General features: G+C 48.6%; 2 protein-coding genes across 2 annotated transcripts; both read right to left on the minus strand.

Moving 5' to 3' along the window:
- Window positions 1–20,596: 20,596 nt before the first annotated feature.
- On the minus strand, window positions 20,597–34,158 carry LOC144950415 (cysteine-rich venom protein TEL1-like). The gene is made up of 7 exons (XM_078880527.1): window positions 34,085–34,158; window positions 30,695–30,875; window positions 25,826–25,916; window positions 24,862–25,010; window positions 23,249–23,343; window positions 21,636–21,724; window positions 20,597–21,197 (listed from the first exon to the last, which is right to left on the minus strand). Exons 1-7 carry the CDS (start codon window positions 34,096–34,098, stop codon window positions 21,058–21,060), a joined length of 759 nt encoding a protein of 252 aa, XP_078736653.1. The 5' UTR covers window positions 34,099–34,158; the 3' UTR covers window positions 20,597–21,057.
- Window positions 34,159–56,412: 22,254 nt separating this feature from the next.
- Window positions 56,413–82,241, minus strand: LOC144950341 (cysteine-rich venom protein-like). The gene is made up of 7 exons (XM_078880459.1): window positions 82,169–82,241; window positions 73,533–73,746; window positions 68,671–68,761; window positions 65,825–65,973; window positions 65,037–65,134; window positions 64,638–64,726; window positions 56,413–56,692 (listed from the first exon to the last, which is right to left on the minus strand). The coding sequence occupies exons 1-7, from the start codon at window positions 82,177–82,179 to the stop codon at window positions 56,553–56,555; spliced, it is 792 nt and encodes a 263-aa protein (XP_078736585.1). The 5' UTR covers window positions 82,180–82,241; the 3' UTR covers window positions 56,413–56,552.
- Window positions 82,242–144,179: the final 61,938 nt, after the last annotated feature.

The following is a 144,179-nucleotide window of genomic DNA, read 5'->3' on the forward strand; positions in this document are numbered from 1 at the left end:
TGTTTCTACATGAAGAGGCAAAAATCGCAGGACCTGGAGAAAAATCTACGCGACCACGGAGAGAGAGAGACACGCAAACTCGAAATATACAGCAGCAGGCGTCAGCGTCGGGATCGGGATCGAACCCACGACCTCCTGCATACCAGGCGAGGGATTTAACATCTCACCACGACTACCTCTGTTGTGGAGGAAGCCGCCATGGTTGTGTAATGCGAGCAAGGATTGAGGGGGGCGGAGTCTGGGTCACGTGAGGAGAGGAAGGAGTTAGGGTCACGTGGGGGAGAGGATTTAGGGAGAGAACCGGAAGGGGATCGGGGACTTAAGACGGAGTGAAACGGGAGGAGGCCACTCTGGGCAGTACTGGGAGGGTGGCGCGATCGCCACGTGTTGGGAGACCTCGGCACCGTCGGCCATCGGTGTCCGGGCGCAGGGGGCTAGCGGGCTGTGGAAGGCTGGCTGCAGAGCGGGGCAGCAGTGAGGCTGCAGAGCGGGGCAGCAGTGAGGCTGCAGAGCGGAGCAGCAGTGTGGCTGCAGAGTGGAGCAGCAGTGAGGCTGCAGAGCGGAGCAGCAGTGAGGCTGCAGAGCGGAGCAGCAGTGAGGCTGCAGAGCGGAGCAGCAGTGTGGCTGCAGAGCGGAGCAGCAGTGTGGCTGCAGAGCGGAGCAGCAGTGAGGCTGCAGAGTGGAGCAGCAGTGTGGCTGCAGAGTGGAGCAGCAGTGAGGCTGCAGAGTGGAGCAGCAGTGTGGCTGCAGAGCGGAGCAGCAGTGAGGCTGCAGAGCGGGGCAGCAGTGTGGCTGCAGAGCGGAGCAGCAGTGAGGCTGCAGAGTGGAGCAGCAGTGAGGCTGCAGAGCGGGGCAGCAGTGAGGCTGCAGAGCGGGGCAACAGTGTGGCTGCAGAGTGGAGCAGTAGTGAGGCTGCAGAGTGGAGCAGCAGTGTGGCTGCAGAGCGGAGCAGCAGTGTGGCTGCAGAGCGGGGCAGCAGTGAGGCTGCAGAGCGGAGCAGCAGTGAGGCTGCAGAGCGGAGCAGCAGTGAGGCTGCAGAGCGGAGCAGTAGTGAGGCTGCAGAGTGGAGCAGCAGTGTGGCTGCAGAGCGGAGCAGCAGTGTGGCTGCAGAGCGGAGCAGCAGTGAGGCTGCAGAGCGGAGCAGCAGTGTGGCTGCAGAGCGGAGCAGCAGTGTGGCTGCAGAGCGGAGCAGCAGTGTGGCTGCAGAGCAGGGCAGCAGTGTGGCTGCAGAGCGGAGCAGCAGTGTGGCTGCAGAGCGGAGCAGCAGTGTGGCTGCAGAGCAGGGCAGCAGTGTGGCTGCAGAGCGGAGCAGCAGTGTGGCTGCAGAGCGGGGCAGCAGTGTGGCTGCAGAGCGGAGCAGCAGTGTGGCTGCAGAGCGGGGCAGCAGTGTGGCTGCAGAGCGGAGCAGCAGTGTGGCTGCAGAGCGGGGCAGCAGTGTGGCTGTAGAGCGGAGCAGTAGTGTGGCTGCAGAGCGGAGCAGCAGTGTGGCTGCAGAGCGGGGCAGCAGTGTGGCTGCAGAGCGGGGCAGCAGTGTGGCTGTAGAGCGGAGCAGCAGTGTGGCTGCAGAGCGGGGCAGAAGGGTGGCTGCAGGGCGGAGCAGCAGTGTGGCTGCAGAGCGGAGCAGCAGTGTGGCTGCAGAGCGGAGCAGCATTGTGGCTGCAGAGCGGAGCAGCAGGGTGGCTGCAGGCCGGAGCAGCAGTGTGGCTGCGGAGAGCTCGACGGAGGAGACGCGGGCCTGAGCGAGGACGCCGTGGGAGCGAGATTTACACGAACCCAAATAAAGGACAACGGAGGTCGACACTGTGGAAGAGTCCTTTATTACAGTTGTAATGGTTGCCACACTGGACAACTACCCAGAGGTTGCCGTTTCGATTCCATTTCCTGACACGGCACTGAAAGCAACCGTGGAAGTTTCTTAAATCGACCCCCCCCCCCCGCCGCGCTCTGTGCACTCGGCAGTGTAAGCGGTTACACGCCACAGGCCGCGTGTGGTTGGGTAAAGTTGAGGTTGCCCCCCCCCCTTCCAGCTTGAAAGAGTACGGGGCCAAGATATTCTCGAGGGAGAATCTCCGAGCAATTGCATGGTCGTGCCTATTGCAATCTCTTTTTGTTTTACGGAGTCGGACGATGTGAGGTGGGGGGGGGACTGGGCATGGCGCGGACCTCATTTTGTTCCGGATGGGTCTCACTCAATAAAAAAACCGAATCGTTAATGATGGAAGGGCGACGGGGCCTCGCCTTTTTACCGCTCACCTCTGAAGGAGTGGCGATGCGAACGAAACAAAACATCCCGCGGCATTTGAAGTGACGTGCGGAAATTTATGTGGTCTGGCTTCGGCTGAGAGCTCTTGTATTACACACAATTGATGTGTTGCTCAAATCTATTTGTGTCCAGTCTGAATCATTGTCTCCGCTGAGATGGGGTTCTCATCATTTACAAATTTTAATGAGTTGCCCCTGAGGCAAATGCAATTTGTGGTCCCCCATAATATGAAGGTTATGTGCCTCTGTTTAACACGTAGGCTTATGTGTTAAATACTTGGCAACGTAAGACTATTGCTGTCATTGCAAATTCATGAATTCCCAAGGCTGAGCAATACCAAATTAAACCAAGGGCCTCAAAACCACCTAGACTTTACGGGTTACCAAATATTTGCAAAATTGGTGTCCCATTAAGACCCATAGAAAGTACAATAAGCTCTGCCACATGTAAATTAGCACAATATCTAATTAAACACATACAGCCCTACATTGGTAGGACATCTTAATTCATAATAAACTGAACATCTTATGAAGGTGATTCGAGATATTAAACTTAACCCTCATGCTATTCTGGTAAGCTTTGATGTAATTTCTCTATTCACGAGGGTTCCGGTTAACGAGTAAATCAAATTACTCGATACCCTGGTAAATAAGGCAAGTTTACCAAAAGATGTTCTAAAATGTGCTGAGCATTGTCTAAATGACACTTATTTCGTATGGAGAGGTGATTTCTTTAAACAAAAGGAAGGAGCAGCAATGGGCTCTCCTTTGTCTCCTGTCATTGGGAATTTGTACATGGAAAACTTTCAAGCAAGAGCACTTGCTACAAGTACACTAAAACCATCTTTTTAGTTTAGATATGTGGAAGATACTTTATACTAAAGATGAACTGCCAAAGTTATCAACAGAAGGTCTGCATCGGATTAATTTCTCGTGTGGTAAATACTACGTTGGACAGACGTGACGTAACATTAGCGTAAGACTAAAAGAGCAATACATATTAAATACAAACATAACTATCGGCAGTTGCCGAACATGCTTGCCAACAAGGACATACAATTAATTTTGACAACGTTCAAGTGTTGTGTAAAACTAATTATTACTGGCCGCGACTGATTCAGAAATCTATTGAAATTGAGAGAAAAAAATTATTTTAGGCACGTTCACAGCTACAGGCTTAGTGCGGCCTGGAGTCTTATTTTAAGTAATTCACCTTACAACGATATTCCTTGTCAAGGCAACGCGTGCAAACCAACTGTGATTAGAAATATATTGTTATATAATTACAATAGCCCTCCCCCTCTGCTCTCCGCACCTGATTGGCTCAGTGGAGACGTCACCATGCAGGTGGATTGCTTCACTATGCTGGCAAATTGCCCGATGACGCTGGAAGCAATTACCAGCGAGAAGTCACGGTACTGGAATTGTAAATGTTGCGGGTTTACTCTCCAACACACCGGTGGGCTGAAGTAGTAAACTATTTGGCGCTTTTTGTTTAAGTGACAAACATTGCTGGCTGTGTCGGGTGGTGGAGGGTTACGACACATCTATACCTACGCGATCTAACCCAAAAACATGTATTACGTCCCTCTCCGTGTACGGGGCTTCCAGAGGCATGCGGCACCAGCAAACGCTGATGGCCGTACTGTACTGATGATGAGTCCTAATGAGAGTGAAACCAGACTGCTGCCCGCTATTGGCTTGGATGGCAACGCTTTCTCGACTCTCCAAGCCCGCCGGTGGTTCTAAACGAGAACACTGCCACGCGTTTAGTTCCATTGAGCTGGCGATCTGGACAAGGCTGAGAGCTTTTGAAAATGCAATGCTGCACATCTGCGCACGCGTGTGTGTGTCGTTAAATCAATGTATCACATGTTCATAAAATAAATAGTCAATATATCCCCCCCCCAATGCATTTCAATGCGCACGTCATGATACGAGAGAACACATTCAGAATTATTGCAGAGCCGTGCCTACGTAGCCCTCCCCCCGTGTCTTAGTGACGGAAGGAAAATATGTTTTAACGGGACATCTTGACGTCCCATCAAAGCACAACAAAAATGATGGGTTCAGTTATGTAAAATAAAATTGCAAAGTCAAGCAATAACTGATATCGCGATAACTGTCATATCTAACCCTAACCCTTGCGAAGTTGATGGCACGGCAAAACCCCGAATCAACACTGGTGTGGCAAGACACCAAACCCGCCTTTTTGCCTCAGAGGTGCAAAGTACCAAACAACAAAAATGTCAAGCGGCCAGCAACGACCAGCACTAACATTTGCGCAGACCCCCCCCCCCCCTCACGCACATGTAGTGACATTGAATGAGTCACTGTAGCGCATGGCGCTGGGAGATTGGTAGACAATGGAATTAGGGTTAGCAGCCTGTTCTACCAGTGGGACCCATGGGCCAAGCCCGGAGCCAGCGTGGCCAGGCTCCGCCCTCGGCCACGCTGGGGAGGATAAAAGGCGAGCTCCGACTCACAGTTGGGGCTGCTGTCATTGGGAATGGAAGTCGTGCTGCTGTCGTCGTGGTCGTCGCCTCTTCAAGCTGTGGGTCTGGAAGCATGTTGGCTGTCCCGACCTGGTATGGAGTTATCCCCTATGGCTCTAAGAGCTGGAATTAACAAGAGGGATAACTTTATATTTAAAGCTTTCGTGACTGCAGGGATTCCTATTCTTGTTTTTTTCGGTAAAGTCACGTAGAAGGGAAATAATACAAGAATAAAAATAAAACATAATAAAATGAAATTCTCACGACGTTTCGGCCACAACGCAAGCAGCCGTCCTCAGGTGATGAAATAGAGCTGTCAGAAAGACAGCGTCTTAATGAACACTGCTAAGCTTGGCAGCGTATTTGAAGCTGGGTGGGAGGAGGAGAGAGCCTTAACAAAGGAGTTTACATATCAACAGGGGAATGTGGAATATTGATGACAAATGCAGATATGGGGTTAGTCACTCCTTGCGGAATGTGTATGCGGTGGGGGGTCTCAAAGTCCTATTATGCTCATGTTCAAGTTCATGTATTAGGTATAGCCCTGTGAGCCATTCCGCTCTTGAATCGGGTGCAACCGCAACAAACAAAAAACATGAACAAGAAAACATCTTATAGTGAATATGTGACTAAGTGCAAACAAAAAATCCAAGAAAAGACAGCAAAATATTGCAGAAAAAGCACCATACACTAACGCTGTGTGCAAAAATCCCAGTGGGATGCAAGTCAAACAACAACAACAACAACCACAAGACAACTTGGATTAAGGCCATCAGTCTTACTCCGTACTACAACAAACAAACATGGATAAACTAATAAACTTTTCGAAATCACCAAAATAAAGCCATGAAAGCAATAAAACAGCATTTTCACAATAAATGACATGAACAACATGTACTACCAAAACCCTGCAGCCATAGCTGGCTGCATGAGTCACTCCACAACCGCAGGAGCATCAGTCGCAGTATTATAATTTTTCAATGCACCTTTAAGATCAGCACACTAAATCAAAACACAGGTCATACTTTGCAGCAATAATCCGGAGAGAAACATTTTATTTTAGGCCACTGCATAGCACTGGCAGCTAGGGGTGTACAACTCCTCGAGCAGTTTTGAGTGAAGATCTCATAGGTAGTGACTCGAGTTGCAATTTATTGGCAACAGCATTCCAGATCCTGGGGGCATCGATATCAAAGGCCCTTCCTCCAGTATATGTACGGCAATAGGGAATATGAAGCTGGTAAATGAGTCTAGACCTTAGGTCAAATTTGTTCTATGAAACAGGGAGGAGATCCAGCAGGTAATCTGTGGATTTTTTTGTAAATACATCATGAATAAATAAGATCTGGTGCACAAGCCGTCGAACATTCAGAGATGTTAAGTTTGACCCAATGTAGAGATCACAGTGGTAAGTCCTATATGGAAAGTTCAATACAAATCTTAAAGCCGAGTGATACATTGAGTCAAGCTTCTTCAGTACAGTACTTGGGGCTGATTTATACGCGATGTCACAGTAATCAAGTAGATGCAGTATGCGAGTGTATTATGTGGGATTAGCAGTAATAAAGGGAGGGAAATTTGTGTAAAGAATTGCAGCGGCCAAACCACCGCGTATCAAGCTAGTACATTATGTGGAAAACAAAAAAGGAGTTTCTAAAGAACTACAAATACCTTACTGCCATACAATACACCGATGTGAAAAAACTAAATATAAACTACATCAATATAATCAATGTACTCAATATACTCTCCAATCAGCTGAGCTACTAACAATAAGTCCCTATACATTACAATTCTATGTCGAAAAAAGTGGCGGTTTTTTTTTCCTCCTGAACGTGAGCACCACGGAAAGCGGCGAGCGTTGTTCAGACGGACAAGTCCATCTATGCTCGGAACGGAGGAGGGTGGAGATGGAGAGAAACAACCACGGTGCGCTACTCTGCCCTGTGTGCGTTATAACTATGCTAGAAACTAGACTACTATACATTACAATATTATACCTTCCAATCTAAACTACACTATATAATATCGTATACACAGCCCAATATAAGCTCTAACATTATGCATTATATTCATATTCCTCCAATTAAACTTTTTTCTACATCACACGACTATACACTATACTATACACTGCCATAGACAAACCCCACCATTGAATTATACAATGCGTTACTATATACTTTACTATATACTATACACCTTAGACTATACATTGTAATATTACACAGTATTATTCTACAAACCCTACTGTATAGCACACTGCTGTATATTCACTATACAATTACGATACTATATATTACCTTATACATTCTATTAAACATTACACTATTATACTATTTATTATTATACAATCTACTATACACCATACCCTTGAACGGCGCGTGAAAGGTACTAAGAGGAAGCAAAGAAATATGTCAGTGGGAGAGTGATAGCAGGAATCTTGCAGCGGAGCAAAGACTCCGATCTGTGAAGAGAATACAAAAGCTATATAGTCAATGCCAGCGAATGGAATGCGGTCTGAAAGTCACGGTAAACGTGAACATAATCAATCAAGACCCGAAATGGTTTATCACGTCCTTCCAATGATTGCTGAGCCAGAATCCATCTTCTCGGTTGAAATTGTTTCTGTGTTTGTATATGTGGATGGCCTCATGAACGAATCTCTCATGGTAGCCGGATGGCTTGCAGAGAACCTCCGTCTTGGAGAAGTCAATGTTATGTGAGCCCACTGAATTATAACAATGGTCTGCCACGGCTGAGGTGTTGGTCTTACCGTGTTTCAAGTCTGCTTTGTGTTCACGGATGCGGTCCGAGACATATCGTTTGGTTTCCCCAATGTAACTGCTACCACAGAGGCAACTTAGTTTGTAGACGCCAGGATACTGTATGTCTGGAATCACATCTTTACAGACGGGACCAGATCATGGATTTATGTACTGTGTTGAATCGGACCTGGATCTTGTGTTTATTCAGGATATTGGAGATCTTTTTCGTGACCCCCGCAATGTAGGGTAAGGTGATGGTTTTAAATGGTTCCTCAAGACGATCCTTCTTCACGGTTGGAGTGATGGCTTTGCGGATTGTGTAGTCGGAGTAACCACTAGCCTTGAGAGCTTGGTGTACGTGCTTGAGTTCACTGGCAATGTGTTCCTGGTCGGAGATGCATTGGGCTCTATGGTGTAGAGTCTTGATGAGGGAATTCTTCAGGGATGGATGGTGGTGGGAATCCGGTTTTAGGTAAGCATCCGTATGGGTAGCTTTCCTGTAGACAGAGTGGCTCATTGAACCATCAGGTCTCATTTTTATTAGGACATCCAAAAATGGTAGCTTGCTATCTTTTTCGACTTCCATGGTGAATCTGATGGCTGGGTGTATGGATTGATGTTGTCGAGGAATTAGTCTAGAGCAGGCCAGCCATGTGGTCAGATGACAAAAGTGTCATCCATGTACCTCTTCCATAAGGTCGGGCGTAGAGTGGCAGTCTGGATGGCGTCGGTCTCAAATTTCTCCATGAAAACGTTGGCTACAACCGGAGATAAGGGGGAGCCCATTGGGGTGCCCTTAGTTTGTTTGTAGAAAGTTCCATTCCAGGTGAAGTATGTATTGGTTAAGCAGTGTCTCACCAGGGGGGGATAGCGCCCGCAGCTTGTTCGCTGGTTGCCGTTCCTCACTCTTGTCTTGGTTCTCAGCTGGTGCTGGTCGGTGTGTGTGTGGGTCGAACCCACGGCGCTCTCGCCGCTCTCGCCGGTGCTCTCCTCTTCCTAATGAGTGGCTGGTCAGGCTCTTTCCCCTGCTGGATGAGCTGAGTCGGCATAATGCTTGTCGCTTGTCCGCTGGCAGCTGACACCCTTTCTCGGTGGTGCTCAGTGGCGCTGCTGCGTGCTCTCTCCTGCTCCGTGCTCTCTGGCGGTGCACGATTGCGCGTGCAGCTGGTTCTTTGCGATGCTGGCTTGGACGATGCTTGGCGCTTTCCGCCCTTTCTCGAGGTTGATTGCTTGTCGTTGCTCTCCTTGATCGTGCAGCTGCTGGGTGGGAGCTGGCACTCGGTGTAGAATGACTTTGAGCGATACTACTTCTGTCAGCGCTGAACTCGTACTTGGTGACCCGTCGCTACTCAGCAAGCCTCGCCATCGTTGGTTGATTGCAGAGCCCATCCCGGAGCTTGCCGCTTGCAGAACTCTTCTGTGTTGTTTAGTTTTCTGTAGCTGGTGGTGGTCTTCTGTCGCTGGTCGTAGTAGCGATGTATGGGTCGTGTCTCTGTTTTTACGTGAAATTCTCTCCCCTCGGGCTCGCCTTCTTACAAAGGACCGGAATCCCTTTGATTTCGCTTTCAGCCTGCTGTTGTCCGGCCTGTGTGTGTGTTTTCATTTTATGGAAGTACTATAAGTTTCATCAAGGCTTGGTTCCTGTCGCCTTCCTAAAGCCATCCCGTCATCAATGGAAACAGATGCTTCAAATTGCCCCAGGTGCGTCCTTCCAGTACTCCAACCCTCTGCATGCGTATGCAAATTTCCTATCACGTGCTGCTGAGAGACAAAGGCGGTTGGGAGGCTCTCTCTCTCTATGAGATGCATTTTATCTTGGTTATGTGTGATTGACCTATTTCGCCTTTTATTCTTCTGGATGACCCTCGGTCCAATACTTCATAATTATTAGTTGGTTCATGTTTATCCAAGATTTGTGATTTATCATTGTCATTACCACGTATTTCCTAGGGTTTTATTAACCTTCGTCCCCCGTCTGTAGTCAGGGATTTGTGTTGGTTATTCTCGAGTTATTATTATTATTTTTGATATCCCGAGGTTTGATGTAACTACGTTTTGGCTTAAACATCCCTGACTGCTAGAATTCATTCTTTTGTGTTTTGTTAAGATCGCGTAGATATAAGAATAATAAAAAGGTGAATAACATTAGTATGAAAATAGTAAATGAGAAATAATATTCCACTAGTGTAGATTGTAGCCTGGTTTTTAATCGGAGTGAGTGTGTGGGTCTATGATGTTCACTTATTCTTGTTGTTAGAAGAAACAAAAAAATGTTGTCTGTTTCGTCATCCCTCGTCCGGGGAGATTTGTGTCCCCCGCTGTTTTGGGTACGTGTGTGTGTGTTCTACTTTATTGGGGTGATAAGTTGTTTCCTCAAGGCCTGGCTCCTTCCTTCACGGTCGGGTGTTACATTTTGTCTCTCTCAATGAGGGCCGCAGTCTCTTTGGGGTTTTATTGCTACCACATGCTTCTGGAAGACAAAGGCGGCTGGGAGGCTTTTTCTATGGAATACATTTTATCTTTGTCCTGAGTGTGAAAGGCATCTGCTCGTGGGGGGGGGGGAGGGTGTGCCTCATTCTTTCATGTCCCATGATCGCCCTGATCAATAACAAAAATAGTGGCAGAATTATTCTTAATATACATTTTTGGAAAAAGGCCTATATATATACAACAACAAATTGGAATCTTTGCTCTGCTGCAAGTTTCCTGGTACCACTCTCCCACTGACATATTTCTTTGCTTCCTCTTAGTACCTTTCACGCGACGGTCAAGGGTATGGTGTATAGTAGAATGTATAATAATAAATAGTATAATAGTGTAATGTTTAATAGAATGTATAAGGTAATATATAATATCGTAAATGTATAGTGAATATACAGCAGTGTGGTATATAGTAGGGTTTGTAGAATAATACATAGTGTCATATTACAATGTATAGTCTAAGGTATAGGGTAGTGTATAGTAACGCATTGTATAATTCAATGGTGCGGTTTGTCTATGGCAGTGTATAGTACGGTGTATAGTCGTGTGATGTAGAAAAAAGTTTAGTTGGAGGCATATAAATATAATGCATAATGTTAGAGCTGTGTATACGATATTATACAGTGTAGTTTAGATTGGAAGGTATAATATTGTAATGTATAGTAGTCTAGTTTATAGCATAGTTGTAACGCAACACAGGACAGAGTAGTGCATCGTGGTTGTTTTTCTCTATCTCCCTCCTCCTCCGTTCCGAGTGTAATGCGAGCGTATGTGGGGTTTCGCCGCCCCAGCCCCTAAGCCAATCAGGCGCCACGAAGCATCGGGGGCAGGGTCTAAGGGCGGAGCCGAGGGGCGTTAAGGGAGGGGTATTATCTGGAAGGTTCTTAAGGGGTGTGGCGAGGGGCGGAGTCTGGGTGACGTGGAAAGGGGATATAAGGGGGAGCTGGAAGGCGCTCGGGGTCGGTTGGTGAGAGCTGGAAGTTGGACCACGTCGGGAGTCTCCGCGAGCCATCGGCCCCGTGGCGACGTGGAGACGGCTCCCAGCACGCCGTCTGCCAGCGGTGCGCGGAAGCGAGGGGAAGCGCGAGAGCGGCGCATGAGCGGGACGTCAGCTCTGCGATGTGCCACGGAGTGATGGAGAGAGCGGAACGCGAGCTGTCCATAATGAAGAAATAAAGAGACGGAGACAAAGTCCCTTTCGTTGACCCGTTTTATTACACGAGCATAAATGGACTCGTTCGTCTGAACAACGCTCGCCGCTTTCCGTGTTGCTAACGTTAAGGAGGAAAAAAGAAACCGCCACTTTTTTCGACGTAGAATTGCAATGTATAGGGACTTATTGTTAGTAACTCAGCTGATTGATGTAGTTTATATTTTAGTTTTTTTTATCGGTTTACCATATGGTATTCATTACATATATAGTGTAGTGTATACCCAGTTACTTAATGTTGATAGCTCAGCTTATTGGAGAGTATATTGAGTACATTGATTATATTGATTTCGATCTTAATTTTAGAACTTTCGTGACTGCAGGAATTATTATTTGTTTCTTTCGGTTAAGTCACGTCTAAAGATAAAATAATAAATTAAATTAAATAATAGAATACGACGTTTCGATTGCAACACAAGCAATCATCATCAGGTATAATGAAATAGCGACATAAAATCTAACCAGAAAACTATAGACAGACATATTAGCAGACAGATATCACCAAGATACATAGCGAGAGCAACACAGGTAACAGAGAGGGGTGATCGTCTCTGTGTGGTGGCCTTAAATAGACAGAGGGGGGGCGGAGGCAGAGAGAGGGAGGAGGGTTAGAGAAAAAATTAGCATATCAATGAGTGGTCAACAGACGTGGTGCTGCGAATGCGATGGCACGGCAAGCAAGCCTGAAAATCAGGAGAAGGACACACTAAAATTAAATAACCTAGTAAAATATCGAAATGTAATGTATTACATTTCGATATTTTACTAGGTTATTTAATTTTAGTGTGTCCTTCTCCTATATTGATTCGTTTTTTCACATCGGTGTATTGTATGGTAGTAGGGTATTTGTAGTTCTTTAGAAACTTTTTTTTTGTTTTCCACAATGCACTAGCTTTATACGCAGTGGTTTGGCTGCTGCAGTTCTTTAATATTACATTTCCCTCCCTTTATTACTGTTAATCCTACATAATACACTAGCATAATATGACTTTGAGACCCCCCCACCGCCTACACATTCTGCAAGGAGTGACTAACCCCATATCTGTATTTGTCATCAATATGCTAAATTCCTCTGTTGATATGTAAACTCCTTTGTCAAGGCGCTCTCCTCCTCCCACCCAGCTTCAAATACGCTGCCAAGCTGAGCAGTGTTCATTAAGACGCTGTCTCTCCGACATCTCTGTTTCTTCACCTGAGGACGGATGTTTGCGTTGTGGCCGAAACGTCGTGAGAATGTAATTGTATTATTTTCCTTCTACGTGACTTTACCGAAAGGACCAAGAATAAGAGGGATAACGCTTCCTACTATTTTTTCTGAATTAGTACACTACACACATAAAACAGACTTGCACCCCGAGATTTAATTTCATAGTCGACAGCCCTTGACGTCCGTGGCTGTCTGCCAAACCGACACCCAAGGGACAATTTTTTTTTACCAAACTTTACTTTGGAAGCCAAATGGTGCTCGTGAGCTTGGGAATCTATATTTTTTTCTTGTGTAGTTTCGAGTTTCACCGCCTCGTCAATCAACGGATGGGGACATTTTACAGTTGAGTGACAAAACCCCCAGTGAAACAAAAACCGCTGAGGATGAACATGTTCTCTAAAAGCTTCATCGCAACCCTTCCAGGCATGATAATAATAATAAAGTGGTTTCCACCACCGAATTCCCACGCTTATATTAATAATTTTTATTTACATGGTACTGCAGTTGGTCAGTGACGGGAGGCTCAGGATGAACTATCTAGCTGGCGTGAACTGTAGTTGGACTTGACTTAAAGCTTTTGTGACTGCAGGAATTCATATTCTTTGGGTCTTTCGGTAAAGTCACGTAGCTAGGTTTAAATAAAATAACAAAAAACTAAGCGACAAATCGTGGACCGTGTTCGTGAGCATGAGGTGAAGGTACTTTGCAAGCCCAATGGCTATCACCAAAGATTCGTTCATTAAGCCATCCATATATAGACACAATTTCAACCGAGAGGATGGGTACAAACTCGGTAATCATTGGAAGGACGTCATCAACCAGTTTAAGTTATAACTAGCTGTGATGTTTCCATCTTGTCACCTTCTGATGTTAGTTTTATTTTACTATAATACCACAAGTTCATCTTCTTGGTTCTTTCGGTGAAGTCACGTAGAATGGAAATAATAAAATAATAAAAATAAAACATAATCAAATAATTTTCACGACCTTCTTGGTTTTTTCGGTAAAGTCACGTAGAAGGAAATCAATAAAATAATAAAAATGAAACATAATAAAATAATTCTCACGACGTTTCGGCCACAAAGCAAGCAGCCGTCCTCAGGTGCCTCTGTGGTAGCAGTTACATTGGAGAAACCAAACGACATGTCTCGGACCACATCCGTGAACATAAAGCAGACTTGAAACACGGTAAGACAAACACCTCAACCGTGGCAGATCACTGTTACAATTCAGTGGGCTCACATGATATTGACTTCTCCAAGACAGAGGTTCTCTGCAAGCCATCTCGCTACAATGAGAGATTCGTTCATGAGGCGATCCACATATACAAACAAAGAGACAATTTCAACCGAGAAGATGGATTCTGGCTTAGCAATCATTGGAAGGACGTAATAAACCATTTGGGATCTTAACTGAATGTGTTCACGTTTACGGTGACTTTCAGACTGCGTTCCACTCACTGGCATTGTATTCTCCGCAGGAAATGGATTCTTTGCTCCGCTGCAAGTTTCCTTTTCACTACTCTCCCATTGACATATTTCGTTGCTTCCTCTTAGTATCTTTCACACGACGGTCAATGGTACAGTGTATAATAACAAATAGTATAACATTTATATGCTTAATAGAATGTACAAAGTAATATATAGTATCGTAATTGTATAGTGAATATACAGCACTATGTATTATTCTATCCACCCTAATGTATATCACACTGCTGTATATCTATATATATAAAATCGCAAATCTGTCTGTCTGTCTGTTTGTGTGTCTGTGTGTCGCCGGACCATACGCAGTTTCATTGGACGGCGGTTGCCCCTGGCAACGGGTAGCGATGCATTCGCTGCTGGGTGGACGCCATTTTTAATTCCCGTAAAAAATATGCTCACACATTTGTCGTATAAACTCGATATACCCAGCGTTGCCCGGGGGGAAAATACATTTAAAATCTTATGAAAACTTTCAAACATTACATACCAATGAAAAAACAACTGTGTAATTACTTTTAAACCCGACGCGCCAAAAATCGATTCTCTGAATCGCGCAAAGGAATCGAAGGTTGTAGATTCCTTTACATTCGGACGATTCCTGTTTAATATAAGTTGCTTATAGAGTTCATATAAACTGCTACGAATGGGAAATATCCGGCGTTGACTGGGGCAAAAATAGAATGGTGAGGGCGGTTGTGAGTGGCCATTGTGAGTGGTGATTAGTGAGTGGTGAGGGGAGGTTGAGTGGTGACGGTGAGTGGTGAGGGTGAGTGGTGAGGGTGAGTGTTGAGGGTGAGTGGTGAGTGGTGATTGGTGAGGGTGTGATTGGTGAGGATGAGTGGTGAGGGAGAGTGGTGAGGGAGAGTGGTGAGGGTGAATGGTGAGGGTGAGTGGTGAGTGGTGAGGGTGAGTGTTGAGGGTGAGTGGTGAGTGGTGATTGGTGAGGGTGTGATTGGTGAGGATGAGTGGTGAGGGAGAGTGGTGAGGGTGAATGGTGAGGGTGAGTGGTGAGTGGTGAGGGTGAGTGTTGAGGGTGAGTGGTGAGCGCGTGTATGTGTACCTATGGATGGGGGGTGCGTGTGTGGGGAAAGCGGTAGTGTAGTGGTTAGTGCGCTGCGCTATGAACTCGGCGACCCGAGTTCGATTCCCACTTACTACCACCACCTGTGACGATCATTTGAACCGGACCTGGGCCTCCCCTAGGTCGCCTCAGCCTCAAACGAGTAACCGTGGTGTGAACATCGCCACTGGGGAGACAAAGACGGCCGGGCGTCGAGAATCCAAGTCCCGGGCGAAGCCGGGTAGTAAAGCTAGTTCACTATACAATTACGATACTATATATTACTTTGTACATTGTATTAATAAGATGAATCCCTGCAGTCACGAAAGCTTTACATCGAAATTTATACCACAAGTTGTTAATTTTTCCACGGCTCATACGTCTACCCTATTAACATAACCATTGCCGCTGGTTTACCAGGACGCTTGGGCTATGTCCATTTTAAACCTTTAAAAACAGCCTGCCTTGAGTAGCTTCCCCCCTCTTATTTTTCCTTCCACTTGATGACGGTCGCTTGTGTTGCGATCGAAACGTCATAGTTTTTTGTTTATTTCATTAGTTTTGAACCTATCTACGTGACTTTACCAAAAGACCCAAAGAATATGTAGTTGGACTGAAGAGAGAGTGGATTAAATTCAATCAACTGGGTTGACTATTACGATCGATGGTGAAGAAGATTGCTGAGCACAGGCCCATATACTGATCGGCCTCTAACAAACATCACTCATGAAGGACCTGTAATAGGTATAATATTTAACACAGTAAAGCTACTTACTGTAAGAACTTTGGGTGAAACAGACAATTATTATGATGGAAGAAACGAATTCCAAAGTGGAGCAGTGCAAGGAAGAAGTAGATACGCGAGGTGACCTGCAGTGTGGTGAGTGAGTGGTTGGGTGAATGTGGGAGTGAGATTAAATTATTGGCTCATTGAGTGTGTGGGTGATACAGACTGCCTACAACTGACACAAACTAAAACAAAATTGCCTCAAACTTATGAAACCTAAAATTGACACAAACTGCCTCAAACCGACCCAAATCGATGCAAACTGCCTACAGCTAAGACAAACTGAAACAAGACTTAATCAGACCCGAGGTGCCTCAAACTGACACAAACTGCCTCAAACTCACCACACACAGACTCAAGGTGCCTCAAACTGGTACATGTTGACACAAACTGCCTTACAAATTGTCACAAACTGCCTTAAACTGGCACACATGATTCAACGTGCCTCAAACTGACATATACTGACACAAACTGCCTTACAAATTGTCACAAACTACCTCAAACTGACACAGACTCAAGGTGCCTCAAACTGACACAAACTGTCTCACAAACTTCCTCAAACTCACACACCCAGACTCAATGTGCCTCAAACTGACACAAATTGTCTCACAAACTGCTTCAAATGACACACGCAGACTCAAGGTGCCTCAAACTGACATAAACTGACTCACATTGTCACAAACTGCCTGAAACTGACACATATAGACTCAAGGTGCCTCAAACTGCCTCAAACTGACACACAGACTCACGGTGTCTCAAACTGATGCAAACTGCCTCAAGCTGACACCAGAGGATGGGGTCCACTGGCAAGCTCCCCATGCTGTGACGAGATGCGAGAGGTTTCCTGGTCGCCTCCCGCCAAAATGGCTGCCACGTACACAACACAGACCTCGCGAGGGCCCTCAGCTCCACTGTCTCTATCACTTGCCCTCTGTCTCTGTGCACCTCGCCGGATATTTCCCTGGACGGCAGAATGTGAGTGCGCGTGGGGTGTCCTATTGGTGATTGAAACTCCTCGGGCTTCAAGACGGTCGCTTGTTGTTGCGATTGAAACGGTGTGATCTATTATTTTTTCTACCTACGTGACTTTACCGAAAGAACCAAAGAGTATGGATTCCTGAAGTCACGAAAGCCTCAAATCAAGATTGGGCTGTAGACAGTTGAGGTGCTTAATTCCATAGCTGGCCTATGTGTTTACTCAAGTAAATCTATAACCGATTATCAGTTAAACGAAGAGGTCCTACCGATGTAAGGCTGTATTTGTTTTGTTACATATTGTGCTAATTTGTATTTGGCAGAGCCTATTGTACTAACTATGGGTCTTAATGGGATATCAGGAATGTAATTATTTTTTGGTAGCCCATAAAGTCTTGGTGGTTTTGATGCCCTTGGTTTGATCAGGTATTTATCTTCCTTGGGAATTGATGACTTGATTTCCATTGTTTTACGTTCCAAGGTGCTGGTTGGGTCTCGTTTAATACCTTCATCGAGTAAATATTTTATTTTATTATCGTAGTCCTCACGGGGCATCACAACAGTTGATCAGCCCTTATCAGCAGCAAGAATTTGGATATCTTTATTTGCTCTCAATTCTCTTAAGGCCTTCTCCACAAATCTGGCTGTCACCTGATGAAGCTAGTTGTAATTACTGGCGAAACGTCGTACTCAGATTGTAAATGTTGTGGCTCTCCAAGACACCGGTGTGCTGTACTAGTGACGAATTGGCATGTTCTGTTTAGGTGACGACCCTTACTAGTTGGCTGTGTCGGGTGGTAGCGGGTTTTAATGACACATTTATATATTTACGCGATCTAACCCTAAAATCCTCTTATGGATGATATTGGTCACGAAAGCCTACGTGTTAACTGATATGTTAACTACCTCGCCTGGTATACAGGAGGTCTTGGGTTCTCTCCAGACCTTGACGCCTGCTGTATATTTGTAGTTTGCGTGTCTCTCTCCCCGTGGTCGCGTGGATTTTTCTTACGGTCTTCCGATTTTTCTCTCCACATTTAGAATCAACTTCACGCGTTTAGAGTATTTGGCTGCTATAAATGTACACATGATGTATGTTGAACATTTTTCGCACTGTAACTAGCCAAGTATGATAATAGGAGGTGCAGCGATAAGCAGTGGTAAGCCACTTCGTGGAGCTGTCATTCGTGATAGCCAGGTCGCTTCTGAAAAAGAGCTACATAGCTCAGTGGGGCATTGCCTGGTCAAATTAAAAATAAGTTTTTAGTTTTTTGTTATCGACAACAGAAGGGTGCGATTACAATTTATAGTTTGAGTCGACGTAATGTCTTGTATGTGTGAACTTCTTTCGCACCGGAGGTAGTCGGTCGTTGCTAATCGGAGGTGCGCGAGTAAAGTCGTCCCAGCTTTATATTTGTAACGCACCCGCGCCATTCGTTGTGTGCCACCCACACAAAAAAAGGAACACAGGCCTGCAGCAAATCGCACAGCACAGAGGCGAGATACACACAGTGGAGTACAACGTGACTTTTTAATGTCCATACAGAGACGCAGTGCGCCTTGTCCCACCAGCTACCCACACACACGTACGTTACCTACATCTGCGTTTCCGAGACCACAAAATCAATCGCCCTTAATGAATAGTAATTTTCCACGTCATATTTCATACTACTTGAGCATTTTTAACACGATCTCTTTCATCAAATCACACAAACACACTTGCTTAAATATGTGTGGGTGTGCGTGTGTTAGATTTTCTCCAATGTGAACTGTTTTTTTGTGAGGTCAGAGGTTGGCGACCCAGAGTGCCATCCGCATACCTGTCAACCCATACGGTTTACCCCGTATTCTTGTACATGGAAATTTAGTTTTTAGGTCTATACGGCGTACAGCTGTTTCAATAGGGCAACAAAAACTTTGTCTATTTGTTTGTGTTTCTCCCTTGTGATGGAACTTTTTAGGATGAACGTTGAGATGTATAAGAGCACGGGATGACCAATAAGGTCTGATTTGGCCTGTAATAAGGTAGGGCACTGACAAGGGGTTGACAGGTATACTGTACACTACACTACTGTACACTGACAAGGGGTTGACAGGTATACTGTACACTACACTACTATACACTGACAAGGGGTTGACAGGTATACTGTACACTACACTACTATACACTGACAAGGGGTTGACAGGTATGCATCCGTGTTGGGCCTCCGTTGTCACTTCCGTACCCCTCCGCACAATTCCGCGTCGGGGGGGGGGGGGGACGCCGCCTTGTAATTTCACGAAGCTGCTCCCACTTTCCTCCCGCTGCAGGCAATTTCCACCGTAAGGACCAGAAGTTTTATTTATTTCTCACTGATTTGCTTGTTCATCCGGGAAGGCCTACATTTAGTCTCAATGACCGTTGGGCGGGCGGGGGAGTTCTTGAAAAGTCGCATTTGTGTAGGGGGAGAGGGGGGGCGGCGATGTTGCTGCTGCTGTGTGATCCCAGCTGAGTAACTTGCAGGTAACATTTTTTCAGCATTTGGGATGTTTGGCCAATATCATTTGCTTTTAGCTATGGAGGCGGAGGGCTTGGGAATAGGAGAGCCCGAGGAAATCACTGCAGAAGAGGGGGGAGAGGTGAGAGAGAGAGGATAACACACACTACACACGGGGAGTGTGTGAACACAGGGGGAAGTTGCCTGGTGGGGGGGGGGGGGAGATGGGCGGGGGGGAGACACGGGGGGGGGGGGGAGATGGGGGGGGATCGAACTCGGGCCCTTTCTCGCTTTTGAGTTTGCGGGCGTTACAATTGCATCCACCCCTGCCACCCAAAAGAGTTGTGGGAGGCTGCGCTGCCCTGAGTCGCAGAGGTGGTCCGAAGTGGATCCCAACCAAAACCATGGGAGCTGGCTGAGTGCCTCGGATGTGAAGGACCACTGAGGTCCTGGGATTGAATCCCCGGTCTCAGCCGCCTGCAATTAAACCAGGTTGTCCAGCGGAGCGAGTGAGCTGATGGTCTCAGTCTGGTGACCAATAGCACAACAACAAACCCCATAATTGTATATGGGTCCTCGCTCGATGTTTGATAAGTTCCAGTTCTAAAGTTCAACACGTAGCCTTTCGCGACCAATATTATTCATAATAGTGGGGTTTTATTGGGTTAGATCGCGTAAACATAAACGTATTGTTAAATCCGCCACCACGGCACAGCCAATAAGTAAGGGTGGTTCAATCTTAATTTTAGAACTTTCGTGACTGCAGGAATTATTATTTGGTTCTTTCGGTTAAGTCACGTCTAAAGATAAAATTATTTAATTTATTATTTTATCTTTAGACGTGACTTAACCGAAAGAACCAAATAATAATAAGTAAGGGGGTTATCACGGAAACAGAACGTGGCCAATAGTTACTAGTTAAGCATACCGGTGTATTGGAGAGGAAACCCACTACAACAATGACATATTCTTGGGTCTTTCGGTAAAGTCACGTAAATAGGGTCAAGAAAATAACAAAAAATAAACTACGACGTTTCGGTCGCAACACAAGCGGTCGTCTTCAGGAAAGTGTAGTGTATAGTAATGTAGTGTATAGTGTAGTATCCAAATTCAGCACACCGGTGTGTTGGAGAGTAAACCCACTACAACAATTCCAATCATAGTATAGTGTATAGTAATGTAGTATATAGTGTAGTGAATAGTGTAGTATACTAGTTCAGCACACCGGTGTGTTGGAGAGTAAACCCACAATAACATTTACAATTCGAGTACTGTGATGTTTCCCCGGTAAATTACAACCAGCCTCAGTCGGCGACAGCCAGGATTGTGGAGAAATTCTCCCCCTGTTTCGGTCTAAAAATGTTTAATTTGACCATGTGACAAACTTTATTCTCATGTGGCAGAGCGGGTGGGAAAGTGCTCTCCTCCACTGTGTGTATAGCGCAGAGGTCACTTGAAGAAGTAGCTCTATGACATCCGCTTCTGTAGGCCACTGTCTTTAGACAAGTGTCCCTTGACTACTTTTGTGGGCCGTTATTTTTAGACAATGAGAAGGGATCTCAGAGGAAGCTCTGCCATATCTGCTTCTGCGGGCCATCCTCTCACACGGAGGGGGGGGGGTGGCACTGCCCTGTGACGTTTACGAATTATTCTTCGACTCATGAATACGTGACACCGATCGCAAAACTGGGATAAAAATGTGGAATTGTGCTCAATTGCACAAATTCAGCCGTGGGTTCATCCCCCAGCAGTCTCTGAAATTTAATGTGCAACGTACATAGAGTATATATATAGAGTCCTAAATATCCGATGTGAACTATTACATTGCGCACGCCATTTTTCATTGGCGATTCAGTGGATCCTGTTGGTACATTGGCAGGTCGCGGGGCAGTGCGTCATCGTATACTGGCCAAAGAAGGTCGTCCCACAGCCCAGTATCATCTTCATCAGCCAGCAGTTGATGTAATTGTCCAAGTACGGACACGGGTTCGCTGGAAATGGGGGGGGGAATGAGAGAAGATAATTTTCGTTGACGCACCACGTGCAGGAAGAACACGGTGATATACAGAATCACCGCACGGCTACCACGCCAGGTCGTGCTAAGCAAGGCCATCAATTGAAAGGCATTACCACACAACAGCAGCAGCAGCATATAACTCCACGGTGAGTCTGCGATCGGCAGGTCGCGTCTGGCCGGGGGTCAAGTGTGGGTACTCCCACAGCTTCCAAGAACGTGTTGTTTGCCATGCGTGAAAGAAAAGGCCAAGTATACCGTCCGGAGGGGGGGGGGGGCTCTTCGCTTGAGCTATCTCTAGCAGGCGGGGCGACACATTCGCCCGCAGTGGTGAGCGTGTAGTTGCAGGGCTGCGCCTGTACCTCTCGCTCTACCGTGTTTGCGTGTTTGCCGGTGACGTGGGGAAGGCACTCACTGCACAGTTTGTCGTCGCAGTCGTTGGGGCAGTCCTGGCAGGACGGGCCCTCGTCGTACGGCTTTGTGAGCCGGTTGTTCCAGTTGCCACTGTGTGGCACAAAGATAAAAAAAAAAGACAAAGGTCCCCCGTGTAGCCTTAACGGACTGTGGGGGCAAGTGCTGTTAGCAAGTAGCGCCTATGAAGGCCGGCACGGCACACGAGAGGATGGGTGGCCAGCACCAAGCCCGACCGCCTTTGTCTCCCCAATGGCCATGTTTACACACCGCACCCAGGTAGTTATTTGAGGCCGAGTCGACCTAGGGTAGGCCCAGGACCGGTTCAGATAATCGTCACTGGTTTTGGCCGTGAGCGGGAATCGAACTCGTGTCGCCGGGCTCGTAGCGGAGCACGCTAACCGCTACACTACCGCTCCCCGCTGTGTGGCACACACACACACGCCTTACTCTGTTATTATTATTTGTATTGTAGCAGCAGCAGCAGCAGCAATAATACTGAGTTGTGTTTAGTAGACGCTGCCCTGATTTACGCTGGAGGGTAATCGGCATCCCGGAAAAACGACCCGCGTGGCTTGTCATGTCGACGCGTTTGTAAGGGTGCGCCCCCAGTGGCAGCTGTCCCCGTGCGACGCGAGGTGAGTCGGCCACCTTGCCTCTTGCAGTGGTAATTCGTGTCGCGAGAAATGGGGGGGGGTGATGGCTGCTGTGTGATTCCCAATTGAGTAATTTTCAGACCACGACGCCGGCACGCAGTGGCCCTATTTGTATCGAATTACGTCGGAGGGATCTACGGAATGGTTTACGTGGAGCAGACGTTGCTGTACGTAGCCTTTATGAGGGTGAACACACCTGCAGTAATAGCCGAAATCTTGACACCTGCTGCTGTATATTTGGTGTTTGTGAGTCTCTCTCTCTCCCCGTGGTCGCGTGGATTTTTTTCTCCGGGTCGTCCGGTTTTTCTCTCCACATTGAGAAATATGCATTGGGATTATTTAGATTATTTTGGAGCTATAAATGTCCAAATAATGGGCCACTTTGTTCAGCTATAATTTTTGGTTTCCAGGTCACTTCTGAAAAATAAGTTAATACCTTGGTGGGATGGAGAAGGTTTAGTGTTGTATTCGTTTGTGTTTGGGTGGTTTGTTTACCTTTGTTGTACTTTGCACTACGATCGTGTTTTGTACTGTTTGTTGTTATAACGTTCTGGACATCTATGAAAAAGAGCTTCATTGCTCATCGGATTCCTCCTGCAGTGTAAAGACAGATTCTGATTCTGAAACTACTGAACGTCGCATACTGGCGACGAACGCGCGATCACTGTCGCTGCACCGAGCTTTCGAAGGCTCGTCAAGAGATGTGTTGTCCTGGACCGCAGAGAGGTGAACAAACTTGCGAGTGAACCCAAAACGACGCGCACTCTTGAAGGCGCTCTCCCAGTGCGTGGCGCGACGACGTCGGCGCGTCGTGCCGAAAGGAACGCGTGCGTGGCACAACAGCCGAACGCACGTGGGAAAAACGCGCGCATGGCAGTAGCGGCAGCAGCGGCGGCAGCAGCAGCACGACCGCGAACATCCACGCAGTCGCAGTGCGTTGAATATAGAGGGCGCAGCTTACGTAGGGCGGTACTCGCAGAGGTACATGTACTTGTACGCTTTCTCCGGGCAGTAGTTGATGGCACATCCCACTTGGTAGGTGCTGTACCAAATGACCTGTAACGCACGACGGACAAGATTACGCGACGTTATTCATTCAGCTCCGAGGAAGCCGTCGTAAAACCGGGGGCAAAACACTTTGTGCGAGAGAACGGCCCACTGGGAAGTGGACATCGCAAAGCTACCTCTGAGATCCCTTCGTCGAGTGACCTCTGCTCCGCGCTGGTGGTTTCCGACACACTGCTGGGGAGCGATGCCCGTCGTGTAATGTTCAAACCGATATTCACAGTTCTCAGAGCTGGACTTCGGAGAAGTTAAGTGTCGAACCAAATTTGTTGTGATGGTGACCAGGCTGGAACCATCAACCCACTGCACTTGACAATCCAGCTGAACTATGAACTGGCATCCAGAAATTGAACCCAGCATCTTAGCAGTGCCGGCTCGGTGGTCTGACCTCTGAGCCACCCAGCCACGAACATCACAGGTACTCAACGTTGACAGTAAATTGTACTTCGTGTGGATAAATTCCAGCTCTTGAGAAATTAACGTATCGGTCTGACTATCAAGCGGCGGACATTACCGTCACATGCAGAGTGGGTGCGGGAATGTGTTCTCCACTCAGTAGAAAAAAGGTCACTTAAGGAAGTGATGCCAGAGGTAGCTCTGTGATATCCACTTCCATTGGCCATTCATCAACACAAAGGGGTGTAACTGCTGCTGTGTGAAAGATCCAAATGAAAAAATTACAGCAACGTAATGCAGTATAATAATAATTATTGTACTTGATTACCCAGTAGAGCCTCAATAAGCCTCGATACTAACTCGCTGACCCCGTGCCCCTGACAGGACATCTGTGAAAAAGAGCTTCATAGCTCGTCGGATTCCTCCCTCCAGTCTAAATGTAGATTTCTGATTCTGAAGACTTTTCCGGAGGGTCCTGCCATATGTTCACAGAGGAAGGCCGATGTTGCTCTGCGTGTGATCCCAATTGAGTAGTTTGCAGGTAAAAAACAATAGTTTTCAGCTTGGCAATATTTGGCAAATAGCAGTTTCCGTTGTGCGTGTTGTCGTTCTAGCGCTGCGCTACAAACACGGCAACCCGAGTTCGATTCCCGCTCATGGCCAACACCAGTGACGATTACCTGAATCGGTTCTGGGCCTCTCCTAGGTTGACTCAGCCTCAAATGAGTACCTGGTGCGGTATGTAAACATCGCCACTGATGAGACAAAGGCGGTCGGCTGTGGTGCTGGCTACCCGCCCCCTCGCGTGCCATGCCGGCCTTTATAGGTGCTCGCTAACAGCACTTGCCACAAACAGTCTGTTAAGGCTAAACGGGGGATCTTTATTTGAGCTCTGTAGGGAGGAAACCCACGCAGAACCGGGCGGGAGAGAGCATACAGACTCCACGTAGAGAGGCACCCGAGTCAGGAATCCAACCCATGCATATATTGCTGTAAGGCGCAAGCATTGCCACTTCGCTATCACCAGCCTGCCAGCACCAACGAAATAAACAACACCAAAAAAAAACAACGTATTTTAATTATTTTTGTCAGGTCCGCCTGCCGCGGGTTTACCTGCGTGTAATGTCCCACTATTCCAGGGTTCCGCAGCCCCTTCCCGTAGTCGAATCCTGGATTGTTGACCTCGTCGACCCATACCTTGATTGCCTCGTCCCACGGATAAAGTGTATTGGAAAATAGTATGTTCTCACCGGACGGTATATCTGTGTAAACACAACATCATCATCATCATCATCGCCACCATCATCATCATCCGTGGTGTATATCCGTGGCTGGAGGACTCCAAGCTGTTTCGCCCTCGTCCCCACGATGACTGCGATGCGCAACGATCCCGCGTCGCAACCTCGGCGAGCGAGACAATTTCGTCGCTCAATTTTTTCCCGCGGTGAACGTTCCTCTCGGACACGCTCTGCTCCCTTGGCTCCAGCCGCTGTTAGTCTGCGTCGCTGTTAGTCTTCGTCGCTGTTAGTCTGCGTCGCTGTTAGTGTGCGTCGCTGTTAGTCTAACACTTCCTGCACACAATCCCACTCGCTTTCCTTTTTCGGTTTGTTTCACTCTTACGTGTCTTTCATTTGTAAGTGGGAAAGGGTTGGAATAAAACACATGCCTTATGGTGTCTCTCCAATGTACACACAAAGGCGGAGACGTTGTAAATATATAAATGTGTCGTTATACCTGCCACGACCCAACGCAGCCAATTAGTAAGGTTTGTCACGTAAACAGAACATGTCAATTCGTTACGAGTACAGCACATCGGTTGTGTGTTGGAGACCCAAGCCACCATCATTTACAATCTGAGTACGACGTTTCACCAGTAATTACAACTAGCTTCAAGTCCACCTGTTTCCTATCCTCAAATAGCGGCGTAGAAGCGATGGCGTCGCTTGTGCGCTCTTTTTGCGTCGAACCGAACTCAAAGGGCATCTTCTTGGGATCGTCGTCAAGTTATTGGAGGCCACATACTCGGGGGGCGGGGGGCGCGCCCCCTTCCCCCCCGGTGGTGCGGCTGCACTCTTACCGTCGAAATCCAGCTGCTCGGTGGTCCTGTGGAAAAAGTTGCAGGTTTGGACCCATTCCAGGGCTGAAGCCTGCGCAGCTGTACTCCATTCCTGAGTGGGGGGGGGGCACAGATAGATCGTCACCGTCTTCATCACTATCGCTGCTTAATACAGATTTCTTCAAAAATTGTTTTAACACTTACATGGGACTCTCGTTTTTTAATGGACAAAGAACGGATAATACATTAACATGGTAACAAATGTACGTCAATAGCTTCAGAAAGTTAAAGAGACTCCACTTGTTCGCCATCATTGTCAACGCTGCCTCGTGTTACTGCTGCCGCCGCTGCCATTCGCTTGATTGTGTGAAAAACACCATTTAAAGATGTTATTTGCTAATTTTGCAATAAAAAAAATCGAACATTTCATCTCCGACGCTAATTTCTAACTTTGAAAAAATATATTGATGACTGCCTCTTTGTATATACACCGTGCACTATCCTTGCTATATACATGCATTTAATCTTGATTTGAATCTTTTGTGACTGCAGAAATCCATACTCTTTGTTTTTTTCGGTAAAGTCACGTAGGTATAAAATAAATCACGACGTTTCGGGCGCAGCACAAGCGTCCGTCAGCAGGTGGGAAAGCATGGCCTACTGCTGATGCAGACTGTTTTAAAGGTTTGAAATGGGTGTAGCCCAAGGGTTATAAAGGAGTGGCTTGGTCTAGTGATGTTAATGCGAGATATTAGCATGTAACTGGGTACGGAAGTGGCTATGTTAATGTGAGAGATTAGCATGATTTTAAAGTGAGAAATTAGCATGTAACTGGGTACGGAAGTAGCTATGATAATGTGAGAGATCAGCATGATGTTACAGTGAGAAATTAGCATGTAACTGGGCACGGAAGTAGCTATGAAAATGTGAGAGAATAGCATGAAATAACAGCTGACATAGGCAGGTAGGATGGAAACATCACAGTTAGTTAAGACTTTACCTGGTTAATAACGTCCTTCCAATGACTGCTCAGTTTGTAGCCATCTCGGTTGAAGTTATGTCTGTGTTTATATGTCTGGATGGCTTCATGAACAAATCTCTGAAGGTAGCCGGTAGGTTTGCAGAGTACCTCCGTCTTGGAAAAATCTATTTCGTGAGCCCACAGCGTTAAAACAATGATCGGCAACGGCCGATGTATTGGTCCTACCGTGTTTCAGATCTGCCTTACTTGTTACACTGGTAAAGAATACAGGTTTACCAAAAGATATTCCGAAATTAGCTGATCATTGTTTAAATAACACTTACTTCTTATGGAGAGGCGATTTCTTTAAACAAAGGGAAGGAGCCGCAATGGGCTCTCCTTTATCTCCTGCTATAGCCAATCTGTACATGGAGAACTTTGAAACAAGAGCACTTGCCTCGAGTACATTAAAACCATCCTTTTGGTTTAGATATGTTGATGACACTTTAGTTGTCTGGCCACATGGTAAAGATGCACTTAATGATTTTCTAAATCATCTCAATGCACAAAACCCGGCTATCACCATGGAAATGGAGGTAAATAACAGACTCCCGTTCCTAGATATTTTGCTGGGACATGGTCTTAATAGCAAAATAACACGGCGTTTACCGAAAGCAAACGCACACTGATGCCTATCTGAATGCAGATTCACATCATCACCCAGCTCAGAAATCGTCTCTTATCAAAACACTCATACATCGGGCAAAAAGAGTGTTAGATGGTGAGAGTCTAGTGAGAGAGATGAAACATGTTAAAGAAGGACTAAGACAGAATGGCTACAATAATGCTCAAATCAACAGGACACTGAAGGCCAAATCACGAACGCAAAGCAACACTGCTGAAAGCGATAAGATTGTTCAAACAATCAAAATACCATACATCTCAGGAGTAACTGACAAATTAGCCCGGGTTTTGCAAAAGCAAAACATTAAAGTAAGATTTTGTACAGTGCACAAAATTCAAAAACTGGTGTCTGGCACTAAAAACAAATTGCCTAAATTATCAACAGAAGGTGTATACCGGATTAATTGTTTATGAGGCAGACACTATATTGGACAGACGGGACGTAACATCAGCGTAAGATTAAAAGAACACCAAAGAAACATTAAATTATCTCAAATACAACTGTCGGCAGTGGCAGAGCATGCTTATAAACAAGGGCACTCAATTGGTTTTGATAACGTTGAAGTGTTGTGTAAAACTAATTATTACTGGCCAAGACTAATTAGAGAATCCATTGAAATTGAGAGAAACAGAAATAACTTCAATCGCTCTGACAGCTACAGGCTTAGTGCGGCCTGGAAGCGTATTATTAAATAAATACAATTACAATTCCTTATAAGGGAAACAAACACCAATGAATAACAATTGAATTATTACCAATCTATATAATTACAATACCCTCCCCCTCTTTGCCTCGAATCACTGCACCAGATTGAATTGAATTAAATTATTACGTCACCCTGATGCTGCTCTATTTAAGACCGGAAGCAACAGGAGAGCTTCACCATTCTTGCCCGATGAAGCTAATTCTAATTATCAGCGAAAAGTCTTACTCAAATTTAAAATGCTGTTGATTCTCTCTTCAGCACACCGGTGGGCTAAAGACGTGAATTATTTTGTCCTTTGAAAAACGTGACACATTTTTTACTATTTGGCCTTGTCGGGTGGTGGAGGGTTACGACACATTTATAAATAACGCGATCTGACCCAAAAACCTATATTATGAATAATATTGGTCGAGAAAGCTTACGTGTTAAAATGCGAATCTCTTACATTAACATAGCTAATTTCTCACATCAACATAGCTAATTTCTCACATTAACATCACAAGACCCAGCCACTTCTTTATAACCCTTGGGCTACACCCATTTCAAACCTTTTAAACAGTCTGCATCAGCAGTAGGCCATGCTTTCCCACCTGATGACGGACGCTTGTGTTGCGCCCGAAACGTCGTGATTTATTTTATTTTATTTTTATACCTACGTGACTTTACCGAAAGAACCCACGAGTATAAATGCTTTTACTTAAGACAATATCTTGGTTAATTTTTTTTTATCGTACATACAAACGGTAACATTTATCGTACATACAAATGGTAACATTTTTTTTGTAGACCCTAAAGGTTTAGAGCCTATTGTGGCCTATTGGATAATAGGGCCCTGGGTGAAACCACTGCACGGTCCTCCTGTACGTGGACACTCGCCGCTCTGGCAGCAGCGATGTTGCTCTGTGCCTTCCCCACTTAAAATATTTTGAGAGTTTACCCGACTCTCTGCCGGTGGTGATTCCGGCTTGTTTGGAACAGCTGGCCCGCTTTCTACAGCCTGATCATCTCACGTCGACGGTTCGAACGCGCCACATACAACGTGACATAATGGGCCCATGTAATAGCTTGGTTAATACAAAAGTTATATGTGTAGTAATGTAAAATGGATCACTAAGGAAATATGGGGACAGAGGTTAGCACACCGTGCAGTACCATAGTGGAGGCATGGTACCGGATGCTAGCAGAAAGAGGCAAAGGAGCCCTACCGATGGAATAGGGAATATCAGCCACTCCGCCAGCGCAGCGAGTTATTGCCGCATAATTGGTCATGAGGAAAGTGGTGAGGGCTGCTGACGAAGATCTGAGGACGAGTCACCCCCGGCTCCGGGTGAAGCACGTGATGGACTGGAGTGAGGGGTAGGGGGAACAGGTGACTGAGGGGACATGGGTAGTGTAGTCGAGAAGCTTCTGGATAGTTCCTAAGGGGGGCGTGGTTAAGGGCAGAGCCGGGCAGGTAGCATGTGCGATGTTGTCGGGAACGTTTGAGAAGGGGGGCGTGGCCGAGGGTGGAGCCAGGTCGCGCCGAGAGGGATAAAAGGGGAGCCTCGATCGCATATCGAGGCTGTCCGTGGGTGAAGTGGAACCGAGGTGCTATGTCTACGTCTTCGTCTCCGTCTTCGACATCGTGGGTCAAACAGCACGTGGCTGCTCTGATCCAATTGTAGTTATCCCATATAGGAAAGAGATAGGTCTATTATAGTCCCGTGGGTAACAAGAGTGAGGGACAGGCGTATTAGTCCCGTGTGCAACAGTGTCGTGCAAAGTGTAGAATAAATTTTGTTGTCTCCTAATAGTGTCTCTGATATGATTCACTACATATGTACAATGATAATAATTGTATCCATAAAATAGGTTTTTGGGTTAGATCGCGTAAATATATAAATGTGTCGTTAAAACCCGCCACCACTTGACACAGCCAACTAGCAAGGGTTGTCATGTAAGCAGAACATGCCAATTCGTCACTAGTACAGCACACCGGTGTGTTTGAGAGCCAAGCCACAACATTTACAAACTGAATACGACATTTCATCAGTAATTACAACTAGCTTCATCAGGCGACAGCCAGATTTGTGAAGAAGTCTTACTGTTTCATTCCTTATACAGAGGCGTAGACTTCTCCACAAATATGCCTGTCTATTTACACGATCTAACCCAAAACCTCTATTATGGATGATATTAGTTGCGAAAGCCTACGTGTTATAATAATGTAATTTGCGAGTGCAACGAAGCAATGGACCGCGATGCCGGCGCGCAATGGGTCCGACTCCCTTTCGGAGAAGGCCCACCACGGCTTGCCGTGAACTCACACCCGTGGCTCACACCCGACTCACATCCCTGACTCACACCCATGGCTCACACCCGGCCCACACCCGTGACTCACACCTGTGACTAACACCAGTGACTCATACCTGTGACTAACACCCTAAGACTCACATCTGGCCCATACGCATGACTCATACCCATTACTGACACCTGTGACTCACACCCGCCCCACACCTGTGACCTCACACCCGGTACGCGGCAACTGCTGGGGCTCACCATTCTGAGCATGTTGGCGGCGCTGGGCATGACGTTGCGCCGCACCTCGTTGTGCGTTCTCAGGATGACGTCCTGGTTGGATGCGAGCGACCCGTCGTACTCCTCCCAATTGGCCCCAGAGGCCGGCACCAGGTGGACCGCGATTACGAGGGCCAGAACCGCCAGCGCTCCACAGCAGCTCCTGCCGTGAGACGTTTTTTTGTCACTTATTTTTTTTTATGGCCACGAACGCCAGCGAAGCCACGTGAATGTTTCATCATCATCATCATCATCGTCAATCATCGTCGATCATCATCGTCAATCATCGTCGATCATCATCATCGTCGATCATCATCATCGTCGATCATCTTCAATCAGCAACAGCATCGTTACCAGCCACGATCCAGCCTCCGCTGGGTGAAGGCTTCGCGCCAAACCACCGCCGCAACCTCTCGCCAACCTGCAGATGCCGTAAACCCAGCAAAGGCGCCTCCCGATCAGCGTGGTCGGCTACATGCGGCGTGAAGGAAGTCCAACATCTCCACACGCGGACACTTCATCGGATGCGCATGCAGTGTTTTGTTATTTTTTTGCGCATTAACCGGCCAGCGGGCGTTCGACACTTCACGTGGCCTCAACGTGCACATCGCCTGGCACAAGCGTCGTGTTGACGTCACCGCCACTTAGTGGCGAATTGCTGTTGTTGTTGTGTGTTTGTGTGTGTACGTGTGTATATGTGTGTGAGGAGAGGTAGTTTAGCGGTTAGCACGCTGCTGCGCTCCGAACGTGGCGACCCGGGATCGATTCCCGCTCAAGGCCAACAACAGTGATGATTATCTAAACCGGTCTTGGGCCTCCCCTAGGTCAATTCAGCCTAAACTGAATACCTGGTATGGTGCGTAAAAACATTGCCACTACGGAGACAAAGGCGACCGGCCGTGGTGCTGGTCACCCACCCCCTCGTGTGCCGTTTCGGCCTTCAAAGGCGCTCGCTAACAGCGCTTGACCCACCAGTATGTTAAGACTATACGGGGGATATTTGTCTTTATCTGTCTATTTTTTTTTATATATGAGCTCGCCACGAATCACACGCTGTATATATTAACTTTAGATCGTGAGGTTGTTACGGCTCAGCCCGCACTCCACCAGCGCGGTGAAATGCGATTAAAAGGGGGGCCCCTGTCTCCTTCTTCCCCCTGCATCTCGCAGCATCTCACGACTAACAAACATCCTGCAAAGAATAAGGCGCTCACCCCCATCCAAGCACTGAGCATGGCTCTCGACTCCGCGTCACTTCGAAATCCGATGTGAACGGGGCGCGATTTGGTTCGTCGGTGTTTACGGTCGCATCTGGTTGCGATACCGCGGCAAATGTAGAATTCGCGTTTGCCCGATGCTGCGCGCGATCGAACCGATAGCGCCTCGGGAAACTGTTAAGATGGATCGATGGCTCTGTTTTGGGCGCAAGGTCGTGTCCGGTCAGCACCTTTGCAGGTGTGGCGAATCGAAGGGAGGCCCCAGAGCGCCGTGACTACGGGAGAGGCTGGTCAAGCCGTTAGACCGCCAACGTTTGTCGGTCAACCGTGCGCGTTACAAATTCCAAGTTGCTGCTGCTGTTGTTGTAAACCACGACTAAATTAGAAACTGAGCGGATGCACAGCAGCAGTTTTGTGCTCTATAGATCATTGGATTCCTCCTGCTGTCTAAATAACGATTCCGATTCTTTATTCTGACTTGAGTGCCATCCAGCATGGAGTTTGTACGTTCTCATAATGAAAGCCTACGTGTCAAACTGCGTGCGTTCTCTCTCTCCTCTCTCCATGGGTTTCCTCCGGGTTCTCCGGCTGTCCTCTGATCGCTAAAACAAACGATGCAACGGGTATTGGCCAAGCATCTCAATGCAAACAAAAAAATAACCTGCAAACTACTCAGTTTGGATCACACAGCAGCACCAGCATCGCCCCCTCCTCCCCCTACTGGAAAAGAGTCTTGAGACTCGGTGATGGTTTTGCTGGGTAAACAAGCGGAATAATAATAATTAGTAGTAGTAGTAAACAATCCGAATGATAATTAGTAGTAAACAATCCGAATGATAATTAGTAGTAAACAATCCGAATAATAATTAGTAGTGAACAATCAGAATAATAATAATTAGTAGTAAACAATCCGAATAATAATTAGTAGTAAACAATCGGAATAATAATAATTAGTAGTAAACAATCCGAATAATAATTAGTAGTAAACAATCAGAATAATAATTAGTAGTAAACCATCAGAATAATAATATAATTGGTAGTAAACAAGAAACACCCTGACGATGGCTAAGACTAACTCGCTGACCCCGTGCCCCTGACTGGACAGAAAAAGAGCTTCATAGCTCGTCGGATTCCTCCTCCTGCTGCTGCGGTCTACATCAAGATTCCGATTATTGAGTTCCCACGGTCAATCACCCGAAGCCGCGGGCGTGGCGCTCGAACGTCGGAGTTGAGATCTCGCGACGTTGCTTGACCGCTCACCGGGGGGCCATCGCTGGCAGCAATGCGATATTTGTAACTTTTCGATCTCGCGACGACGAAAGAAACACGAGTAGTTTTTTTGTTTGTTCACCCTTTCTGGCAGCGAAACGGGAGTTGCGTTAAAGATGTTCAAACACCAAATAGATGCCCTTTCTGCGTGAACCGCACCGCCCCATCGCCTTTGTCTCCCCAGTGGCGAATGTTTTACGCACTGCGCTAGTTGCTCATTCAAGGGCTGAGTCGGAGGCAGTGGAGGCCCAGGACTGGTTCAAGATGATCGCCACCGTTCTCGATCGCGAGCGACAATCGACCTCGGGTCACCGGATGTGTAGCACAAACCACTGCACCGCCGCGTCCCCACGACTCCACTCTGAGGTCGCCCACTCCGGCTACAAGTCCCGAACCAACTTTTACTTTTAGATTTGCAAAGTGGGAACTGGCAACCTTGTATCCCACAGAACACCCACGCCGTACGTTTTGCCTTCTTTTTTTCTCGCCACGAGATGAGTAACACGAAGACAGAGGCGCTGGAAACAACAGCATTGCCCCTTCGGCCAGGGTTTACCCGGGTTAGGTCAAGTCGTGCGAGGCAGGCGGAATAACATCGCACACGTCGAGATGAAATTTTACGCAACATTGTACGGATGAGTAGGGAAGGGATCCGAGTGAAAGAGCGACCACAACTTCCCTAGCCTCGTCCACCCGGGTTGCAAATGCCCTGCCGATTAGCAATGGTTGGCTACGTACGGTGCGAAAGAAGTTCAACAGACATACATAGACGCACATAGTCACTCACCCACACACTCACCCGTCCTCCGTTTAGCAACGGTTGCCTAACGTACGGCGCGAAAAAAGTCCAACGTGCACACGCCGTGGATGCGACCCCTCCCCCTACCTGACTGCGTCCATTGTCGAGGAGGAGGAGGAGGGAGGGGGTTGGTGCAGGTTCTCGATGGGAGGCAGCAGCAGCAGGAGCAGTCTTGGTGGGTCACCTCTGCGACGGATCGTGTGGGGTTCGCGGCCGCGGTGCGCGCGTTTTATAGAGGCCGCGTGCGGCGTGCGGTCGGTGATCCGTGATTGATTTCTGGGGGCCCGTAGCCAACCCCCAAAACCCAACAACAACAAAAACCCACCGCAACTTTGCAAAAAAAAGCTCAAGGAATGTGACGGGCGAAGCCCGCTCGCCCCCACCGTCCCCACCCCCGGTGTGGGGGAGGCGACCCTCGAGGCTCCAGGGAGACTGTGTGATGAACATGATCAGCTCATTTACATCGAGCGGAGATCCTTCACCCGGGGGGTATGGGGGGCGGGGTATTTACAAAACTACGGTATCCGCATTAGCATATTTGTTAGCACGAGATGTTAACTACCTCGTCTGGTATGTAGGAAATCGTGGGTTGGATCTCGACCCATGCCGCCTGCTGCTGTATATTTGGTGTTTGCGACTCTCTCTATCCCCGTGGTCGCGTGGATTTTTCTCCGGGTGCTCCTGTTTTTTCCCTCCACATTTCGAATCAATGTTTGTTTCGAGTATTTGGCTGCTATACATTTGCACATGATGACAAGTCACTTCGTTGAGTAATCATTTGTGACCAAGTCGCTTCTGAAAAAGAGCTACATAGCTCAGTGGCCTTTACCTGGTAAAAAAAAATCTATATTTTTAATTGGTTTCCCGGGTAAACAAAGGGCATTAATTATTGCTCACGGGTAGTTGAAGGCCAGCTCTTTGATCTGCACAGTGATAGAGGTCGCCAGAGAGCTTGACTTTTCAGATAATGGCCTGCAGAAGGAGAAATCACGAAACTAATTTTGAGTGAAATCCCATAAAAGTTAAATTTTAATACCTCGCATGTTCCCACTTGCCCCGCCTGCAGAGAACCATCTGTCGGTCGGCAAAGGCGCTGATGGATGCCTTCCCATTCCCAACGCTGGAAATCTGCCAAGCGAACGACGTGGGCTCGGGCTAACAATGTTTCATTGTTGCGCTCGTAACACACTCACTCACATCGTTGACCGAAGAGAGAGGACCACTCGGATGCAATGAGGAGGAGCCGCGGACGAGTGGGAAGGCAGCAGCCGGGGCACTCAGCCGGCACTACCGACAATTGCACAAAGGTCTGGGGTCCTTTACATAGTAAGATGTTTTTCAGCTGATTGAGGAGTGCTTTCCACTGGGAGGGAAAAACAACTCACAGATGCGAGAGGGCAACACGCTATCCCATACAGATGGAAAAGTCGTGGGGGGGGAGGGGCAGACACGGAAGGGGGTTCATGACATCTGTGTAGCGATCCACCAACCCTCGCTGCTGCACCCCCACAGTGCTGGTTCACGGACCACCACTGCCCATGTTGAGTGATGTCAATACAGGGGCCCACATTTGGGAGTTGCTTGCGCCCCTAAGTTCCAACAAGAACCCTGAGTTTGTGTGTGGACTTGGGTCTCCTCATCCTCGGCATCCCCGAAATGAAGCCCAAGTCCATGGGCAGGCATCTGGGCCTTTGTTGTGGAACTCTCTGGGCCTTCCCGTCTGTGGCACCCGCACTGTGGAAATCTCTGGGTTTTCGCTTCTGTGGCACCCGCCCTGCGGAATTCTCTGCCGAGGGCTGTCAGGGAGTCCGGTTTGGTGGGTTCTTCAAGTCCTTCCGCGTTTACTTTTTTTACTTGGCCACTTCTTGTCTAACCTCACCACCCCCATCGTTATTTTTGGTCAAACACCTTGACATGTTATGAAAAGCGCTATTTAAGTTGTTATTCTTATCATAGTTCTGCTACTTGTATGTGTCCCACGGACTTTAAGAGACATGTCTGAGTGTACGGAAGAGGGAGGTTGAAGTGGTGGCCATCTCTAAAAAAACAGGTGGCCATCTTAGATTTTTAGGTGGGAAACGTTGTTATTAGTATAATGTGACCATAGGAGGTCGTTACGTTCCAAAATGTGATGGTTGTATCACGGTTTAAACGATTATTCATGTTGTCCGCTCCACCGATAGGATGAGGTGAGAAGGAAAGGGGAAAACTTCTTACTTTTGAATATTGGCAAAGTTTTTAGTTTTGATCTTCAAATTATAGAGGTGATCGTAGTTATGGAGGAATGGATTTCTTAATCCCCCTGGGAACCAGACGGAGAGTTGTAGGATTTAAGTTCATTGGATAGAGTGGCCCAGCTCACACCGAGGCTCGCAAACCACTGCCAGTTGAAGATTGTTCGAGTACACACTCCATCAGCGGCAGACCACGATGATGAAGCAGTAGACCAAGAAAGGACATTCAATCACCATGAGGATGGAACGATGAGATCAGCTCGTGCGCACGTGCTGGATAGATAGTTCGGTTCCCAAGATCGTGAGATCACGTGGCTTGGGGAGAGGCCATCATGCAGCAGTGGATTGATCGTGGCTGACAATGATGTTTATGGTTCTCTTTTAAGTCATTGGTGACCGGGGCTGAGGCCACCGACTCACCGTACTTGAGGACCCGGTTTAATCCGAGGATCTCAGCAGTGCCGGGCTCAGCTCTCTGACCACACAGCCACCCAGCCACGCGACTATCGCAGTACTCGACATTGACACTGAATTGTACTTTGGTTCTTTTCGGTTAAGTCACGTCTAAAAATAAAATAATAAATTAAAATAACATATTACGACGTTTCGATCGCAACACAAGCAATCATCATCAGGCATAAAAGAAATAGCACCAAAATCTAACTAGAAAACTATAGACAGACATACAAGCAGACAGACATCACAACGGCACACAGAGAGAGGACACAAATCGGCACAAAGAGAGGGGTCGTTTCTGTGACGGTCCCTTAAATATAGAGAGGAGGGGGCGGGGATGGAGGGAGGGAGAGGGCGGAGAGAATTAGCATATCAATGAGTGTACGCCAACGTACTACTGTAGCACGTAAGCTTGAAAATTAGGAGACAGGCACACGAAAATTAAATAACCTAGTAAAATATCGAAATGTGATGTAATACAACACAGAGAGTCGGTTAACACACAATTAACGCATAGCCTGGTTGATTACGTGTTTCAAAATTTGCTAAGTTAGAATTTTAAGTGTGAAAATTCCAAAGAGAGGACACAGGCAGAGAGAACAAATAGCCAGAAAGAAAAAAAGAAAATTAGGAGACAGGCACACGAAAATTAAATAACCTAGTAAAATATCGAAATGTGATGTAATACAACACAGAGAGTCGGTTAACACACGTAATCAACCAGGCTATGCGTTAATTGTGTGTTAACCGACTCTCTGTGTTGTATTACATATTACTCTCTTAAGTCATTGGTGACCGGGGCTGAGACAATCAGCTCACTGTACTTGAAAACCCGGTTTAATCCGAGGCTTCTGTCTGGCTTGGAACGGAGGACCTCAATGGTGCCCGGCTCAGCTCTCTGACCTCAGAGCCACCCAGCCACGTGACTATCGCAGTACTCAACATTGACACTGTATCGCACTTCGTATGGATGAGTTCCAGCTCTTGAGAAATTAATGTTTCGGTCTGTCAAGCGGCGGACATTACCATAATGTGCAGAGTGGGTGGGGGAATGTATCCTCCACTAAGCTGACCAAAGGCCACTTAAGGAAGGGATTTTAGAGGTAGCTCTGTGATATCTGCTTCCATGGGCCATTCCTCAACGGAAAGGGTTGCACTGCTACTGTGTGAGAGATCCGAATGGAAAAATCACAGGAACTTATTATTACACTTGATTACCCAGGGAAGCCTTAGTGAGTCTCAAGACTTTTAAGGACGGTCCTGTCCAGTTTTCTCAGTAGGAAGGGGGGGGGGGGGGATGTTGCTCTGTGTGTAATCGCAATTGAATAGTTTGCAGATCATTTGTTTTCCAGCATTGGGTTGTTTGGCCAACAGCAGTTACAACTGAGTGTATATTTTTAGCTATGGGGGGGCGGGGGGGCGGAGAACCTCTGAAAAACCCTGTTCTCCACCTTTTCACTTTACAAGTCTCATTTCGTAAAGCACCGCACTGAATTCTGGGTAAAAAAATATTTCCTCATCGCACATTTTACGAGCGCACCTCAGGCAGCGTTCGGCATCTTGTTGACTCTTTCATCCGCGAATATCAACTTTGTAATTGAAACAATGGCTCTATCAAGTGGCACCGCCTACCGAATAATCCCAATTATGCGGAGCACCGCCGTGTAATTGGCGACTTGACTGCCGACGCTTGCGCAAAACTGCGCCGAACGCGAGGTGGCCGCGGCAACGCCCATGCGGTGACAGAGGCCAGGGAATTTTTTGGGCGAGGTTCGCGTTTGTCGTGGGAAAAAAGAACAAAACACGAGAAAAGAGACGTTGAGCTTGGCGCCGCGATCGAGGGGCATATGACGTAATAGAGGGGGGAAATAATAATAAGAATATTTATTTTTGCAAATTTTTACTTAACAAATCTAACGAACCTTTTGGAGTAGGGTGAGGTGAGGGTGGGCACAAGCGAGAGACTTTGAGCGCGCGAGCGAGTCGGGACTTTGAGCGAGGAGCCATGGGGGTTTCACCCCATGCAATGTCGCGATTAACACGCTTTGGTTACGTACGGTGCGAAAGAAGTTCAACATAAAAAAGATAAAAAAAAATTATGCTACCAGGTGTGAGCCACCACTGGGGATATGGAGCTCTTTTCCATAAGCGACCTGGCTGTCAAGAATAATAGCTCAACGAAGTGGCTTATCATCAGCATCACATGGAAATGTATTGCAGCCAAGTAACTCTAAACGCGTGATGTCGATTCTAAATGTGGAGGGAAAACCGGAGGACCCGAAGAAAAATCCACGCTACCATGGAGAGAGAGAGATACATCGCAAACTCACTCCAAATATACAGCAGCAGCAGGCGTCAGGGTCGGGATCGAACCCACGACCTCCTGCATACCACGCGAGGTAGTTAACATCTCCTGGCCACCGTGCCGCCCATATGCACACACGACATGGGGCAGAAGCGGGGGGTGTGTGGTCGGGTCAAGCTATTGTGGAGTGTAGGTCAAATACGCTCTACAGGCGTCGTGGACAGCTCCTTCTCGTGAAGGCCCCTTCCGCCAGCAGTTGCACGAGCCGGCAGTTTGCAGGGCTGCACCTTGACCTGTGGCCATAAGGAGGCTGCTAGACCTTGCCTGCGAGGATCATTCCTCGCTTGAAGACAGCACGTCTGCCTCCCGTTGTTCCATGCCACCGCGATCGGCAGGCGTTGGTTGATCCACCGTTCTCGCACATTCGTTGACCCCCTCCCCCCCACAGCGCATGACCATTGCCAATCGTAGACCGACTCGCGGGGAAGCCATTCGCGCTGCTGGGTGGACAGGAGGAGGAGGCGGCGGCGAGGAGGTTGTGTTTAATAAACTTGCCGCGTTTTTCCACCACCGTGCCGAGAGAGACGGAGTCGGACCGGAGGCCTCTGGGGGGGGGGGGGGGGTCGCGAATCCAGCGCCACGATGCCACTACCGCAGCAATAACACATAAGTGTACGATTTTTTTACCGCGGGATTTTAGCATTTTTTAGTGGTCAGGATTATAATTGCCTGACAATTAAATATTCGCGGATTGACATAGTGACGCGATGATTGACAGGAACATTAATATATATGTAATATGACCTTCAACACAATGGAATATAATCTTCACGCTACACCTGAAGTTTAAACTTTCTTGCTTCAAGCGTGTTCGCGGAGTCAAAAATAAATTGTTTATTTTGAGCCGGAGGGTGTCGTATTTAATATTTAAAGTAAGCGCTAAACACATGAGGTCATGCGATGTTTAACAATTCAATTATCTGCTTTGCATCTGCCAAAGCTACAATGTAAAATAGCGATGCTTCAATGAGTCTCAAACTTCATGTTGCCACGAGGAGGTTGAGATTGAAATTCAAAATGCCTCGTTACGTGCACACCACCTCGTCGTTCCTCATCATCAGGATCAGAATATTTATTCATCCTGGAGGAATCCGATGAGCTTTCAAAGCTCTTTTTCACAGACGACCAGCAGTTCCACAGATGTCCAATAGTTTCACAGATGCCCAGTAGTTTCACAGATGTCCAGTAGTTGTTTTACAGATGTCCAGTAGTTGTTTCACAGATGTCCAGTAGCTTCACACATGTCCATTGGTTTCACGGATGCCCGGTAGATTCACAAATGTCCAGTAAATTCACATATGTCCAGTAGTTTCACAGATGTCCAGTAGTTGTTTCACAGATGCCCAGTAGTTGATTCACAGATGTCCAGTAGATTCACATATGTCCAGATCTTAAGCCAAGCGTCCCATCGCTCCCTGGATCTATCACTCGGATTCTCTCCCTCCACGGCCTTCTATGCTACCTCTTCTCCGTCACGCCCTGCTTGCCTGGCCTCTCGATTTGTTTATTGTTCTGTTCCTGACGATCCCTGCGAAGAATTTTCGTACGCGTGCCATTCTATCCTTGTGCGCGATGGGAGCAGCAATGTGTGTGCAGGAGCTAAATGCCACGGATGTTGAGGGCTGCTGCTGGCCACGGCGATAGGGCTTCGGGAAAGAGAGGGAGAGAGTTCGTGGTCGTTTTGCTGTTCCTCCTCCTCCCCCTACTCCTCTTCATACTCCTCCACCTCCTCCTCCGTTGAAGGAGCGCAAACAACAGTAAGTGTACTGTGGGGTCCGTAGTTTTGCTTGTGTAATAAAGGTCGTGGAAGCGACTTTGGTCTTTATTTGTCTTTCTTTACAACACTCCTTCATGCTGCTGACAGACAGCGTGAGAGGGATAGAGAGAGAGAGGCGCGCGCAGCCACGTGGCTGCCTGGACCCCCGCTCTCGCGTGGCCTCTCCCTCCGTTCGTTCCAGTTCTGACGACGTGTTGTTCGTCTCCACCCCTATTTAATACCCGGGTCACGTGGTACCTTTCCACCAATCCTGGTTAGCCTCTATGGAATCTTCTAGACTCCATTGTAGGCTCCCGGGACCACGCCCCTGACTCGTCTCCCCATTGGCTGTGGCTAAAGCCAGCAGAACCAATCCTCTACTTACAGATGTCACCTTCCCGTTACGTCAGGGCCACGACTTTAGGCTTCCCCCCATTGGCTATGGACCAGGACCGGCAGAGCCAATCATCGTGAGGAGTTGTGATCCGTCAGCGACCAGGATATATCCTCACATTACACTTGCATGGCCACAATCCCACTAGAGTGGCTTGTCTTTAATTTTCCATCTACGAAGGAGGTGTGCGCATTGGCCTGCCGGTCACGTTGTGAACATGCAGTTGATGGTTCCACCACCATTGTCATCGAGGAGGAGGAATGTCCAAGCCAGGAGGTGCTATGTTTGCGTCTCGAATCAGGTGATTATTCTGGGCATCTGTGGTATTCCCTGGGCTGGATTAAGGTTATTAGAGGCCTAAGTCGAATAAGAAGGACGGGCCTAAGTATGACATTGTAAACAAAAATATATGAAGTCATCAAACACATTTATTTGTTTACTTATGTAAAATGTACACATTTGTTTGGCATGAGGTGCATTCACCAAGACATAAATCACTCACTGCACTAATATCTTCAAACTGCAAAATGCGCTTCCAGCCTTAGGTATTGGCGAAGTCACGAGGCAATGTCAACATTGACTGTGTGACGAGGGCATCGCCAACGGCCGCGCTGCCGTCGCTCGGCTATTGTATTCGAACACTGGAACTGCACAATACGAGGGCCTGTGTGGTTAATATCGGCCCTGGTTGTTCCACACTCTGCTCACCGGCGTTGTTCCGGATCTGGGTGTGATTCTAGGGATGGTGGCAACAGCAGTGGCGGCGGTAGCGGCAGCACGATCCCAGAAGAGGGATTGGAACCTGGGCCGGTGGTGTCAAACTAAAACTAAACTACAATTATGGGATTTTTCTTGCCAGTAATAAAATATAACAGTAGGTTTTACCCTTTCTGGAAATAAAACAGGAGGTGTTAAGATGTTAAAACACCAAACAGGTTCCTTTTGCAAGGAATCTTGTCTGCATTAACCAAACACAGTACTTGTGGTGAACATGCAAACACAAAACATGCTCTGATAATTATATGATGCATTGTATTTGAAAGTGATTGGTCCACACCAGTGACAGCTTTGTTTTAAAGACAATGTAGCTCTTTTTTCAGAAACGACCTGGCTATCACAAATGATAGCCCAATGAAGTGGCTTATCATCGTGTGGCATTTTATAGTAGCAGCCAAATACTCTAAACGCCTGATGTTAATTCTAATTGTGGAGGAAAAAACCGGAGGACCCAGAGAAAAATCCATACGACCACGAGGAGAACATGGAAACTCCAAATGTACAGCAGGCGTCAGGTTCGGGGTGGAACCCACGACCTCCTGAATACCAGGCAAGGGAGTTAACACCATTGGTACCTCATTTGCCAGTAGCAAAATATGGTAATTGTTTTTTTTTTACCCTTTTATCTTTAAAAAGGTGTCAGTTTTGTTGCCAGATAAAAGGGTATTAAAAAAAACTATTAGCAAGGGAGTTAACATCTCGGCACCGCGGCTCCTTCCCTGATTTTTCTTGGAGGTTGCTGTGCCCAGGTTTAGTGGTCGGCCTAGAAAGTAGTCTCCCTCCTCCCCCCCGCCACAGCAAAAGGCAAAGTTGTGACTTCTTTAAGCACGCCCTTTGTCCTCCGAGTGTCGGGTCTGATTCCCCGGGATTTATGCTTTTCTTGAGATGTGACGGTGATTAGATGTAATTGATCTCATTTCAACCTGTAATTAAGTTGTTTTTGATGCCCTTTGATGAGTGTGAAATTTGAAGCGAGTTGCCTTACGTAAGTATAACTACCTGGTCGAGCCAAACCTCTCATTATGTAAAAAAACAGCGTGCAATTATAAAAGTGCACAGAACACTATGTGCGCTCACCTGTCAGTGCAGTCAATAAATAAGTTACAGCTCTTGATCAATCCACTGATAGATAATTACGTTTGTGGCGGTGACGCGAGCCACTGTTGGCCGCTCGTTCCAGTGGTTCACGATTTTTAAGCTGGTAGGCCGTCCTGGTTAATACTCCGGTGTGGCTGCAGGGAGGTTGTGAATCCATTACCATCATCGTAGTCATCATCATCAGGAATGCGTAGGTGTCGAAGACTCCCCCATCGTCCCACCGTATCCCAGCATGGTGGAGGAGGCGGCCTCCCTCCCACAAGGTTGAGGCAGGCGTCGTACCAGATCAGACAAACGCACAGCTCTCTCAGACGGCCAATCAGACGACGCCGTGATGACGCCATGACAACACCGTTACGACGCCTTGATGGTGTTTTGACAATGCCGTGACGATGCCATGACGGTGCTGTGACGACACCGTGATGACGTCGTGACGACGCCGTGACGATGCCGTAGTTGAGTGAAGTGGAGAAATACTCTTCCCGTCTCTCTGTGATGTCACCACACATATGTCAATAATTGGCCTCTATCCGTTCCTTTTGATATGTCAGATAGTATTTGTTCTTGGACCATATATTTCTTTAACAGCTACTTCTAGTAGCAAGTTGATCTCTTTCATCTGCTTTGGTGCTCCACCATTGGTTTGTCATGGCCCCGTATTTTTCTTTGCACTTCTGCTTCGAGAGCACTTAGTTTGTGTTTGAAGGCAGCTGTCCGCTGCGAAGGTGATCCCTGTGAAGCTTTTGTTTTTCCTTTGAGGAGTAGATTGGATCTCTTTGTCGTCGTCATTTAGGAAGTCGGCAATCTTGCACTTTTCTTGTCTCAGAAGCATCGAGCAATGATAAAAAAAGTATTCCATTTAGCTTCACTTGTTGATTCAGTTTGTGTTTGTGTGCCAAGCGCTTGTGTTATAACAGTTTCTACCTATCTTCTTGGTTCTTTCGGTAAAGACTTTACCGAAAGAACCAATAAGATGAATCCCTGCAGTCATGAAAGCATTAAATCGAAGTTTCTAGCTAGGCTTGTATTTCGGGAGACGTGAGCTTCCATACACCATAGGTCTTGTTGGGATTCCCTACACCTCTGCTGTAGCAGACGAACAGAAAATATGGCATATGTGCAGGACCGCCCTTTCCTGAAACCACATTGGGACTCCGCAAGCCTCTCCTCAGCGTGCCTAGCAAGGCGATGTTGAATAATCCTTGCCAGGACCTTTCCTGGCACACTGAGGAGTGAGATGCCCCTGTAGTTGTTACAGTCTGTGCGGTCCCCCTTCTTAATAAGGGGGACCACCAGGGCATCCTTCAAATCCTGCGGAACCCGTCCAGTGGTCCAGACTGTTGTTATGATGTCATATAGGGCAGTCTGTGCACAACGCCACCCTCCCTCAGCATTTCGCTTGGGAGGTCATCTCTGCCCGGTGCCTTTCCTGGTCTCAGACTCCGGATCGCGTTCAGTACTTCCTCAACAGATGGCACCTCAGCCAGCCACTTACAGGGGGTGACTTATTCCAAGCCTCAGGTTCAGCAGCAGTGCCTCCAACTCCTCCTCTGAGCGAGCAGCAATCACCAGAGCATCGGCATATACATAACATGGTTGAGCAATAGAGAGCCATCCCTTGACCGCACCTGGGCATCGATCAGCCTCCCATTGTATCTGTAGCATATGGTAATTCCTGCGGTACAGCCATTGAAGGCTTCAGGAACTACGCGGTCAAAATATATGTAAAATTACGTTCTAGATTTGAAGCTTTCGTGACTGCAAGGATTCATACTCTTAGTTCTTTCGGTAAAGTCACGTAGGTACACACACATTGCCCTATACACACATACACATATGGACTGTCACACACCGACATCTACACACACACCTGGACTAACACACACAGCGACTGATATGCACACAAATGGACTGACACGCACACTTGGACTGACACACACACACAAACACTTCGACGTACACACACACACATCGGGCGTTGTCCGTTATAAAAAGACAGACACACACATGGACTTAAACACACGTATGGACCTACACGCACACACATATGGACTCGAACATACACATATCGACTCCCACACACACATCGACGTGCCCAGAAATCCCCGATGATGGCACAGCTATCAGCATGGCAGTGCTACGTATCAGTAAATAGCTTGACGTGAGCAATCGAAGCAATGGAAATGCATAGAAGAAATAAGCATAAATTAGTGTAAATTAAAGAGCAGCAGTACGCACAGGTAAGTTGTGAACCAGGCTACAGTCTAGCTTATAGACTGCCAGTACGCCGACTCAATGACATAAGCATTGCTGCAGTCGACATTAAAATCTGGCAATACGGGCAGCAGCTGAAAAAGCAGGATAAAGTCGACATGAAAGGCTGGAAGTACACTGAGTGAGGTAAAGAAGCAGAAAACAGATTATAGACTGGCATACACTCATAATGGGCAAAAGCCAAATTAGCAGTGTAGATAATAGAGTGCCAGGCAGCAGGCCACAACACAGACTGGCAGTACACGGTCGCAGTGTCAAAAAAAGAGAGCAAAAAAACTGAATATTTATCAGCCTAATAAAAAACTAGAAGTTTTCTGCACACAAACATTATTATTGTAATAATTTACAGTATGGGAACCTCATTTGCCAGTAAAAATATGATAATTGGTTGTTTACCCTTCTATCTGGCAACAAAACTGACACCTTTTTACAAGGACAGTGCACATTATCAGAGTTATGTCGTTTGTTTGTATTATGACTGCAGGTATTGCGGCGTATGCAAACATGACTCCTTGTAAAAATGTGTCAGTTTTGTTGCCAGATAGAAGGGTAAACAACCAATTATCATTGTAATAATGTCCAACTTATTTGCTTCATAATAGTAAACAATGAACCTGAGTTATTATCTGCACACAAACATTATTATTGTAATATCTGTCGACTTTTCTGATTAATAATAGTAAACAATGAACCTGAGTTGTTAGCGAAGGATTCAATACAATTGTACTTTACATTGCCGTGGTGAGGCCTAGTCCCGTGCAGAGCCCGCGGCATCGCCTAGATTGCCAGGCTGGGGGCTGGGGCGCTACCCCTCCACCATCCCCCCACCCCCCACCTTCCCACCCACCCTCCACCGATGATGCGCCTGCGTTGGTAGGAGGTAAGAAAAAGAAGATACATATAATGGAACAAGAAGGTGTCTCTAAGAGCTACATTACACATGAGCGTTCCAGACGGCCGTTGAAGCGCATCTGAAAGCGCGCGATGTAGTTTACCATCTTTGTTCGATCGTTAGCTAAACGGCACTGCAAGGATGACCAGATTTCGCGTGATGGTTTATGCCCCTTAATGAGATCAGCGAGGCATTGTGGCGAGCACTTTGTGTGTAACGAGTGCAACCTTATGACGTGTTCGTTGGGTAACCGGAAGCGAATGCAGCTCAGCGAGCACCGGACAGACACGGTCGGATCTTGCAGTGCCCTGTCACGACCACGTGCCAGAGAGTTTTGTACACTTTAACACGTAGTAGGTTTTCGCGACCAAAATTATTAATAATAAAGGTTTTTGGGTTAGATCGCGTAAGTATAAATGTGTTGCAACCCTCCACCACCTGACGCAGCCAGCAAGGTTTGTCACATAAACAACGCGCCAATTAGTTACTACTTAAGCCCACCGGTGTATTGGAGAGTAAATCCACAACATTTACAATGTGAGTACGACGTTTCACTGTACATCCAGCATCATCAGGCGATTTGCCAGAATAGTGGAGCTGGTACATCGCCCGATGAGCAGTACGAGGGAAGTAGCAAAGAGAGAAGTGAAGGGACCCGCAGTGTGGTGATTGGGTGGCTGAGTGGAAGAGTTGGGTGTATTGTTGTGACCCGCAGTGTGGTGATTGGGTGGCTGAGTGGAAGAGTTGGGTGTATTGTTGTGACCTGCAGTGTGCTGATTGGGTGGCTGAGTGGAAGATTTGGCTGTATTGTTGTTACCCGCAGTGTGGTGAGTGGAGTAAGTGGGTGTGTGAATCCAGTGGGTGAGTGAAGCCAGTGGGTGAGTGAGTGGGTGAGTGTGTTGTTGTTTGTGGTAATGTTAGCGCGCTGCGCTACGAACCTAGCGACCCGGGTTTGATTCCCGTTCACGGCCAATACTGGTGACGATTATATGAATCGGTCCTGGGCCTCCCCTAAGTCTACTCAGCCTCAAATGAGTACCTGGTGCAGTGTGTAAACATCGTCACTGGGAAGACCAAGGCGGCCGGGCGTGGTGTTAGCCACCCACCCCCTCGTGTGCCGTGCCGGCCTTCATATGTGCTCGCTAACAGCACTTGCCCCAACAGTCTGTTAAGGATATACATGGATGGGGGATCTTTGTCTTTGTTGTGTGTGATGACCTGCAGTGTTGGTGGTGGTTGACCGCGGTGTGGAGGAATTGAAAGTCAGTCTGGTAGACCTGAGTCGTCAAGTCAAGTCAATGTTAGTTTCGTTTACGTTACGTGGTGCCTTCCTGGCACAGATTTGCCACTCAACGCGGGTGGAACGAATCAATGAGTGGGGTAGCATCGCATTCAGCAGAACGGCGGTGGCTGTTGTTGTACCGCCCTCTGCTGGCGACGCAAGCCCCACAGACACAGTAGCATGGCGACGGTTTGTGGAGCAACTTGTTAAAAGGAATCTGCAACAGAGGGCGACTGTGCCCCAGTGTTAACCCTGTTTTACAGCCTCGCTCTCCCGTGTAACGAGGGGACAGGACGGTTAATGAAGACAACAATAGGCGAGTTCGGAGGCGATGAGCGGATACTCTGCGTTGTGTTCTGCCCTCTTCTTGAGGATCGAGTGACTCCACCACCAACGAGGAACACCAGAGGGTCGTGGAACTGCAACTCTTTACTCCAAAAAATGATTCACTCCTCTTGAGGGTCGAGTGACTCCCATCACCGAGGGACGATACCCGGAGGGTTGGTGGAACGGCAACTCGTTCTTTCAAAGTGTTCCCGTGAGGAGCATTCGGGCATCTGTTATTACGACCAGATGCACACCAATCGACCCCCACTTTACACAGAACCTCACTGTTCAATCCCTGTAGAGTCCACCCGAATCTGAATAGGTGCCCTGCCATACCCGTCAATTACAATTATATGTGACATTAAGCCACATACCGGCTACAGTTGCAGTAAGAGGCATTGTCTGTTAACAACCTGGGCCGGATTGAGTTTGACGGGGGCCCTGTGGGGGCTTTTATAGTTTTTTTTTTGGGGGGGGGGGTGCACTTTGTATACAATATTCTCTCGCTAAGGGCGCCACGGTGGCGCGATGTTAACTCCTTCGCTCGGTATACAAGAGGTTATGGGTTCGATCCCGACCCTGACGCCTGTTGTATATTTGTAATTTGTGTGTCTCTCTCGCCGTGGTCGCATATCTTTTTTACCCCGGGTCCTTCGGTTTTTTTTCCCTCTCCGGATTTAGAATCAACGTGCGCTCAGAGTTATTTGTCTGCAATACATTTCCACGTGATAAGCCCACGTCGCTGTGCTCTTGTTTGTGGTGGCCAGGTCACTTCCGAAAGAGGTTAGTCAGAACATTTGTTATTACGCACTCTTATGAGTCCAGTCCATCACGAGTGCGCATCGATCGCATGTTGAAGAAGGCTCTCTATAAAAACACCGTTTAAGTTGCAGAACTGGCTCAGACTCAGGGATGGATCCCGAACATGAACTGGTAGCGTGTTCCTGGTCTTCGGGCCGAGAACCCGAAACTGCTACATAGCTCAGTGGGCCTTGCCCTGGTGAAATAAAAATAGTAAATGAACGTAATTGGCGGTACACTGGTGCCGCATGGCATGAATATAAATTCGCAATAATGCTCTTTGGTTCTTTTGGTAAAGTCACGTAGAAAGAAAATAAATTTAATGATAAAATATGACGTTTCGATTGCAACACAAGCAATCATCATCAGGTAAGAATGAATGATAAAACAAACTTAGTAAATTTAGAAATATAATGCAATACAACACAGAGAGTCTGCTAACACAACAGTCAACACCCTACCTGGTTGATTACGTTCTTCCAAAGATTGCTCAATTTGAGAGAGAGACAAAACACAGACACGAAGACACATATACAGACACACAAGCAGAGAGAGACAACACAGAGACACACAGAGAGAGACACACACATAGGCACACAGAGAAACAACGCCTCTGTGTCGAGGCCTTAAATAATGATTTGTTTCCCCGCGATTTACAACTCCGGTCAGAAGATCTCGCGGGTTGCGTCAAAATTAGTTGTTGTGATGTCGAAGCAGTCGGAAGACGGAACGTTCACACGAGTGGCCGTAGAGCAGCACCCAGCCTGGTGACGATTGGCTAGCTCCGTGTTTTGACTCCTCGTGCCCTAGACTTAGTCAGAGGGGGTTAGGGTTAGAGAGATACGAGCCACTCACTTTCGTGAGCAATTCTGGCCTACATTGGAAAATATCGTTCTTAAATGGCATTTGGCTGTTTCGAAAGAGATTTCTAATTTGACCTCATTGTCGCTGTTACAATATCCCTCACCGAAACCCTAACAATCCCAACGCTTTTCTTGCCGTACTACCCATCGGCGGTTCAAGACGACAACGACGAAGATGACGATTAGCTGGCTCCGTGATCCAAAGGCAGCTTTCACTCCTCGTGCACCAAATCAACGGTCAAAATTAACATAACAAAAAAATCTCAGGAGACTGAATAAATCTTCCAATCGCGTCAAACTTGGCGACAGGATCGATTCAAGGCTGATGAAAACATATTTGCCGATTCAAATTGTGATTTTAGAACTGATTTATGATGACCGGTTGTGTTATGCTGCACCGGTGTACCGCAAAATATGTTCAACCAGTCGTCGAAGTAGATTACCCAGTTGCAGGGCTGTGCCTGTATCTACGCAAAAAACGTGCGTTCATTTTTCTGCGGCGGTGGTGGTGGTGGTGGTTGTGTGTGATAAGTTTTTGAGTGTCGACGGTGAGGGGTGCCGGGGGTCCAAACGTGTTCAGAACCACCGAGCCAGAGGATTAAGTGACCAAGTGGGTGGGTGAGTGCGTGAGTGGGTGGGTGGGTGAGTGGGTGGGTGAGTGCATGGGTGAGTGAGTGGGTGAGTGGGTGGGTGGGTGAGTGGGTGGGTGAGTGCGTGCATGGATACGTGCGTGCCTGGGTGGGTGAATTAATGGTGGGTAGGTAGGTTCGTGGGTGGGTGAGTGAGGGGGTGGGTGAGTGAGTGGGTGGCTGAGTGGGTGGGTGAGTGCGTGAATGAGTGAGTGGGTGAGTGCGTGAATGAGTGGGTGGGTGAGTGCGTGCATGTGGGCGGTTGAGTGGGTTGGTTGGAGAGTGAGTGGGTTGGTGAGTGAGTGGATGGACGGGCGAGTGCGTGAGCAAGTGAATGGTTGACTTTCCCCATTTATGGCCATGCTCCTCTGCAATGCAGAGAGAGACGATGTCTTCTGGAAATCCAAAATTCTGAACAACGAGAGTCAAACACGTCTTCCGGACGACGATGTTACTCTCCGGATTATGAGACACGCGCCCCAAGCCTTTTCTTCAGGAGGGTGAGCGAGTGGGTGAGTTTCACTCACTATAAAACTGTGTATATATTTTCTGTAGGTGGGTGAGCGAGCGGGTGAGCGAGCGAGTGAGCGGACAAGTGGGTGAGCTTCACCCACTATAAAGCTGTGTGTATATATTTTCTGCAGGTGTCACTTTAAGCTCTCGAGGGCTGCTGCTGCTGCTGCAGCATTTGAGGTCCCCTATTATGAGTTGAGCCCCTTGCTCCCCTACGCCTGCATTTAAACCCTCACCTCACGGTGCGCGTCCTTGACTGAACACGCCCGTCCGAGACGGGTCCACGCGGCGTTACGTAAGCCTCGGCACAAGCATGGGAGAGTGAGAGAACGAGAAAGAGAGAAAGATGTTCCCGTAGCAGTGGGGGAAGCTTTGGGAAGTGTGCTTGTTTTAAACAGAACGGTTGCTGGCTAATATTGGCTCTGAAATTCAAACGAAGGTGATAATAACGCGTTTATCTTTATATGGTGTCACCGTCCTTGGCAAACCACTTACCCCAGGATACGTAGTGCGCAGAGGCACGGGACAACACAAACAGTTGGGCGGGGGGGGGAGAGGCAAGTTCTGTGGTCCCGTATTAGGATGTTCGTATGGATGTATAGCACCGGATTAAAGATGTAATTTAGATGTTGTTTTCCGGTCGGTTGTCTGTTCAGAAACAGAGTGGAATGTTTACAACGCGGTCCATGGTTTGCCGGATTTTCGACGCGCCGTTTGTGCATCGGGTGGCCGCGATCGGCCGCATGGCCCCACCGGTCCCCGATCCGGTCGACGGTCGACCCTTGGCGGCGCGGGAGGTTCGACGGTAAGGCTCCCTGTACGAGATGTTTATTTTTTGACGTCGGCGACAGTCCAGACTCTCGCTTCCATGACAAATAGTTACAAATAGCGGTTTGAGAGTTTATCGTTCAAATACGACAGTCACAAAAATTCCATCAGTGTGAAAAGACAATACAGGGGACTAGCGGTCACAGGGGGTAATGACAGGGGAATTAGCAAAGGAAGAGATTTGGGGCCACAAGGGGTAATCACAGGTTAAGGGACAGACATGGGAACAATCTGGGGTCTAAGAGAAGGATCGAGAATAGGGGCTGTGGCCAAGTGATAAAAGGGGACAGGTGTGGATCAGGGATCGAGAGCCATCGACAGGGTTCGAGAGTAGGGGCGTGGCCAAGGGTCACAGAGATGGCGGCGCTGGGGCTGAAAGGGGTCGAGAGGAGAGGCTCGGGGCTGCTGTTGGAGTCGGGGTCGTCGCCCGTCAAGTGAACGTGTCTTCAATAAAGAATAATCAAAAGGCAGTGTCTCCTGGAGTCGTTACAAGCGTCAGAGTCTCTGTCGGAAGCCCCCTCGCGGTGGCCGGCAGCAGACCTCGACATTGGCATCGGGCTCTGGAACCACGTCGCTGCCACCGCTGCTGGTGCCATCACGCGCAGGAGTGCAAGCGCAGCCGCGCCCTTGCTTTTTGACTCGACGGACTGCGGTCACAGTGCGATTTGCACATTTCAGCCCACGACGTGATTCGGAGAACCATTTGAAACCTCGCACGACGCCGACCTCATGTGAAGCGTCGTGCAAGAGGCTGTCACACGCTGCCCCCCCAGAGAGTAAGACGCTGCCCCCCGAGCTTTGGTTCTCTGCTCAGAATAATGTGGGGTTCAATGCGGACAGCTGTCTTCCTCTAGGTGAGTGTGGCTGCTCCAAAATGGTTAGAGGAGAGAGATGTCTTTTCCCCGGAAGGAGACAATTCCAAGACAAGGTTGAAACACACCTTCCGGTACGGCGTGTGTATCCTCCCGATCATAAGACGCTTCCCTCCAGCCATTGTCGGGAATGGGGTGGTTTATTTTTTGCCCAGAAGTGCTTAAACAACGTCCTCGGTGCTCTGTTGTGAGCGCACGCCTAGTTCCGTTGTTGATATGCGCAAGGAATTGAGCAGTACGTGATGATGACTACGACGATGGTGACGACGACGGTGAATATTTTTTTTATTGAGCCCCCCCCCCACCCTGGGGTCTGATGTCTGATTCACACACCAATGAATGTTCTTCTTCCTCACTGTCTTTTTCAAAAGGAGCAGAAGGGCTAATTTGTTTGTTTAACAGCGTGAGCCACTCAGCGATGTCCAGTGGTGGTGGTAGCTGAGTGGAGGGTACTCGATGCACCACAGCACGTGTATTGTATCCGGCCCGTCAGCAGTGATGTGCACCTGATGGTTCGGACCCCGCTGTGTTCGCAAACAATACAGAGTGCTTCAAAAAAATGTTAACACTTATATGGGACTGTCGTTTTTAATGGAAAAAAACGATAATACACTGTAGCATGATAACAAATGTATGTTAGTAGCTTAAAAAAGTCCAAAAGTCTCCACTTGTTCGCCATCATTGTCAACACGTGCCCGGAATCTTCTGCAGGTGGTCTCCAGAGTCCGGAGGAACATGTCTTGTGGTATTGTTGCAAATTTTCAGAAGTGTTAACATTTTTTGAAAGCACCCTGTAAATATTTACATTTTTGGGTTGTCTGAATATCTCAAAAAGGTTACAAGTGTCGACATTTAAACTTAAATGTACCCCCCATCACATTCTGAATTGCACAAAAAAAGCTCCTAACCCACCCCCACCCCCCACCATTGTCAAAGCAAGTCAAGGTACAGGTGAAGCCCCTGCATGCAACGGGTCGCTAATGCCGCCGCTGACCTCTGCGACTAGCGCAGTTGGCGATGTACGCTGCGAAAGAAGTCCAACATAGGTATGTGCGTGCATCCTCGAAGCTTAACTCTCGAGAGCCAATCTAGACACTTTATTTTTTTGGCCAACTCTTCCACGCAGGCCAGATGTCTCTGAAGAGGTGGTCGTACCCATATTTTACCCCACCACCACCACACGACCTACTTGCCCCGACTCACTGTGTGGTGAACCCAGTTTTACTACTGCTGGGTAGACACCGAGGGCTGGGAGATTTTTTTTTAAAGAAACTCGCACCCATCGTGTCTGGGAATGCCCCCCCCGGGAAGGGCCCGCCCCTTTTCCCTTAAGCAGTGGCGTTAGCAAGCAGTGTGCAGGGCCTGCGCCTTTAACCTTAACCCGTATACACCCAGAGACTACCATGAGGAGACTACTATGAGTAGACAATCATGAGTAGACTACTATGAGTAGACTACTATGAGGAGACTACCATGAGGAGACTATGAGGAGACTACTATGAGTAGACTACCATGATGAGACTACTATGAGGAGACTACCATGATGAGGCTACTATGAGGAGACTACCATGAGGAGACTACCATGAGGAGACTATGAGGAGACTACTATGAATAGACTACTATGATGAGGCTACCATGAGGAGACTACTATGAGTAGTCTACTGACTACTATGAGTAGACTACCATGATGAGACTACTATGAGGAGACTACCATGAGGACACTATGAGGAGACTACCATGATGAGGCTACCATGAGGAGACTACTATGAGTAGACTACTATGAGTAGACTACCATGAGGAGACTACTATGAGGAGACTATGAGGAGACTACCATGATGAGGCTACCATGAGTAGACTACTATGAGTAGACTACTATGATGAGACTACCATGAGGAGACTACCATGAGTAGACTACCATGAGGAGACTACAATGAGTAGACTACTATGATGAGACTACCATGAGTAGACTACCATGAGTAGACTACCATGAGTAGACTACTATGATGAGACTACCATGAGTAGACTACCATGAGGAGACTACTATGAGTAGACTACTATGATGAGACTACCATGAGTAGACTACCATGAGGAGACTACTATGAGTAGACTACTATGATGAGACTACCATGAGTAGACTACCATGAATAGACTACCATGAGTAGACTACCATGAGGAGACTACTATGAGTAGACTACCATGAGTAGACTACCATGAGGAGACTACCATGAGTAGACTACTATGATGAGACTACCATGAGGAGACTACCATGAGTAGACTACCATGAGGAGACTACTATGAGTAGACTACCATGAGGAGACTACTATGAGTAGACTACTATGAGTAGACTACCATGAGTAGACTACCATGCGTAGACTACCATGATGAGGCTACTATGAGGAGACTACTATGAGTAGACTACCATGAGTAGACTACCATGATGAGGCTACTATGAGGAGACTACTATGAGTAGACTACCATGAGTAGACTACCATGATGAGGCTACTATGAGGAGACTACCATGAGTAGACTACCATGAGTAGACTACCATGATGAGGCTACTATGAGGAGACTACTATGAGTAGACTACCATGAGTAGACTACCATGATGAGACTACTATGAGGAGACTACCATGAGTAGACTACCATGATGAGGCTACTATGAGGAGACTACCATGAGGAGACTACTATGAGTAGACTACTATGAGTAGATTACTATGATGAGACTACCATGAGTAGACTACCATGATGAGGCTACTATGAGGAGACTACTATGAGGAGACTACCATGAGGAGACTACTATGAGTAGACTACCATGAGGAGACTATGAGGAGACTACTATGAGTAGACTACTATGAGTAGACTACCATGAGGAGACTACTATGAGGAGACTACCATGAGGAGACTACTATGAGTAGACTACTATGAGTAGACTACCATGAGGAGACTATGAGGAGACTGCTATGAGTAGACTACTATGAGGAGACTACTATGAGGAGACTACTATGAGGAGACTACTATGATGAGACTACCATGAGGAGACTACCATGAGGAGACTATGAGGAGACTACCATGGGTAGACTACTATGAGTAGACTACTATGAGTAGACTACTATGAGTAGACTACTATGAGGAGACTACCATGAGGAGACTACCATGAGGAGACTACCATGATGAGGCTACTATGAGGAGACTACCATGAGGAGACTACTATGAGTAGACTACTATGAGTAGACTACCATGAGGAGACTATGAGGAGACTACTATGAGTAGACTACTATGAGTAGACTACCATGAGGAGACTACTATGAGGAGACTACCATGAGGAGACTACTATGAGTAGACTACTATGAGGAGACTATGAGGAGACTGCTATGAGTAGACTACTATGAGGAGACTACTATGAGGAGACTACTATGAGGAGACTACTATGATGAGACTACCATGAGGAGACTACCATGAGGAGACTATGAGGAGACTACCATGGGTAGACTACTATGAGTAGACTACTATGAGTAGACTACTATGAGTAGACTACTATGAGGAGACTACCATGAGGAGACTACCATGAGGAGACTACCATGATGAGGCTACTATGAGGAGACTACCATGAGGCTACGAGAGAATCGCTAAATAACCACACCAGTACCCGGGACCACCATGGCATCACCAACTCCATCCGGGGGGGGGGGGGGCTCTCCAGCCCATGATCCTCCGTGGAAGTGTCCACAGCAATCCTGACCAGCGGCAATGCCGCTCGGAACTGTTGGCGGCCCAGAGGGTTTACTTGGGGTTGGCCGATGGAGTGGACTAAATGTGTGTTTCCCTCATGCGGTCCAATCCGTCACTGACTCAGTCAGTCACGAATTCATTCACTTGGTCGGTCGGTCACGTCATCTTCTCTTGTGTGGCAAGGTGAAATTTTGTCGGGAGATTGTTGGTGAGAGTGCTGGTGAGATTTCCAATGAGAGTGCTGGTGAGATAGCCGATTAGAGTGCTGGTGAAATTGCCAGTGATGATTGACGGTGATGATTGACGGTGATGATTGTTGGTGATAATTGCCGGCGATTGAGATTGCTGGCAAGGATTGCCGGCGATGATTGCCACCAATTGAGATTGCTGGCAAAGATTGCCGGCGCTTGAGATTGCCGGTGAGGATTGCCGGTGCAGATTGCCCCCAGCGAGACACAAGAGCCCTCAGTAAATTTTGTCCGAGCACGTGCACGAGGCGCCACAGCTCATCCGAACCATCATGCCCATTTTGTCGTCACCACATCCGTACTTGTCCCTCATGGCATTGCAGTTCTCGAATGTATTGGGCACCAAGCAGGGGTTAGCTGTTAGGAGGGAGAGAGGAGGGGGTGGGGAAGAGGAGCAAGGTCAAGATGGAGAACCCTGTTCATGAGTTAAATCGGTTGTTCCAATCGAGCTGCACGCACAAACGATGTTCACACCATTTTCCCATTCTGAGACGTCCGCAGGTTTGCAGGGTGGTGGCACGTCCCGTTCGCCGCTGAATCTTGGAATGCGAGAGAGGTTTAGCATTTAAATGTATTTAGAGGTGAAGTCGCAGCAGCAGCAGCGCCGTTGTTTTTAAAGACGTCGTTACTCACCGCAGAGAACCATAGCGACACGACCGCCGCAACTTTCGATAGCCAGTGTCAAACTGTGCCACATGCCCCTCCCCGCATGACCTGTGTGTTAGCATCAGTACCGATGAAGTCATTTTATTTGAGCTTTTTTGTGGTTATGTCTACGTGATCATGAGTTTATCTTCCAGCTCCGTTTCCGATGACGTACACGTACAAACACAGGTTATAAAAAAAATATCCCAGCCCTCCATGTCCACCCAGCAGTAATATAAATGGGTTCACCACACAGCGAGTCGCGGTAGTAGGTCGTTTGGTGGTGGTGGGGTAATATGTGGGTACTCCCACCTCTTCTAAGACGTCTGGCCAGCTTGGAAGAGTAGGCCAAAAATACCCTCTAGAGGGGCTCTTTAGAGCTGGCCTCGAGAATGTACATCGTACGTACGTTGGACTTTGCGCATGTCGCCGGAACGGCAATGAGGGGTGAAACAAATGTAGTAACGCTTACGACTCGTTGACACCGGAGTTGGAGGCACACTTGTTTATTTGAATACCAACTTTGTGACATACACAATTGAGGGGGTATCGGCCCCCTCACCCGTCTATCTGAGGACACACCTCTAGGCTAACCTTAGCCTGCCTCTGAGTCCTCCACTAATGGGCTAGGGGAGGCTATCTTGGCCCGACACTGGTCAGTCGGGCCCGGTACCCAGAGTCCAGACCAGCACTGGCTCTGGCTCTGGTACCACGCCACTGGCTCGAGCCTGCGCGGTCCTGATAAGGACGGCGTACCAGGGGGAGTCCAGGGCTCTATCTCAGACGTCTTCCTCCTCCTCTTCTTTAGCTAAACATCACTCCCGAGCCTCCCGATACATTCCCCTTTTATACACCCCCCTCCCTGAGGGGTGGGGCCCCGGGGGATCGTAACGTCCGAAGCGCGGACGTCGTAGAGGGCACCAGCCCGTGCACTGACGTAGCCCCGCCCACTGTGCTTGTTTACCATAGGCTGCCATGCATAACGGGCTCTCTGTAACAGCCCTACATCACTCCCCCCCACATAGCATGCAGCCGTCCCGGCTGCCAACATACAAAAATTTGACAATAAAGGTGCCTTCACTCCCTCACGTGTGCCTCACTATTTTTTGAACCATAACAGGAACCAGAACAAGACACAACAACAAGATGAGAAACAACCCGTCGCACCCCCCCGAATAAATACGAATTCCGTAAAAAAACAGCTTATATACAACCAGCAGGGAACCCACCCCGCACACACAACAAAAGGTGAACCCAACATATGTACATCCGAGGAGCGGGAAACACACCATCCACACAACACCCAATAAACACAACAGCTATGTACACATTTTCCGGCCTCACAACAGTTTGCGCATTTTAGCGCGCGTCCTTGCAGCGGGCCCCTCACACGGGGTAACCCCGCGTGGCGGACCATCAGGTGGCGACTGTCCGTCTTGAGGTGAGCATTCCTCTGACTCCGCGTGACCCTCGGCATCCGCAGGAGGGGTGATCGGGCGTGAGCCCGTCACTCCTGATGCTCCTGAAGGTGGCACAGCCGGCAAGGCATTAGGTGAGAGCGACGGAGACGGACCCAGCAAGTCGGCCGACCCCCCACATGTTTGGCCACGCGCGTGTGAAGTGGGGTTGTGTACCGCAGCGAAGGGTTTTAATCTGGAGGGGTGCACGAACCATCGCCGCTTCCCCCACTTGATGCGCACGCACTGCGGACGTAACACCTCCACCACTTCCACAGGGCCCCGCCACGGCCGCACCAGTTTAGAGGAGGTTGCCAGTGGCACCTGGGGGCAGTGCAACCATGCCTTGTCCCCCGGCTTCCACTGCAGCATGTGCGCTCGACTCAATCTGAGGCGCTCATTTGCCTTCTGACGGAGGTCAGAGTTTTGCATTGCAGCATCCCGTGCCTCGGTCAATTTGTCCAGATTAAATTTAACGTGGTCAGCCAGATTAGTTTTTCCCTGCGGCACAGGGATCCGCAACTGGGCACGAACAGGCGGGTCTGGTTCTCGGCCGTACATGAGGTAAAAGGGAGAAAACCCCGTAGCCGCATGGGGTGCCATCCGGTACGCCGCCAAGACCCCCTGAATTTGTAGGTCCCAATCCGTTTGCGAGTCCGAAACTTGTTGTGATAACATGGACGAGATGGTGCGATGCAAACGTTCGACCATCCCGTCAGTTTGTGGGTGATATGGGGAGGTCCGAATTTTCTTTGTGCCCAGGAGATCGCAGACTTGTCTGAGTAGTTTACCGGAAAAATTTCTGCCCTGGTCGGTCAGCAGCCTCTCCGGAGCACCTTTGTCCAGGACATAACCCTGAACAAAGGCCTCCACGATGGCTGCTGCCGACTGGTTGGCCAGAGGCCAGGCCATAGGCCAGCGTGTAAAATACTGGACACCCGTCAACAAATATCTATTCCCTCTGGGGGTGGCGGGGAATGGTCCCAAAATGTCCAGAGCGACCAGCTCGTTTATCCTGGACACTTTGATCGATTGCAAGGGCGGGTTAGACTCCCGTGCCGGCGGTTTGCGTTGTGCACATTGAGGGCACGATCCCAACAAATCCCCAACATCCCTCGTCATGCCAGGCCAGTAAAAATCAAGTTGCAGCAAGGCGAGAGTCTTTTGGGTCCCCAGGTGTAGGAGGCGCTCATGAGCGGCCCATACCACCCTACCCCGCAACCCAGTAGGGACAACCAGCCGATGTCGACGTGACTTCCCGTCCCAATGCATTAGCAGACCTTGGCACATTTCCCATGCGTCGGAAGCACCTCTTTTTCCCCCCGCCGCACCGCCAACGCGACGTTGCCACCCGAGGAGGGAGACATCCTCCATCTGGAGGCGCCCCCATTCAATGACGGGCAACCCCAACAGGGAATCTTTGCCCTGTTGTTCGATCGAATTAGGAACCATTGCATCGTCGTCGTTGGCGGCCGCCAAGACAGGTACCGATGTGTCCCCTGGAGGCCTGCAACGTCCAGACCCCAGGAGGCATGCACACTCGGAGGTGGTTGGCAAGTGTGACAGAGCGTCCGCGTTGGTGTGGCGAACGCCCTTACGGTATGTGGTTTGGAAATCGTAATCCTGGAGGACCTCCAACCATCGGGACAATTGTCCCGATGGCTGTTGAACCCTCAGGGCGTACTGCAGTGCCGCATGATCTGTGCGGACGGTGAAATGCCGACCGTACAGATATGGGCGATACTGTTGGACGAAATGGACAATTGCCAACAGTTCCCTACGGGTGACACAATACCGTTGCTCCGCTGGAGACAACACCCGACTGCCGTACGCAACCACACGTTCCACGCCGTCAACCACCTGGGAGAGCACGCCCCCAATACCCGTGTTGCTCGCATCGGTGTCGAGCAAGAACGGTTTTGAAAAATCAGGGTAAATCAGGGGAGGAGCGTTTACCAAAGCGTCCCGAAGGGAGCAAAAAGCAGCTTCCTCCTCCTGACCCCAGCAGAACCGAACCCCTTTAGATGTCAAAGCATGTAGGGGTTTGGCGATAGTCGCAAAATTAGCGACGAAGCGTCTATAATACGACGCAAACCCAATAAAACTCCTAACCTCTCCCACTGAGGTGGGAGTCGGCCAGGAGCTAACACACTGCGTTTTGGCGGGATCGGTAGAAATACCTGAGCGCCCCACGATGTGCCCCAAATAACGCACCGACTCGCGTAACAAATGGCATTTTTGGGGCTTAAATTTCAAATTAGCAGCCCGCATCTTTAGGAAAACTGCCCGCAACCTCTGGAGATGTTCCTCAAAAGTTTTGCCAAAGACAATGACGTCATCCAAATAAATCAGGCACGATTCCCATTGCAATCCAGCTAAAACCAATTCCATCAACCGCTGGAAAGTTGCCGGCGCTGAGTGTAAGCCCATCGGCAACCGGTTGAATTGAAACAGGCCGTGCGGAGTACGGAAAGCAGTTTTAGGCTTTGAATCATCGTCCAGAGGAAGCTGCCAGAATCCCGAAAGTAAGTCCAATGTGGAGAAGAATCGCGCTCCCGCCAAGGTGTCAAGCGATTCGTCCATCCGTGGGAGCGGGTATGCGTCGGCAACCGTAATTTTATTAAGGCGCCGAAAGTCAACGCAAAACCGCAACGAACCGTCCTGCTTCTTAACCAGGACGATCGGCGCTCCCCAAGGGCTGTTGGAGGGAGAAATGAGGTCGTCGGCTAGCATGTCATCAACAGCCGATTTGACATGGTCCTTTTCGGCGGGACTCAACCGAAAAGGATTCTGGCGTATTGGCGCGCTGTCACCCGTATCAATATGGTGACGCAGCAGATGAGTGCAGCCCAAATCGTATTTATCCCGACTGAAAACGTCGGAAAATTCCCTCAGTAGTGTCTTAAGACGTTGGCGCTCTAAATTTGACAGGTCCGTCGATCCCGCGCAAAGCGCCTCGAGCCACCCTTCATCGCTGTCCGAATGTGGTCGCGGTGCAGGGACAGCGCCGACATGACTCGCGACGGGTTCCTCACAGGGCACCGGCGTTGCGTGAGCAAGCACGGTCCCCTGTGGGACCACCACCGTCTGCGAGCCCACATTGAGGACCGCGATGAAGGGTTCTCCTTCCCCTCTCACTATGGTCTGGGCCGGGAGTAAATTAGGTCCACTGACCCCGGCCCTAGACGGTCCCAGCAGAACCCCTTGAGCCCCAATGCCCTTAGCGAAGGGCCGCCGAAGTTTCAAAGGAATTAACATTTGCGCCCCCGGAGGAACGCGCACCGTTCTATCTACGAACGCCGGCACCGTCGCGAACGCCGTTCGGCTCGTAGCGGGGGATGGCAGAAACGCCATGCGTCGGCCCGATGGGAGCTCAATGCATCCCTGGTCGATTAATATCCTAATCGGCATTTTGGCCAGGAAATCCGTCCCCAGCAGGCACGGAACCGCCAGCGAGGAGGAAACAAAAATCGGCCCAGATAATTTAATATCCCCGACACAAATCTGGGCTCGAATTTGTCCGATGATGCCAAGTGAACCCCCGTTAGCAGCAAAGAATGGTACATTAACAGGCATCAAAGGACGGCTCTGGGCAGGGAGAATGTTATAAATCAACTCCGAAATAATGGTCGCCGATGCCCCTGTATCGACCAGGATGCGCACCTCGACCCCATCGATGTGACCCACAACGGCCGACGACCCCGATGACGCGGCTACAACCCGATGGGCCAACACGGACCACTGGCTGGGTTCAATGTGAGTACCCAGAGCGGTGCGTGTTGGTGCCATGGTACGCGATATTTGCCCCCCCTTCGCTGCGGTGTTCGAGTGTGTGACGGGCGTGTGCGTGGGCCAAACATGAGGGGTGCCGCGACTCGCCGGATTATGATGGTGGAGCTTGTGACGAGGGCCGGCGTCCCGTTGAGGTGTCGTCCCGCGCTGCCGAGGAGAGCGGCACCCCGAGGCGACGTGGCCCCGGATGCCGCAGTTATAACAGCGTGGAAGCGCTGGTGGCGACGATGGACGTTGTAGACGGCTTGAACCGGCCCGGTCCTCCCGCGCTCCCGCTCCGTGCTGCCGTCGATGGTTGATGGCGCAAACCTCTTCCGCCGGGAGGGTGGCCGCAGCGACGGCGCGCCCGCTCGCCGCCTTGCTGGCCTTCCGTCGTTGAGAGGACAGGTTTGCGTGGAGGAGACGGGCCGCTTGGAGGGAGCACATTTCTGCATCGTCCTGTGCGACAATGACGATGTCTAAGTCGTCCGCCAGCAAAAGTATCTTTTCTGTCACCATGGCGTCGATCCCCTCGTCGTCCATTCGTGGAAAGGCTTCCTTTGCCAGCGCCAGGAGGCTTGTACGGTACGCCAGGGGCGACTCCTTCGTCCCCCGCTGGCGATCGTAAAAGAGTTGACGACAGTCCGATGGTGGCCCATACACAGCGGACAGCACTTGCATCGCCTTCCGCAGCGTGGAACGCCTCTCCTTCGTTGCCGATGTTAGTGTGGCGAGGGCGTCGCTGTCGAGGAGTGCTGGCAGTGCTCGGAGAGCCTCGGCGTCTGTCAACTGTGCCATCTCCTGGTGAGCGAGGAAGCGCCGCTGGAAGCCGCCCCAGTCGCCCTCCTCGCCCACAAATTCTTTGAGCGGCGGCAGTCGCTGATGTAAGGCAGCGGCTGCAGAGGACGATCGCGCTCCCTCGTCTCCCTCACTCGACTCAGCGTCGGCCCGAAGCAGCGATGGCATCGCCGGTCGCACCCGTGGTGACGCGGCAGGCACTGTACTCCCGCCGTTGGACGCGATGCTTAGAGCGGCCACGCCCTCAACAGCAGCTGCGGCGATGGCGGGAGTTTCAAAATGTTGCTCCGTTGAAATGGCGGGAAGGCGCTGTGGTCGTTGGCTGCTGTCGCCTCGTGGCGGTCCCGCAGCCCCCAGCCGCGTGATGTTGTCGAGCATGGCGGCTGCGGCGTACAGCAGCTCGGCCAGCTTCGCGTGCGCCTGCCTCAGCCCCTCCGTCGACGGCTCCCCTTCCTCCAGCTGCTGTGGCGTGGATGCACCCAGCCCCGGCTGCTCGATGGCATCTTCAGCCATCTCGGGCCCTCCAACTGCAGCGGTGTCCTCCGCCCCTGGTACTCCGACTCGAGTCGTCCGGCGTGTATCCATGTTCGTACTTTGTTTCACTTCTGACGCCAGATGTAGTAACGCTTACGACTCGTTGACACCGGAGTTGGAGGCACACTTGTTTATTTGAATACCAACTTTGTGACATACACAATTGAGGGGGTATCGGCCCCCTCACCCGTCTATCTGAGGACACACCTCTAGGCTAACCTTAGCCTGCCTCTGAGTCCTCCACTAATGGGCTAGGGGAGGCTATCTTGGCCCGACACTGGTCAGTCGGGCCCGGTACCCAGAGCCCAGACCAGCACTGGCTCTGGCTCTGGTACCACGCCACTGGCTCGAGCCTGCGCGGTCCTGATAAGGACGGCGTACCAGGGGGAGTCCAGGGCTCTATCTCAGACGTCTTCCTCCTCCTCTTCTTTAGCTAAACATCACTCCCGAGCCTCCCGATACATTCCCCTTTTATACACCCCCCTCCCTGAGGGGTGGGGCCCCGGGGGATCGTAACATCCGAAGCGCGGACGTCGTAGAGGGCACCTGCCCGTGCACTGACGTAGCCCCGCCCACTGTGCTTGTTTACCATAGGCTGCCATGCATAACGGGCTCTCTGTAACAGCCCTACACAAACAAGACGACGGGGTCACTGCCGTTGGCATACCGTTCTCTACTTTGTGATGGGCAGCAGCAATGTGGTTCAGGAGCTCGGTGCCAATGTCGAGGTCTGCCTCTGGCCACGACCAGAAGGGGCTTCAGTAGAAAGAGGGAGAGTTCGTTTGTGTGGTGCTGCTGTTCCCCTTCCTCCGTGGAATGAGTGCAGACTACATTGGGTTTAATCTGTGGTCCATAGTGTTGGATTGCATAGCTACCATCACACTGTGGCTTCCATAATAGAGTTTTTGGGGTTAGATAGCGTAAATATATAAATGTGTTGTTTAAACCCACCACCACCCGACACAGCCAACTAGTAAGGGTTGTGGACCAGAGGAGGGAGGGGGATCAGAGGGAGGGGAATCAGAGGGGGAAGGGGGTATCAGAGGGGGGAGGGAGATCAGAGGGATCACGTGATGTTTGGGCGATGTGGCGCTTACTACAGAGGCCGTCGTCACAGTGGTCAGGGCAGGCTTCGCAGGGCGCCCCCTTGTCGTATGGCCTCGTCAGCCGGTACTTGAGGTTCCCCCTGCAAACAGCGGCAGGGCGTAGCGGGACGTTACTTACCCCTCCCCCCGAAGGGGGGGCGGGCTCACCGCGGTGGCACTGCTCGCCTCCCCCCCGCACGTCGTCCTCCGGCGCGAGGCCCGACGTTTCGGTGAGCCACTCCCTCTCCCCCTCCCCCACCTCTTCGAAAACACGTCAGCGAGCCGTGCAAAGGACGGTCGGGGTGAGAAGCACCCGCGTCTCTGCCCGTAGGCAGAGACGCCGGTTGGGCATGACCCAGCCGCGGCCGTGTGTGGCTATGAGCGTGCATGGCGAGCAGGCGTGTACCTTACCCTGGACAGTAGGTGCACTGGTAGAAGTATTTGTACGGTTCGCCGCTGGGGCAGTAGTTGACCGCGCACCCGACCTCGAATGATTGGTACCAAATGACCTGCGCGAAAGAGACAAAAAGTTTCGGGCTGAGCCTTTGTGTGTGTGTGCGACGAGGGGAGGAGCGGTAGTGGGGAGTGGTAGTGGGGAGCGGTAGTGTAGCGGTTCACGCACCGAGCTACGAGCCCAGTGACCCGAGTTCAATTCCCACCGACGGCCACCAACACCATATTTGAATCGGTCCTGGGCCTCTCCTAGGTCGACTATCAGAATAATAATAGTGTGGATGGATTGAACGAATGGGGGTGAATGAGTGATGGCCATGCAATGAGAATAATAATTAAAAATTATCATTCTAAATAATTATCATTCTCAATAATTATTGTTCTCATTGCATCGCCATCACTCATTCACTCATTCATCCCCATTCTTTCAATCCATTCATTCATTCATTTAATTAATTCGTTATCATAATTTGCTGTCATCAATTTCACCTCATCCACGAAAATCACCCCCCCCACCCCCCCCCCCCCCCCCCACATTGCTTCCTCTCATCTATTTCATTCGCATCACCTCCACCCATCACGGTCACACACACATGTGCGTCGTTGTTCTTGTACCCTTTCTAATTCTCCATGCAGCGCCTCGCTTAAGGCGCTATATAAATTGTGCTAAGGAAAGATGAAATCGCCGAGATGGCGGGGTGGGGGGGTGGTACAAATGCCTCGGCGGGAAGCTCGCCCGCCGTTACCTGCGTGTAATGTCCCACCATGCCCGGACCCAGCGGTCCAAACCCAAACTCAAATCCCGGGTTCTCGGATTCGAGCTCCCACGTACGCAGCGCATCTTCCCACGGCCTCGCCGTCGGGGACATGAAGATGTTCTCTCCGCACTGCCACCCTGGGGAGGTAAGCGAGAGAGCTTCTAACCACCGCCCCACACGTGTGCACACGGTCATCCGGTCGCTCTGTTGCTGGATGACGGTATGCCGTGTCAACCCACACGGTTTACCGCTTATTCTTGGACAGGGGAATTTCGTTTTCAGGTCCATACGGCGTACAGTCGTTTCAATACGGGCAACAACAAAAAATGTCCATTTGTTTGCGTTTCTTCCTTGTGATGGGACTTTGTGGGATAAACGTTGAGATTTATATGAATTGGTCTGTAATAAGGTAGGCACTGATAAGGGGTTGACAGGTATGCAATATACACACTACTATACATTCCTATACCCTAGTTTAACACGTAGGCTTTCGCGACCAATATTCAAATGATGACGTCGTCCTGTTCTATTTAAGACCGGAAGCAGGTGGATTGCTTCACTATTCAGGCAAATCGCCCAATGATGCTGGATGTAATTACCAGCGAAACGTCGTACTCAAATTGTAAATGTTGTGGATTTACTCTCCAACACACCGGTGGGCTGAAGTAGTAACTATTGGGCGTTTTGTTTACGTGAAACATCCCTTACTAATTGGCTGTGTCGGGTGGTGGAGGGTTACGACACATTTATACTTACGCGATCTAACCCAAAAACCTTTATTATGATTCCTATACCTTACTATACAGTACACTATACACTACTATGCACTATCCTACATTACACTACTCTATACACTACACTATCATACCTGTTAACCCGCATGGTTAACCTGTATTCTTGTACAGGGAAATTTAGTTTTTTTGTCTATACGGCGTACAGACGTTTCAATACGGGCAACAACAAAAATGTTTTTTGTCCATTTGTTTCTGTTTCTCTACTGGTGATGGGACCTTTGTCGGATGAACGTTGAGATTTATCAGGGGCACGGGGTGACCAATCAGATCTTAATTGGTCTGTAATAAGGTAGGGCGCTGATAAGGGGTTGACAGGTGTGTGACACCCTCCCCCCACCGCGTCGGGGAAGGGGGGTCCGGTTAATTGACCGTACTTCTCGAGTGTTAGTTGCGGGGTCGGTGACGGATGCGACAGCATACAAGTACGCTACGACAAATCATTTTGCCGCAACGCCTCCCACTTGCTGCTGCTGCCCGGCACCCATACACCACGGTTATATGGAAGGCTTTTTCGATTTAAAGCTTTCGTGACTGCAGGGATTCATCTTCTTGGTTCTTTCGGTAAAGTCACGTAGAAGGGAAGTGATAAAATAATAATAATAATAAAACATAATAAAATACAATTCTCACGACGTTTCGGCCACAACGCAAGCAGCCATCCTCAGGTGAAGAACAGGGCTGTCGGAAAGACAGCGTCCGAAATTTCCCTTCTACGTGACTTTACCGAAAGAACCAAGAAGATTTACCGAAATAACCAAAGAGTATGGATTCCTGCAGTCACGAAAGCTTCAAATCAAGATTACCTTTCCTGACAAAACGCCAGATGAGGCTTGTTGTTTTTGTTTTAATTACCAGCGATACGTCATGGTAATCGAATTGTAAATACTGAACTAAGTAACAAATTGGGCCCGTTTTCTTTACGTGACAAACCTTATTAATCGGACGTGTTGGGTGGTGGTGGTGGGTTTAACGACCACATTTACATGTTTACGCGATTTAACCAAACAAAAAAACTCTGTTATGAACAAATTAATATTGACGAGAACGAGCAACGCACTGAAAACAAAAACATAGGTTGCCCATTGAACCACGTGGACATCGTCATTTCGTGCGTTCCGAGCATCGTCGGGCCGTGACATCGCGACGACGGGGGAAGGCCCCCCACCCCGCCCCCCCCATCCCCGGTGTGGCCCCGGGGGGTGGAGGGTGGCGCGGGGAGGGGGCTCCACCTCGAGAGCATTTCAGGTCTGAAAACGGCCGGAGCGATCGTTTGGTCGGAACGGTACTCAGGAAGTGGCATCGAGAGCACGGTAAACGCGAGGTGTAATTGGAACCACGTGGTTGCACAACTCATTGCGCGAGGTGTAATGGGAACCACGTGGTTGCACAGCTCATGACGCGAGGGGTTATTGGAACCACGTGGTTGCACAACTCACGACGCAGGGTGTAATTGGAACCACGTGGTTGCACAACTCATGGCGCGATGTGTAATGGGAACTACGTGGTTGCACAACTCACGACGCAGGGTGTAATTGGAACCACGTGGTTGCACAACTCACGACCCGAGGTGTAATTGGGACCACGTGGTTGCACAACTCACGACTCGAGGTGTAATTGGAACCACGTAGTTGCACAACTCACGACTCGAGGTGTAATTGGAACCACGTGGTTGCACAACTCATGACCCGAGGTGTAATTGGAACCACGTGGTTGCACAACTCACGGCGCGAGGTGTAATTGGAACCACGTGGTTGCACAACTCACGACTCGAGGTGTAATTGGAACCACGTGGTTGCACAACTCACGGCGCGAGGTGTAATTGGAACCACGTGGTTGCACAACTCAGGAAGTGAGGTGTAATTGGAACCACGTGGTTGCACAACTCAGGAAGTGAGGTGTAATTGGAACCACGTGGTTGCACAACTCACGTTGCCAGGGGAGGAACAAATTATTATTCGTCACGTCGTGCAAGACTAATATCGCATCGTATTCTTACAAGATTGTGTCTTTGCAACGACCCCCCTAGAAATTGATTGTTACCTTGATGTTTGAGCTCTTTCTCGGTCCGGTGGGTAAAAGAGCAATCGTTGACCCACTTCCGACTGCTCTCCTCCCAGTCGCTGTTCCATACCTGCAATGCATCGGAAAGGGAGAGGGGAGGGGGGGGAAGTGGGGGCCTGTCACGTTCGAGTCCGCTCGGGGCGACGCGCTCAGCCTCCCATTGCGCGGTGTGAATCCGGCACACTGCCCCGTTCAATACCGCCGTGTGTGCATTCACCACAAGTGTATAGCTTTAACCGACTGTTGGGACAAGTGATGTTAACGAGTCAGAATGGCAAACGAGGGTGTGGGTGGCAAGCACCAGGCTCAGCCGCTTTTGTCTCCCCAGTGGCGCAGTTTACACACCGCACCAGGTACTCATTTTAGGCTGAGTCGACCTAGGTGAGGCCCACGACCGTTTTTTTGGCCATGAGCGGGACTCGAACTTGGGTCGCCTGTTTCGTAGCGCAGCACGCTAACGCTACACCACCGCTCCCCACCACGCATGCGCAACATGTTGTTACAACAATAAAAGTCATGATAACAAAAAAGACCCCCGTGATGTCAACCGAGGAACGTAACAAATAATTACACCGCAAATTTATGTCATTCGATAAAAGCACGGCCAAAAGTTCGCTTCCTCCACCCCCCACACCGCGAAAAAAATCTTAGCAGAACCCCCCGTCAGAAATAGCCTTGTTTAGCCGCGAAAGACCGGGATCAGAGTCCCCCCCCACCCCCACCTTGCACGAGGGACCTGAAAGAGAGGGGGACCGAGTGAGGTCATAGTGGGCACGTGACCTCATCCACGGGGCTCAGAGGAGGCCCGCACCGATCGACGGTGTCGTGGCACCCCCCCCTGTTGTGTACTAGCCTTCTTCCAAAATTGATATTTTTTATATATTATCTTTTTACTTGTTATATAATGAATGAAAACACACCAAAGCGCAGCAAACTGCAAAACACCAGGGGTTGTTAAGTAATGAACTGGAGGGAGCAAAGATACCCAAAAAGGCCAAGGAATTAAATTATTAAATAAGTGGGTCAGCTCAAGGCTGTGTGCACAGGGGAGGGAGCTGATTTAAACAACCCTGCACGTCTGAACGTGAGGGGGCCTTTGACCTGAAATTAAGAATAACACTCCCAGAGCAGAAGGTTGGGTGGCCACAGTGAGACGAATAAGAGGGTTGTATATCTCTCAAGGATGCAAACTCAGCAACAACAAGGCTGCGGGGGTCACCAGAAGTTCGCGTTCGCCTAGTTAAGACAAAAAGCTCAATTATTCTGTATTGCTATTAAAGTAACGTTAAAGTCGGAATTTAACAACAGGGTAGGCTAAAGTTATTGATATTCACACCCACTCCAATTAAACCAGGCCACAAGTTACGCCTACTGAACCATCACCATCATTAAGTCAATATGAAATGTTATTTCCATACTTTAATACTTTTTATACAACTCGACCCGAAGCATATGACAATCAGAACCTTCCTAAGTCAAAATTGAATCGCACCCAGACAGGAGCGAATAGTCGATATAAGGTTGAAGAGGGAAGGAAATTAAGAGCACGGCGAACTGCAAACGTAAGCAAAAAGCCGGGAACGACACCAACCCAGCGACCCACCAGCCCAGCAACAGCGAGTCGGGCTTCGACAGGCCATAAAAGTAGAAATAATAACTCCCGGGGTCAGGGGACATCAGAAGAAGCAGGCAGACAAAAACCAGAACTGACTCCAAGGTTCAACCGCCCTCACCTACAAGGAGTGACGGAAATTAATGAGGCCTTGAGTTAACGGCGTCAGCTGGACAGCAACAACAACGGCGAGCAGAGACAGAGTGGGGCAAAGACTGCGGGGCTATGAAATGCAACTTTATGTCAGTAAAGCCCTGACCAACAAGTTAAGTTAAAGACATCACAATACATAATATCGTACATAACATCAATGTTAACGCTATTCACCGTAAACTATATTCCGCTTATATAACCATGCAGACACCAAGGAATACGAATTCCTAGGATCAAGAAACTTACCCCTTAACCTAAGATATCGGAAATAAATTAATAATAATAAGCCTATGCATGAAAAGACAAAAGTAAAACTTATGAAAAGCCAGGATAACGGGATGAATCACCACCAGGTCGAATATAAAATACATAATAAAAGAGCGATGTTAAACCCAGGGTCGGAGAGAAAGGGAGATCCCGGCCGTCTTTGTATCCCCGCAGCGCGGGATAAGAGTGTGTATACGCTCGGGGAGGCACCTCCACTTGGGTCAAGCACCACGATGGGAAACGGCAGACCTTAGGTTACATACAGAATCATAACTGTGAAATGGTAAGGGACAAATGTTAACTTAAAACTTTTTAACCATTTCTTTGTGCATCGGTGAGGGTCGGAGGGAGTGTTGCCCTCCCTCCAGGTCGTGCAACACGGACAGAGACGCCTGTGAGACGATTTGTAACGTCTGTGTTTTGGTTCATGAAGAAGGCCAGACAAGAGATAATATCGCACCCAGACAGAGAGACGACTGTGAGGCAATTTGTAACATCTGATTGTTTGCTCGTGGATTTTATGGAGGGAGTATGACAACGGAATATACCGTGGGTGATGCACACAAGGACATACGGACGTACGGACACACACATGGACACACCTACCTACGGACAGATCCTGACACAGCAAAAATCGAAAGAAACCCCGCCTTGTGGGCAGGACCCAAAGGGATTTTTCGGCATAAAAGAAAGGACCCTGAGCATTGGAAACCAGCTCGACCGAGAGGGTCGACTCAGGAGCGAGCTGCGACCAGCGGGTCGGCTCGACTCTTCAGCTCGTCTGGGACTCAGCCGAGTTCGATCGGCTCACCGGAGCCGGTTCTCGGGGCTCGACTCAAGCGGCTCCCCATCTCCTCTGCAGGCGGGCAAGACCCGCTTGACAGCTCAACTCGGCCTGCGTGGGTCAACCTCTGCCGAGTCGGAGGTCTCTGCTGCCGCCGGAGGTCGCGGTTTGGCGACGAGGCTCTGTGCTTCCCCTGGTTGACGACCCAACACTGCACGCTGCGAGCGAGCTGTGGGCGCCACCTACCGACCGGGCATCCAAACCAATTCACCACGGTGACAGGGGAGCGACTGATACGTATGACGCGCACCGCCCCCTCACCACACGACCACCAGGCGTCTGTTTGACATAAAGAACCGACTCCGAACACTGACTATTCAAGACAACTCTTACCACTCAAAAACACTCGAGACCGAGTGATGGCCATCCGTCGTTTATAAGAGTATTCGTAATTTTTATCTTTAATATTTAGTGGGCTGTACTCTTAATCGCATAAATTCCCAACAGATCCATCAATACGAATTGATTCTTGGCACCTCCTTCCGCCAAGCCACGCTCACGTGGGGAGTGGTGGCCCACCAGATCCTTATCAGGTGATCTGGTCCCCAATTAGTAAACTTGGTACAAGATAACGATCTTCGGGAAAGGAGCACCGTCGCAGGCCCTTACTCCGAGCCATTCTGTTGTCAGATAACCTGCCGATGTATCTGTTGAGATTGGTGCCTTTAAGAATAATAACTGTTTTTGATTGTGTTTTTTTATCGCCGTATAATCTTTCAAGTATCTTTCAGTCATAATCGCCGCACGTACTCGCATCCTCTACAGAATATTCAACTGTCCCGTGACCCAAGGTGCTAACAACGTGATAAGGGTTGCGTATGATCAATAAGGAGTACGGTACTGCGTGAACAATATTGAGTAATCATTCATTAACGTTAAGGTTTTTCTTAGCATAGTATTTGCATGTTTTAACGACTCTCTCTCACTAACAACCATCGCGTTATGCGGGATCCATGTGCCGTTGTCAAAGTGAAATCAGACAATCGTTGATGATACTGTATTGATGCCGTGTTGACGTTCCGGGAATGAGAGTTCGCATACTATATCATAGTTGAGGTTGAATTAGTAATAAATTGATTAATACAGAAGTGGTTGTGTGATTCTTTCCTGAAATCTATGCATAAGATCTGCTTCTGCGTTGAGATCTGAACTTGGTGACCTTAATAAACACACTAATACATACTCAGTAAATGTTAAAGCGATAACGGGGTGAACCGGGGACCTAAAATAAGCGAGAATGAGACGAACCTAGACAACGATGCCGAGTTAATCTAAGTTAATCTTGCATACTTACACCACACCTGCATAACTGCATACGATTAATTGCCTTATTCCGATCGATAACCCACCCTCGTCACCGAGGCGGGGTCTGGTTATCATAACGACTTGCATTATCATAATTACACCCACTCGCATAATTACTACGATTACCTCTCGAATTGGCATAATTAAATGTGCATAATTACATAAATTAACATATTTCCGGATAATTACACATTTGGCCAAATTTCATTTGATTATTATTATTTTCACTGAATATTCATAACCCACATATACAACATAATAATTTCACCCACGCACGCATACAACAGGGATTGTACAGGGTGCTTAAAAAAATGTGAACACTTCTGAGAAACTTCAACAACACCGTGTAAGAAATGTGCCTCCTCCGGGCTCTGGAGACCACCTGGAGAAGATTCCAGGCACGCGTTGACAATGATGGCGAACAAGTGGAGACTCTTGGACTTTTTGAAGCAGTTAAGACACATTTGTTATCATGTCACAGTGTATTATCCGTTATTTTTCCCTTAAAAACCAGAGTCCCCATATAAGTGATAAAAACAATTTGAAGCATCCTGTAATTATCAACAACCATCTGTCATGGCGGGCCCCACACACTGGTTGACGGCGGGCCCCCAACCATCGCATCCAGCCTCCCGAGCGCATGTCGTGTAAGGTGCTCACCATCTTGAGCATGTTTCTGGCCGGAGGCGTGACGTTGCAGCGGATGGCGTTGTGCTGGTCTACAATGCCCTGCTGGACAGACTCTTGGCTGGTGTCCATCTCGGGATGTTCGGACATCCAGTCAGCATCATCCCCTCTGACCGGCACGATCATCAGCGTCATCGTCAGCAGCAGCATCGCATGCGCAGCCACCACCACCAGCGGCATCGAGCTCCTGCAGCCCGGGGGCGGACGGAGATGTACAACTAGAGTGGAGCCTGCTAGTCAGCGCTTGGATGCACACGCCCAGGTACTCACGCCGTCGATTAATTACTTGAGCGATGATCGGTTCGATTGCTCCCCTGATTACCGGTTCAATTGCCCTACGTGCTTTATCGCGCTTGTTCACTGTGCCGAGCTCGCGCCCATCCAGCACAGTCCAGGATCAAAAATCCTGCTTAGCTTCTGAGATGTTTTGATAAGATCGCGCGCCTTGTGGACACGGAGGCGTGCAATCGTAAGAGTTTGACAAATTGCGATGGGAGCTACGATGATCAAATTACTCACAAATCACGCTTCGTTTTCTTCCGGGTCTGGCTGGGCTAAAATCCAGTGGCTACCACCCCCATAGGACTAGCGCCATGCCACCCTATAATGCACAACCCCTGCCAGGCCGCGCACTTTCCCCCCTCAGCTACCAAAATATTGCTCCCTGGGACAGAACCTCCCTTCTCCACTCTGCTGTCCAGACATGGAACTGTCTCCCTTATGAACACATTGTCGGCGATATCACCGATTCTGGTCTTCAGGCCTTCAAATGCCGAGCTCAACACGGAGCATTTCCAAACTTCACCACACGCCTTGTCGGGACCGAGTCTTTGAGCCGCAGTAAACCAATGATTATGCCGATTAGATGCACTCATGTCTGACATGGCTGTTGTTCACGATCGCACACAATATAAAGCAAGTCTCTCGTATGATCTTTCTGTCCAGGGCCACGTGCTGGCGAGTGTACGGAGTCGCGTAGCGTACAGCCGGTCTGTGGTGGGGAGGGCGGTGGCGCGCAATCGTTACCTTGACGCTCTACGAACCCGGCGAACTGAGCATCTTAACACCTAGATTTGAAGTTTTCGTGACTGCAGGGATCCATACTCTTTGGTTATTTTGGTAAAGTCACGTATGTATAAAGTAAAATAAAAGAAATCATAAAATGAATATATATATATTTTTATAATAAAAAATTGAAAATTATAAAAGAAAAAAAACCACGACGTTTCGACCCCCCCTCTCTCTACCCTCTTCCTCCCCCCATTGTCTAACGTACTATTTGTACCCCCTCTCATCCCCTATGTCTACCCCCCCTCTCTCCCCTATCTCTACCCTCTTCCTCCTCCCATTGTCTAACACACTTGGACTGCGCCCTCGCTTTCAGCTCCCCCCCTTTCTCTCTCTCCCCCTGTCTCTCCCCCTGTCTCTGCTACCTCCCTCCCCCCATTGTCTCCTAAATTTGCGTTGGCTGCCCCGCCCATGCACTTTGAAAGCCCTTTTAAGCATCTTCTTGGTTCTTTCGGTAAAGTCACGTAGAAGGGAAGTAATAAAATAATAAAAATAAAACATAATAAAACAATTCTCACGACGTTTCGGCCACAACGCAAGCAGCCGTCCTCAGGCGAAGAATGAGACATTATCAAGCTAGGAGCTTATATAGGTGTAGCGAGGAGGAGCGCCTTAACAAAAGAATGTGCATATGAAGAGGAATTTAGCATACCAATGGGCAATGCGTAGGAGGTGGGCGGAGGGGTTTCAAAGTCCCATTATGCCCATGCATTATGCAGGATCAACAGCACCACGGGGGGGCGCAAGGAACAGCGTTAATAAAGGAAAGGAATGTTAATGATATGTAGCTGCATTTACCAAACAACCATGTAGAAAACCAAAGTAAAAAACTACATAAAAAACTAAAATATAAACTGATACTTACTATACTCTACAATAAGCTGAGTTACTAACAACAAATAATAAATTACAATTCTACGTCGTAAGAAGTATATAATATACTTCCATCTAAACTTTATTCTCTTAGCATATACAGTACTATATACTGCCATAGATAAACCCAACATTAAATTATATACTGTATTGCTGTAAACCACCCTATACTTTATACATTTTAATATAACACTATGTATTATTCAACTCACCCTAATGTGTATCGAAATGGTTTATTACGTCCTTCCAATGATTGCTAAGCCTGAATCCATCTTCTCGGTTAAAATTGTCTCTGTGTTTGTATATGTGGATCGCCTCATGAACGAATCTCTCATGATAGCCAGATGGCTTGCAGAGAACCTCCGTCTTGGAGAAGTCAATGTCATGTGAGCCCACTGAGTTGTAACAGTGGTCTGCCACGGCTGAGGTGTTTGTCCTACCGTGTTTTAGATCAGCTTTATGTTCACGAATGCGGTCTGAGACGTGTCGTTTGGTTTCCCCAATGTAACTGCTACCACAGAGGCAACTTAGTTTGTAGACGCCAGGGTACTGTATGTCTGGAATCACATCTTTTACAGACGGTACCAGATCACGGATTTTATGTACTGTGTTGAATCGGACCTGGATCTTGTGTTTAATCAGGATTTTGGAGATCTTTTTTGTGACCCCAGCAATGTAGGGTAAGGTGATGGTCTTGAAAGGCTCCTCAACAGGATCCTTCTTGATGGTTGGAGTGATGGCTTTGCGGATTGTGTAGTCGGAGTAACCATTAGCCTTAGGAGCTTGGCGTACGTGTTTGAGTTCACTGGAAATGTGTTCATGGTCGGAGATGCATTGGGCTCTATGATATAGAGTCTTGATGAGGGAATTCTTCTGGGATGGATGGTGGTGGGAATCCGGTTTTAGATAAGCATCCGTGTGGGTGGCTTTCCTGTAGACAGAGTGGCTCATTGAACCATCAGGTCTCCTTTTGATTAGGACATCCAAAAAGGGTAGCTTGCCATCATTTTCGACTTCCATGGTGAATCTGATGGCTGGGTGTATGGAATTGATGTGGTCGAGAAATTGGTCTAGAGCAGGCCGGCCATGTGGCCAGATGACAAAAGTGTCGTCTACGTACCTCTTCCATAAGGTCGGGCGTAGAGTGGCAGTCTGGATGGCGTCCGTCTCAAATTTCTCCATGAAGATGTTGGCTACAACCGGAGATAGGGGGGAGCCCATTGGGGTGCCCTCAATTTGCTTGTAGAAGGTTCCATTCCAGGTGAAGTATGTATTGGTTAAGCAGTGTCTCACCAGGGGGGTACCCCAGCATTTAGTCCTTGATGAACCAAGTCTTCAATGATTGCGATGGTGTCAGGCACAGGCACCTTGGTGAACAAGGAAACCACATCAAAACTGACAAGCAGGTCGTCTGGGGACAGGGCAATCCCCTTGATTGTCGATACCAGGTCAGTAGAGTTTAGTACTGCAGAGGTGGTTTTTCCAGTGAAAGGCCGTAGGATTTCGGACAAAAAACGAGCCAGTTTGTAAGTGGGGGAGTTGATAGTAGAGACAATGGGACGAAGAGGTGTATCTTCTTTATGTATCTTTGGCAAGCCGTACAATCTTGGTGGCCTGGCTGCAGAAGGTTTCAACGAGAACTGTTTGGTCTGATCAATTAATGCGGTTGAAGCAGAAATGATGTTGTTGGTTTTGGAGACGAGGCTGTTGGTGGGGTCTCTTTTTATTTTTGTATAGCTGCCATCGTTGAGTAGTTCTTGAATTTTGTTGTTGTATTCTATTTTGTCCATAATGACAGTGGCATTGCCTTTGTCGGCTGAGAGGATGACAATGTCATCCCTCTTTTTTAATTGAGCTAATTCAAAACGCTCATCTTTGCTGATGTTGCTAGCTGGCATCTTAGCGTTTTTGAGGGTTACAGAGATTTCAGATCTTGCTACGTCTGCAGCGATGTGACTCAAGCCCTTGAGAGCTACATCTACTCGAGCAATTATATCATTAACTGGTATGTGTCTAGGTGTGACTGCAAAGTTTAGTCCTTTAGCTAAAACGGATTTCAAACCTTCAGAAATAGGACTGTTACTGCGATTAATTACGACTTTGTTAACATCTAGCTTTTCAATGTGTGGGTCCGGTTTCTTGTTTGAGAGGCGGTTGAATTTGGAAATCAAGTTGTCCTTACATTTAGTCGACATAGCGGCAGCTGAAGAGGCAGTCATTTTTTCCACGTGTTCCCAATCCGATGTGGACATTGTTGCACTCAAAGATAAGTGTGATTTGTAGAGTGTCTTGTCTAACTGATCTAGTTCGGTGCGCGTAAGTCTGATTTTTTCCGAGATAAGAGCTAAGCTAGTTCTAGACAGAATTCGTTTCGCATTAGAAGAAGTTACAGCAGCAGATGTTAGTGTAAATGCGTTTGGTATTACCTTAGAGTCGCGGCATCTCTTCAGAAAGGTGAGAGACTCGATTAGCTGAGCTTTCTTATCCCGGAGCTTGTTGAAGCAGTTGCATTTGGAGGCTTGCCCCCTCTTTTCTCTCTCCGCCTAATGAAGACCGCTTGTGTTGCCATCAAAACGTCGTGGTTTTTTGCTTTTATTATTTTTAATGTATTATTTAAATTTTACATTTTTATTTTATTTAATCTCATTATCTTTGATTTTTATTTGATTTTCTATCTACATGACTTTACCCAAAGAAACAAGAATATAGATACCTTCTTATTTCTCATACTTTGATACTGGCAAAAAAGGTATCCCATGATATACCTGCTCCACCCCGAGCTATAAATGCCCTGATAGTGCATTGCCTTTGCACTGTTCGCCTATTGGCGTTCTCTGGTCAGACACTGGTGAGACAAGTCCATGAAGAAGGCTGTCTCTGGTGTAGGCCAATCAGTTTAAAAAACAATACAAAACATTATCATCAGACCATGTTAATTTGCGTGTTCACAATTTCGTGTGGTTAATGCAGACTTTATTCCTGGCAAAATATTAATTATTTGGCGTTTTAACATCTGAACACAATACTCGTTGGTTCTTTCGGTAAAGTCACGTAGGAAGAAATAAAATAAAACAAATCACGACGTTTTGATCGCAACACAAGCGATCCTACCCCCCCCCTCTCTCTTTCCCCACTTGCTCCTCCCCCCTTTTATTACCTATACTAGCGGTAAGTACCCGGCGTTGTCCGGGCTAAAAATGCAGACACACAGATGGACACACAGACATCGACCCACACACATAGAAACACATCGACTTACACGCACACACACACATATGGACTCACACATACACAGACATCGACTTTACACACACACATGCAGTTACACACACAAATGGACTCACACACACATAGACTTACACACACATATCGACTCACACATACATACATAGACTCAACAACAACAACCGCCATTCGCCACTAAGTGGCGGTGACGTCATCGCAACGCTTGAGGCCACGTGAAGTGTCGAACGCCCGCTGGCAGGAGGTCACAGGGCAGAGCCAGATGCCACAGGTCGACTGACTGAGACGACTGGCTGATGTAGCACCTGTGCCCCCTACTGTGCCAACTTGCTGTGTTTTAGCCACCCGGCGCTCTGCTCGTTGTTGTGAGCGTCGCGTGGAGTGTCCGATGGTAGTAGACTGACACACACATTGACCTACAGAAACACACATATGGACTTACGCACACACACACACATGTACGTACAGACACACACACATGGACTCACACGCACACGTGGACCAAAACACACACACAGAGAGAAATGGACTTACACTGACTCACATGGAGCGACGCACACACAGCGACTAACACATACGCACATAGACTGACACAAACACACACGCACACACACATATCGACTCACACATACATACATAGACTCAACAACAACAACCGCCATTCGCCACTAAGTAGCGGTGACGTCACCACAACGCTTGAGGCCAAGTGAAGTGTCGAACGCCCGCTGGCAGGAGGTCACAGGGCAGAGCCAGATGCCACAGGTCAACTGACTGAGACGACTGGCTGATGCAGCACCTGTGCCCCCTACTGTGCCAACTTGCTGTGCTTTAGCCACCCGGCGCTCCGCTCGTTGTTGTGAGCGTCGCGTGGAGTGTCCGATTGTAATAGAATGACACACACACATTGACCTACACAAACACATATGGACTTACGCACACACACACATGTACGTACTCGGGGCAAGCATCTACACTATGGGAACCTCATTTGCCAGTAAAAATATGATAATTGGTTTTTTACCCTTCTATCTGGCAACAAAACTGACACCTTTTTACAAAAAAAAAACAATTATATTTTTACTGGCAAATGAGGTTCCCATAGTGTAGATGCTTGCCCTGAGCTCTCATACTCTGATGGTGCATTGTCTTTGAGTTGTGCGCCTTTTGGCGTCATCTGGTCCAACCCATGTGAGACTAGGCTCTAAGGAAAGCTGTCTCGTGTGTGGACCAATCAACTTCAAGGACAGTGCACATTATCAGAGTTATGTCTTTTGTTTGTATTATGACTGCAGGTATTGCGGTCTATGCAAACATGACTCCTTGTAAAAAAGGTGTCAGTTTTGTTGCCAGATAGAAGGGTAAAAAAACAATTATCATATTTTTACTGGCAAATGAGGTTCCCATAGTGAGATAAATGCTTATAAGACAAATTAGTGGGACTTACGTCTTATCTAAAAGCATATAACACAAAAGTGTGCGACTTACCTTGGGCGATGGCGCGTGTGGATTGCTGGAGGTAACCTCGTGGGCGAAGGGGAGTAAATAAATAATAGGCAAACTAACTTAAAAGTTTAATAAATATCTCCAACAAAACGCTAAATAAACGAATTTAAAAGTGACGGACGTGAAAAGAGAATAGCCTCTTCCCATCGCGGGGCAAATCCCTCGCAATAGCACGCACGGAGACTTTTATAGGTTAGGAAGAGAAGAAACTGTAGGGGGCAGCACCAAGCCCGGCCGCCTTTGTCTCCCCAGTGGCGATGTTCACACCACAGCAGTTACTCGTTTGAGGCTGAGTCTACCTAGGGGAGGCCCAGGACCGGTTAAAATAATCGTCACCGGTGGTGGCCGTGAGCGGGAATCGAACTCGGGTCGCCGGGTTCGTAGCGCAGCGCGCTAACCACTACACCCACCGCTCTCCCCCCACACACACACAGACAGCGCGCTAACCACTGCACCACCGCTCCCCTCACACACAAACACACAGACACACAGACAGCGCGCTAACCACTACACCACCGCTCCCCCCCCACACACACACAGCGCGCTAACCACTACACCACAATGCGTGACGCTTCCACATGCGCGGGTCACATGACAGATTTGACGTCACAGCTCACTTGCCGTGCAAACAATCTCTGCATTATTGAGCACCCCCCCCCCCCCCCCACAAAAATAATAATAAAAGTGTATTTTTATAATGTTTGCATGGTGTACAGTCTGGAAAGTACCCACATGGCAAATTTCAAGTTTGTTGCATGTCGGGAAGTACGCTAAACATTTTCAACAGACACATAATCACAACTTTTCCTTTTATTTTCAGTATATGGAGATAACCTCTTGCCACGGCAGCACTCCCGCCTACCTCAGAATTTTCTTGGTGTGGGTGTTCCACCTGATGAGGATCGCTTGCGTTGCGATCGAAACGTCGTGATTTGTTTAATTTTATTTTATTTCTACCTATGCGACTTTACCGAAAGAACCAAAGAGTATGGATTCCTGCAGTCACAAAAGCTTAAATCAAGATCTGAACACAACTCCTGTTTTATTGCCAGAAAGGTTAAAACATTTGATTATTTTTGAGACCTGAGCGAGATTCCCAGGAACGGCTAACAAAGAAAAGCGCGGTTGGATACGTACGGTGCAAGAGAAGTTTAACATAAACATATAGACTCACATAATCACTCACCGACCCACATAGTCACTCACGCACAGACTCACCTATCCTCGCGTATGTATAAATGTGTCTTCAAACCCGCCACCAGCCGACACAGCCAGTTAGAAGGGGTTGTCACGTAAACAAAGAACGTGTACAATTAGTTTACTAGTTCAGCACTAACCGGTGGTGTCTTGGCGAGTCAACCCACTACAACATTAACAAGCATAGTGTAGTGTATAGTGTAGTGTAAAGTGTAGTGTATCGTGTAGTATACTAGTTCAGCACTAATCGGTTGTGTAGGAGAGTAAACCCACTACAACATTTACAACTCGAATACCGTAAGGTTTCACTGTTTAATAACAACAGCCAGCATCATCAGGCGACAGCCAAACACAAACAGCCTGACGAGGCTGCTTATAATTATCGGCGAAACGTCGTACTCGAATTGTAAATGTCGTGGGTTTACTCTCCAACACACAACCGGTGAATGCTGATACATTAACGAGTTGGCGACATTTTGTTTACGTGGTGGCGAGTTTAACGACCAAATTCATACTCACGCGATCTAACCCCCAAAATAACCCTTATCATGGATACTATTGGTCACGAAAGCCTTACTACTACTAATTGCGCGTGAAAGCAAAGTAAAGGTACGTCGCATCCAGCGAGCGATTTTGTTGTAATCTGGTGGCCCCTTTAACGAATCCGCGTGTGAACGCGCCTCCCTAGGGCTGCACCAAACAGTCCCTGGGCACGGTAAACTCACATCGTGGCCATCGCTGTCCGCGTTGATGCGTTTTGTTCGCGCCGTTCGCCCGACGCTTTGCAGAAAGGAGGAGAGAGCGAAGGAATCCGCCCCGAGGGAGCGGCAAAAGCGTTGAGTGATACAAGACGGCTGACCGCTGTCTCGTTCTCTCTCTGCAGAGATGGAACCCTTTAAATACACCACACGCTACGCACACGACCCAGGTACAATGCCGGGGGCGGGGGGGTGGCCCGATTGATATTCGAATGCAGCTTCAAGTTTTGACGACAAGTAATGAAAGTGCTTTGGCAACCGTGGCCATTATTCGACCCCCGGGGCAGGAGGAGGGTGGGGTGATTTTAGATTTCGGATGCGAAACGCCTCACGAAATAATGAACCCGTGGACATCTTTACGAGCTCCGGGGGTCTTCGGGCGCTTTAGCACGAATCGTGGCTACCGTGGGCGCAGCCCCTGCAACGACTGGATTGCTGCCACTGACGGTGGGCAAAGAGGCCTTCCTGAAGGTTACTTTGGCCTACTCTTCCACAGCTGGCCGAGGACGTCATAGAAGAGATGGGTAGTCCCCAGGGCTATATTATCTAATAGGCCACAGTGGGCACTGTGCCTCGGGCCTCCAAAACAAACAAAAAATTACCCAATGTTTTTGTTGTTTTGTATGAATACAAAATATAACCAACATAATCTTCTTGAATACATATATTTACGTATAAAGGCTATAGCCCGGTGTATATGTGGCACATTAGAAATGGATCACTCTTTGAATTATGTCCTTGTGCAGCAAGGGAGTAAAGTGTGGTTCTGTGAAAGTCCTGATGTGCTGTGCAGTGCATCAAGGCATGTGTGTACAGCAGCATGTGATGACTGAGTTGAGCCTGTAGGTGGCTGGCAGGGTTAATGATTAACCGGACTTGGACACCAGCCACATGATTAATGGCGGCTCGGAAGAATTACTGTGTGTGACACGTGCTGGTGCATTTTACAGGTAAAGGACCCAAAGGTTGTTTTTTATCGTTATATAAATGTTCTAGACTTGTTCTAGACTTGTTCTCGACGTTAAGCTTGGCTTTGAATTGTTCGTTTATGATATATGTGTAACGGGTTCCGGAGACACTTGTAGATGTAACTTCTTTATTACAATACAACACTCCAACAGTACTCCAACTCTCCAACAGTCCTGATACTCTGTTACAGCCTAGGTACACAGCCTAGCTACACAGCCTAGATACTCTACTCTGGCTACGCTCCGGAACTCGCCCTCACAAGGTCGTAGAGTCGGGAGTTCCAGAGTCCCAGCGCTGGCTCTCACAGCATCCCAGGGTCTTCAGATGGCTGGTCGTGGGTCTTGGGTCTTGAGTTACAACTGGGCCCTGATCGTCCAGGGAGCTCTCCTTTTATGCCTGGTCTAACGAGGGGTGGGGCCGTGTGTGCCACCAGACATCCCACAGAGCACACACAGCCCCCCCCCCGTTGGCGGCGCCAAAAAGGCTTAAACGCCTGGGAACCCAACGCCTGGCGCCCAGAGGCTTAAGCGTCTGGACCCCCTGGGAACCCAGCGCCTGGCGCCCAGAGGCTTAAGCGTCTGGACCCACTTGGGAACCCAGAGCCCCCAGCAGCCCCTCCCTTCTTATGTCACTACATTACCCCCCTCTACGTAGCCTCCAGCCGACCCGGCTGTCAAAAAAAGAATACAATTGTACAATAAATTATTTGTTAACCATCAGAATGAGTGTGTGACAAATCAAGAAAAAAAATGAGAAGAAAGCACCTCTCCCCCTCCTGTGGTCACCGATGCAGAACAACACTGTATAAACACATATATGCAGGATGAACGCACGCCCCAATCGCCCACTATACATGATGGCAAGGTGAGTGGCGTCGCGTTGGGACGAGAGTTCGTGGGCGGGGGTCATGAAAATCGCTTGAGTTTTGAGCGAGTCCGAGTGGCAGGTCCATCGGTCGCGACGGAGGCGGGAGGGGACCGACGACCCGCTGTTGTGCTTGTGTCCTGGGTCGCTGATCCCGCAGGCAAGCTTGTTCCCGCTGGGTCGGCCGTGGCGGATTTCATTCCCAAGGCACCTGAGGGCGGGACAGCGGGACATGCCCGAGAGTTAGAAGCAGCATCATCATGGCGCGGCTCGTCAGACATGTCGCGCTCTCGGCCCCGGAGAAGTGAAGGAGGTGTGTAGGGTTGAATGTAAGGTTTTAGACATGACGGGTGCACGAACCAACGTCGCTTGCCATGCTGGATCCTGACACACTGCGGGCGGAGAACGCGAATAATAACAACCGGGCCTCTCCAAGGCTTAAGCAGTTTTGAGGAAGTAGCCAATGGTACCTGCGGGCAGTGGAGCCAGGCGCGGTCCCCTTCTACCCAAACGTGGCGGGATGTGCGGAGATTCCACAACCGCTCGTTGGCAAGCTGACGGGCTTCTGAGTTATTTTGAGCAGCCTCCCGGGCATCCACGAGACGACGCACATTAGCACGGATGTGGTCGGCAATCTTAGCCTTAGGTGCGGGCTGTTTAATGTGCAATTGTACGTCGATTGGGGGGCAAACCTCCCTACCATACATAAGATAGAATGGCGAGTACCCTGTGGCAGCATGGGGCGCCATTCTATAGGCGGCCAAGACACCAGGTATGTGGAGATCCCAATCAGTCTGTGACTCAGACACCTGGTGGCTTTACATGGAGGTAAGTGTCCTATGTAATCGCTCGACCATACCGTCAGTCTGGGGGTGATATGGCGAGGTGCGAATTTTGTGTGTCCCTAGCAGGTTGCACACATCCCGCAACAGGGTGGAAGAGAAATTTTTCCCTTGGTCGGTCAGCAGGCGTTCGGGAGCACCCTTGTCCAGGACGTAGCCCTGGAAAAAGGCCTCCCGTAATGGCTGCTGCAGACTGGTTGGGGAGTGGCCAGGCCATGGCCCATCGGGTAAAATATTCGACCCCAACCAAAAGGTACTTACTACCCCGAGGAGTAGCAGAAAACGGACCCAAAATATCCAATGCGACGATCTCATTGACCCGGGAAACTTTAATGGATTGGAGCGGCGGGCAGGACGGCCTAGCAGGTGGTTTCCGCCGTGCACATTCCGTGCAACCTTGCACAAGGTCAGCCACATCGTTTGCCATGCCCGGCCAGAAAAATTCTAATTGGATTTTAGCTAGTGTTTTCTGAACACCCAAGTGCAAAAGGCGACTGTGGGTTTCCCACACAAGTCGCCCCCGCAGGGAGGTGGGCACCACCAATGTGTGGGATTGGGACCCCCCATCCCAATGCATGAGGACGCCTTCCCGGATGACATATGATACGGGGCCCCCCTGCCCCCTGTGACCCTCGGCATCCCTAGCGCGGCGTCTCAATTTGAGGAGGGAGACGTCTTCTATCTGAAGACGTCCCCAGTCGTCCAACCCGAGGCCCAGCAATGCGTCCTGCAGAACTTGCGTGGAGGGAGCCCCGTGGTCCCCGACCCCATCCCCGGCCGCGGCCGCAAGGGATGGGGGCGGTACCCCGTCAGGCTGCCTACAACGCCCCGCACCCAAAAAACAAGCACAGCGCCCATTGTTCGGCAGTCGCGACAACCCGTCGGCGTTCCCGTGTTGAATCCCCTTGCGGTAAATGACAGTGAACGCAAAGTCCTGGAGGATCTCGAACCAACGCGAGAGCTGTCCAGATGGTTGGTCCACTCGCAAGGCGTATTGTAGCGCCGCGTGGTCGGAGCGTACTGTGAAATGCCTGCCATACACGTATGGCCTGTACTGCTTTATGAAAAAAACGATAGCAAGCAATTCGCGGCGCGTCACGCAGTAACGTTGCTCCGCGGGCGACAGCACCCTGCTGCCATAGGCGACGACGCGCTCCAATCCATTGACAATTTGCGACAGCACCCCTCCAATTCCGGTGTTGCTGGCGTCTGTATCCAGAATGAACGGAATGGTAAAATCTGGATAAGACAGGGTAGGAGCATCGACCAGTGCTTTTCGGACGGCATTGAACGATGCCTGTTCTAACTCTCCCCAGCGGAATTTGACCCCTTTGGCCGTTAATGCGTGGAGGGGCTTCGCGATGGATGCGAATCCCGCAACAAATCGTCGATAATATGAGACGAAGCCGATAAAACTCCGCACCTCCCCAACAGAGGTAGGAGTTGGCCATGAGCGCACGCAATTTGTCTTTTCGGGGTCCGTGGCAATTCCCGAGCGGCTGACAATATGGCCCAAATAACGAACCGAATCCCTCATGAGGTGGCACTTTTGCGGTTTGAATTTGAGGTTAGCCGCTCGCATTTTAAGGAAAACTGCCTTCAATCGCGTGAGGTGTTCATCAAAAGTTTTGCTGAACACGATTACATCATCGAGGTAGATTAGGCAAGAATCCCACTGGAGCCCAGCGAGGACCAGCTCCATCAGGCGCTGGAACGTCGCCGGGGCCGAGTGAAGACCCATGGGAAGTCTGTTGAATTGGAACAGTCCCTGCGGCGTGCGAAAGGCCGTCTTTGGTTTGGATGCGTCATCAAGGGGTAGCTGCCAAAACCCCGAGAGGAGATCCAAGGTGGAGAAGTAGTGCGCACCTGCTAAGGCATCGAGCGACTCGTCCATCCTGGGAAGCGGGTAGGCGTCGGCCACGGAAATCTTATTAAGTTTCCTGAAGTCAACACAAAAGCGGAGGCTCCCGTCGTGCTTCTTAACAAGAACGATCGGCGCCCCCCATGGGCTATTTGATGGCGCAATGACATCGGCCGCCAACATATCGTTGACGGCCACCCGTACATGTTCCTTTTCGGCCGGGCTCAACCGGAATGGGTTTTGACGAATTGGAGCAGCATCACCCGTGTCGATGTGGTGGCTTAGCAATTTAGTGCAGCCAATGTCGAATTTGCTTTGACTGAAAACGTCGGCGAAATCGCTCAGCAGCGTGCGTAATTTAGCATGCTGTAATGGTGACAAATCGGCAGAAGTGGAGCAAAGCGCGTCAAGCCATCCTGTGTCAGGACCTGGCTTGGCAACGGAAGAGGACTCGCCCCCTACGTGACCCACGATCACATCTTCTGGCGGGGCTGGCGTCGCGTGAGCAAGCACCATTCCCTGACAGATAACGGCCGTTTCCAATCCCGCGTTAAGGACCTGGATAAAGGGGTCGTGGTCGCTTCGCACGAGCGTTTGTGCACACACGAGGTCCAACACCCGCTCAGCTGAACGCGAAGGCCCGATCACAGCACCCCCCATGAACGCGACGTAATCAAGGGGTTTACGAAACCGGAGGGGAACTAACATCTGAGAGCCGGGAGGAATGTGAATTGTGCACGCCGCCAACGCCTGCACCGTCGTAGATGCAGAGTGCAACCGAGTGGTTGTGGGTAGGAAGGCCATGCGTCGGCCGGAGGGGAGCTCAATACACCCTTTGTTAATGAGAATTTTAATGGGAATCTTCCCCAAGAAATCTGTTCCGAGGAGGCACGGAACGGCGAGGGTTGATGAGACCAAAATGGGCCCAACTAATTGGACGTCAGCAATGCGGATCTGAGCATTGATCCGTCCAGTGATGCCCAACGAACCCCCATTTACGGCATAGCATGGCACATCAACTGGCTGCAAGGGACGGCATGTATCGGGCAGAATGTTATAAATTATGTCTGAAATGATGGTCGCCGACGCACCCGTATCGATCAACATACGAACATCAACGCCCTCGATGGAACCCACTACGGCAGAGGACCCTGCCGCCGCGGCAACGACCCTATGGGCCAACTCGGACCATTGACCCGGTCTGAGCGGCCGGTTGTTCAATGATGGGCCCGAATCCCCCTCCTCTGAAGCATGACCCCCCTGTGTGATGTGAGGGTGCGTGCTTGTTGTAAGTGGGGGCCGAGAGTGCGAGGTGTCGTGACTCGCCTGGGTATGCCGAGGATACGGTGGTGGCCGAGGCGTCGGAGGTCCTGAAGTCCGGCGTCGGGGGACCCGGCAGCCGGACGCCACATGGCCCCGAAGGCCACAGTTGTGGCAGACGATGGACGCCCCGTCCTGGCGCGAGATTGGCCGGTCCCGCTGGTGGTGATCTCGCTGGGATCGCCAGTTGGACGATCCGCAATTTTCTGTTGCTGCGAAGGCCTGATAAGGCCCCGAATGCACGTCATAGGCTTGTGCATCAGGTGGGCCTGCGCAGGCGGCGATGGTCGTGTCCTCATCGCAATGTAGGTGTGCTTGGATGCACCTGGCAGCACGTAGCGACGTGAAGTCGTCGTCGTCGTTGGCTGTCGGCATGGCAACTCGAAGCTGGCGGGCCAAGCTCATGAGCTTCTGCAGCGCGAGTGACTCCACAGCGTCTTCATCCATGCGAGGGTCGGCAACCCGCGCCATGGCCAGCAGCGCGCTGCGGTACCCAATCGCCGACTCGGAGGCCTTCTTCCTCCTCGCATCGAAGCGGTGACGTGCTTCCGATGGGGGTCCATAAATCAACCGCATCTGATGAAGGGCATCCGTGAGCGTGGCACGTTTCGCCCGTGGCACCGCAAGGAGTGCTGCGAGGGAGTCGTCGTCGAGCATGGCCGGGAGGCCCTGGAGCGCTTCATACTCCGACCATCCGGACGTCTCTATAAGAGAGACGAACCGGCGTTCGAACGCTGCCCACTCACCCCCCTCTGAAGAAAATGCCTTGAGTTCCGGCAGGCGTTGCTGGACGTGAGCCAAGCGCTCGTTGCCTGGCAACCCGGCTGAAGCTGGCTTCGCATTTCCAGCGCTGTCACTCGGCGGTGAGGGACGCAGCGCTGATGACGCGGCGTTGCTAGGTTGCAAACAGCTGTCACCCGGCGGTAAGGGACGCAGCGCTGATGACGCGGTGTTGCTAGGTTGCAACCAGCTGTCACTCGGCGGTGAGGGACGTAGCGCTGATGACGCGGCGTCGTCGGGTTGGCCCACGCTGGGCCCGGAAGTGACGTCGATCCCAGCGGTCATTGCTCCCCCGGCAGAAGTGACGACACACCCGGATGTATTTGCGGCGGGAACGGCTGCCATCTTTGTGTTGGAGCCGGCGGGATGGCGCGGCCGCTGCGCCACCTCTCTCCTTCCTGCCTCCGCCTGTGAGCGACGCATGTCGTCCAGGATGGAGACGGTGGCGTGGAGCAGCTCGGTGAGGCGAAGCAGCGTTTCCTCCATTGCTGCTCCCGATGCTGGAGGAGGATCGGCAGGTGGGGTGGACGACTGCTCAGCCGGCGGTGCAGCGTCGTTGTCGGCCCGAGTTGGCTGCCCCGTCGCCGCTTGCTCCTCAACATCGCCGTCAGAACTGAAGGTACGTGGCTTACTTCTTGTCTCCATTTGCCACTTCTGACGCCAAATGTAACGGGTTCTGGAGACACTTGTAGATGTAACTTCTTAATTACAATACAACACTCCAACAGTACTCCAACTCTCCAACAGTCCTGATACTCTGTTACAGCCTAGGTACACAGCCTAGCTACACAGCCTAGATACTCTACTCTGGCTACGCTCCGGAACTCGCCCTCACAAGGTCGTAGAGTCGGGAGTTCCAGAGTCCCAGCGCTGGCTCTCACAGCATCCCAGGGTCTTCAGATGGCTGGTCGTGGGTCTTGGGTCTTGAGTTACAACTGGGCCCTGATCGTCCAGGGAGCTCCCCTTTTATGCCTGGTCTAACGAGGGGTGGGGCCGTGTGTGCCACCAGACATCCCACAGAGCACACACAGCCCCCCCCCCCCGTTGGCGGCGCCAAAAAGGCTTAAGCGCCTGGGAACCCAACGCCTGGCGCCCAGAGGCTTAAGCGTCTGGACCCCCTGGGAACCCAGCGCCTGGCGCCCAGAGGCTTAAGCGTCTGGACCCACCTGGGAACCCAGAGCCCCCAGCAGCCCCTCCCTTTTTATGTCACTACATATGCAATTAGAGGCGTTTTAGCACTGTGCATTGTCAGGATGACGCACTGTAACTACCTACTGTCATTGTAATTCTCTAACTCTAATACTGTTTAGTCTATAACCATGCCCATGTACCCAGAGTATGACTACTTACAATGCTATTGAGAATAGAACACATGTAAAGTAGTAAGCTGTACAATGGTGACACATACAGTGCGTATTGTACACACACAATACATATAATGGGTGTAAGATACCGATATAAGTGGATGGTATAGATCGACATACAGCTTAGGATTAAAGGAATATTCGAAGTGATCTGCAAATGTGATTGTCAAAGACAAAGAGGAGTTTTCAGTAGTAGAATTGGGTTTAAGAGAAAACTGTTAATGATTAACCGGACTTGGACACCATTCACATGATTAATGGCGGCTCAGAAGAATTGCTGTGTGTGACACGTGCTGGTGCATTTTAGAGAGTGACTGTGCTGTTCTTCACAAGATTGCTATTAACCACAATAAATGTGTCTGCCCTCGATTTGGAGCACCTGCCCACGTCCTTCATTTCGAGTGTGCAACATATAGACAAAGAGGCAAAGTCATGTCAATCGTTGTAATTTTTCCGTAAGGCGAATAAACAATGTAACAACCGAAGACGAACTTTTCAAGATTATTGTTTCATCGCAAATTTGGCAAGGACATCGTCATATGGTGTTCATCGCACAATGAAGCGAGTGACAGCGGCGGCAATGGTACCACGGAACAGCGGTAACACGGTACAGCGGTACCAGCTGCAGAAAGTCATCACTGAAGGCCCACGAAACAGAAGTGCCAAGGGGCCTGCAAGAACGTTAAATCAGCCCTGGCAGTGCCCTCACTTGCGCCACCGCCACGCCTAACCTGACGATCATAGACGAACCGTGGTGAACATCAAATGTTCTGCGGGGTGGTGGACAGAGCGAGCGGGGGGGTGGGGATTCATGAACAATTCCGCCATCGTTTCAACTGCTGCACTGGGAGAATCGAAGCGGCGACTTTTTGGAAATCGTGATCAGCGATCGGCGAGCGCAGAGTGCGTTGTTTGGGATAACCGTGTCAACCCACGCGGTTTAACCCCCTATTTTTGCGCAGGGAAATTTATTTTTTAGTCCATACGGCGTACAGCCGTTTCTTCCTTGTGAAGTGACTTTGTAGGATTAACGTTGAGATTTATAAGGGGCATGAGGTGACCAATACGTTCTGAATTGGTCTGTAATGAGGTAGGGCACTGATAAGGGGTTGACAGCTGTGGTGTTTCAAAACTCCCCTGAGAACGGCGACGTCGTCACGGTGACTTGGACTCACGGTCCCAGCCGAGAGCACCGTTCAGACGGCGCTAAACGAGCAAATTGGGCCCACCTCTCTCTCTCCCTATCCCTGTGGCTGACAACGTTGGCCACCCCCGTCACCCCTGTGCTTGTGTAGTGCCATAGGTGGGCCACACTTACCAGCAGTGGTGGACAGGGCCCATCTGCAGGTACCTCGGACCCCCAGGGGAGGGGCCACTGTGTCAGCCCAAGAGGGGAGGGGCTGCTGGGGGCATCTAGGATCCCAGACAACCCAGACAGCTAAGCCCCTTGGTGCCACCAACGGGGGGCTGTGGGGTATCTGGGAGCACACACAACCCCACCCCTCGTTGGGCAAGAGGGATAAAAGGGCCGCTCCCTGGCCGATCGGGGCCAGTCGCAGCTCAAGACCCAAGACCAACCAGCTTAGGACCCTGGACCCCTCGTCCCGCTTGTCCTTAATAGGGCCGGGACGCTGTGCGGGCCAGTGGTGGGACTCTGGGACTCCCGGCTATACGTCCTTGTAAGGGCGAGTCCGAGGAAGCCAGAGTCCAGACCCGCACCTTGGCTGGGTCGGGTCAGGTAGCCTCTCCTAGGGTAATTGTAGCCGGAGGACCCCAGAGCGTAGCCAGAGTCAGGTACGCTAGGAGGAGGCTGTGTTCCTAGGCTGTGTTCCTAGGCTGTAATAGAGTATCAGGACTGTTGGAGTGTTGTATTGTAATAAAGAAGTTACCTCTACAAGTGTCTCCGGAACCCATTACACTTGTAAGGGGCGCTGTGTGTGTGGTGCTGTGTTTGTTAGGCTTCAAGGAGCGGTTCGTCACACCCCGCAACACGTACGCACACACAACGCGCACGCACACACAATACGCAGGCACACAATGGGCACGCACACACAACGCACACGTAACGCGCGCGCACACACAACGTGCACGCGCACACAACACACACAACACACACACACAACGCACACACAACGCACACACAACGCGCACGCACGCACACACAACACGCACACACAACACGCACACACAACGCACACACAACACGCACGCACACACAACACGCACGCACACACACAACACGCACACACACAACGCGTACGCACACAACACGTACGCACACACAACACGCACACACAACACGCACACACACAACGCGTAGGCTTTCGCGACCAATATCATCCATAATATAGTTTTTTGTGTTTTGATTTAACACGTAGGCTTTCGCGACCAATGCCATCCATAATATATTTTTTGCTTGTTTTGGGAGGGTTATTTTTTCGTCAACAAAGTTTCACGACGACCAAAAAAAAAAGCTTCTCCGGGCATTTAATTTATGTCATGGGACCTCCCTTGCCAGTATCAAAATATAAGAATAGTTTTTACCCTTTCTGGCAATTAAACAGGCGCTGAGATGTTAAAACACCAAACATAAACCTATAGGAATGAATCACTTCTGCAGTAACCACGTGTATTTCCGAGCATGTTTTGTTGTTGCTGTTTGCATGTTCGACACAGGTACGTGTGCCTATTGCAGACATCATTCCTTGCAAAAGGTTTCTGTTTGGTGTTTTAACATCTTAACACGACGACGTAAAAAAACAACCGTGGCGATCGCTCGCACGGCCGGCCGGCCCAGCCAACTGCGGATTAAAGACTTGGCTGGCAGGGCGACCCCCCCCCCCCCCTCCTGAAATGGAGAGGAGTCTCGAGATCCCCCCCGGCGACAGCTCGCCTGGGTCACACGGAGAAAGCGGCGCGCAATTTGAACGAAGTTGACTCCGGCTTACTGCTCCAGGGCTCGCTAGAGGAGGGACCAAAGCAGGGCCATTGGCTCTCCGGTATGTTTGTGTACATACGTTGAACTTCCTTCGCACCAGACGTAGCCAACCGTGCCAATCGGATGACGGGTGATTGTGTGAGTGAGTGACTATGTGAGTGGGTGAGTGACTATGTAAGTGAATGAGTGACTAAGTGAGCCTACGTGTGTGCATTGAACTTCCTCGGAGGGAAATCTCAACGATATCTCTGCCTTGTTAATTTTCTTTCTCACGCCTCCTCGTGCGCACACCCTCGTGGCCACACACCGCACGGAATTGCGCGCCCATCTCAACAGCGAAGTCGGGGGTTTAGAGCTTGGACGGCGCTTTGGATGGGCCTGCGGCTCAGGTGACAAGTGCGCTACACACACACATATATATAGATTGCTGATGCAGTGCTACGTAGTGCGGCAGCAAAGGGCAATGCAACAACATCTACTGTTGTTGTTTTTGTCTTTTCTGCACTTCAACTCTGCCACGTAGTACCCTCCCCGCCTTCACCCACCCGCGGGCGTGGTGAGGTGCGATCAAATAACCCCCCCCCCCGCGACCTCCTTGTGGAGGCCGCCATCCAGCAGTGGAGTGACACAGGGCTGTACTCGGACTCGTGTGTACATTTCGCTGGAATCAGGCTGCGTTCCGTATCGCCACACGCGTGCATGGCGTTCCGCGTTCCGCCTCCTGGCCTCGAGCTTATCCGCACCTGCTATACACACGCCGCCGAATTTGAACCCGATGGGTTGGGAGCACTCGCCCTGAACACTGTAACCATCGGTGGACACGGTAACTCCGTGCGAATCTTCATCGGCCAGAGGCTGCCGCGCACCTCTGGTCACGCGGAGCCGTGAGTCGGTCCCAATCGAGGCGGGTGCCGTGGTTGAGACCGGGTTCTCAAGTGGAAGCGAGTTGATGGTCTGAGCCCGAGTCACCAAATGGCTCGCGCGTGTACGCGGACTCGCATGGCACCCCCCCCCCCCCAACGCAGACTCAGCGATAGACTGAGTTGTGATTCAACCAGGTTCTCACGCATGCCGAGTTGACTGCAACAACATTTGGTTCAGAACTCGTTTTGGCTACATTTCCCACTTTGGCAATTAAAGTATCTGACTGATATGCGACAAACATAAAACAAAATTGCATCTGATACAGCGTCATTCATGCTAATTGCATCACACAACGCCATACATTCATTCTATATGAGGGGCAAAATTCTATATGCAGCTACTAACAAGCAAATTAAAAACCTCTGAAGAAAGTTACAAAATGAATAAAGCAACAAGGCACCAACATTTAATTTGACATCGCATAATTAAATGTTAAGTTGATTCCCACAACGGTGTACAACTCCATATATATAAAAGGCAAAGTTGCGATTATGTGTGTCTGTTGAAAATGTTTAGCGTACTTCCCGACATGCAACAAATTTGCCATGTGGGTACTTTTCAGACTGTACACCATGCAAAAAAAAACACACTTTTATTAATTTATTTTGGGGGGGGAGCTCAATAATGCATATATTTTTTGCACGGCAAGTGAGCTGTGACGTCAAATCTGTCATGTGACCCGCGAATGTGTTGAAGCGTAACGCATTGTACTGTAGTGGTTAACTCGCTGCGCTACGAACCCGGCGACCCGAGTTCGATTCCCCCTCACGGCCACCACCGTTGACGATTATTTTAACCGGTCCTGTGTCTCCCCTAGGTCGACTCAGTCTCAAACGAGTAACTGCTGTGGTGTGTGAACATCACCACTGGGGAGACAAAGGCGGCCAGGCGTGGTGCTGTCACCCACAGTGATCTGCCAGTGGGCTCACATGACATTGACTTCTCCAAGACAGAGGTTCTCTGCAAGCCATCTGGCTACCATGAGAGATTCCTTCATGAGGCTATCCACATATACAAACACAGAGAAGATTTAAACCGAGAAGATGGATTCTGGCTTAGCAATCATTGGAAGGATTTGATAAACCATTTCGGGTCTTAATTGATTGTATTCACGCTTACGGTGACTTTCAGACCGCATTCCATTCTCTTCATCTCCCCCCTCCTCTTTTCCGAACATAGATGGACTCGTCCATCTGAACAACTGCCAAATCGCTGTCCGTGGGGCTGACGTTAAGAAAAAAACGCCACTTTTTTCAAAATGTCTTGCTGTGGATTTCACACCTGATGGTGATTGCTTGTGTTGCAGTCCAAACGTCGTGAGAATTGTATTATTTAATATTTTCCTTATTTTATTGTCTCCCTTCTACGTGACTTTACCGAAAGAACCAATATGAATCCGTGCAGTCACGAAAGCTTTAAATCAGAGTAATGACATGTCACACGTGTAAAATATTTTTGGGATAGCCCGCACCTCCATATACCCCGCAGGGTCTTGTTTTGTTTGTAAAAAGTGGAATATACGGTAGTCTAGCCTGGGAGGATACAAACGTGTGAAGTCCTGTTTCTGCAGACATATACATGTAAAGGATCTGAGAGTAAAAGAATAGGAGGAGGTTCGAGTCGAGAATGAAACCCAGATGTTGTGCCTGTTAACTAATATAGAGGATCAGAGTCAAGCAGATGGACTGTCGATTGCTGATGTTGCGAGGTTATCAATATTTTCCCGACTAAGAGAATGTCAGTTCTAGCGTCGTTTAGTGGAAAATGTTTTTCCGCGATCTGGTCAGAAACTGCAGTGAGACAGGAGGACGGATTGGAAAATGGATTTCAAATCAGATTGATTGAAACTAATATAAATTTACGTCTCCATATTTTTTTGGTTTTTCGGTAAAGTCACGTAGATAGGTTCAAAGAAAATAACAAAACATCTACGACGTTTCGATCGCAAAACAAGCACACCTACACTTTTGAACACCTGCACTTAAGAACACCTGCACTTACGAACACCCGCACTTACGAACATCACCCACTCTTATGAACACTCACACTTACGAACACCATGCGCAATTATGAACACCCGACTTACAAATGTAGTGGTTCAGATAGGCGCACACAACTTCTTGGGAGGCAACACTATTTATTAACATCAACGGGTAACTCTTAACATTACATATAGGGTGGTGACCACCGTCCTACTCTAGCTAACACACACTTTTCTAGCACGCTTATATCTCCCTCGGCGTGCCCCGGGCCACGTCCATGGCCACGCCCACCTTCTCGAATCCTCGAGAAGACTCAGCCCCTGGCCACACGACCCCCAAGGTCCCCCTGGGGTCCCCGGCCCCCACCTTTATCCGGTCACGTGTCCGGCCGGGGTTTTACAGAGTGCTATGGCCTGACACAACCCCCGTGGCACTGACAACAGCCTCCCGGCTCCCCGACCCGGCCGTGACATCATTCCAATATACCCGACGTAGTGACGTCATGTGTGTACAGGCTCACACAGTAGTGACGCTACCAATCACCACATAACCCCCCCCCCCCCCCCCCAAGTAAAAATACAGCCGTCCTGGTTGCGACAATACAGAAATAAATACAGTGTGCCTCCAACAAACAACGTCAATAAATAACCGGCGACCGATAATAATTACCGCGAGAAACATATGTACACACACAAGGGGAACCAACAACAACACATGTACATCAAGAAGGACTGGTCAACCCGCTCATCCCTCAGCACAGCCCACCTGTGTGAAATTTTACGCACGCACCGACATATGAATGTGACTGTTTGACAACGGTGTAGGTAATCAACAAGGTATGAGAGTCAGGTATAGCGGTCAGTCTTTAAACGAGTTCACGTGGCCGAGCCCCCAGGGGAGGCGAACACGCTCTCCCTGGAGGTCCTGGGGGAACTTGAAAAAGGCCCAAAAAGGGCACGGCCCCTCCCCAGGAGTTGAGCAACAGGAAGAGCAAGAGTGACAGACTGGCGCTCCACTCCCCTCCTCAAGTCCACATCCGGTCAGCACAACCCGGCGACTCGAAGGGTGGCAGGTTCTGGAATCCTGTGACGAGAAGAAGAAACCGAAACCTCCTGAGGCACAGCACCATGAACACGCGCCTCAGCTCGTCGGACATGACAGCCACCCAGCCCCAGGGTAGTGGAGATGATTGTATTCCGCCTGGCGGGAGAAAAGAAAACAAAACTACACAGATTTCGATGCATTGGATGCACAACCAACACCGGTAATCGAACCGAAATCACACACCAATACCACACGAATGGCAGGGTCTCACACTGATCTGCTACCGTTCCACCCCTCAGGTGGCAATAGGGCAAAGACCGAAATGTCTAACACCCACCTACACACACCACTTAATATTCCGGACGTCTGTTTATGTCTCGGGTCGAGAAGTCGTACTTCTGGGTCGACCCATGTACTGGCTCGAGGAAGTCGAGCTTCAAAGTCGAGCCAGCATGCTGTACTCCAAGGTACAACTTTGGACGTGCACAACATCCCGGGTCAAAGAAGGCATGCTTCGAGGTTGACCCATGTACTGGGCAAAGAAGTCGCACTTCAGGGATGCCCCAGTATCTACATTTAAATAATATATATATTTAAAATCGACGTGACAAAAAAAAAATCTGCTTGCTCTTGTCCAGAAATGGCGGCCGCACGTGCGAACCGCATCTCTGAGGTTTCCCGCGCTCGCCCCAAAATGGCGGCCGCACGCGCGGATTGCATCTCAGCGGGTTCCCCCGCGTACATCAGCATCCCTCCCTTGAGGACTACGACAGACATCTCATGTCACCCCTTTAGCACCCCCCGCCTTTCTGACGCGGCGTCACATTGCAACAGTTTCACGCGTCGGCCGTATCGGGGGGAATTTTAAACCGTGTCTCTCACCAGACTCGCATTGCAGCATTTGTCTGTACACAATCGAACTGAGAAGACGCATCGCGCACACACTCCAACTCGCAACGCAACCCCTGGCTGCACGCAATCGAGCGGAGAGAGCGACGCCATTTGGCGGCAATTTTACAGCCCCACGCACACTTGATCCACATAGAACCCAAGGGGCACCCTCGAACCCAAAAAAAATCTATATATTTTCTTTAATTTTTTTTTCCCAGTTCGTCGAGCAACAACAAACAGGAACCCACCAGCGAGTTCGAAACACACCGGTCCCGTCAATAAAAATCCTTTACCTCAACCACGGGATTCCCACGGGTCTCAGCACCCAACTCAAGAGCAACCACCATAAGCTCCCCGAGCCTCCAGCTCACTGTTTCCGACGCACCTCGGAGTGTCTCTATCTCCGGGCTGTCAGGCCATGTTTAGTTGTTTTCTCCTTTTCACACTATTGTTATGTAGGCCAGGTTTAGTCACAAACCGTACCTCTCCATAACAAAGGCTCACCCTCTTAAGCCTCACCTTACCATATGAATAAAAAGTGTGCCGTACTTGGCCCTTCCCCCCTCTCCAACCATTACATATACGGAGTTGTAGCTCTTGCAATCTCTCATTTACTTGATACAGCTGTCGTGGCTGTGACGGTTCCACCTGAAGACGGAAGCTTGTGTTGCCTCCGAAACGTCGTGATTTTTATTTTTTATTTTACTTTTATTAATTTTAATGTTTTACCTACGCGACTTTACCGAAAAAACCTAAGAATATGAATCCTTGCAGTCACGAAAGCTTCAAATCTAGAATGTCAGGTCAAGCCATCAGCCATAGCATGACGGGACCACAACTCTTGTGTCAACACGCAACAATGACAGGGGCATCCTGGTCCGGATCTTTGTCCCCGATAAGCCACAGCCAGCAGCACAATCCAAATCACTGGCACCATATGTTACCATCACAATTCAAAGGCTCCATACTAATGACGGCAGAGCCACAAACCCAGCAGTCATCCCACACACAATCGCAATTTCACAACATCACAACACATGCAAATTTGAATTAGGATCCCCCAATGAATCGATCCAATGCCGAACAGGCACGCACAATTTGTAAAAATCCCGAATGCCCAATGGTCACAACAATGCACCTTACAACCTGTATCCGTGTAGGACTCGTACTGACGCGACAGCTTCTTTGTCTTTCTCGTTTCTTTATTAAGTCGTATAGTTCACATCTCCTCCGTCGGCATCACTCAATGTCCCTCCGTGCTCTTCAACTCACAACTCCCCATCAACATCACTCAATGTCCCTCCGCTTGCTCGCTCCGCTGGCTTCGCTCGCTCCGCTCGCTCACCCTCTGCTCCTCTCCTCCAGCGACCCTCCTCTCTGCTCTCTCTCCAACTCGGTCGCACTTTGTTCATTCTGCCGTCCCACTCCGTCGTAGCTCTCTCCACCAAGGTCCGTTACTCCGCTGCTATCCTACACTATACTCGCTTTGTCCACTGCTACTCTATCTGTATTCTCTCTATCCACTGCTACCATATTCTGTATTCTCTTTGTCCACTGCTACCTTCTACTATACTCTCTTTGTTCACTGCTACCTTATACTACGCTCTCTTTGTCCACTGCTACCTTATACTATACCCACTCTATCTGCTGCTTCGTCTCTCCATCTGTTCATCTCTCGTCCCAGGCACCAACTAACTCAACTCCCGTTCCTCCCCACGCTCTACGCCTTTATCCCTGAACCAATTCCGCTTAATTAAGTGGACCATCCCCCGCTTCGCTACTTGCCCCCAGCCCCCAGTCCCACGTGGTGTTGTTGTTGTAGACACCGCGGCGCCAATCTCAGACACTCATACCTCTCGTACAATCACCGGCCTGCGTCCTCGATTACCCCCGGCCACCTGCAGGCCCCCCTTAACTACCCTGCCACCTTAATTTGTACAACAACAACAGTAAGTCGCTCCGCGCCCTGTGTCCCCGTTTGTCCTCACTGTCCGCCGCATGCCCGTATCTCAATCCAACGCGTGACACGTGTTTCTCAAGTCCTACATCCGTACAGAGAGGGATAGTTTATGCAGTACGTGCAGTCCGCTCCTCGCACACACGAGCAACAAAGCTCCATACGGTCTGTACATTGACAACAATGACGATCAAAGTTCCCAGTCACACATTGACAACAATCACAATAAAAGTTTTCCACAGTCACACATTGATCACAATTAAAGTTTCCCACAGTCACACATGAACAACAATCACGAGCGAAGCTCCATACAGTATACACAATAACAATCCCGATTCCAGAACAACACCAAAAACGATGTAACAACGCGAATCATTAACACGGCAACTCATGGGATGTTAACGGAGCTCGGTATACCCGACAACCGAATCAATCATTAACTGCCACCTAAAGATAAACGATTCTGACGCCGTAATTAACAACAACCACTGTTACAACGCAGACACCCGTACGGACACCGCATCAATCCACAACGCACACAGCTGGACGAACACGCTCCGCAACCTAGCGAGTACAAGAAAAATAAAACACGCAATCACAACCCAGCACACGCAAAATGGGTGAAGTGACAGAGGCCGGGTTTATGTTGTGCCACGACTCGCCTGTGAGGCTGTGAGGAGCGGAGGACGGCAGGGTGGCGACTCGAGACACCTTGCAGAAACTCGAACAGTGAGCATGGCCTCCTCTTGCCAAATGCTCCGGGTACTCTCGCACTCGGACAGAAGACGGGGGCGCCACCAAGAAGGCCGAAAATCTCCCTCCGCACGTCTAGAAAATGGCGGGAAAAACATTTTGGCGGGAACCGCGTCCCGATCGGCCGCCAAAATGATGTGCGTCCTGCTGCCCTGCCTGCAGCGCCATCTCCCTCCTTCACCGGGGCTGCAGACGCAGGGCTGCCTGGAAGATAATCTTCCTGCCGTCCCCGTCGTGTGAAAGCGTCCAGGTAAGTTGTAGTAATCATGCGCATATTATACTGACTAGGATAACACTTAACATTAGCCACTTCCGACACCAAATGTAGGGGTTCAGATAGGTGCACACAACTTCTTGGGAGGCAACACTATTTATTAACACCAACGAGTAATTCTTAACATTACACATAGCGTGGTGACTACCGTCCTACTCTTGCTAACACACACTTCTCTAGCACTGACTCTCAGATACTCGAGCATGACCCTGCCAGGTGGGCTACTGGCGGGTCCACTGGAGGCTTAACTCTTATCGGCGTCTTCACGATACATCTTCATTCTTGATATGGGCAGCCCCACACCAGGTGCGGAGCCCGCTTATATCTCCCTCGGTGTGCCCGGGCCACGCCCAGGCCCCGTCCACCTTCTTGAATCCTCGAGACGGCTCAGCCCCTGAACAAACGCCCTTATGAACACCACATGCACTTACGAACACCTTCACTTATGAGCACCCACACTTACAAACACCCATACTTACGAAGACCCGCACTTATGAACACCCGTACTTATGAACACAACCTCCACTTATTAACACCCACACCTCCGAACAAACCCATTTACGAACACCTGCCTGTACGAATACCCGCACTTATGAACACACGCACCTACAAACAACAACCGCACTTAGGAACACCCGCACTTATGAAAACCCACACTTACAAACACCCGACTCATGAACACCACCCGCACTTAGGAACACCGTCACTTACGAACACCACCCACACTTACATATACCCGTACTTACGGATACCACCCACACTTCGGAAACACCCACACTTACGCACACTTGTACTTTCGAACACCTGCACTTAAGAACACCTGCACTTACGACACCCACACTTCGGAAAACCACCCACACTTGCGAAATCCCCCACTTACGAACACCCACACTTACGAACACCTGCACTTAAAAACACCCGCACTAACAAACACCCGCACTTACGAGCACCCGCACGTACGAACACCACCCATACTTACGAATACCCTCACTTATGAACAACCGTACTTATGAACACCACCTGCACCTACAAACACCCGCACTTATGAATACAACCCGTACTTACATACACCACCTGCACTTACGAGCACCCACACTTACGAACAACCGCACTTATGAACACCACCTCCATTTATGAAAACCCGCACTTATGAATGCCCGTACTTAAGAATATCACCTGCACTTACGAACACCTTCACTTACGAACACTCACACTTACGAACACCCATACTTATGTAATGAGTGGCTCCGACACGGTAAGTAACTTCAAGTGCTTTATTTCTAAATCTTCGGTACAGCCACTTCTCTCTCTCCGTGGATGTCGACCCGCTCTCGTGGCTGCACTGCCCCACGCCACGTGGTGCTCACCCCACTCGCTAACACACTGCTGGCTGGTGGAACGCTAGGGAGCGGCTGAGCGGCTGGAGGTCGAACCACCAGGTGGCAGGTGGAGATGGCGGGGCAGCAACGACAGGGAGCTCCTCTTGATCTTCAACACCAACCCCTAACGTTGCTGTACCCCTGGCTTATATTCGCATCCCCGGAGATTAAGCCCCACCTCTGGCCACGCCCCTCCTGGAACCTTCAGGAACGTTCCAGAAGCTTCCCTGGTAGATCCACCCAATCATCTTTAATACAGATATAATCCCTACTATCAATAAACCGTAGACTGTATGATAAGTAATGTAACTCCCACATTAGATGGCGCTCTCTTATTACATTACCCCCCCCCCCCCCCCCCCCGAGTAAAACAAATCTAGCCATCCCGGCTAAGGAAGGATAACGCGTTATAGGAGTGCCATCAGCAACTGAGCATAACAACAACCAGAATGGAATAATAAGAATAAGGAATGCCCCAACAATCAATGCCAGACAACAACAATGCAGAATAGGAACAGACACGCAAGTCAAAACCCAAATTCTTCAAGAAAACCGCGACATCTTGGAACGTGGCAGGTGGAAGCAGTGGTCCAGTAGAGGGCGACACAACCGGATCCAGCCCAGGTGGGCATGGTGGAGTAGTGGCGTCTGCCGGTCCTGCCATCTCACTCAAGGGCGCTGTGGGCGGTAAAGAAACAAACTTCGGAGGATCACCTTGCACAGGGGCAGCAGGCCTGTTGGCCACGTCAGGCACCGGGAACCGGGGATTTGGAGATGACGATGGCCCAATGGGAGCAACAAACGGCTTCAATCGCGATGGGTGAAAAACCAACGCCGACGGCCATGAGGAACGCGAACACACTGAGGACGCAAAACCTCAATAATTTTCACCGGCCCCTGCCATAGTTTGTGGAGCTTAGGGGAGGTGCCCACAGGCACCTGCGGGCAATGAAGCCAAGCCTCATCGCCAACAGACTATGGCATGTCCTCTTTTGACCTCCGCGCACATTGTTCATTTCGAGCCTGGGTACTGGAGATATTCAACCTGGCGGCCTCCCGCGCCTCCGAAGGGACTCTTGGACATGGTCAGGAAGAGTCGACCTAGGAGGTATAACTGGAGAACCCAATTGAACATCAACAGGCGGCATGTCCTCCCTCCCGTACATGAGGAAGAATGGGGAGTATCCCGTAGAAGCGTGAGGCGCCATTCGGTAAGCAGAGAGGACACTAGGTACCTGCAAATCCCAGTCAACCTGCCTCTCATTGACCGTTTGGCACAACATTGCAAACAAGGTTTGATTTAAGCGCTCAAGCATACCGTCCGTCTGAGGATGGTAGGGCGACGTACAAATCTTCCTGGTACCCAGGGCAGAGCAAACGTCATGCAACGGCTTGGAAGTAAAGTTCCTACTCTGATCGGTGAGCAACTTTTCCGGCGCCCCTTTATCCATCACATAGCCATTCTCAAAAGCGTCAACGATGGATAAAGCCGATTGATATGGCAGGGGCCAAGCCACAGGCCAACGAGAAAAATATTCCACGCCCACGAGAAGAAATTTATTCCCACGAGGTGTCAAAGGGAACGGACCCAACACATCCAAGGCAACCAATTAATCAATGCGCGTGACCGAAATGGATAGCAAGGGCGGAAGATAACGCTGCCGGGGTGATTTCCTCTGGGCACACTCGGTGCATGACCGAAGTGCACTAGTGACGTCAGACGTCATACCCGGCCATTAGTAGTCCCTTTGCAGGGTAAGCAACGTTTTCTGAACGCCGAGATAGAAAAGGTGGTACTCTCTTATTAAATCTACGAAGACCCGCAATTACAAACACCCGCACTTACGAACACCACCGCACCTATGAGCACTATCTGCACTTAAGACCACCCACGCCTACCTACTCCCGCATTTATGAAAACCCGCACTTACGAATACCATCCGCACTTACAAACACCACCCGCACTTACGACCACCACCCGCACTTACAAACACCTGAACTTACGAACACCACCTCACACTTATGAACACCACCCACACTCCCTAAAACCCGCACTTACAAACACACGACTTACAAACACCTGTCCTTATGAACATCCGACTTGCAAACACCCGCACTTACGAATGCTTGCACTTATCAACACCTGCACTTACGAGTCAGCTTCCATGAAATAATTTGTTTTAAACATCGACTTAAACCGCGAACTTTGCACTTTCAAACTGAACCACGGAACTATTTTGTTCAGCAAAGCGATCCTTTGCGAGATGTAGTCAGTCAGCCTTGCTCTGGGAGTGAGTGTTTGTTCGTGTGTGCATCCACACGCATGTGTGCGCATGTGAAAGTGAGTGTGTGAAAGTACGAAGCGGTAGCGTAGACGTTAGCGCGCTGCGCTACGAACCTAATGACCCGATTTCGATTCCCGCTCACGGCCAATACCAGTGACGATTATATGTGTAAGGATAACTACAACTCTCAGTCAGGACAGCTGGCAGACTGCCTGACTGACGATGCCGAGAAAATGAAGACGTTGACGAAGACTCCAGCAGCCCGACGGGATCCCACTCCAAGCAACAGCCCCGAGCCTTCGCTCGGAGTCCCATTTTATCCGCCTCGCATGGCCTTGCTCCGTCCAGGCCACGCCCCTCTTCTAGAACCTACCCGCGGGTTCCCGGGCTTACCTCACGTGCCCCCTCTATCACTTATGCCCTACATCCCTCTCTTGCTTATCACGTGACCTGCTGTCAAACAGGACTGCTGCAACTGCAGAACCCCTTCTCTGACAGCAACCCATGCTATGCTACGTAGTGACCCATGTCACTACATATGAACTGGTCCTGGGCCTCCTCTAGGTCGACTTAGCCTCAAATTAGGACTTGGTGTGGTGTGAAAACATCGTCACTGGGGAGACAAAGGTGGTCAGGTGTGGTGCTGGCCACCCACCCCCTCGTGTGGCGTTCCGGCCTTCATAGGTGCTAGCTAACAGCACTTGCCCCGACAGTCTGCTAAGGCTATATGGGGATCTTTGTGTTTGAGTGGGGAACGGGAGTGTAGAAGTTAGTGCGCTGCGCTACGAACCTGGCGACCTGAGTTCGATTCTTGTTCACTGCCAACACCAGTGACAATTATATGAACTGGTCCCGGTCCTCCTCTAGGTCGACTCAGCCTCAATGAGTACTTGGTGTGGTGTGTAAACATTGTCACTGGGGAGACAAAGGCGGTCAGGCGTGGTGCTGGCCACCCACCCGCTCATGTGCTCTGCTGGTCTTCGTAGGTGCTCGCTAACAGCACTTTCCCCAAGAGTCTGTTGAAGCTATATGGGAAATATTTGACTTTGTGTGTGTGCCTTCACATCTAACAAAGCTAGTGCCGGAGGCATCTATGACGTACCTTGACAAAACCCCATTTTGCGGAGCCAAGATACTGAACCCGCACCCTCGGGGTTCCTCCAGCAACGGCAAAAAGCCACTGCGGGTGGCCACGTGGAATATTTAAACGCTGACTATGGTGAGGAGGCTGCCACACCTCTGTTTGGAGCTGGACTGGTATCGCCTGGATCTCAGCAGTATTCAGGAGGTCTGGTGGACAGACTCTTGCTTAGGTCACCATGAGGGGTGGACAGTACTTTACTTAGGGCAGGAGACTGCCAAACAACAGAGGGTGGCTCTTCTTCTGAACAAAAGAATAAACGGGTGTGGGAACGTGGCAGTGAGGTTTTGGAAACTGTAAACCCCAGGCTACTGTGGGCTCACATTTCCATCAATGGGAGGCGAGGAATGGTGCTTGCTTACGTCCCCACCGAAGATGAACATCAGTGAAGAGATGCAGGCAAGGCCGATAATTCAGGTGCCTTCTATGACCTCCTGTCACAGCTGCTAGCTATAGTGGCCTCTCAGGTTAGAGTCATCCTGTTGGGTGACTTTAATACCCGAGTGGGTCATGATGCTGGCATCTGGGCTGGAGTGATTGGAAGGAATGGACAAGATCAGCTCAATAACAAAGGTAGGGGGCTGCTAGACTTTTGTGCAGCCCATGGGCTTGTAATTAATTACCAGCACACTGTTCCAGCATCGGCACATCCACACAACATCATGGATGCACGCCGGTTCCAAACAAGAACATCTGCTGGACTAAATAGTGATGGAACAGCAGAAGCGGGCCCATGTCATTAAAACCAGGACCTACCGCTGTCATCTGCAAGGTGCGCCTGCCAATTTTCCACTTTGTTGGTGGGTGTCCATCTCGGACCCTATTCAGACCCACAATGGTCTGGTCTCAGCTCGCTGATGAAAGTTGCAAATAAGAATTTCATATTTGCCTGCAGCTGGGGTTGGCATCGTCCCCCCTTCGTCCTGATGCCGATGGGAAATGGGTGACGTTTAGGACTGTGGCTAATGCTGCTACAATGACTGCTTTGGATACGCAAGACAAACCTTCCCAGAGACCCTGACTAATGGAGGAGGTGTTCCGACTGGCTGAAGAAAAGGTACAGGCCCACTCCTACCGTTTACAGCATCCCACGTTGGAGAATGAGGAGGCTTACCGCAGCCTTTGCCCGTAAGTTCTGAGAGCTATGCAATGCTGAGGGGATGGGTGGTGGTGGCGAGTTTCTTACGAGATCATAAATCACTCTTTAATTCCATCATAAAAGGAATTTGCAGCACCATCCTGAGGGGAAAGAGAGGTAATCTTATTTTCGACCCCGAGGAACAGGTTTGAAAGTTGTTTTCTGAGCATTTCTGTGAGGTCTTGGGGGAGGGTAAATCTCCCAGCCCAGAAAACATCATGGGGCAAAGTGGGGATGACCCTGCTAAGGCTGCTGTGCCTCAAATTTTGGGAGTAGTCACTCCCTGTGATTAGCTGGCTGAAGTGCCATCTGTTGAGAAAGTACGGAAAGTAATCCAAAGTCTAAGACCAGGAAAGGTACTGGGCAGAGATGATCTCCCAAGTGAATTACTGAGGGAGGGTGGCATTTGTGTGCAGACTGCATTAGATTATATCATTTAACAGTCTGGACCGCTGGACGGGTTCTGTAGCATTGGAAGGATGCCCTGGTGGTCCCCCTCTTTTAGAATAGGAAATGAACAGACTAACAACCATAGGGGCATCTCCCTCCTCAGTGTACCGGGAAAGGTCCTGGCAAAAAATATTCAACATTGCCTTGCCTGGCACGCTGAAGAGAGGCTTGCGGAGCCCCGATGTGGTTTCAGGCCAGCGTGGTCCTGCATAGACACCATATTCTCTGTCCGTCTGCTTCAGCAGAGGTGTAGGGAATTCCAACAGGACTTACCTCTCTGTTTTATTGACATGGTCAAGGCCTATGTTACCATCAATAGGCCTGAGCTCTGGGTTGTTCTTCGTGCTTTTGGAGTCCCTGACTCTATGCTCACAATCATTAAGGGCCGTCATGATGGTGGGAAAGCCTAGGTAAAGCTACGTGTCCAGGAGCCAAAGCCATTCCTTGTTCACCTTGGGGTGCATCAGGGATGTCATCAAGCGCCTACATTATTTAGTATATTTTTCGACCACGTAGTTCGTGGAGCCTTTCATGGATGTACCGGGGGATTTTCCATCTGGTACAGATACAGTGGGAGGCTGATCGATGCCCAGGTAAGGTCGAGGGATGGCTGCCTATTGGTCAACCATGTTATGCATGCTGATGATCCGTTGATTGCTGTTCACCCAAATAATGATTCGGAGGCACTGCTGCATTACCTGTAGTGTGCTACTAAGAGGTGGGGCTTTAACATCAACCACCTCAAAACTAAGCACCTGCCTAGGCATTTTGTGTAATCAAAACTCCACCACAACTCCCTAATGGTGGTGGGGCAGTTGTGGAGAGAGTGGAGAGGTTTCCATATCTGGACAGTGTGCTTATGACCAGCTCGGGTTTGACAGCAGAGGTCTCACGACGAATCAGTCGAGCGGCATTATATTTTCATCAGCTGCATAATGCTGTGTGGAAACTACCTGGTCTGTCACTCGATACAAAGCTTCGGGTCTTTTCGGCCATAGTCATGCCTTCCCTTATCTATGCTTGTGAAATGTGGAACCCCCTAATGGTACACCTGCACCAGTCAGAAATATTCAGGCTGGCCTGCCTACGATCCATCCTGGTTTTAACCAGGCTGAATTGTGCGAGGAGCTCACAGGTCCTTGAACTATCTGGATACAGTCCCATCGGTGAGCTCCTCCGGCAGGCAAGGCTGCGTTGGCTGGGTCATGTAGCCTGCATGCCCAGCCACCGCATGCCTAAACAGCTTTGTTTCGGCTGGATAGAGGGGGCTAAACGGGCGTGGCATGGGCTAGTGAGGAGATGGAGTGATGTGGTACAAGTGGATGTAGAGCTGAGTGGACTTGCTGATGACTGGTATCAGTGGTGTCAAGATTGGCCTCTGTGGAAGAGGCTCGTGAAGGACACTACTGGGCAGTTGGAGGCAGTCGCCCTCCAGCAACAACGGAGGGTAGAGGAGAGGCGCTCACAACAATGAGCGGAGCGCCGGGCGACTAAGACACAGCAAATTGGCACATTAGAGAGGACAGGTGGTGTATCCGCTAGTCATCTCAGTCAGTCGACCCATGGCACCTGGGTCTGTTCCGTGACCTCCTGCCAGCGGGCGTTCGACACTTCACGTGGCTTTAATTTGCACATAGCCTCGCACAAGCGCAGTGGTGACGTCACCACCACTTAGTGGCAAATGGCGGTTGTTGTTGTGTGTGTAATTATTGGTGACTCATTGGGACCCTTCCGACAAGCAAGCCAGCATCAGGACTCGCAGTAAGAGAAAATAAAACTGTTTTTTTCTATACATGTATAATTGGTTCCGGAGACACTTGTAGAGGTAACTTCTTTATTACAATCCAACAGCACTCCAACAGTCCTGATACTCTGTTACAGCCTAGGTACACAGCCTAGGTACACAGCCTAGATACACTACTCTGGCTATGCTCTGGAACTCGCCCTCACAAGGACGTAGAGCCGGGAGTTCCAGAGTCCCACCACTGACCCTCACATCGTCCCAGGGTCCTGAGATGGCTGGTCTTGGGTCTTGCTTGGGTCTTGAGCTACCACTGGCCCCGATCGTCCAGGGAGCCTCGTCCCCAACGAGGGGTGGGGTTGTGTGCGCCCCCAGATATCCCACAGAGCACACACAGCCCCCCCCGTTGGTGGCGCCAAGGGGCTTAAGCGTCTGGGTTGCCTGGGAACCTAGCGCCTGGTGCCAAGGGGCTTAAGCGTCTGGGTTGCCTGGGAACCTAGCGCCTGGCGCCAAGGGGCTTAAGCGTCTGGGTTGCCTAGGGTCCCAGAGCCCCCAGCAGCCCCTCCCCTCTTATGTCACTACATTACCCTCCTCTATGTAGCCTCCAGCCGTCCCGGCTGTCAATAATTAGAAAGTTTAAATTAACGAAAGGGAGAGAAGAAAAAAAATACGCGAGCCTCAACAGGAAAATAAAAGAGAACAAGAAAGTAACCATAAATACCCTAACCAACCTGTACAACTTTACACTATATACAAGCGTCAATCAACAAAAAGGTGAAGCAATGACACGTGAACAAACGACCCGCGGCACACCTAGCCCTCCTCGGGATCCGCATAGAAAACGGGGAATTAACAACAACAAATATACAGATTCCGACGCGTTGGATGCACAACCAACACCGGTAATCGAACCGAAATCACACAACCACCGCATGGATGGCAGGGATCCACACCACCCTGCCACCCTCCCATCTGTCAAGTGGTGAGAACGCGAAGACCAACATGTCTAGCACCCCTCTACACACACTTATCCGGACGTCTGTCTACGTCCCGGGTCGAGTAGTCGTACTTCAGGGCCGACCCATGTACTGGGCAAAGAAGTCGCACTTCAGGGCTGCTCCAGTATCTACATTTTAAAATATATATATAAAATTGACATGACACAAACAAAATAAATCTGCCCGCTCCTGCCCAGAAATGGCGGACGCACGCGCGAACCGCATCTCCAAGGCATCCCATGCTTGCGTCCCAGCAGCCCTCACTGAGGACCACCACCGATATTACATGTCACCCCCTAGCACCCCCCGCCTTTCCGACGTGGCGTCTCCATCCTAAAACCGCGCACGTCGGCCATATCGGGGGGGGGAATTTCCATGTTACCACCACACCGCCTTTCCGACGCGGCGTCATAACCAGTAGCACCCGTCGGCCATATCGGGGGAATTTTAACCCAGTCTCTCTCCAAGACTCGCATCGCAGCATATAGCTGTACCGACCAAGCTGAGACGACCCATCGTTCACTCACTGCACAACATGCACCCTAACAACTGAAGGATACAGTCCCAACGTAACGGGACAACTACCCCTGAACACTACGAATCTCCAGCCCACTGTTTCAACGCGCCTCGGAGTGTCGCAATCTCCGGGCCGTCAGGGCGAGCCTACAGCTCCAGATGCACCACGGAGGGTCTCAACCTCCGGGCCGTCAGGTCAAGCCATCAGCCATTGCATGACGAAACCACACTCTCCGAGCCATGTGAGCGCACGGCCCACTAGTCTAGACATGCCACGGAGTGTTTCCCTCTCCGGGCTGTCAGATCAAGCCGTCAGCCGTAGCATGACGGGACCACAACTCTCGTGTTAGACACGCAACACCCACTGGGCCATCCTGGTCAGGATCTGCACCCCAAGATATTTGAGAGCCAGCACGACAATTCCAAATTCTTGGCAGCATGACACCATCTCAAGGTAAATGCCCCATACAGTCTATACATCGTTAACAATGACAGCACAAGCTATACATTAACAATCACGAACAAAGCTCCATACAAACTATACATTATTAACAATCATAAGCAAAGTTTCGCACACACATTGACAACACTAACGAGCGAAGCTCCACACAGTTTACCCAACAACAATCATGACTCCCCAACGACAACGAAGAAAATGTCAACAAAAATCATTAACCCGGAGCGCGTAAATGGACGAAGTGTCAGGGGCCTGGTCTCCCGACCTCCAACCTTTGGCCAGAGCAAAGGCGACGACCAGCGTGTCGATCGATGTGCCGGCCCCGGCGCCGGTTACAGTAAGAATCGCGCCCTCACTGTCCGGTCGCAACGCTGATGACGCGGTATGCTAGGTTGAAGCCAGCTGTCGTCCGGCGGTGAAGGTCGCAGCGCTGATGATGCGGCGTTGTTTGGTTGGACCACGCTGGGCCCGGAAGTGACGTTGCTCCCAGCGGTCATTGCTCCCCCGGCGGAAGTGACGACACACCCGGAAGTATCTCCCACATTTGTGGCGGGAATGCCGGTGGCGGGAACGGCGGTGGCGGGCTCGGGCGAGCGCTGCGCCTCTTCTCTCCCTCCCACCATCGCATGTGAGCGCCGCATCTCACCCAGGAGGGAGGCGGTGGCGCAGAGCAGCTCTGTGAGGCGAAGCAGCGCCTCCTCCATCCCTGCTCCCGACGCTGGAGAGGAGACGGTCGGCGGAGCAGACAGCTGCTCAGCCGGCGGCGCGGCGTCGCTGTCGGCCGGCGGTGCGGCGTCGCTGTCGGCCGGCGGTGCGGCGTCGCTGTCGGCCGGCGGTGCGGCGTCGCTGTCAGCCGGCGGTGCGGCGTCGTTGTCGGCCGGCGGTGGCCGCCCCATCGCTGCTTGCTCCTCGATATCATCGTCAGGACTGCAGGTACGTGGCTTACTTCTTGTCTCCATGGCCACTTCTGACTCCAAATGTAATGGGTTCTGGAGACACTTGTAGAGGTAACTTCTTTATTACAATCCAACAGCACTCCAACAGTCCTGATACTCTGTTACAGCCTAGGTACACAGCCTAGGTACACAGCCTAAATACACTACTCTGGCTACGCTCTGGAACTCACCCTCACAAGGACGTAGAGCCGGGAGTTCCAGAGTCCCACTACTGACCCTCACATCGTCCCAGGGTCCTGAGATGGCTGGTCTTGGGTCTTGGGTCTTGAGCTACCACTTGCCCCGATCGTCCAGGGAGCTGCCCTTTTATGCCTCGTCCCCAACGAGGGGTTGTGTGCGCCCCCAGATATCCCACAGAGCACACACAGCCCCCCCCCCCCCGTTGGTGGCGCCAAGGGGCTTAAGCATCTGGGTTGCCTGGGAACCAAGCGCCTGGCGCCAAGGGGCTTAAGCGTCTGGGTTGCCTAGGGTCCCAGAGCCCCCAGCAGCCCCTCTCCTCTTATGTCACTACACATGTTATTTCATTTTTAAATCCTTTATATTAAGTTCACTTGCTTGCTTGCTTACGACCGTGCAAATCTTTCGGTCGTTTTTTAACCCACTTCCCGTGATCCAATCGAGCTGACATTTTGCACACTGACTCGTTGTGCGTGACAATTAATTTTCGTGAAAATTTTTTTCCAAAATTTTACACTGTTTAGGGAAATTTTTTTAAAATATATAATTACCAATTGCTTAATGGTGGCAGACAATCATCTGACCCATAGGTGGCAGCCATCTCAAGCCAGAGGACGAGAGGACTCTAGCCGCCACGCATATAAAGGATTTATAGTGAAAAACTTTGTTTTTACGGGTTAATTTTTAAATCCTTTATATTAAGTTAACTTGCTTGCTTGCTTGCGTGCTTGCGTGCTTGCGTGCTTGCTTGCTTGCTTAGGACCGTGCAAATCTTTCGGTCGTTTTTTAACCCACTTCCCGTGATCCAATCGAGCTGACATTTTGCACACAGACTCGTTGTGCTTGACAATTAATTTTCCTGAAATTTTTTCCCCAAAATTTTACACTGTTTAGGGAAAATGTTTTAAATATTTAATTACCAATTTCTTAATTGTGGCAGACAATCATCTGACCCATAGGTGGCAGCCATCTCAAGCCAGAGGACGAGAGGACTGTAGCCGCCCGTTTCATGATGACGCAAATGTTGACTAACCACATGGCATGAAATCCCTGCCCCCACGCTGTACAATGGAGACTATTTATAGAGCAGTTAAATTGAAGCCGCCAGGTTCTTGAAAGTGGTAAAACGGGTCAACGCTAGTGCCCTCGGGAATATCCGGGGCATGTCAAGAGGTGATCTTTCATTTTCAAATCCTTTATATTAACTTCACTTGCTTGCTTGCTTGCTTACTCAAGAAAAACAGAAATGAATAATAAAATGAAACCGATGCCATGCATATAAAGGATTTATAGTGAAAAACTTTGTTTTTACGGGTTAATTTTGTGCTTGTATTTACTATACAGTTGTAGTACAGTTACTCACTCGATGTTCACAAACTGGGAGAGCTAATCGTTGACAAGGTTTTCCCGCTCAAACTAATGGTCAGGGTCTCACAAGTTGTGAGAGCTGACCGTAAACAAGGTTTTCCCGCGCGACCTAACAGTCAGGGTCAGATAGGGTGAATTGGGATCCTGAAGCAGATTGGGAACGACCAATCACAGGGTTCCACAAGGTGGCCGGGGATTGGACAACCCGGCCACGAACAAGTATAAAGCCAGAGCGCTCAGAGCTCTCGGGGAGTTCGACTACACGAAGACCCAAGACGGTGGAAGAAGCCTAGGACCCTGGACCAAGCCCTCCAGCCCTTATAAGGGCTAGGGTTCAGAGTAACCAGTGGTCGGGGAGACATCCCCCTAGGTCCAGTCAGTGGACATTGAAAGAGCGGGATATTAAGTAGCCTGTAGAGGGTGCGGAGGCTTGTACGTTCTGAGTGTAACGGGTGAGGGGACCGTATACCCCTCAGTGCATAGGGACTGTGTTCATAAGACGAATAAAAGTGTGTGCTACAAAAGACGTTGAAGAGTCCGTCTGTACAACACTACACAGTATTGTTTTACACTGTTACATGCAAATCTACAATATTTCTTAATTATGAGTGTAACAATACTGCCCTTATTGAACCGTTACACATTTAATAACACTGACCATATGGGAATTTAAATACAGTCGTGCATTATTGTTGAGTTTCGACTTACGAACCATTCGACTTACGAACGGGCCTCGGTAACGAATTAGGTTCGTACATCAATGACTGTCCATGGTGTCAAACGCTGAGGATACATCCAGGATAACTAATTAAGAGAGCCAGAGTCGGTAGATAAGAGAATCGTTTTGAGACCAACAAGTAATGCTGTTTCAGTTGAGTATTTTTTTCGTGAAATTCTCATTTCTGAATTTAACAATACTTAAAAGTAGGACAACACTTCACGGCATGCTTCTAAATCCTCCCAAGCTTCCCCAAAAGCCAACATAGGCCCCATCATCAGCCGCATCGGCATTCAAAATCCAACCTCGTGAATTTGGCAAACCATATCCAGGGTGGAATCCTGGTCAAAGCTGTCTGTCTATAGTTTTCTAGTTAGATTTTTGTTGCTATTTCTCTTATGCCTGATGATGATTGCTTGTGTTGCAATCGAAACGTCGCTATTATTTTAATTTGTTATTTTATCTTTAGACGTGACTTAACCGAAAGAACCAAAGAATAATTCCTGCAGTCACGAAAGCTCAAAAAATTAAGATTGAACCACTTCTACGGGGAAGTTTTAAGCTTATCTTTTTTCTCTCTCTGGCTATTTGTTCTCTGCCTGTGTCCTCTCTTTGGAATTTTCACACTTAAATTCTAACTTAGCAATCTTTGAAATACGTAATCAACCAGGCTATGCGTTAATTGTGTGTTGACCGACTCTCTGTGTTGCATTACATCATATTTCGATATTTTGCGAGGTTATTTAATTTTAGTGTGTCTTTCTCCTAATTTTCAAGCTTGCGTGCCGTGCCACGTCGTCATCTTACTTGTGCAGCAGCAACACGTTGCCGTCCACTCATTGATATGCTAATTTTTCTATCTACGTGACTTTACCGAAAACACCAACGAGTATAGGCATACGACGTGTTCAATGGCCTTTGATGTAATATATAAAATAGGGCGGTAATTTGCAGGCGTATTATGATTAAGTGATATATGTTTGAGACCTGGGGTGACAGCAGCCACATTGAGCGCCGATGCATATACATTTACCAGGGTGCAATAAAATTGGTGAATAATTTTAGCAGAGCAATGCCCTCTGCTGTGTGTGTGGACCAGAAATCACTTGAGGAAGAAGAAGACGAAGAAGTATAAGAAAGGCATCTCCGAGGTAGCTCTCTGGTATCCCTTTCCGTGGGTTCCATACGCGAAGCCGACTGCGCGAACGCCTACGGGCACAGATTCGCCAAGCACGCGAGTGGCGAAGTCTGCACATGCAGCCCCTCTAGATCGGCGATAAATCACGGGTTGCAGGCCATCGCTCGCTCTCTCTCCTCCTCCCCTCCTCCTCCCCCTCAAGGCGAGTCTTGGCTCCACGTGCTCGCACTTGATTGAAGTCGATCCGTCGAAGCAGTGTGTCGGTACGAAATCGCGTGCCCTGCGGATACCGATTGCGCAGCCGCCACTTAGTCCACCGCCGCCCCCACCCTCACCACACGCACCACCCTCGGCTCCCTCCAACGCCCCGGGTGTTCCCTCAACCGGTCTGCCCGCCTCGTCCTTCTCCTCCGCCGCCGCGTGCGCTTCTCGCGGTTGCGTTGCCACCGCCGCTGCTGCTGCTGAGTGGCTCTCCCGCGTATGTGTTATATCGGAGTCGTGACTGGCGTCGTTGTTACGGCAGGATGTCTGACGTTTTGCGCCACGTGCCGGGAGCTTCATTTTGTGAAGCTGCTCTGGGTTTTATGGGGTTGTGCCTTTCCATTATGTCGTTGTTGCGTTCCTGAAGAAAACTGAGTTATGGAAAAATCGCATTATAATACACAGAGTGCTTCAAAAAAAAGGTGAACATTTTTGGGAATTTGCAACAAGATCACAAGAAATATACCATAGTGAACAAGTGAAGACTTTGACTTTTTTAAAGATATTAACATACATTTGTTATCATATTACCGTGTCTATTCCCATTAAAAAAGATAGTCCCACGTAAATTGTTAACATGTTTTGAAGCACCCTGTATAACATATGGGTAAAAGCAGGTCCGTGATAACGTATGAGATGCGTACGCAGGCCGAACAAAGACTGAGTCACGTGGGTAGCATTTATAAGCATCCAACATCACCCCAATGCCTTGTTGTGTGATGTAAGGTAGCATGTAGAAGCATCCAGCAGCATCCCAATGCCTTCTTGTTAGGTAGCATCTAGACACAACCAGCAGCATACCAACGCATTGTTGTTAGGTAGCATTTAGACACATCCAGCAGCATCCCAACGCCTTGTTGTGTGATGCTAAGTAGCATCTAGAATAATCCAGCAGCATCCCAATGCCTTGTTGTGTGATGCTAGGTAGCATTTATAAGCATCGCAATTCCTTGTTGTGTGATGCGAGGCAGCATCTATAAGCATCCAGCCGCATCCCAATGCCTTGTTGTGTGATGCTAAGTAATGGCTAGAAGCAACCAACAGCATCCCAATGTCTTGTTGTGTGACACTAGATAGCATTTAGAAGCATACAGTAGCATGACTGCCTTGTTATGTGACGCTAGGTAGCATCCGGAAGCATCCAGCAGCATCCCAACGCCGTGTTGTGCGATGCTATGCCGAGGCAGCCATATTACCCCTTATTCCTACTCGTGCAATATAGTTCCGTTCGCTATATCGCGTTATGTCCAATTCACATCCGCGTCATATATAAAAGAGGAAACTGCACACAGCCAAACCCCTACCCCACCCCAGAGGGGACTTTGGCCTACTCTTCCGCACTTTCCACATGTCGTCTTGAAAGTTGGTGGTAGTTACTCACACTTGAATAAACTATTTATATTTTAAGGCAGTCTCCCTTGCCAAACAGGGACGGTGGACTCGATGGGACAGTGTGGAGAGGAGGAAGATCAGCTGGAAGGATCTGTGGGCGATGGAAGCGAGGCGGTTGAGCTTTTCCATCAGAGCAACATATGACGTCCTTCCAACACCAGTTAATCTTCACCAATGGTATGGTGAAGATCCGGACTGTGCCCTCTGTTCCATGCCAGCCAACCTCAGGCACATTCTCACAGGGTGTAAAACAAGCCTCACCCAAGGACGCTACACTTGGCGTCACAACCAAGTCCTTAAAAACCTTGCGTCCGCCCTGGAGGACAAGCGAGCTGCCACCAACTCCCTACCACCCCCAGCAGCATCACACCCCTTACGGACGACCTTTGTTCGCGAAGGGGCCAAACCACCGAAGAGCGGCTCTACACTATCAGAGCGAGACCAGCTGCGCTTGGCCCGCGACTGGAAAATGCTAGTTGACATTGGCCGGCAACTTGTGTTTCCTCCGGAGATCGCAACCAACACCCTAAGACCTGACATGGTGCTCTGGTCCCGTTCGCTCAAGAAGGTCTTCATCATTGAGCCCACAGTACCTAGGGAGGACTCAGTAGATGAGGCTTATGAGCGAAAACATCTGCGCTATGCCGATCTAGCTGTCGAAGCACGGTATCATGGCTGGAACACAGAAGTCCGACCAGTGGAGGTGGGTTGCAGAGGTTTTGTGGCAACATCTACATTGTACGCCTTCTGGTGTCATCTGGCCCTACACCAATGGGGACTAGGCTCTAAAGAAAGCCGTCTCGGGTGTGGGCCAATCAACTTCAAGGACAGTGCATATTATTATCCTTATCAGAGTTGCTTCTTTTTGTTTGCTTTATTGACTACTTGTGTTGTGGTCATTGCAAACATGATGCCTTGAATAAAGGTGTCAGTTTGGTACCAGTTAAAAGGGTAAAAACCTACCATTATATTTTGCCACTGGTAAAAGAGATCTCATAGTGTAAATGTTTACCCCGAACTCTCAATACTCTGATATTGCACTGTTTTTGAGTTGTACGCCTTCTGGTGTCATCTGGCCCTACACCAATGGGGACTAGGCTCTAAAGAAAGCCGTCTCGGGTGTGGGCCAATCAACTTCAAGGACAGTGCATATTATTATCCTTATCAGAGTTGCTTCTTTTTGTTTGCTTTATTGACTACTTGTGTTGTGGTCATTGCAAACATGATGCCTTGAATAAAGGTGTCAGTTTGGTACCAGTTAAAAGGGTAAAAACCTACCATTATATTTTGCCACTGGTAAAAGAGATCTCATAGTGTAAATGTTTACCCCGAACTCTCAATACTCTGATATTGCACTGTTTTTGAGTTGTACGCCTTCTGGTGTCATCTGGCCCTACACCAATGGGGACTAGGCTCTAAAGAAAGCCGTCTCGGGTGTGGGCCAATCAACTTCAAGGACAGTGCATATTATTATCCTTATCAGAGTTGCTTCTTTTTGTTTGCTTTATTGACTACTTGTGTTGTGGTCATTGCAAACATGATGCCTTGAATAAAGGTGTCAGTTTGGTACCAGTTAAAAGGGTAAAAACCTACCATTAGACTGCTTAGAGACCTGGGAATTAAGGGCCAGAGCCAGCGTTCGGCAATCAGAGCTGTATCGGAGGCGGCAGAAGGCAGCAGTCAGTGGCTCTCGATGAAGAGGAAAGACCCCAGCTGGGCCCAGAAGTGAGAGGGCCAGGAGGTATGCGGTCAATAATGCTTGACTCAGGGAGGAGGACGTCCCTGCCATGCATAGTCCCATGGGATGTTGGCTATCAACAACAAGGCAACTCCTATGACTAACTGGGCATGGGACGCAAGCGTAGGATTGATCACCCTGTCGCTGGCCGCCTTTGGGGAGGGTGTATAGTGTGAAAGGCGGAAACACCCTAGGAACCAAAGGTACAACTACTGACGATGCGCTCCCCAAATTTCACCAGGCTCACTATTCATGAACTCTTGGAAGTGCTTGCACAAAGGATAGTAACATCTCACCCTGTGTTCTTGGAATCATTATCAGGTAAGGACCACTGAGCTGTGTAACTCTTTTTCAGAAGCGACCTGGTTGTCACAAATGATAGCTCAACCAAGTGGCTTATCATCATGTAGAAATTTACAGCAGCCAAAAACTCGAAACGCGTCTTTTTAAATGTGGAGGAAAAAACTGAAGAACCCGGAGAAAAATCCACGCGACCAAGGGGAGAGAGAGAGGACACGCAAACTCCAAATATACAGCAGGCTTCAGGGTCGGGATCGAACCCACGACCTCCTGTAAACCAGGCGATGTAGTTAACATCTCCTAGCCACCGTGATGATGATGATGAGAGAGAGAGAGACAAACACCAACCCCATGCGACCTGCCTATCAGCTATCAGCGGTGAACCCATCAGCACTGCTGGGTGCACAGCGGCAGTGGCATTTTAATGAAGCCGCTCGTTTCAGCTGCCGTGCCGGGGAGAGAGAACAGATTGAACGGAGCCAGCAACAAATGGTAACTCATGAAGGAGGTGCGATAGATAGGAGAGCGTTGCGCGGTTCTAGAAACGGGTGAGGTTGTTGCTGTTGTCAGAGTTTTTTGAGGGGGATAGGGGCGAAGGGCGCACAATGGGAGGAATTCCCAGAGTGGAGCAGTCCAAGGTCCAAGCAACTCGACTTGATGTATAAGTGTTTACGTTAAACTTCAGTTGCACCGTAGGTAGCCAGCCATGCAAATCGGGGGATGAGTGAGTGTGTGGGTGAGTGACTATATAAGTGGGTGAGTGACTATGTCAGATTATGTGTGTGTGTAATGACAATAGAACCTGCATGCGGTGTGAGAGGACTCGTGGGCACGGGAGGTAATGACAGGGGAGTCAGCCTACAGTGCGAATGCACTAGTAGCCACGGGAGGCTGCAATTATGGCTCTCCTAACCACAAACTAGTCTGTCGACTCCCAAGGCCAAACTTTTTTGTGTGTGTACCCCGGTGCGGTTGCTGTTGTTCACGTGGGGTGGCTTGCACCACTCACTCGACATGGTGCGTTGTTTTTGGTTTCTGTGGTCTAGTGAACAGGTTCTTTTCCATGTGGATGTGGGTTGTCATTCTGCCCTAATTGTTGAATTTTAGTCCTTTTTATATCTTGGTATTAGCTGGGACGGCTATATTTTGAAGAAGGGGGGGTTCTATAATGACAATGGAGCCTGCATGCGGTGTGAGGGGACTAATGGCCACGGGAGGTTGTTACAGTGGAGTCACCTACAGTGCGAATGCACTAGTGGCCACAGGAGGTAATGACAGGGGGGGGTATCAGCTGTGAGTGTGAAGGGACTAGTGGCTACGGGAATGTTCGAGAAGGGAGCGTGGTCAGGTGACGGAAGAGGATGGTAGAGTCTGCTGGTGGAGCGAACGTCCAGAGTCGGCGAGAATGATCAAAAAGTGGGCGTGGTCTCGGTTGGTATATAAGGGAGATGCGCGGGAGACTCGGGGCTGTAGAAGTATGGTCTTCACCCGATGTCAAGTGAACGTGTCTTCAATAAAGTGCCATCTCAAGAGAAGCGTGTCAAGTTGTCATTACATATGTATTTAATCTGAACTTATTTCGGACCGTACGTAGACCACATTGATAATCAGAGCTGCAGGGAGGGGGGACAACAAACTAAACACTAAAGCAGTCCTAAATAAATGAGTTTTCAATCTAGATTTGTAGAACCATAGTTCCCAATGGCTTCCTACTATTGGTAAGGAAGGAGCGTTCCAAATGGCCGCACGAGCGCACCTGAAAGCGGCGCGCGATGCGGCGACCCTCTTTGTTCGATGGCCAGCCAAAATCGGCTGCTGCGAGGATGACTGGCGTATATATGTAAATAATATGCGTATATATATAATTGCGTGGATATTTTAAGTTCATGCTGCGTTGCACTGCAGGGCATGCCAAGACTTGACTTACAGAACACCGTGACCCCTCCCCCCACTCCGCAGTATGAGACGTCGGCAATTAGGACTCTGAATTGTTTTAATTTATAGTTTAAAAATACAAATTGTCCATATATTTTATTTTATTGCCGTCGCTTTGAAGTGAATTAAATTCATAATTTTTAATCATTATTTTTTTTGTATTCCGCAGACTCAGTTAACCGGTTCTTTCATCGCTGCCAAAATGGGAAATGCATTTGCCAACAATGAACGTTCCCACCATGTCACAAACCCACCAGCCGGTAGGGGACACGAAGCCCGTAGGGCACACACAGCCATTAGGGCACACGCAGGCCGGAGGGCAACCGCAGCCGGTAGGGCACACGCAGGCTGGTCTTGCGGTGTGCACTGCGCAAGCCTTGTTCTCGCTCGCAAAAATGTACAGGGTGCTTAAAAAAAAATGTTAACACTTAAATGGGACTATCGTTTTTAATGGGAAAAGAAACGGATAATACACACTGTTACATGTTAACAACCGTATGTTAATACCTTAAAAAAAGTAAAAGATTATCCACTTGTTCGCCATCATTATCAACGCATGCCTGGAATTTTCTCCAGGTGATCTCCAGAGCCCGGAGGAACATTTCTTGTGGAATTGTTCCATATATATAAAAGGCAAAGATATGATTATGTGTGTCTTTTCATAATGTTTAGCGTACTTCCCGACATGCAACAAACATGAAATTTGCCATGTGGGTACTTTCCAGACTGTACACCATGCAAAAATTATAAAAATATATTTTTTGCATGGCAAGTGAGCTGTGACGTCAAATCTGGCATGTGGCCCGCGCATGTCGAAGCGTAACGCAATGTAGTGTAGTGTAGGCCTCGGCAAGATAAGGTAAATTACATTTTTTACCGGGTAAAAGGGTAAAGGTAAAGGGTAAATGTTTCGACATGCCAAGGGGTAAGGTAAAGAGTAGGGTAAAGGTAGCTCAGAAGAATTACCCAGTAGGGTAAAGGTAGCGTGAATAGTTACCCGGTAAATACAGTACCTTGTTTACCGCTAAAAGCTCCGTAGCGCAGTCCGTGGCCTCTATTTTTTATTGCGATAATTGATGTCGGACCAGATGGAAACGGTCCACATTCTTGAGGTAGAGGTAATAAAGGACGAGGTCGAGAATGCTAGCAACGGCATTTTTGGGGTTGCTGCGAACAGCAATCGAAAGAGGCAGCGGCATGCGTTCCCGTGGGAGCACACGCACGATTGGATGGAGGGTGATCCCCATGCACAGCAAGGGAAGTGGCAGTGCGTGCGCTGCCGCAAGTGGTTTTCCACCCACAGGAACGCGTCGGGGTGGAAAGTCCACCTCAAGAAGCACAACGTGCTCGCCCTAGGCAGCAAGGTCGGGACGTCGGCGTCGGCGAGCCGCCTAATACAGCAAACGCTGAGCCGGCCAGCAATCCCGGATCGCCTCCTGGTAAAGTTGGAGAACGCGGTGGTGGATTTTGTTATCCAAGGTGCAATCTCTTTGCCAGCCGCCGGCAGCGACAAGTTCAAGACCTTGGTCAACACATTGACGCAGGGATACGAGGGCCCATCGACCCGCACCATCATTCGCAAGATTGTCGAGCATCACGCCATCATGCTGCCCTTTGTCGGGGCGTTCTTCTCCAACCTGGACGTCGCCATCTCGCTCACCATCGACGGGTGGTCGAACTGCAACCTGAAGGGATTTTGGATGGTCACGGTGCACTGGATCGACAGCAAATCTGGTGCGTCGAAATCCATGCTGCTGACGATCCTCGATGTGCAGTCCGGAAGGGGGGTCGGTAAGCGCATTGGCGCCGCTCTATTTGAGCACCTCCAAAGTCTCGGGCACAATATCTCGACCAAGCTGCTCACTGTCACCAGCGACAATGGCTCTAAAGCGAACAGTGCTGTCAAGACATTGTTCGCCCTGGTCAACGTGGACGCCGGATATGAGCAGTTGCGGGCTTGCCATCATATTCGCTGCGTGGATCATTCCGTCCAGATCAGTGTCGTCTAAGTACTAAAATTGATCAAGTCAACAAATGCCGAACTGCGCAAGGCGCTCGTCAATATCAGGTGCAGCAAGGTCGTTCGGCAGTCGTACCGCCGAGGCTGAGATCGCCAAGCTCGCCGGTAAGGAGCCGACGCACCAGTACTCGCCGACCAGGTGGCATTCGATGTTTGACATGGGTGACGACGCCGTCAAAAAGCATGTCCCATTGGACATTATCATGGCGCGCTTCCAGGATGTGATCGGCATCGGTGCTTTCTCTGAACTGCAGTAGGCAAACATCGAGGGCGTGACAGCATTCCTGCGAATGCCGCACCAGGTCATGACCTCGTTGTCGGCGGACCACAAGTCGACATTGGATCTCGTGCCAGTGACGATGGATCACCTGATTCGTCATCGCGATTGCGGTGAAGCCGCCCTTAGAGCGATCGATGAGTCCTTGACTGTGACGGGGATGAAGGCCGAGCTGTCGGTCAACACACAATTAACGCTTAGCCTGGCCGATTGCGTTCTTCCACAGATTGCTAAACTAAGCGAGAGAATTAAAGCAAACGCGATCAGGCGAGGGCAGGAGGCAAGGCCCCGCGTTGTAAAGTTCCAACCTGGACATCGCTTCCATGCTCACTGCTACTCAATTGACATCCCTACGAGAGAGAGAGCGAGGCTCTACCTCGGTACACAACCACCACCACCACAACCACCACAACCACCACAACCACCACAACCACCACCACCACAACAACCACCACAACCGCGAGGACAATTTTTCACCTCGGATTTTAGTTCACGCACGGAGCGGCAACTTCCTGTTACCTCGTGACGTCACTCTCGGGGTACAAGACACTCCCCTCCCACAACGAGCCGATCTTTTACTTAAATAAATTATGTTAATGAGCCCCGCCCATATGTGGAAGGATGGGGCGCGGATGCTGAGCCCATCGCGACGGCTTTCACGAATATATTATGTTAATGAGGCGCCAGTCACGGGGCTTTGCCCAAATAAGGATTGGCATTGGAAGATATCGGTTGCGGCCGAGCGGAAGTGACGTCAGGAGGTGCGCGAATACCTTGGTGACATGACGTCACTAGCGAAGCACACCTCCCCCTGGCGTTTGACGCCGATGCTGAGCGGTGACGTTAGAGAGCGGGGTCGGAGTTCAAGTTTGTTGACAGAAGGGGAGCGGCAGTGTCGTGGTGAGCACTGCGCTCCGCACCGACCAGCCGAGTTCCATTCCCGCTCGTGGCCAACACCGCCAGTGACGACTTTCTGAGCCGGTACTGAGCCTCCCCTACGTCGACTCAGCCTCAAACGAGTACCTGCTGCGGTGTGTAAACATCGCCACTGGGGAGACAAAGGCGGCCGGGCGTGGTGCTGGCCACCCACCCCCTCGTGTGCCATCCCACCCTTAATAGGTGCTCGCTAACAGCACTTGCCCCTACAGTCTGTTAAGGCTATTCGAAGGATCTTTGTCTTAGGTGCTCGCTAACAGCACTTGCCCTGACATTCTGTCCAGACTTTACGGGGGATCTTTGTGTGTTGGGAGCAAGTTTGAGTGGCGTGTAGCCGTGGGAGTTGAACGGGCGCCTGCAGCTACTGAGAGTCGTTGACTCCGGTTGGACAGACGCTGATAGACGGACACACACAGACAGACAAGACTGGCGGACAGACACAGACAAGAGGAACATAGAGAGAGATACAGGGACGACAGACACAGAGACAGGCAGAGAGAGACACACAGAGGCGAACAGAGACACAGACTCACAGAGAGATGTTTAATCGAACTCACTGAACTCGCTCCATTGAAAGAGATTCCTCGATCTTTGCCCATCTCTGGAAGTCGTTCTAGTTTTTATTAATTTCACTGTGTGGTGTGTAGTGTAAGTAATGTGGGATATCGATGTACACGGACATGAACAACATCAGCAGACAAGACGTCTTTCATACTCTTTGGTTCTTTCAGTAAAGTCACGTAGGTAGAACAAATAAAATAATAAATAAATCGCGACGTTTCGATCGCAACACGAGTGGTCGTCCTCAGGCGAAAACATCCAGACATTGTCGCGGCAGAAGTCACGTGAGCTACAGCTAAGCATTGTTTTAATGCGGTGGGCTCACGCGAAATTGATTTCTGTAAGACGAAGGTACTTTGAAAACCCACTGGCGATGCTCTTTTATATAAGCGCACAACTTAATCTATCTGTATTCTTAGTTCTTTCTTAAAATTATTAATTTTGATTTCATTTTTTTACCTACGTGACTTTACAGAAAGAACTAAGAATATGAATCCTTGCAGTCACGAAAGCTTCAAATCTAGAATTAATCTGTGATGAATGCTGCACTTTCCGTCGTTTTCATGCAGGGGGCGCTATAACCCTACGGGCCCCCTGCATGAACGACGGAGGCACAGGGACAGACGTTCGATCACGTTGGAATCGATCTGCAGACGGTGGTCTTCTCGCATGGCCAGCTCTGTGTCGCCTCATCTCAATCCCGCGATCCCAACCAGGTGAAAGTCCGCATCAAACCGAATCCCCGGCAAGGCCATCTACTTAACGACGAGAGAAAATTCACACGAAATGTTGTTTTCAATTAAGTCTTCCAGATGTAAAATGATATAAGCTTTTATTTAAGAAACACAATTCAAAACATAATACAATTCAAAGTTGTTTCATTTTAAAACTTCAAAACGGAGCATCGGGTGCTTGCGTGGATGCGTCGTTCGCGTGCAATTTTTTCGTGACTTTCCTGGCCCAAGGCCGTAAATGGTTGTGAGGGGCACCGCAGGCGGTCAGGCTTGCTTCAACCCATGGTTGTGAACATCCAGACGTTAATCGGCAAGGACCATTTCTCGTCCTACTTCGACAAAATCTACGTCAACACGTAATACAAAATTATAATTCGTGTTGTAGAGAATGTATCTCCTCTACGTGTAACTTTTGAGTGGTTTGCCTTGTAACTGATGAATGATCCGAGTGTGCTCCCTATTTCAAAGACAATGAGTTTCTCCAGAGGGAGATGCTTCCTGAAAACACAAAAGTACCCTTTGACCTGTATCACAAGAACAATGAGTCTCACATGATTTATCTGTACAGGTTACTTGCAAAACACACTTTGTCCTAACATCACTTAATCAATGTTTGACCCTTATAGACAAAAGGTTACATGTACGCACACCATCAGACAAGTATTCATTCTAAATTCGTGACAGGCATATTAACAAAATTGAATGACTGCACTGAAATATACTGCATCAGGTTACATCCTATTAACAAGAAGCTAATTTTAAAAAAAAACGCACCGTCTGCTTAACAGTGTATGTACCACATACTAATGCACCATTCAAAACGAGTAGGCCATTGCATGCTGGCGTCTGGGTCAAAATTGATAAAAATTCTAAAAATTACCTACAAACTCCACAACTGAGATGCCACATCAACCATCGCCCCCTACTGACAGGCTCTTGTCCACATGCAGGCCGGTGCAGGGCCACCACCTTGTGCCACACAGGGGCAGCTGCTACTTGGGGATGCTCTTCGAGTGTTTGAGACGAGAAACGATACAAAACTACGAATTGCCGAGGCAATTAAGCAAGCACAATATAAATGCAATTATGATAACATAGTGAATGCTTGGGAGCTTATTGGCTCTCGCTTCTGGTTAGGGTAGATACCCAACACACAGGTCCACAAAGACTGGCCGCTCTTACCCTGCAGGTTGAACCTAGGAACTGAGTGTTCAACTTCACATTCTTGTCATTAAAGGCCTGTGATAAAGGTGCATCTATTGGAGCGGCATCGTCTAAGGCAGTGGTTCTTAACCTTGTTGGAGGTACTGAACCCCACCAGTTTAATATGCGCATTCACCGAACCCTTCTTAATTGGAAAAATAAAAAAAAATTCAAATTCAAAACATAGGTACATGTTTTACTGGTGCACAATCATGAGTCAGGTGTGTGTCTTAACCTCCGCCGAACCCCTGAGACTGACTCACCGAACCCCTGGGGTTCGATCGAACTCAGGTTAAGAACCACTGGTCTAAGGCTTACGCATCTCCCGGGTCTCCATTTGACTTTGTATTGTCTCGGAGGAAGTCCACCCACACCTCCACTTCCACAAACTGCTGGGAGTTGCCTCGCTCTGCCTCAGTCAGAATTCTCCTCCTGCTTCACGTTGCCTCCATCGATGTGAAGGTCCGATTTGGGAGTTGAATCTTCATATTCACATTTTACCTTCACTTCTTGGCTCTTCACCATCACTTCTTCACATTTCACCTCGATACCTTTGAAAGTGTCCAAGCTGGGATTTTCTTCCGGTTCTTGTTTGATGAGGGATGGGCTCATTGAGGCACTTTGACTTTCACAAGCTGATTTCAGACTCCACTCCTTGTGGATCTTCTGATGCTTGCGTGATTTCTGGTGTCTTTGAAGATTTGATAAAAGTGCAAACGCCTTCCAGCACGGAGTGCACTTGAAGGGTTTCTCTCCCGTGTGTGTTCTCTGGTGTACATGAAGATTTGATGACTGTGCAAACGCCTTCCCACACACTCTGCACTTGAAAGGTTTTTCTCCCGTGTGTGTTCTCTGGTGTATTTTAAGATCAGATGAACGTGAAAACGCCTTCCCACACACACCGCACTTGAAGGATGTCTCTCCCGTGTGGGTTCTCTGGTGTTTTACAAGAGCAGATGAATCTGAAAACGCCTTCCCACACAAAGTGCACTTGAAGGGTTTCTCTCCCGTGTGTATTCTCTGGTGTTGTACAAGATGAGCTGAACGTGCAAACGCCTTCCCACACACACTGCACTTGAAGGGTTTCTCTCCCGTGTGAGTTATCTGGTGCTGTGTCAAATGTCCAGGACAATCCGTGCTGTATGCACACCGGCCGCATTGATGCCTTTTTGCACCGAGCCGCGCCGAGTGCCTTTGCTCCATCAGACCACTTCTGCCGAGGCAGCGACAGCTGCAGACAGAAAAAAAGAATATCCACACCATCTACACATCAGTATCGAGGCACAGATGAATGCATATATACACAGTCACACGTGACTTACACGTCTATAGTTATTCATATATTTATGATATAGTAAAAAAAAGTGTCCCAAATTCATCACATGGGCTGTTATGGCACACAATGAGAGGGCAAATGGTCATAAACATGCCTGGAAGCCCTCGTATCTTCAAAATGAACGTTAACCCAAAACTCAGCACACAATTTCAGCTGTCTGGCTTCTAAATAAATGTTTATGAAAGCTAAATTCAGCTGACATAACAATGGGTGTTGAAAATAATACTATTTGTGTTATGCACAAATGCATAAATTAATGTTGAATCGCAACTTAGAGGTGTGAAGCCAGGCACAGATGTCCTTGATTGCTGGGATGAGCAGTTCCGACTTCAGCTGCTGCACGTGTGTGCAGTGATCACTTCCTGACTCCATTCTTACAAAGAGTTCCAGAGGAAAAGTAAAATAAACTACTGTTTTGATATAACCTCTGTGCTCAATAGAGTTAATAGACTTTACTGCAAATACAAACTTGACACTGTCACACACTCAGAGGTGGAGCCAGGATTTTCAGGTAGGGGGAGGAAACCCCTCCAGCAATGAAAAATTACAGGAGTTGTTAGTAAGTAAGGAGTTGTTAGTGAGAAAGGAGTTGTTAGTAAGAAATGACTTGTCCCTTGCTTTTTATTCGACGCGTGTGATCGTCATCGCGCTCGCTGAACGTGTTGATGCCTTCAGGAAAGAAAAATAGACTTTTGTATTTTGGGGGGGGGGGGGGGGAAATGACCATGATGTATGTGGCATCAACCCGCATCACACCTGAGCTAAGCGCTCTGCAATGCTTACCCCCCTACCACATGGCTCTTCGCGCGCCGTACTTCTACAGCTGTTCACAGCGTGCCGGGAGATTTTAGGTGGCTCTTCGCTCCTGGCCGATTAAGTCATTGGCTTCTCGGAGTTTCAATACAAATCCGTGTGAAGAACAGGTACAACTGCCATCTTAAATATAAAACAGAACTTACACCTGTTTGTTTGTGTGAAGCAGCAAAAACTCTCCAAAGCTGAGCTATGGCGTCATGAAATTTTCACAGCTTATGCTGTCTGGAATTTCTAAGCGAACGCCACGTCATTCCCTTCCCGAGTGGCAAAAATCGACCTGACGTAGCAGTGGGTTCAGGTTGAATTTCCTTGAGTGAAAACATCCGATTTAGGTAAATTGAAGTGTTTCGGCTTCCTTCTTGCAAGCATCAATTTTTTCAGGGTTTTTCAGTGAATTATGAGGGAATATTAAATTAATCCAAGACAGGAATCCAAGTCCCGGGCAAAGCCGGGTAGTGAAGCTAGTTACTAATAAACCCCAATGATCCTATCGAAATTAGGGATTTCTATCGGATCGTTGGGGGGGCACGTGCCACCCCACCCCCACTGGCTCCACCACTGTCACGGTTCACAGGTGGTGGTGTGTCCAGACCCATGCCTTGCCACCTTCACCTGCTCAGTATTAATGCTTCCTCACTCCACCAAGTAATTAATTGAGGATCAACCAACACAGCCGAGGCTGCGTGTCTCTCTGTGGTGAGATGTTCACTACCTGTCCTGGCATACAGGAAGTCGTGGGTTCGATCCCGACCCTGACGCCTGCTGTATATTTGTAGTTTACGTGTCTCTCTCTCTCCCCGTGGTCGCATGGATTTCCTTCCCGATCCCCGGGTTTCCCCTCCACATGTAGAGAGTGAACACCACCACGCGTCTAGAGTGAACACCACCACGCGTCCAGAGCGAACACCGCCACGTATCTAGAGTGAACACCGCCACACGTCTAGAGCGAACACCGCCACGCGTCTAGAGTGAACACCACCACGCGTCCAGAGCGAACACCGCCACGTGTCTAGAGTGAACACCGCCACGCGTCTAGAGTGAACACCGCCACACATCTAGAGTGAACACCGCCACACGTCTAGAGCGAACACTGCCACGCGTCTAGAGCGAACACCGCCACGTGTCCAGAGTGAACACCGCCACACGTCTAGAGCGAACACCGCCACACGTCTAGAGCGAACACCGCCACGCGTCTAGAGCGAACACCGCCACGTGTCTAGAGTGAACACCGCCACGCGTCCAGAGTGAACACCGCCACGCGTCTAGAGTGAACACCGCCACGCGTCCAGAGTGAACACCGCCACGCATCTAGAGTGAACACCGCCACGCGTCTAGAGTGAACACCGCCACGCGTCCAGAGTGAACACCGCCACGCGTCTAGAGTGAACACCGCCACGTGTCTAGAATGAACACCGCCACGCGTCTAGAGTGAACACCACCACACGTCTAGAGTGAACACCACCACGCGTCTAGAGTGAACACCACCACGCGTCTAGAGTGAACACCACCACGCGTCTAGAGTGAACACCGCCACGCGTCTAGAGTGAACACCACCACGTGTCTAGAGTGAACACCGCCACGCGTCCAGAGTGAACACCGCCACGCATCTAGAGTGAACACCGCCATGTGTCTAGAGTGAACACCACCACGCGTCTAGAGTGAACACCACCACGCGTCTAGAGTGAACACCGCCACGCATCTAGAGTGAACACCGCCACGCGTCTAGAGTGAACACCGCCACGCGTCCAGAGTGAACACCGCCACGCGTTCAGAGTGAACACCGCCACGCGTCCAGAGTGAACACCGCCACGCGTCTAGAGTGAACACCGCCATGTGTCTAGAGTGAACACTACCACGCGTCTAGAGTGAACACCACCACGCGTCTAGAGTGAACACCGCCACGCGTCTAGAGTGAACACCACCACGCGTCTAGAGTGAACACCGCCACGCGTCTAGAGTGAACACCACCTAACCTATGCCGTTACTGGCAAAATTGTCCCAATTTTTCTAGTTTTATTTTTAAACAAAAAGTGCATTTATTGGTTGTGTTTAACCTGAGTAGCCTATATATTACGTAAAAAAGTGGGGAATTTGATACATTAAATTTTCGAATATAAACAAATGAATCGGCATACTGTGCCGATTTTAGCCGAAATAAGCCCAACTTTCACAGCTTTATTTTTGGACAATAGTTCATTCCTCTATTGTATTTAGCCTTAGTATGCTATGTATTAAATTAAAAGTGGGAAATTTCACGATGAAATGTTCACGTCCCGTGTTTGGCCAATATTGGCCAAATTTTTCCAGCTTTATTTTTCAACAAAAGTGCAATCCTCGTGTGTTTAGCCTTAGTATCCTATATATAGCGTTAAAAAGTGCGAAATTTCACCATGAAATGTTTAAGTGAAAAAAGAAAATCGGCATACTATGCCGTTTTTGGCTAAAATTGGACACATTTTTACAGCTGTATTTTTAAACCAAACGTACATTCCTCGGTTGTGTTTAGCCTGAGTAGCTTATATATTACATTAAGAGGGAAATTTCACAATGAAATTTTCAGGTCCCATAAAGAAATCGGCACACTCACGTATGCCATTTTTGGCCAAAATTGGGCGAATTTTCATAGCTAAACTTTTCAAAGAAAAAGTTAATTCCTCTTTTTTGATTAGCATTAGTATGCTGTATTATTACTATAAAGGTTTGATATTTCATGATGACATTTTCACTTCCTAAAAATTAAATTGACATAACATTTTTTGGGTAAAAAACAAATAGGCATACTAACCTATGCAGTTTTTGGACATAATTGGGTTAGAGTTAGGCTTAGCAATTAGGGTTAGGGTTTAAGGTTAGGCGTTAGGGGTAGGGTTAGGGATAGGGTTAGGGCTCGATTATTCCAACTCACTACTCTCCGGGACATCTGGCAAAAACATTACCAAGCTGATGCGTGTACAAAATTATTTTACTGGCGTCATGACGGGTACTGCAAAATCCGACCATGTCTGTCCAGTGCTCACCGAACTGCATTGGCTTCCTGTTGCCGAACTCATACAGTATAAGATTGCACTCATTACATACAAAGCGCTGGCCACAAGTGAACCCCAATACCTTGGTGGTATCATCAAAGAGCATCAACCATCACGCAAACTCCGGTCATCCTCGTAGCAGCTTTTGGCTAGTCATCGAACAAAGACGGTCGCTGCATTGCACGCTTTCAGATGCACTTCTGCAGCCGTCTGGAATGTTCTTCCCTCCGAGATTAAGAAGTCACTGGAGCTACGCATTTTTAAAATCTAGGTTGAAAATATATTTTCTTTAGAACTGCTTTTCGTGCTTAGTTTGGTGTCCCTCCCCGGCACCTCCGATGACCATGGTTGGCTATGTACGGTGTGAAAGAAGTTCAACATACACACCAACATGGACACTCGCTAAATATACTAACCAACATGGACACTCACTAAAATAACTTAACCAACATGGACACTCGCTAAATAAGCTAACCATCATGGACACTCGCTAAATAACCTAACCATCATGGACACTCGCTAAATAACCTAACCAACATGGACACTCGCTAAATAACCTAACAATCATGGACACTCGCAAAATAACCTAACCAACATGGACACTCGCTAAATAACCTAACCATCATGGACACTCGCTAAATAACTTAACCAACATGGACACTCGCTAAATAACTTAACCAACATGGACACTCGCTAAATAAGCTAACCATCATGGACACTCGCTAAATAACCTAACCATCATGGACACTCGCTAAATAACCTAACCAACATGGACACTCGCTAAATAACCTAACCATCATGGACACTCGCTAAATAACTTAACCAACATGGACACTCGCTAAATAACCTAACCATCATGGACACTCGCTAAATAACCTAACCAACATGGACACTCGCTAAATAACTTAACCAACATGGACACTCGCTAAATATACTAACCAACATGGACACTCGCTAAATAACCTAACCATCATGGACACTCGCTAAATAACCTAACCAACATGGACACTCGCTAAACAACGTAACCAACATGGTGCTGTAGCGCCACCGTGTGGTCACGTGGTACCACTGCAGCGCCTGGCGCGGTGACAGCAGCAGTGGCATTGTGCGGCGTCTTCACGGCTTCATTGCAGCCAACCCGCTTGGGACTAACGCCAGGACGCAGCAGCAGCAGCGACTCACAACTGCGGGAACGCGCGGGGTGACGCCTGACAGCGGCAACTGCTGGCGAACTGTGTTGGCCTGTACTGCACATGTCCACCAAGATGGCAGACGTAACCACGAATTAAATACCAGCCAAGTTTGGTGGCGATTGCTTTCACGGTGTGGATTTGTATTTGGAACATATTTTCATTTTCATACATGGAAGTGTCGGAGATTGAATAACAAAAATACACGTTACATGGAGTTACTATTTTTTTAATATGAAGAACACAGGTGCTGAGAGAAATTAGAAAGGGGAAGAGATAATTAAGGAAGTGGCACTGTCGATGCAATGAACGAGGGCGCAGCGAGCAGTAGAGGCCAGGTGGTGAACGAGAGTCGTGACAGGCGGCTAGAGGATGATTGATGGGAAGGCGCGTGCGGAGCGAGGCGTCACGTGGGGGGAGGTTGAGGGCGGGGCGGGGCGGGGATTCCCCACGCAGGGCGCCATCTCGGCTGGGCACCGCGTGGAGGACGCGTGGTTCTTGTGGCGTCGTTGAATTCGTCTTCAACTACCGATCACAGCTGCTCCATGTGGCTTAGCAGCTCCTCAAGGTGGATCACCAGCTCGACCATATGGCTTACCAGCTCGTCAAGGTGGATTCCCAGCTCCTCAAGGTGAGTTGCCAGCTCATTCAGTGGAATTTTTTTGTCAAACACAGTTACAAGGCCTGTCTTGTGTTTAGAGTTAGTAATAGCCTAGATTCGTAGACCGTCGCTTTTTAAGTGTAACATTTAAGCTATTTAAGTGCAAAATCCTCTCATTGTTTTTCATTGTAATGAGGCGAGGAGGAGACTGTAACACGTTCCCAAGAGGGATGAAGTTTTAAATCGTGCGTCAACACGTGTTTAGATTGCGGCCTGCGTGGTGATTATCGGCAGCCTGTATGTAATTCAGGCGAGTCCGTGCTCTGAATATTGAGTTTTGCGAGGTTTTTTCAAATATACTTCCCTACGATCGATTTGATAGTTGATAGATCGTTTATTGTCATTGTCACCAGTACAACGAAATTTAAAAATGCTCACCAGTCAGGGCATCATTCATAAATTTAAATTAAATAAAACAAGAAAATAAGATTAAATTAAAAATAATCAATTTATACTATATATAAAAACAGCCCAAGTATACCCACATACCCACATAAGGTTACATTTTGTCATTGCACATCTCTATTTTACAGTCAATTGTAAACACTATTACTTAATAATTAATTAGCATTATTGAGTGTGGTGATAGCTGTAGGATAAAAGCTCTGTTTGAATCTGTTTGTCCTTGTTTTGACTGATCTGAATCGTCTGCCTGATGGCAACAGCTCAAACAGTGAGTGTCCAGGGTGAGAAGAGTCCTTTATAATGTTCTGTGCTTTTTTGATGCAACGTGAACTGTGTAGTTCTTCCAGTGTGGGGAGATGGCAGCCGGCGATCTTTTGGGCTATGTTGATGACCCTCTGGAGCGCTTTCCTCTGAGCCACTGTGCAGCTGGTGTACCATACACAGATGCAGTATGTAAGAATGCTTTCGATGGAGGCTCGGTAAAAGGACACCAGCAGTTTCTGTGTGATGTTATTATTCCTGAGAATTCTCAGGAAGTAAAGTCTCTGCTGGGCCTTTTTCAGAAGCTCAGTGCTGTTGGCGCTCCAGGTCAGGCCCTCCCCAATGTGGACTCCCAGGAAGCAGAAGTCTGTCACCCTCTCCACACAGTCCCCGCTGATGATTAGTGGTGGAGTGTCCGTTTTCTTTCTCCTGTAGTCTATTATGAGCTCCTTGGTCTTTGCGGTGTTAAGGAGCAGGTTGTTGCCCCTGCAGTATGCTGTCAGCCGCTCCACCTCGTCCCTGTAGGCAGACTCATCCCCCCCAGAGATGAGCCCCACCACTGTGGTGTCATCAGCAAACTTCACAATGGTGTTGCTATGGTGGACGGTGACGCAGTCATGTGTGTAGAGGGAGTCGAGCAGGGGGCTCAGTACACAGCCCTGGGGGGCGCCGGTACTGAGGCTCAGGGCTGTGGATGTATGACGGCCCACTCTGACCCTCTGTCTGCGGCCCGTGTAATCTAACAGTGATTGTCAACTCCCCCCCCCCCCGCAATCATTTCCCGAAATATATTTCAGAACAAACGTTAAGGTGCAAAGTTGACAATTTGTCAATACAAAAGAGGGTTGGGTTTGGGTTTGTTTAGGGTTAGCGGTTAAGGGTTAGGGTCAGGGGGGTTAGGGTTTAGGGATAGGGTTAGTATGATATATGTAGATTAAAAGTCAGACATTTCACGATGAAATGTTCAAGTAAATATTAAAATTGGTATACTAACTCATGCCGTTTTTAGCCAAAATTAGCAAAATTTTTACATCTTTATTTTTCAACAAAAGTTCATTCCTCTTTTGTATTTAGCCGTAGTATGCTATATATTACATTAAAAGTGACAAATTTAACGATTGCATTTTCACATCTCTAAAAGATATCAGCATACTAACCTATGCAGTTTATTTGCTAAAATGAGCCAAATTTTCACATCTTAATTTTCCAAGAAAAAGTTAATTCCTTCTTTATGTTTAGCATTAGTATGCTATATATTACATTAAAAGTGAGACATTTCACGATTACATTTTCACGTCTCAAAAAGAAAATCAGCATACTATCTTATACAGTTTTTTTGCCAAAATGAGCCAAATTTCCATAGCTTTATTTTTTAACAAAAAGTGCATTCCTCCATTGTGTTTGCTGTAGTATGCTACGTATTACGTACAAAATTGAAAATTTCACGATAAAATTTTCACCTCAGGTATGCCAAGAAAATCATCATACCTTCTTTGGCCATAAAGCAAATTGGCATACTAGCCTATGCCGTTTATGGACAAAATTGTGTAAGGGTTTGGGTGAGGGTTAGGATTAGGGGTTAGGGTTAGTGGTTAGGGGTTAGGGCTAGGAGTTAGTGGTTGGGGGTTAGGGTTAAGGTAGTTAGAGTCCAGGTCGATGTTAAGGGTTAGGGTCATGGTTGGATTAGGGTTAGAGTTCAGGGTTAGGGTTAGGCATTAGGGTTAGGGTCAAGTTCAGGGGGTTAGGGTTAAGGGTTAGTATGACAACTGCAGTGCCTCGGCACGATAACAGCAGCAGTGGCACTGTGTGGTGTCTTCCAACATGGACACTCGCTAAATAACCTAACCATCATGGACACTCGCTAAATAACTTAACCAACATGGACACTCGCTAAATATACTAACAAACATGGACACTCGCTAAATAACCTAACCATCATGGACACTCGCTAAACAACGTAACCAACATGGACACTCGCTAAATAACCTAACCATCATGGACACTCGCTAAATAACTTAACCAACATGGACACTCGCTAAATATACTAACCAACATGGACACTCGCTAAATATACTAACCAACATGGACACTCGCTAAATAACCTAACCAACATGGACACTCGCTAAATGACCTAACCATCATGGACACTCGCTAAATAACCTAACCATCATGGACACTCGCTAAATAACCTAACCAACATGGACACTCGCTAAATGACCTAACCAACATGGACACTCGCTAATTAACCTAACCATCATGGACACTCGCTAAATAACTTAACCAACATGGACACTCGCTAAATATACTAACCAACATGGACACTCGCTAAATAACCTAACCATCATGGACACTCGCTAAATGACCTAACCAACATGGACACTCGCTAAATAACTTAACCAACATGGACACTCGCTAAATATACTAACAAACATGGACACTCGCTAAATAACCTAACCAACATGGACACTCGCTAAATGACCTAACCATCATGGACACTCGCTAAATAACCTAACCATCATGGACACTCGCTAAATAACCTAACCAACATGGACACTCGCTAAATGACCTAACCAACATGGGCACTCGCTAAATAACCTAACCATCATGGACACTCGCTAAATAACTTAACCAACATGGACACTCGCTAAATATACTAACCAACATGGACACTCGCTAAATAACCTAACCATCATGGACACTCGCTAAATGACCTAACCAACATGGACACTCGCTAAATAACCTAACCAACATGGACACTCGCTAAACAACGTAACCAACATGGTGCTGTAGCGCCACCGTGTGGTCACGTGGTACCACTGCAGCGCCTGGCGCGTTGACAGCAGCAGTGGCGCTGTGCGGCGTCTTCACGGCTTCATTGCAGCCAACCCGCTTGGGACTAACGCCAGGACGCAGCAGCAGCAGGACTCACAACTGCGGGAACGCGCGGGGTGACGCCTGACAGCGGCAACTGCTGGCGAACTGTGTTGGCCTGTACTGCACATGTCCACCAAGATGGCAGACGTAACCACGAATTAAATACCAGCCAAGTTTGGTGGCGATTGCTTTCACGGTGTGGATTTGTATTTGGAACATACTTTCATTTTCATACATGGAAGTGTCGGAGATTGAATAACAAAAATACACGTTACATGGAGTTACTATTTTTTTAATATGAAGAACACAGGTGCTGAGAGAAATTAGAAAGGGGAAGAGATAATTAAGGAAGTGGCACTGTCGATGCAATGAACGAGGGCGCAGCGAGCAGTAGAGGCCAGGTGGTGAACGAGAGTCGTGACAGGCGGCTAGAGGATGATTGATGGGAAGGCGCGTGCGGAGCGAGGCGTCACGTGGGGGGAGGTTGAGGGCGGGGCGGGGATTCCCCACGCAGGGCGCCATCTCGGCTGGGCACCGCGTGGAGGACGCGTGGTTCTTGTGGCGTCGTTGAATTCGTCTTCAACTACCGATCACAGCTGCTCCATGTGGCTTAGCAGCTCCTCAAGGTGGATCACCAGCTCGACCATATGGCTTACCAGCTCGTCAAGGTGGATTCCCAGCTCCTCAAGGTGAGTTGCCTGTTCATTCAGTGGAATTTTTTTGTCAAACACAGTTACGAGGCCTGTCTTGTGTTTTAGAGTTAGTAATAGCCTAGATTCGTAGACCGTCGCTTTTTTAAGTAACATTTAAGCTATTTAAGTGCAAAATCCTCTCATTGTTTTTCATTGTAATGAGGCGAGGAGGAGACTGTAACACGTTCCCAAGAGGGATGAAGTTTTAAATCGTGCGTCAACACGTGTTTAGATTGCGGCCTGCGTGGTGATTAACGGCAGCCTGTATGTAATTCAGGCGAGTCCGTGCTCTGAATATTGAGTTTTTGCGAGGTTTTTTCAAATATACTTCCCTACGATCGATTTCGTTTATTTTGTGTAATCTGACAGTGATTGTCAACTCCCCCCCCCCCCCCCGCAATCATTTCCCGAAATATATTTCAGAACAAACGTTAAGGTGCGAAGTTGACAATTTGTCAATACAAAAGAGGGTTGGGTTTGAGTTTGTTTAGGGTTAGCGGTTAAGGGTTAGGGTCAGGGGGGTTAGGGTTTAGGGATAGGGTTAGTATGATATATGTAGATTAAAAGTCAGACATTTCACGATGAAATGTTCAAGTAAATATTAAAATTGGTATACTAACTCATGCCGTTTTTAGCCAAAATTAGCAAAATTTTTACATATTTATTTTTCAACAAAAGTTCATTCCTCTTTTGTATTTAGCCGTAGTATGCTATATATTACATTAAAAGTGAGAAATTTAACGATTGCATTTTCACATCTCTAAAAGATATCAGCATACTATCTTATACAGTTTTTTTGCCAAACTGAGCCAAATTTCCATAGCTTTATTTTTTAACAAAAAGTGCATTCCTCCATTGTGTTTGCTGTAGTATGCTACGTATTACGTACAAAATTGAAAATTTCACGATAAAATTTTCACCTCAGGTATGCCAAGAAAATCATCATACCTTCTTTGGCCATAAAGCAAATTGGCATACTAACCTATGCCGTTTATGGACAAAATTGTGTAAGGGTTTGGGTGAGGGTTAGGATTAGGGGTTAGGGTTAGTGGTTAGGGGTTAGGGCTAGGAGTTAGTGGTTGGGGGTTAGGGTTAAGGTAGTTAGGGTCCAGGTCGATGTTAAGGGTTAGGGTCATTCTTAATTTTAGAACTTTCGTGACTGCAGGAATTATTATTTGTTTCTTTCGGTTAAGTCACGTCTAAAGATAAAATAATAAATTAAATTAAATAATAGAATACGACGTTTCGATTGCAACACAAGCAATCATCATCAGGTATAATGAAATAGCGACATAAAATCTAACCAGAAAACTATAGACAGACATATTAGCAGACATATCACCAAGATACATAGCGAGAGCAACACAGGTAACAGAGAGGGGTGATCGTCTCTGTGTGGTGGCCTTAAATAGACAGAGGGGGGGGGCGGAGGCAGAGAGAGGGAGGAGGGTTAGAGAAAAAATTAGCATATCAATGAGTGGTCAACAGACGTGGTGCTGCGAATGCGATGGTACGGCAAGCAAGCCTGAAAATCAGGAGGACACACTAAAATTAAATAACCTAGTAAAATATCGAAATGTAATGTAATACAACACAGAGGGTCGGTCAACACACAATTAACGCATAGCCTGGTTGATTACGTATTTCAAAGATTGCTAAGTTAGAATTTAAGTGTGAACAATCTAAAGAGAGGACACAGGCAGAGAAAACAAGTCGCCAGAGAGAGAGAAAAAAGATAAGCTTAAAACTTCCCCGTAGAAGTGGTTCAATCTTAATTTTAGAACTTTCGTGACTGCAGGAATTATTATTTGTTTCTTTCGGTTAAGTCACGTCTAAAGATAAAATCATAAATTAAATTAAATAATAGAATACGACGTTTCGATTGCAACACAAGCAATCATCATCAGGTATAATGAAATAGCGACATAAAATCTAACCAGAAAACTATAGACAGACATATTAGCAGACAGATATCACCAAGATACATAGCGAGAGCAACACAGGTAACATAGAGGGGTGATCGTCTCTGTGTGGTGGCCTTAAATAGACAGAGGGGGGGGGCGGAGGCAGAGAGAGGGAGGAGGGTTAGAGAAAAAATTAGCATATCAATGAGTGGTCAACAGACGTGGTGCTGCGAATGCGATGGCACGGCAAGCAAGCCTGAAAATCAGGAGGACACACTAAAATTAAATAACCTAGTAAAATATCGAAATGTAATACAACACAGAGGGTCGGTCAACACACAACGCATAGCCTGGTTGATTACGTATTTCAAAGATTGCTAAGTTAGAATTTAAGTGTGAACAATCTAAAGAGAGGACACAGGCAGAGAAAACAAGTCGCCAGAGAGAGAGAAAAAAGATAAGCTTAAAACTTCCCCGTAGAAGTGGTTCAATCTTAATTTTAGAACTTTCGTGACTGCAGGAATTATTATTTGTTTCTTTCGGTTAAGTCACGTCTAAAGATAAAATAATAAATTAAATTAAATAATAGAATACGACGTTTCGATTGCAACACAAGCAATCATCATCAGGTATAATGAAATAGCGACATAAAATCTAACCAGAAAACTATAGACAGACATATTAGCAGACAGATATCACCAAGATACATAGCGAGAGCAACACAGGTAACAGAGAGGGGTGATCGTCTCTGTGTGGTGGCCTTAAATAGACAGAGGGGGGGGGCGGAGGCAGAGAGAGGGAGGAGGGTTAGAGAAAAAATTAGCATATCAATGAGTGGTCAACAGACGTGGTGCTGCGAATGCGATGGCACGGCAAGCAAGCCTGAAAATCAGGAGGACACACTAAAATTAAATAACCTAGTAAAATATCGAAATGTAATGTAATACAACACAGAGGGTCGGTCAACACACAATTAACGCATAGCCTGGTTGATTACGTATTTCAAAGATTGCTAAGTTAGAATTTAAGTGTGAACAATCTAAAGAGAGGACACAGGCAGAGAAAACAAGTCGCCAGAGAGAGAGAAAAAAGATAAGCTTAAAACTTCCCCGTAGAAGTGGTTCAATCTTAATTTTAGAACTTTCGTGACTGCAGGAATTATTATTTGTTTCTTTCGGTTAAGTCACGTCTAAAGATAAAATAATAAATTAAATTAAATAATAGAATACGACGTTTCGATTGCAACACAAGCAATCATCATCAGGTATAATGAAATAGCGACATAAAATCTAACCAGAAAACTATAGACAGACATATTAGCAGACAGATATCACCAAGATACATAGCAAAAGCAACACAGGTAACAGAGAGGGGTGATCGTCTCTGTGTGGTGGCCTTAAATAGACAGAGGGGGGGGCGGAGGCAGAGAGAGGGAGGAGGGTTAGAGAAAAAAATAGCATATCAATGAGTGGTCAACAGACGTGGTGCTGCAAATGCGATGGCACGGCAAGCAAGCCTGAAAATCAGGAGAAGGACACACTAAAATTAAATAACCTAGTAAAATATCGAAATGTAATATAATACAACACAGAGGGTCGGTCAACACACAATTAACGCATAGCCTGGTTGATTACGTATTTCAAAGATTGCTAAGTTAGAATTTAAGTGTGAACAATCTAAAGAGAGGACACAGGCAGAGAAAACAAGTCGCCAGAGAGAGAGAAAAAAGATAAGCTTAAAACTTCCCCGTAGAAGTGGTTCAATCTTAATTTTAGAACTTTCGTGACTGCAGGAATTATTATTTGTTTCTTTCGGTTAAGTCACGTCTAAAGATAAAATAATAAATTAAATTAAATAATAGAATACGACGTTTCGATTGCAACACAAGCAATCATCATCAGGTATAATGAAATAGCGACATAAAATCTAACCAGAAAACTATAGACAGACATATTAGCAGACAGATATCACCAAGATACATAGCGAGAGCAACACAGGTAACAGAGAGGGGTGATCGTCTCTGTGTGGTGGCCTTAAATAGACAGGGGGGGGGGGCGGAGGCAGAGAGAGGGAGGAGGGTTAGAGAAAAAATTAGCATATCAATGAGTGGTCAACAGACGTGGTGCTGCGAATGCGATGGCACGGCAAGCAAGCCTGAAAATCAGAAGGACACACTAAAATTAAATAACCTAGTAAAATATCGAAATGTAATGTAATACAACACAGAGGGTCGGTCAACACACAATTAACGCATAGCCTGGTTGATTACGTATTTCAAAGATTGCTAAGTTAGAATTTAAGTGTGAACAATCTAAAGAGAGGACACAGGCAGAGAAAACAAGTCGCCAGAGAGAGAGAAAAAAGATACGCTTAAAACTTCCCCGTAGAAGTGGTTCAATCTTAATTTTAGAACTTTCGTGACTGCAGGAATTATTATTTGTTTCTTTCGGTTAAGTCACGTCTAAAGATAAAATAATAAATTAAATTAAATAATAGAATACGACGTTTCGATTGCAACACAAGCAATCATCATCAGGTATAATGAAATAGCGACATAAAATCTAACCAGAAAACTATAGACAGACATATTAGCAGACAGATATCACCAAGATACATAGCGAGAGCAACACAGGTAACAGAGAGGGGTGATCGTCTCTGTGTGGTGGCCTTAAATAGACAGAGGGGGGGGGCGGAGGCAGAGAGAGGGAGGAGGGTTAGAGAAAAAATTAGCATATCAATGAGTGGTCAACAGACGTGGTGCTGCGAATGCGATGGCACGGCAAGCAAGCCTGAAAATCAGAAGGACACACTAAAATTAAATAACCTAGTAAAATATCGAAATGTAATGTAATACAACACAGAGGGTCGGTCAACACACAATTAACGCATAGCCTGGTTGATTACGTATTTCAAAGATTGCTAAGTTAGAATTTAAGTGTGAACAATCTAAAGAGAGGACACAGGCAGAGAAAACAAGTCGCCAGAGAGAGAGAAAAAAGATACGCTTAAAACTTCCCCATAGAAGTGGTTCAATCTTAATTTTAGAACTTTCGTGACTGCAGGAATTATTATTTGTTTCTTTCGGTTAAGTCACGTCTAAAGATAAAATAATAAATTAAATTAAATAATAGAATACGACGTTTCGATTGCAACACAAGCAATCATCATCAGGTATAATGAAATAGCGACATAAAATCTAACCAGAAAACTATAGACAGACATATTAGCAGACATATCACCAAGATACATAGCGAGAGCAACACAGGTAACAGAGAGGGGTGATCGTCTCTGTGTGGTGGCCTTAAATAGACAGAGGGGGGGGGGGGCGGAGGCAGAGAGAGGGAGGAGGGTTAGAGAAAAAATTAGCATATCAATGAGTGGTCAACAGACGTGGTGCTGCGAATGCGATGGCACGGCAAGCAAGCCTGAAAATCAGGAGAAGGACACACTAAAATTAAATAACCTAGTAAAATATCGAAATGTAATGTAATACAACACAGAGGGTCGGTCAACACACAATTAACGCATAGCCTGGTTGATTACGTATTTCAAAGATTGCTAAGTTAGAATTTAAGTGTGAACAATCTAAAGAGAGGACACAGGCAGAGAAAACAAGTCGCCAGAGAGAGAGAAAAAAGATAAGCTTAAAACTTCCCCGTAGAAGTGGTTCAATCTTAATTTTAGAACTTTCGTGACTGCAGGAATTATTATTTGTTTCTTTCGGTTAAGTCACGTCTAAAGATAAAATAATAAATTAAATTAAATAATAGAATACGACGTTTCGATTGCAACACAAGCAATCATCATCAGGTATAATGAAATAGCGACATAAAATCTAACCAGAAAACTATAGACAGACATATTAGCAGACAGATATCACCAAGATACATAGCGAGAGCAACACAGGTAACAGAGAGGGGTGATCGTCTCTGTGTGGTGGCCTTAAATAGACAGAGGGGGGGGGGGCGGAGGCAGAGAGAGGGAGGAGGGTTAGAGAAAAAATTAGCATATCAATGAGTGGTCAACAGACGTGGTGCTGCGAATGCGATGGCACGGCAAGCAAGCCTGAAAATCAGGAGGACGCACTAAAATTAAATAACCTAGTAAAATATCGAGATGTAATACAACACAGAGGGTCGGTCAACACACAATTAACGCATAGCCTGGTTGATTACGTATTTCAAAGATTGCTAAGTTAGAATTTAAGTGTGAACAATCTAAAGAGAGGACA

This window comes from Lampetra fluviatilis, chromosome 57 (genome assembly GCF_964198595.1).
Source record: "Lampetra fluviatilis chromosome 57, kcLamFluv1.1, whole genome shotgun sequence".
Lineage (NCBI taxonomy): Eukaryota > Metazoa > Chordata > Hyperoartia > Petromyzontiformes > Petromyzontidae > Lampetra > Lampetra fluviatilis.

Coding starts and splice junctions, on each gene's coding strand:
- LOC144950341 (XM_078880459.1), bottom strand. Junction 65,974..68,670: donor GAAAGAGCTCAAACATCAAG/GTAACAATCAAT, acceptor TTACCTCCCCAG/GGTGGCAGTGCGGAGAGAAC. Junction 56,693..64,637: donor CTGTGACGACGGCCTCTGTA/GTAAGCGCCACA, acceptor CCCTCCTAACAG/CTAACCCCTGCTTGGTGCCC.
- LOC144950415 (XM_078880527.1), bottom strand. Junction 25,917..30,694: donor CCGCCAACATGCTCAGAATG/GTGAGCCCCAGC, acceptor CCCCCCACTCAG/GAATGGAGTACAGCTGCGCA. Junction 23,344..24,861: donor TAGTGGGACATTACACGCAG/GTAAACCCGCGG, acceptor CGTGCGTTACAG/GTCATTTGGTACAGCACCTA.